This window comes from Dendropsophus ebraccatus, chromosome 3 (assembly GCF_027789765.1).
Source record: "Dendropsophus ebraccatus isolate aDenEbr1 chromosome 3, aDenEbr1.pat, whole genome shotgun sequence".
Taxonomy (NCBI): domain Eukaryota; kingdom Metazoa; phylum Chordata; class Amphibia; order Anura; family Hylidae; genus Dendropsophus; species Dendropsophus ebraccatus.
The window spans coordinates 50,848,210-50,953,263 of record NC_091456.1 but is presented as its reverse complement, the minus strand read 5'-3'; the positions used below and the strand labels follow the sequence as shown (position 1 = coordinate 50,953,263).

General features: G+C 44.1%; 3 protein-coding genes across 13 annotated transcripts; 1 reads left to right on the top strand and 2 right to left on the bottom strand.

The window, feature by feature from the left end:
- Nucleotides 1–16,701: 16,701 nt before the first annotated feature.
- On the bottom strand, nt 16,702–42,788 carry SLC35D2 (solute carrier family 35 member D2). The gene is made up of 12 exons (XM_069961746.1): nt 42,537–42,788; nt 40,265–40,298; nt 39,244–39,330; nt 37,132–37,199; nt 34,504–34,575; nt 31,851–31,919; nt 28,907–29,009; nt 27,935–28,027; nt 26,395–26,462; nt 25,114–25,192; nt 21,684–21,766; nt 16,702–16,890 (listed from the first exon to the last, which is right to left on the bottom strand). The coding sequence occupies exons 1-12, from the start codon at nt 42,653–42,655 to the stop codon at nt 16,719–16,721; spliced, it is 1,047 nt and encodes a 348-aa protein (XP_069817847.1). The 5' UTR covers nt 42,656–42,788; the 3' UTR covers nt 16,702–16,718.
- A 10,762-nt stretch (nt 42,789–53,550) lies between these two features.
- Nucleotides 53,551–62,905, bottom strand: ZNF367 (zinc finger protein 367). Of its 2 annotated transcripts, none has more exons than XM_069961745.1 (5): nt 62,184–62,905; nt 57,866–58,016; nt 56,784–56,903; nt 56,275–56,413; nt 53,551–55,466 (listed from the first exon to the last, which is right to left on the bottom strand). In XM_069961745.1, the coding sequence occupies exons 1-5, from the start codon at nt 62,520–62,522 to the stop codon at nt 55,229–55,231; spliced, it is 987 nt and encodes a 328-aa protein (XP_069817846.1). In that variant the 5' UTR covers nt 62,523–62,905; the 3' UTR covers nt 53,551–55,228. The 2 variants fall into 2 exon arrangements, with proteins under 2 accessions (XP_069817846.1, XP_069817845.1); XM_069961744.1 differs by having other exon boundaries at nt 62,130–62,902.
- Nucleotides 62,826–102,710, top strand: HABP4 (hyaluronan binding protein 4). 10 transcript variants are annotated; one of them, XM_069961734.1, is made up of 9 exons: nt 62,826–62,889; nt 90,636–90,896; nt 91,280–91,433; nt 92,576–92,722; nt 94,111–94,179; nt 96,004–96,084; nt 96,171–96,333; nt 100,743–100,916; nt 102,275–102,710. In XM_069961734.1, exons 1-9 carry the CDS (start codon nt 62,841–62,843, stop codon nt 102,329–102,331), a joined length of 1,155 nt encoding a protein of 384 aa, XP_069817835.1. In that variant the 5' UTR covers nt 62,826–62,840; the 3' UTR covers nt 102,332–102,710. The 10 variants fall into 10 exon arrangements, with proteins under 10 accessions (XP_069817835.1, XP_069817834.1, XP_069817844.1 ...); XM_069961733.1 differs by having other exon boundaries at nt 94,108–94,179; XM_069961737.1 differs by lacking the exon at nt 62,826–62,889 and adding an exon at nt 63,046–63,073 and having other exon boundaries at nt 94,108–94,179.
- The last annotated feature ends 2,344 nt before the right edge of the window (nt 102,711–105,054 follow it).

The window sequence follows — 105,054 nt, the reverse complement described above, 5'->3', positions numbered from 1 at the left end:
AACTTATTCCTAGGAGTGTCTTTAGGGGCAAGGGTTTGATTGGTTTTGATTTCAGATGCCAAATCTGGGGTAATAGCTGATATAACTATTCCCTTTTGCAAGATGGGTTCAGGATTGGATGTTGTAGTCTGGCTGGAACAAAAGCTACGTGATAAGGCATCTGCCTTGATGTTCTTAGACCCAGGTCGGTAAGTAATCACAAAATCAAACCTAGTAAAAAACAATGCCCAGCGAGCCTGACGGGGGTTAAGACGTTTAGCAGATTCCAAAAAGGTTAGATTCTTGTGATCCGTCAAAACAGTAACTTGATGCTGTGCACCTTCGAGGAAGTGGCGCCATTCCTCGAAGGCCCACTTGATCGCAAGCAATTCTCTATTTCCTATGTCATAGTTTCTCTCAGTAGAAGAAAATTTGCGAGAAAAGTAAGCACAAGGTCTGAGATTGGTAAGAGCAGAAGTACCATGAGACAAGACTGCCCCCACCCCAACCTCGGAAGCATCAACTTCCACCACAAAAGGCCTTGTCTGGTCAGGCTGAGTTAACACTGGGGCCTTAGTAAAACAATCCTTTAAGGCCTCAAATGCTGCTGTGGCCTCAGGTTGCCAGTGTAGTAGGTCCGCCCCTTTTTTGGTCATGTCAGTAAGAGGTTTCGCTATTTCAGAAAAGTTTTTAATGAACTTTCTGTAATAATTAGCAAACCCAAGAAAGCGTTGCAGTGCTTTTAATGATGAGGGACGGACCCAATCTACAATGGCCTGGACCTTGGCAGGATCCATTTTAAAAGCATTAGGGGTCAAGATGTACCCCAAGAAAGGCACCTTCTGAACCCCAAACACACACTTCTCTAGTTTTGCAAACAAAGAGTTCTCTCGAAGTTTTTGTAACACCATTCGTACATGCTGAACATGTGAAGACCAGTCAGAGGAGTAAATCAGGATATCATCCAGATAAACAACAAGAAATTTGCCTATAAATTCTCGAAAAATGCCATTCACCAAGTTTTGAAACACTGCTGGGGCATTACTTAATCCGAAGGGCATAACAAGATATTCAAAATGCCCCTCCGGAGTGTTGAAAGCGGTTTTCCACTTATCCCCTACCTTAATTCTGATGAGGTTGTAAGCCCCCCTAAGATCAAGCTTGGTGAACCAAACAGCTCCTATGATCTGATTGAATAAATCGGGAATTAATGGAAGGGGGTATTGGTTCTTAATGGTTATCTTATTTAATTCCCGATAATCAATACAAGGTCTGAGACCACCATCTTTCTTCCCCACAAAGAAAAAACCTGCCCCCATAGGAGAGACAGAGTGACGAATATGGCCTTTTTGGAGACTTTCTTGAATGTATTCTTTCATGGCCATTCTCTCAGGTCCGGATAAGTTATATATCCTACCTCTAGGATACTTAACATTAGGTACCAGATCAATAGCACAATCATACATTCTACGTGGGGGAAGTTTTTCAGACTCTTTCTCAGAAAACACATCCTCATAATCCTGAAAAAAACTTGGAATTTTACTCAATTCCAAACTGGCAAGACTTACAGTCATACAATCTTTTAAACATGAAGAGCTCCATTTTACCAGTTCTCCAGACTCCCAATTAAACACAGGATTATGGGCCTGGAGCCAGGGTAACCCCAGAATGATGTCTGCTGGTAGTTTCTCCATAACAAATAAGGTACAATGCTCAGAATGTATAGAACCAACCACCATCTTAACTGCAGGAGTGACATACTGAATCAACCCCTTTTTTAATGGGGTAGTATCAACTGCTGTAACCCTCACAGGTTCAGGGAGAGACTGCAGAGGGATTTTCAGAGAAGTAGCAAAACCAAAATCAATGAAGTTAGAAGCAGACCCTGAGTCCACAAATGCAAGGCCTGATCTCCCTTGATCTTTATAACAAACAGTAATTGGTAACAATACCTTTTTGGAGACAATTGGAATTACCTGATCGCCTAGGTGGTCTCCCCGGTAACCACCTAGGCGCTGAAGTTTCCCTGCTGTGGTCTTTTAGTGCAGTCCTTTAGCAGATGATCAGCTCCACCACAATAAAGACAGGGTCCTTTAGACATGCGGAATCTTTTTCGCTCTTGAGCCGACATACTTCCGATCTGCATGGGCTCGCCTTTAGACCCTGGACCCTCGACTGCAGACTCGAGCGAAGAGCGTACCCCAGTTGTGCGTGACACTGATGGTGTGGTCCGTTCTTTACGTCGTTCACGAAGCCGTCTGTCAAGTCTTATAGCAAGGGACATAGCCTCGTCCAGTGATGTAGGAGGGGAATAACCAACAAGCATGTCTTTAACAGAGTCAGACAGACCTAAACGAAATTGGTAACGTAAAGCTGGGTCGTCCATCCAGAAGCAATACACCACTGGCGGAATTCAGCACAATAAACTTCCACAGTTCTATTACCCTGCTTAACAGACGCCAACTTACTCTCAGCTACTGCTGTGCGATCAGGATCATCATACAAAAGACCTAAGGCATCAAAAAACTGGTCCACAGATGCTAATTCAGGTGTATTGGGGGTTAGGGAAAATGCCCACTTTTGGGGATCCCCTTTGAGAAGGGAAATGACAATGCCTACCCTTTGAGTCTCAGACCCTGATGAGTGAGGTCTAAGCTTAAAATACAGTTTACAACTATCTTTGAAAGCAGCAAACTCCTTCAAGTCACCAGAAAAACGGTCAGGGAGACTAACCTGTGGTTTCAAAGGAACCACTGGAGCAGCAACTACTGGCTGCGGCTGGGACATTTCCTGATGCTGAACCAGTTCAGCCAAATCTTGAACCAACTGAGTCAAACCCTGCATCTGTTCTACCAAGGCTGTCATAGCCTCCATATTGAGGCACCGAGAGGAGGGAAAAAAAAATAAAAATTATATATATATATATACTCTCTTGGCCCTATTCTGAACCCAGACCCCTATCCCTACCTGCTTGGACGACCTGCCCTAAACAGCAGTCCCCAACTGGGCGGCGTTCCCTACACTGGCTAAGTGCAGGAGGGGAGATGAAACAGTTACAAGTCTGGAGGAAGCAAGGGCAACAACAGGAGAACTACAAGTCCCAGCAGACCTAACCATTAAGGCTAGACAAAGGAGAAAGATAAAACAAATACCAACAAGCCAGGTCAAACCAGGAAGTCACGTCATACACAGAATCACAATCCAGAAGTACCACAAGTCCAAGCCAGAAGTCAAACAGAGAAAGCAGTCCAGGGAAAACAAAGAACAAACCAAACAAGCCGAGTCAGAACCAGGAGGTCACGTCAAATCCAAATCAGAATCCAAAAGGCAAAGTCCACAATATAGATGAAAAGGTCAAACACAGAAAGGAGCACACAATAAACACACGAGACAGCCAAAAGACTTGATCACGGGCGAGGCATGGAAGCCTCCACCTGTTTAAATCAGAGCAGGGAGGGAGTAAGGAGGGAGCATCAGCTCTGATTGGACCGGCGTCTCTGTACTCTGACAGGCTGAACAGCATGCCTGTCAGACAGTCCAGACGCCTCCCCACTTTCCAGCTGGTGTGCTGAGAGAGCAGTGGAGGCATCAGCAGGTATGTTCATAACAATAGAGCTATGATGCGCACGCTGCCGGGGATAGGACTTGACACCCCCGGCAGCCGCGCATCATAGGGGGAACAGACGGAGCGCTGTGGGCCGGTCCCGTCTTCCTCCTGGCCCAGTGACTCCTTTTCCCTACGGTAGGGGAAAGGAGTCGCCGGGTCAGGAGGAGCACGGGATCGGCCCCCGGAGGCCATTGGCCAAAAGTGCCCTATGGCCAGTCCGGCCCTGCCTGTAGCACTGTACAAAGATTCTTATCACTTAGTCCCTGTTCACAATTGAAATCACAGTTGGATTTTCCCTTTAAACACCTCCTTACACTGGGGTCAGTTTTACAGGTTTTACAGTTATCAGAATCAGGATAGGTCCAACTTAAATGTCTGCGGGGAGAACATGCTACAAATGCTACATAGATCTTGCTGGTAGGCAAACAGTCTAATCATTTATGTAGTAAACAAACTAAGGCATTATTCACATCAGCAGACTACAAACACATAATAAGAGTTTATTGATATTTTTGTGAATATTATGTTAATTTTATCCCCATATAGTATTAGGTCCATAAAATATCATGTTGTCAGGTTTTTATCAGTCATTTTTTCTACACTTTGGATATAAATATAATTCATGTATACAATGTAGTAATAATACAATGAAAGAAGCTAAAATAGTGATACTCCACATATATACAGATGTATACATGTGATGTTCCTAGTTGATACTTAGGTCAGAATGTGAGTGCTTATCTGCCATGTCACAATGACCTCGGTCATATGAGTCTGCGCTCTAACACTTTATTTGTATAACCTCTCTCAGGCTTGAGGCCATGTTCACACATAGTATTTTGGTCAGCCCAAATCAAGAGTGAAACTGAGAGAAAAACTATGATGGAAAATTTTGCACTTTTAAAGTGGTTTTAACACGCTCCTAGTTTTGGTTGAAAATACTAGCCAAAGTTCTGTGTAAATATAGCCTTAGGCTATGTTCACACAATGTTCTTTTTCAGTAAAGGACCGCCGCTGATTGCAATGGAATCAGCGTCCGTTCTTTACTGCAGGAGTGGCATTGCCGGTGGTTTCACTTTGCATTGAAGTGAATGGTTAATTGATTTTAATTAATTTTACAATTGACTTGCGGGCACCGTCGGGTGTGCCCGCAAGTCAATTTTAAAAAAAGAACGTTCCTTCAGCCGATACAGAGGTTTTGGCTGCAGGAAAGTGCTGAATGCTGCCAGGAGGTTTAACTATGGTATGCAACGGACGCTGTTAAACAAAGTGTGACCATTGCCTTAGTCTGTAAAGTACCACATTTTTAGAAGGAAAATGAATTGCTCTGCAGAGCCACCTACTGGAGGTAGTTTCCCTTAAAATTAAAGTTCAACCTTTAGAGAGCTTTAAAGGGGTATTACCATATAGGAATATAAATTGTATTTTATTTAAACTATCCCAACACATATAACATACTGATGTATTGTTAGAACTAATAGTACTGGCTTCTGTTTGTTTTGCATGTGTTACCACAGGAAGTTAAAAGTAGAAGAACAACAAAATTCTTATGGTGTACAGCTCCTCTGCTTCTTCCTTTTTCTTTAGACAATATTTCATCCTCTGATGTCATAGGAGGCTTGACTGGATCTCGTCTCTGAGCTCTGTCCCCATCCCTCCACCTCTGACCAGCCCCTCTAGCTTACATCACCATCTCCCTGACATATACAAACACACACACACACACCAGTGGCGGATTATAATGTGGGCGGTTCAGGCAGCCGCCCGGGGCTCCGGGGGGGCCCATGCCGCGCCGCCCACATTATAATGCGCCCACGCCGCTGCGGTGACTCTCTTGTGACCGCAAGCATTGTTTTGCTTGCGGTCACAAGAGTCCGGCTGATGCGCGGCTGCCGGAAGTTTCCCGTCCTATCCCCATGGCAGCGCGCGCATCAGAGAGCTCCCCGTGTGCTTGTGGCTGTGACTTTCGGCGCACGGGGAGCTCTGTGATGCGCGCGCTGCCGGGGGATAGGACGGGAAACCTCCGGCAGCCGCGCATCAGCCGGGGAAGAGACGGAGCCTGCAGGACAGGAGAGGATCGACGGGGGAACGGATGGCGGGTGAGTTGTTTTTTGTTTTTTTATGTTATCTGCTGTGCACAGGGCAGGAGGGGGGGGGGGGAGAGAGGCAACATCTATAAGGTGGGGGGGGGAAGGGGACCATCTATAAGGTGGGGAAGAGTGGGACCATCTATAAGGGGGGGGGAGAGGGGGACCATCTATAAGGGGAGAAGGGGGGGCCATCTCCTATAGGATTAGCACCCTCCTCTCCTGACATCCTCTGTGCTGCTGGGACCTCCCCTATAAGACCAGCGCCCTGCTCTCCTGACATCCTCTGTGCTGCTGGGACCCTGTGACCTCCCCTATAAGATCAGCGCCCTCCTCTTCTGACATCCTCTGTGCTGCTGTGACCCTGTGACCTGCCCTATAAGATCAGCACCCTCCTCTCCTGACATCCTCTGTGCTGCTGTGACCCTGTGACCTCCCCTATAAGATCAGCCCCCTCCTCTCCTGACATCCTCTGTGCTGCTGTGACCCTGTGACCTGCCCTATAAGATCAGCACCCTCCTCTCCTGACATCCTCTGTGCTGCTGTGACCCTGTGACCTCCCCTATAAGATCAGCGCCCTCCTCTCCTGACATCCTCTGTGCTGCTCGGATCTCCCCAATAGATCAGCACCCACCTCCTGACATCCTCTGTGCTGCTGGGACCCTGTGACCTTCCTTACTGGGGGTAGCAGCAAGGAACCAAACATTATGTTTATTGGGTCCAGCAGGGAGGGGAGGCAGGCAGTGTTTATTGGGGACAGCGTGGGGGGACAGTAGCGGATTATAATGTGGGCAGATTGACCGGGGGGGGGCCCAGGTTGGGTGGACAGCCCGGGGCCAAGGGTACATTTAATCCGCCACTGACACACACACATATATATTAGGACATTTATTGAGAATGAGGGAGTTATTGCATCAGGTGTTGCAACTTCATTCATTTTGCAGTAGTCTGCAAAGAAATTAGATGTTCTGCAACAGCTCAACGTGGAGAACTGATGAGAGTGGAGTAGGCAGATGGGGTGACTGTAATGGAAAGCTGAGGGAAAGCAGTAAATGCTGGGAATTGTAATACTGAGAAACTGTTCAACTATTAGAGTCAGATACTAAAAAGTTTTCTATTTTCTGATAGTAATTTTTCTTATTTCACTTTTTGTACATTGTTATGGGGGCTGCCATCTTGCCTGACCTGTTTTAATAGCATTTAGTGACATGCTTTATAGCAAGACTCATGAACATAGACAACAATAGCCAGAAACTGTCCCATTAAGATAAATGTGAAGCATTACTGAGCTAACTCTGTGACCTGTGAAGAGGTCATTCCACAGTCAGCTGCTATTGTCTCCTCTATTTACTGGTGTCATATGTTGCTGCAATCCTGTACAGGTCACTTTACAGCAGCCTCCTGTTATCACCACGGACACAGAATAAAGTCTAAGCTTAGTTTTAGTGGTGATAAAAAAAATGCAAGATTTTAGGATTATTTTATAATGTAGATAGAAAAATGGAAAATTAGTAAAAATCTCACCAAAAATTCTATGTTTAACATAAAAACATTTAAACAATAAGTCATTTTCTGATGGTACATTCCCTTTAAGGCTATGTTCACACACTGTCAAAATGACCTCTGGCTACTAAGAGGCATTCAGTGAAGGACTAGGAGAGTAGTGTGTCTTGTTGAGGAGAGTTTTTTCCCTTCCTTAAATGAGCTACTTTGCATACTTTTTGCATTTCACAGCTTGTAAAACTCCATGCGCCAATTTGGGGGTCTCCTCAAGCCACTACCTCCCTAATCCCAGATTTTGGAACTGTATTCTGCTTTCCTTAAAGACAATTATCTTTTCCTCTATTCACAGGATAGGAAAAAAGTAGGAAATTGTGGGGAGTCCAACCTCTGTACCCTCCTTCCTCCCGCCGATCTCCATATCGGGCCTCCGGCTTCTGTATTATGAATAGAGCCCCGGGTAGACACGTGACCCGCAGCTCTATTCATTCCTTTATAGCTGATGGAAAAAGCGCTCTTCTGGTGTACTAGGGTCTTTCAGAAACCGGAGGCCCTATACGGAGGTCGGTGAGGGTAAAGGGGGGTACCAAGATTGGATCCCCCACAATCTCCGACTTTTTTCCTATCCTGTGAATAGGGCAAAAGGTAATTTTCTTTGAATACATCTTGGCATGGATGGACGACCATTTCCCTCACTCTGTTGGTAATTCTGTCAACAAAACTTTGGGGGTGATTTATCAAAGGGTGTAAAATTTCGATTGGTGCAAACTGGCCACAGCAACCAATCACAGCTCCTCTTTCATTTTACCAGAGCTGAAAGCTGAGCTGTGATTGGTTGCTGTGGGCAGTTTGCACCAGTCTAAATTTTACACCCTTTGATAAATCTGGGCCTAGGTGTTTGATGATTCACAGTTCCCCACCAATATATATTGGTGTAAAGAATGTTTTGGAACATTGAATCCAATAGGGGCTGCACAGATCATTGTGTGTTAGTATCCAAGGTGACACATACCTCCTAATTAACAGAATTCCAGGAGGAATGTCGCTTAAAAAACACCTGTATCTATTATTCACCTTCAACTTTTTCTCTGAATACACATAGCTATCCTCCTGAATTCTGTTGTCGTTAAATAAATAGTGAAAAAACATAGAAAGAACAGAAATTCACATGGTGACAATGCATTATTATAAACTACAAAATGTATGATAAATAATTATCAGAAAGTAAGAAAGTAATAATTCACACACAACATCAAATAGCAGAAGCAAACTTACACAATAGAACAAAGTTCAAGGAAATATTTACTAGACATTCTGCTATTAAAAGGGAGAAAATTTTTCATTAATATCTGCTAACAGTCCTGAGTTTAGTGTCAGACCTTGTTAAGCTTCCAAAGATGCTAGAAAAGGGATGACATTTAATCAAAAAAAAATATAATATTTAACATAGGTTTGATAAAATGGTTTATGCCGCCTTCATTATTTATATAATTTAAATAGGCAGTGGGCAATAATGTTAAATTAGCAGGGGAGGTGATATACTACATCTTTGCGATTAACTCCATTTTTTTTTTTGCCTGTTTCCTATATGAAATACAATGCTATACATTCGGCCACTAGGTGTCTCACTTACTGGAAAATTGCAGTTGAGGGTCCGTCACTAAGGCCATTTGGTCTTTAGTAACAGCAAAAAAAAGAGAGACCAAACACAGGAAGTGATGTCAGTTGCTAATGAAGATGAATGCTTCACTATTTTTGTTTTTATTTATGTTCTTATTTATTCCAATTTAACTGTGTATTATGTGCCTCTGTACTGTATGCATAGAAAAAAAAGTGCTGCGGAATCTGTTGGCGCTATACAAATAAATAAATTTATTTATTTTTTATTTAATGCTGATTGGCTAGCAGCCGTGCAATGCTGCAGATGGGTAAACTAACTGACTGACAGGGCAGAGTGAAGTGCAGAAGCATGAGTAGCACAATGGGGCACTAAGCGCTCGAGGTGCAAAATTAAAATGAACCATACATAAGCATGAACTATATATTCTCTGTTTTTTTTATATGTCATAACAGGTACACTTTAACAGGCACATTGATGTACATACACCAAGTACAACATCTGCAGTATGTATGTTCTCCCAGAGTTTGTGTGGGTTTCAACATCATAGGACACCGGCCATTCTGGGACCCGACCGTGTCACAGAACGGCCGGTACCAGTTAAGATCATCCCAGCCGCTAATGATTTTCATTTCACCGTGTGCGCTCGCAACCCAACTCACCGTTGAACACAATGGAGCCTGCGGCAAGAGCTGCATGCTCCAATGTGTAAACTGACATGTCAGTTTTTTGTGCGGCCAGTTAAAAACCTGACTGGACCGTATACTATGTGTATACGCTACCACCGGGATTCTATTCATTCACATACAACGTATCTTCTGCATAAATCACGGCCGTTGTTGCAAATTGCAACGTGATTTATATAAAAGATACATTGTGTGAACATAGCCTTAAGAGAGTGGTAATAAACGTGGACCCCACTCTAACTTTATCTGCCTGGATTGCTGCATTTCCTAGTTCTTCTCTTCTTTTTAGTAATACCAATCACAGCTCATCGAGGAGGGCAAACATTTAATAAGCTGACATGTTGCAAAGGTAGCCTCCTATTACAGTACCATGCTGAAATTCAGTGGGCTCTTTAGGATGACCCATTGCATTGGTGCTAAAGACATGTGGCAATGGGACTCTGTAAAAACACCTGAACTCACTGAGTAAGAGCTGAGTTCCAATAGATTTGATCCAGAGCAATGACGTGCAGTAAAAGATTCTCCAGAATTGTTGGTTTACGTAGAATACAAGTGGTGACAGATGCAATAGTGATAACAGATACAAAGGTTATCTCAGGTTGTAAAGTATCTTATGGTGATTATATTTAGAAAGACTGAGGCTGGTTTGGCAAGTAGATTTAGGCTTTAAACTAAAAGATGCAAATATCCAACGTATGAAAATGTTATGTTCCAGGAAATGATACTGAAAATAAAAATACGGACATAGTAATGATTACAGCAAGCATTGTTACACTCTAAACTGAATGAAAATAACAACTATACGCATACAATTAAACTACATGTTTACTGCTAATCTCCATAGAATACAAAGTACACCATCAGGATAAGGCTATGTTTACCCAATGTCTTATTCATTCATTCTATAATAAATAGTGTTAAGTGAACTGGCCAAAAATCCAGGTTCGGCATCATTTGACCAAACCCAAACGGTCTGCATTTGACTCCCGGCATTTGGAGAAGTTAGATGCCATCCTTGGGCTGCCAGGAGAACATGGATAGAGCCTATGGCTGTTTCCATATGTTCCAGGACTCCCTAGGGCAGCACCCAACTTCTGCAGACGCTGGGAGTCAAATGCCGAGAGTTCAGGTTTGGTCGAACGTTGCCAAACCGGAATTTTAAACCTTACTGGGGAACTCCGGTCAAATGTAAAAATCCTGAGTGGGAAGGGGGTGGGGAGAACATAAAGAAGTCATACTTACCTGTCTCCATGCCCACGCACCGACACCACTCATGGACCCCTGCTGCCCTCTTACAGCTCCTGTCACGATGACATCACACCCTGGCTTAAAACTGTCCGCTCATCCAGTCAGTGTCCCACCAGGGCATGGTGATGCAGGAAGCCAAGAGAAACTAAGTACCAAAGGCCGACAGAGAACGGTTGATGCTATGCTGTGGGGGCCAGGGTGATGGGTAAGTATAGCTTCTTTATTATGTTCTCCCCACCCCATGCCCACTAGGGATTTTTAGATTTGTCCAGAGTTCTCCTTTAACTTATTTTATCTAACCAATTTTCCATTTTTTTTCCAACATGTTTTTTATTTCATTCTCAAATGGCCCCAATTACTTAATAATGATAGGTGAAGATGAAAATCTCCTTTTAATAAGATATCAAGGCATGATTTGTTTTTCACTTTCTTGATGTATGAACAGATGTGGATGCAAAGCAAAGAGAAAATATAGAAAAAAAATATGAGATGATCATGTCTATCTGGAATATATTTCTGAAGTTTTGGAAAGGGACAATCTCTTTGATCGACACATGAGGCAGCTGCCAGGAATAAATTATAACATTGTTATTACTTATTCTGGAAAATGCCATGTTCTAAAAACATAAAAAACCTGCCAAGTATTCACAATTTATATTTAAATGAAAAACTGGAAAAATGCTTGATATGGGAAATTACTGGAAAATATAAATCTGATGAGCACAGTTTTACAGTTCACATATAGTTATCAAAAACATATACATCAATTGTCTAATGCCTCCCTCATATTCTGCACCAGCTATGCAGTTCTATACTGTACAAAGTGAGCTTCGATGCTCTGTGTTAAATCAATGAAAAGATATCCTTGGACACTGTGAGAAGCTTACTCCTTTCTACTCCTCCACCATTAAAGGGGTTGTTCAGAAAGCTGACATTCCCCTCTGTAGATCCACTCAAGCTCTGTCCAGTTGAATAGGGATTTTTGTGGACAGTAATTTTCAGGTCTCTCAAGTATAGACAGGGGGTGTCTGTAAAAATTATGTCCAATTAACAGAAATAACCACAGGTAGGCTTCAATCATAGTGTAGAAAAACCTCAAAGATGATCAAGAGAAATAGAAGTTAAATAAGTTTAATGTTTAATAGCAAAGTATCTAAATAATTAGATTCCTTTTAGGCTATGTTCACACTGCGTATATGTCCGGCCGCATATTTTCGCGGCCGGACATATACGCAGTAATTTCCGGCCGGAGATTTACGCTACTTGCGGCCGGTTACGTACGGACCACGAACTTACGCCCGTAGTCTACTTACGCTTCCCGAGCGCCCTACGTAGGGATCTGACAGCGGTCTTTTACTTGGAAAGCTTCGCCTAACCCCGGACACCCCACAGAACCTTTTGGATCGGCACAAAAAGCTGCAAAAATGAAGAAATCACCACTACGTACGGGACCGCATGTAACGCTACGGGCGTAAGTTACGGCATTTTCGTCTGCAAACAATGGTCTGGTTCATTTTTTACGGCGCCGCGTACGATCCGGGTGTAAGTTCGGACGTAGTGTGAACTGTGCAGCAGTACATCGTATACTTTCCATTGTACGCAAACTACGTAAGTCTCCGGCCGCTTATTCACGGAACGCGCTACGGCCGGAAACTTACGTAGTGTGAACATAGCCTGAGGCTAGGTTCACACTATGTAACTGTGCGGCTGTATTTTTTATGCGGCTGTAAATGTGCGGATGAAACTACGGCCGTGGGAAAAAATAGACATGCGGCTCAAAACATACGGTCATTTACTTGGAAATCTGGTTCAACTAAAAATAACAAATAAAATCTTAAGAAAGTGATGCAAACACCTTTGGATGCATCTGGGAAAGCAGGGAAACAGTTTACAGGAATTGCTATTACCGGGGTTTGCGATCCTCTGCACTAATGCCGATGTCTCTCATGGTTAATCTATTAAAATAATAAAACACATTTTCGTTGTAATAAAGTCCCTTTCGTTGTTCAATAATTTAATTCTAATGAATCCATCATTTTGCAATTAAATATACTGTTAAAATAAATATACATATAAATAAATGTATATTTATATATATATTTATTTTTTGACAGTATATTTAATTGCACAATGATGGATTCGTTAGAATTAAATTATTGAACAACGAAACTGAATTTATTTAATCGAAAATGTGTTTTATGAATTAAATATTAATTAGTACAGGAAGCTCCATAAGCCGTTAATTCATTTTGCCGGCAAAAGAGCATTCTGTACTAATCATCACTTTACTTTAATGAAAACATCAAATGTTTCTTCTAATTATGTTATCACAATAGCATTATTAGAAGAAACATTTAGAATTATATGTGCGCTCAGCTGATTGGCTGATCGGCTGAACGCACATATAAAGAGCCGGTCCGCAGTACAGTGACTTCATTGTGCTGCGGACCAGCGAAGAGGACACATCGGGGTGAGTATAGAGCTCTCCCCACCCCCTCCCCAGCACTGCACCCCTCCCAGCAAGGAAGGGGGGGGTCAGTTAACCCCTTCCTTGCTGGGATGGGTGCAGTCTGACATCAGTCTGGCCCCCAAGGGGTTAAGGGGGATGCAATACATCCTCCCTTAACCCCTTGGGGGCCAGACTGTAAGCAGTGATCTGTAAAGATGCTGCATACTGTAAGGAGCACAACACCGCTCACAATGATGGGTGTTGTGCTCCTGTTTGTGTGTTTTTTGTGTGTTTCTCCCTTTTTGTTTTTCAGATATCGGTATCCTGTGGATTACGTCGGATTCCGTGGACTACGTCGATGACCAGCGTTTTTTTTTTGTTTTTTTTTTAATAAAATGGTCAATGAGGGGTGTGGGGGTGTTTTTATTTGAATAAAAAAAATTTTTAACTTGTGTCTTGTCTTTATTTCTTTACTTTATAGACTTAGTAGTGGAAGCCGTCTAATAGACGGAATCCATTACTAAGTTGGGGCCTAGTGTTAGCCGGTATAAAATGGCTAACACTAACCCCCTATTATTACCCCAGTACCCAATGCCACCAGGGGTACTGGGAAGAGCCGGGTGCCAGTGGTCCCGGAGCGTCAAAATTGGCGCTCCTGGACCGGGCGGCAGCAGGCTGGTAAGATTTAGGCTGGGGAGGGCCTAAACCAATGGCTCTTCCCACCCTGGTGTTACCAGGCTGCTGTCGTTTGGTTTTTAACCCGGCTGGTTATAAAAATAGGGGGGACCCTATGCATTTTTTTTAAAAAATAAATAAATAATTTAAAAAAAAACGCATAGGGTCCCCCCTATTTTAGTTTGCGTACAATGGAAAGTATACGATGTACCGATATCTGAAAAACAAAAAGGGAGAAACACACAAAAAACACACAAACAGGAGCACAACACCCATCATTGTGAGCGGTGTTGTGCTCCTTACAGTATGCAGCATCTTTACAGATCGCTGCTTACAGTCTGGCCCCCAAGGGGTTAAGGGAGGATGTATTGCTTCCCCCTTAACCCCTTGGGGGCCAGACTGATGTCAGACTGCACCCATCCCAGCAAGGAAGGGGTTAACTGACCCCCCCCCTTCCTTGCTGGGAGGGGTGCAGTGCTGGGGAGGGGGTGGGGAGAGCTCTATACTCACCCCGATGTGTCCTCTTCGCTGGTCCGCAGCACAATGAAGTCACTGTGCTGCGGACCTGCTAATTATATGTGCGCTCAGCCGATCAGCCAATCAGCTGAGCGCACATATAATTCTAAATGTTTCTTCTAATAATGCTATTGTCATAACATAATTAGAAGAAACATTTGATGTTTTAATTAAAGTAAAGTGATGATTAGTACAGAGTGCTCTTTTGCTCTTTTGTTTTATTAATTTAATATATTAACTATTAGAGGCATCGGCATTCGGCATCATTGCCGGCTATTTTTGAAGTACTCTGTACGGACCGCCTGTCAATCAACGGCCCCGTTTCCAGCCGCAAACAATGGTCTTGTTCATTTTTTACAAGTCCGTTTACGATCGGGCCGTAGATTCATACATAGTGTGCACTGTGCAGCCGTATATCGTACACTTTCCAGCGTACGCATGAACCACCAAAAATACCGCCGCACAATTACAGCCACAAATACAGCCGCACAGTTACATAGTCTGAACCTGGCCTGAAACTATACCTGTCATTATAACTTTCAAAATCTAAATCAACAGTAGATGTGATAAAAAGCATCTTTGCAATTTAGATTTTTTTTTTCAGTTATCATTCTTTAAAGCAAAATTTATTACTACTTGTATCTAGGTCCAGTCTCCTGAAAACAGATTTTTAGTCTTTCGCTGGTTGGAAAAAAGAGCAGGAACTCCCTGTCATCTGTACACTCACAGAGAAGGCAGTAACTCTAATGATCAACGAATTGAGCCGGGACACTCTGTACTAGCCGGGACTTTCTGTGTTTAGCCTTTTTTTTTCAACCAGCACAAAACTAAAAATCTACCTTTGGGAGACTGGACCTGGATTTCATGTAAGTATAGCTTTGTTTTAAAGCGAATGTACCATCAGGTACATCGCTTTAAGTTTTACATGAATATCTTTTTCTTTCAAATCAACTGGTTTCAGACAGTTATATAGATTTTTTATTTACTTCTATTTAAAAATATTGTCAGCTGCTGTATGTCCTGCAGGAAATGTTGTTTTTATCTCAGTCTGACACAGTGCTCTCTGCTACTATCTCTGTCCGAGACAGGAACTGTCCAGATCAGGAAAGGTTTTTCTATTGGAATTTGCTACTGCTCTGAACAGTTTCTGTCTTTGACAGAGATAGCAGCAGAGAGCACAGTGTCAGACTTAAAAGAAAACAACATTTCCTGTAGGACATACAGCAGCTGATAAGTATGGGAAGACTTGAGATTATTAAATAGAAGTAAATTAGATACTATATTTCCTGCAGGGAGTGGTTTTTTATTTTCAGTCTTACACAGTGCTCTCTGCTGACATCTCTCCAGAGAAGGAGAGGCTTTCTATTGGAATCCCCATAGAAAACCTCTTCTGCTCTGGACAGTTCCTGTCTCAGCCAGAAATGTCAGCAGAGAGCACTGTGTCAGACTGAAAATAAAACAACATTTTCTGCAGGCCATACAGCAGCTGATAAGTACTAAAAAAATGAGATTTTGTAATAGAAGTAAATTAAATTAAATTAAATTTCTGACACCAGTTGATGTGAAATAAAAATATTTTTGCTGCACAACCCCTTTAAAGGGGTTATCCAGTGTTAGCAAAAGATGGTGACTTTCTTCCAGAGACAACACCATTTTTCTTTCCAGTTCAGGTGTGATTTGCTATTAAGCTGAACTGAGAATCAGGAATGGAACAAGATCCCAATGGGTAGAATGTCACTGGAAAGCAAAGGAAATTGTAGAAAGCCAGAAAGCACAGATGTGGTTGCTGACTGGAACAAAACCAACAACTGAGCACAGAGGTCTGGAGGTGATGGCAATAAATAACCTCAGGTGATCAGCCTAGAATTTACTAGAACTTGTGTGCTGAGCCTTTAAATACAAGTGAACAGGTGTGCGCCTGCCACTAGAGGGAGCCCAGACTCAGCACAGAGAAGCTGCCAGAAGACAAGTACACTGAGAAAGAGCAGAAGAGCAAACAGATGACCAAAGCACAGTGAGAACCACGGCCGGCACACACCAGATAGACGGCAGATGGACACGACTGCGTGCTGTTCTCTGTGAGAACCTTCGTTGGACTGAAAAGTAGTGTGGAGTAAAGCTATTAGAAGTCATTTCAGAAGGTCTCCAGAATTACATACATACCTATTTATCAATTATTTTAGCAGCATCAGTTCTTTACATTTGTTGATTGGAAAACCACTTCCCACAAACCTACAGAAAGCTTCAGTCTGTACAACCATTCAGAAACAGCCTTCTTCACCATGTAGTCTTAATTTTTCCAACATTATTGAATCATAGAAAATTGCAGGCAAGAGTTTTAGTAAAAGTTTTATTAAATATTCGGTAATGTTTTTGAATTCAATGAGTTTTTTTGTATTTGTGTCTCCAAAACTTTAGAGAAATCAGTCCTTTGTTCTTCCCAGCTATATGTGTTTGGATGCTTGTCTGCTGATGGTGGGACTTCCCATAGTGTTACAAAAGAATACGCTGCTCCACCGACCATGCTGAAATGTAAAAGAAACCCACATTAAAGGGGTTGTCCAGCGAAAGTCTTTTTCTTTCAAATCAACTGTTATCAGAAAGCTATATAGATTTGTAATTTACTTCTATTAAAAAACCTCAAGTCTTCCCATACTTATTAGCTACTATATGTCCTGCAGGAAATGTTTTATTTTCAGTCTGACACTGCTCTCTGCTGACATCTCTGGCCGAGACAGGAACTCAGTTTTCTATGAATCTCCATAGAAAACCTCTCCTGCTCTGGAAAGTTCCTATCTCGGCCAGAGATGTCAGCAGAGAGCAGTGTCAGACTGAAAATAAAATATTTCTTGCATGACATACAGCAGCTAATAAGTATTGGAAGACTTGAGATTTTTTAATAGAAGTAAATTACAAATATATATAAAGTTCTAACACCAGTTGATTTGAAAGAAAAAGTTTTTCGCTGGACAACCCCTTTAACTCCTTTGTCATTCTGGAGGTTTCCAGCTTTAGATTTGATGTCACTTTTCTGCATTCTATTAACTTTTTCTAAACAAATTTAATTTCATTGGGAAATGTGGTTTTATTATTAATCTATTTACCCCAAAGCTTTTCTAGGAAAAAGAAAACAGGTTAATCCCATCATAAACAGGAAGGGGAAAAAAAATTAAAAATTATGAACCTTTGTTTTATACAGTATGCAGAGCCATAACATACAAGCAAGTCTTTAATATATTTCTGTTACCTTATAGGTAATTTTCTTACCATCATCCTCGGTGCCTTTTTTTGAACTTTGTAGTGTATTAGATACGTAAATGAGGCAGTTTGGTGCACTGGGGCCGGGACTACTACTGTTTACTGATCCACCCCGGCCAGCTCACCTCTTAATAATACATTAGGGTGGTGCTCTGCACTGACGTCACTCTGATACTTTACTTCAGAGACATGTCAAAAGTGTTCTTTAGTCCGGGTCTGAGCGCTCAGACCCATACCGATCAGGAGGATGAGCTGGGAGAAGACGCACTGCAGTGTGTCCACTACCGCTCTTTGTTTAAAAAAAAAAAAAAAAAAGGGGAGACGCGCTTATAATTTAAGTCTATGATGCACGTCTCCTTTTTTCTTACACAGATCTGCCACGTGGTCCTCTCCCTGCTCGTTCTCCCAATTGGTACGGGTCTGAACACGCAGACCTGGACCGAACAAAACTTTTGAAATGTCTCTGACATGTCAAAAGTTTGGCAAAACGACAGTGACCCTTTAACCCCTTCATGACAAAGGTCATTGGTGCAAGGATGTCCAGGTCAAATTAATGCAGTGTTCCTCCCCGCCTTCTAAGAGCCATAGTGCTTTTATTTTTCCACCTACAGAGCTGGTTGGGTTGTCATTTTGGTCTCTAGTTTTTATTGGTAACATATTGGTGTAAAAGAAAAATTTGGATCACTTTTTATAATTTTTTTCCTGAAATATAATTAAAAGAAAAACAGCAATCCTGGTGTGTGTGTGTTTTTTTATTTTCATTTATGTTGTTCAGCATGCGGGAACAATAATGTTATATTTTAATAGATCGGACAATTCCGCACGCTACAATATGTAATATGTTTTTTTGTGTTTTTCTTTTACATATTATTTTTATAATGGGCAAGGAGGTAGTTTAAACTTTTATTTGGGGGGTTTATAAGGTTTTTTTTAATACTTTTAAAAACTTTTTTTAATTTTACTTTACAGTTAAACATGCAATCATTAAATTGCATATACTGATCTATGCTATGCCATAGCATAGCATAGATCAGTACTATGGGTGATCTGTGCATAGAGCCTGCCTGAGAGCAGACTTTATGCACAGATGGACAATCCGACAAGACGGAGGGGTTCCCGATCAGTTAGTGACAGGTGCTTAACCTGTCACTGACTTCTTTAAATGCTGCAATCACTATAGATCGTGGGGTTTAAGGGGTTAATGACAGGCAGCTGCAAGATCGCAGCTGTCTGTCATTATCCCTGGCCCCATACACTCTGATGTGTGCGGGACCGCTCTGACTGCAGGGGTCCCACACACATCAAAAGCCCCTCACTGTCAGGAACGTGTGTATATGTATATATGTATATGTATATATGTATATATATATATATATATATATATATATATATATAGTTTCTGCTGCACGGAGCATCTGCAGCAGGAATGTATACGTATCGTGGATGTGAAGGGTTAATATGCAATATATGGGTTTTTGAAGGGGAAAATCATAATTTAAATTTCAAAGTGTACCCTGGCCCAAAGGCAGAACTGAAAGCCAAACACAAATGCTAACAGGATAATTACCAGCAGCTTGTCCTGGCAACACTCATGTAGATCAGTGTCTGGCGCAAAGAAAAGATAAAATATAAAACAACATCTGCCTGATTTTTGTTCTGTCTAACCATGGATGTGATGGCTGGCATTTACATTGCTAAATTCTTATTTTATTATAGTGCTTAAAAAGCACTATATTGTATTCCCTTTATTCTTTTTCTTCCAGTTCTTGTGATACAGTCCGAGCCACTTTGTGTACAGACTCCGTTTAAACTGTGTTTCAAAGCCTTCAGATTCACACAAGATTGTCATGGTATTCAAGCAATTTTCTTTACATTATAAGGCCACTGTGGATTAGAGATGAGCGAACCTGCCGAGGTTCGGGTTTGTATGAACCTGAACTCTCGGCTTCTGACTGCCGCTGTCTTCCCACTCCGTGGAGAGGGTGGATACAGCCGGAGGACCGCCTGGAAAACTGGGATACAGCCATAGGCTGTATCCCAGTTTTCCAGGCGGTCCTCCGGCTGTATCCACCCTCTCCACGGAGCGGGCAGACGGCGGGTTTGCTCTTAGTGGGTTGGTACCAAAGTCACTCTTAAAAGGCCGGTACCAAAGTTATTCTGAAAGGGCCATTAACAATGCTGCCCTTAAAGGGCCAGCACCAATGATTCTCTTAAAGGGCCGATACCGAAGAGCCCACCTATTACACCCTTAAAGGACCCATGACAAAGGTAATAGGCTATATCCCAGAATTCCAGGCGGTCCCCGGGATGTATCCTCCTTCCGCATGGATCGGGAAGGCATCAGGAATTAAATGCGGAAGGTCTGGCTAGGTTCGATCGAACCTAACTTTTTTCGCTGTTCGATCAAGCCTAGTGGTGATCCCTCACCCCTCCTCTCTGAACAACACCTAAAGCTATTCAAATCAGATTCACCGCTGAAGTCTGGGTTCGGGTACAAATGCCGACCTGAATGCATCCGCTCTAGAAAGGAAGGGGTTAAGTGGCATTCGCATTGACCAAAGCAAAAAAACAATGGTCATCGATGTAGTCCAATAAATCCAATGCAATCCTCTGGTTACTATCTGGAAAAAAAAGAGAGAGGGACACAAAAAAGGCAGGAGAAGACCACCATCATTTTGACAGGTGTTCTGCTCTTTACAGTAAGCAGCATCTTTACAGATAGCTGCTTACAGTCTGGCACACAAGGGCTTAAGTGAATATGCATTGCACTGAACAATGTGGCCCCAAGGGGGTTAGGTGAGGATGTATTGCATCTCCACTTAACTCTTTGGGGGCCAAACTGATCTCACATTGCACCCATACCAGCAAGAAAGCAGGTTAAGTGCCCCCTTCCTCGCTTGGATGGGTGCAGTGCGCCGGGGAGTCAACATTCCTACTCACCTCTGATGTGTTTTTTCTTAACCAGAGCCCGGGACACTGAGCTTGATGTGTGCTGGACTCTGATTCTTCAAATCTCCGATTAGCCGATCAGCGGCTGATGCAGAACATTGTTGCAGCTAATGAGTTGAGACAGCCGCTGATTGGCTGATTTGGTAAACATTGTGAGAAGACCAGAGGGTAAGTTTTATGCCCACCTCCACCCCCCCTAACAAAGCATAGTCTGACTATGGAAAGGAGAAGACTTCACAGCTCCAAATAAGATATCCAAAGTTTATTTCTTGAACGTAAAATACATAACAAAATTTAAAAAACCTGCCAGCCTTCGTCCTACGTGCTCCTCTCGTACCTTAGGAAACCTGCACTTCATACAATGCTACATTGCACATGGTGAGCTGACCTTGTTTCCTATATGTAGGAAACAAGTACTTACCCCCAGATTGTGACATAGAAGGAAGTTAGGAGAAGATGAGGTACGGCGCCTGTCAGAGAGCTATTGGGGGCACTGGAATTTTAGTTGTTTTCTTTTAAGAGATTTTTACAACTTTTAGTATGAAAATGTTTCACCAGGAAACACCAACAGGTTTAGAAACTAAAGAATGTATTTAGGCTCATTAACACCTTCCTTATGGGATGACAATCTCACCTTATTATATACGAATATGCTCTACAAGGATTAAAAAGGCCAATATTACTGAGCTGGTTTCTGAACACACCAATAGTTAATGGAGATGTTATTACTGACCTGCCAAGACTAGTGAGGAGTTCCATGATGGATTTTTTCTTTAACGAAAGATCCAACCATATTGATAAATGTTAAAACCATACAAGGATAAAAAATGTAGCATGTAGATTCTTTAAATACAATCTAGTTTGTTTCTCAGACTAGGAATGTAGACTCCGAATCAACACTAGAGTTCACATTTAAAACCCTGTGTTAAATTTCCTGGAACACCCTTCACAGGTCAGCATTGTGGTTAAACTTTACTGCTAATCTACTGTGTATATATTGTAGTAAGGCTAGTATTAGTATTTCCCTGATTTTATTAAAACAAGTCATAAAAATACCAGTGAGTACACTTGGTACTATGAGGTAGTAATAACAAATAAGTATGGTACTTACCAAATATTTAAGCCTATAAAGTTTAGCCAAGAAAACATATAATCTCCTCCCAAAAACATCCCAATATAGGCGATAGATACGTTCTATAAAAAAAGATAAAAAAGTGTCACTGTTACTTAAAGGGCTAAATCCATCTCAACGTACATAGCTTTACTTGGTCTCGTCAAGTTTAATATTTTTGCAAGTACAGTTGTGCCTTGGATCACTAGCATAATTTGTTCCGGAACTGGGCTTGTAATCCAAATCCACTCTTAAACCAAAGCAAATTTTCCCATAAGAAATCATAGAAATGCGGACAATTGGTTCCACACCCCAAAAATAATGATATATTATTCTGAATAACATGTAAAACAGATGAAACAAACATTCAGAAACAGCAGAATATGTGATATTATAAGTAACTGTACAGTAATGGAGAGGATGGGAAACACAAGGGCTGACAGAGACTGCAGGGAGCATGAAGGAATGAGCAGGGCAGATGTGGGCACATACATGCAGCACTCTCTGTCTGGGGAGAGAGGGGTTACAGCTATGGCGAGATTACATCCACAGTCCTGTCCTCTGATGCAAGCCCCAGCCTGAATGTGATCTGCCATGGTTTGGAAGGTGAGGGAGACTTCCTGGGTCAGAGTACAGTGGTGTAGACCCCGCTATGCAGACCATGCCCCTCCCCCGCTCCGCCTCTCACCCAATACAGGGAGCTCCTAAACCAAAGCAATGCTCTTAAACCAAGTCACAATTTGAAAAACTGTGAGCTCTTAAACCAAAACGTTCTTAAACCAAGTTACTCTTAAACCAAGGTACAACTTATACATTTATTTAGCAAACTTGCCTCCTTCTCCCGGTATGCCGCCCTCCTATAGACAGCTCAGTGTATAGGTTACCGACCACCACTCTGCAGTGGTCTGGCTGGTGTATATATATAGCTATAATGTAGATGTATAGAGATATAAGTGAATTTATTAAAAATATGACTGGCATAGGCCAGGGAAAAGACGCAGTCTTTTGCGCAAACCACTTGCTTTTTAATTAGCGTATGCCTGCCTTGCCTAACGGGTGGGGATGAGGCATGGCCTCTTCCTCCACCTGATTTGACATAAAAGAAGTCAGAAATCTATGTCCGCTCTGGAGCATGCATAGATTTCTGTGCCTGCAGTGTGGCAGCCACTGGGTTTACTAAGGAGTGTGACTCTTAGTAAATCCAGCATGGGGCATGGGCGCAGAGGTTTATGTAACAAATTCCCCCCTCAGTGTATATACTGTATAATTTATAAATATTTATACTAAAACTATGAATATGCCAGCCAGACTTTTAGAGCAGAGCAGTGGTCAGTAACCAAGACAATGAGCTGCCAAAAATGGGAGGGAAAGAGCAGCATATCAGGAGAAGGAGGCAAGTTTACTAATGAATGTATTTGCAAAAATATTTAACTTCTATTTAAGTCCTACTATTTAAGTCCTATTTAACTTATTTAAAGTGACACTGTCACCCCCTTTTTGCATTCTGATATCTCTACACACCTTATTTTATATCATACGTCATGGTGCTTGTTCAAGTAAAAAGTGATCTTTTATCAACTACAGATTGTGTTAAGTGGGCGGGGCCTCGTGGCATTAGCGCCACAAAGATGGCACTGTGGGCGGGGCTAAATGGTGGTAATGCCGCGAGGCCCCGCCAACTTAACACAATCTGTAGTTGATAAAAGATCACTTTTTACTTGAACAAGCACCATGACGTATGATATAAAATGAGGTATGAAAACCGCTAAATTTACTCATTACACCTGTGTAGAGATGTCAGAATGCAAAAAGGAGGTGACAGTGTCACTTTAAAGGGGTAGTGCGGCGCTCAGAAATTATTCACAGAATAACACACATTACAAAGTTATACAACTTTGTAATGTATGTTATGTCTGTGAATCGCCCCGTTCCCCGTGTCCCCCCACCCCCACCCGTGTACCCGGAAGTGTGGTGCATTATACATTACCTGATCCGTGTCGAGGGCCGTCCGCCATCTTGTGCCAAACGTCATCTTCGGAGTCGCTGCCGCCCGCCCCCCCTCCGCCGTGTCACAACTGTGCTCAGCCGCGATTGGCTGAGCACAGTTATGCTCAGCCAATCGCGGCTGAGCATCGGATGACGCTGCAGAGGGCGGACGGCATTCAGAACAGTTGGAGCTGTTCGCCGTCCGCCCGAAGAAGACGTCGTTGAATGAAGATAGAAGACTTGTGTCGGCACGTGACAGGTATGTATAGCGCACCACACTTCCGGGTACACGGGTGGGGGTGGTGGGACACGGGGAAGGGGGCCATTCACAGACATAACATACATTACAAAGTTGTATAACTTTGTAATGTGTGTTAGTCTGTGAATAATTTCTGAGCGCCGCACTACCCCTTTAAGTCCTACAAGTATAACTATATTAGTTGAGATTGATATATATCCCTTTTAGATGCAATATTGAGCCTATCTCCTGCAACGAGCAGCAAGATGGGGAGAAAAGCTCTCTCCTGGTTTGTTCTAACATAGACCCCAACCAATCAAAACCTCTGACATGTCTCTAAAATTAAGGATATTTTTTTCCTATGCATGTTTATGGCATACCCACCTGAACCCTTTGTTTTAGCAACCACATATAGTAGTCTGAATGGAGAAGTGGCCACCCATTGTTACAGAAACAGCTAAGCTATATACTATACCACAGCCGGATTAAAAAATTCTTTACATTGTTAACATACAACATGTTTGTTTAGTTAGGCTATGTTCACACATAGTATGAGACCGGCCGTTCCGTGACCTGGCCAGGACACAGAACGGCAGATCTCAGAAAAGATCATCCCGGCTGGTACTGCAGTACTGGCCGGATGATCTCTAGTGCCACAGAGATCTGATGCGGGCACATTCATGCGCGCCTGGATCAGAACTCCCCACTGCACACTATGGAGCGTGCGGCAGGAGTCACTTGCTCCATAGTGTGCACTGACAGGGTTTTCTGCGGCCGCTATTGACATGTCAGTTTTCAAAGGGGGTATACCCTGTGTATACAGTCCCGCCTGGATTCCCTCGGCCTGCAGTACAACGTAGGTTCCGTACCAATCACGGCCGTTGCAACAACGCTGTGATTAGTATGGAACTTATGTTGTGTGAACATAGCCGTAAAATTATAAATGAATAAACATTTCGGATGAATATGCCAGTACGGCTAATTTCACACTGTAATTTGCTGTGTAGGCTTAGTGCATGCGGTGGGAAACTCCAAATATATATAGTAAACACATCTATAAAAATGTCTTTTTGGCATATGTTGGGCTTTGGTGGATGAAAAAGTGCAAACACCTGTAAAATGTCATAGAGCATAAGACATTCAAAAAACATACTTAAAAAATTTAACTGTTTTCTCTACATGATGAAATTAAAAGTGCAGATTTACCTTCAGGGCCCCAATGACTGTAGTTGTTAGTGCTGAATTGTGGTAACTGCAAAGTACTATTGAATAAAGTAGAATAAATCTGCCGTAAAGAAAAAAAAAAAAGAGTATGTAAATTTTTGGTGGTAGAAAGAGAAATGGCCACTTCATCACTGCTTAATTAACAAAAAAATTAGTCAAAGGGGTTATTCGGAGCACAAATGTCAATGATCACTGCTTTAGTGTAAGGGTCCTATACATAGAATGTTATGGGGACATACAAGGATGCATGTGAGGGCCAATCAGCTAGATCAACGCTCCTTTGCAGTGTCTTTGAAAGGCATGATTAATTGCGATGCAGGGCACAAGAATGATCATGGTATCATTTGTGTGGCCACTTAAATATACTGCTGTTGGCTGCACATCCCCTGTGTACACAGGGAGATGTGCGGCCAATAGCAATAGATTTCAGCCTGCCACAAAAGATGCAATCAGATGAGGATCGGCTGTTTTCCCACTTGCCCTGCCCGATTATTGGACGAAGGAGTGTTTCTGGCAACAATCCTTGGCGATAATCGGCCTGTGTAAAAGACCTTAAAATGTCACTGTTGTTATGATTAGAGATGAGCAAATTTACATTACAAATGAAGCGAAGCACTTCGTTTGCCCACGCTCGGCATATTCGCCAGAATGGTCAGATTTTATTTTTTTTCATGTGAAAAAAGATTTAATAAGGGCAATCGGACACATCAGTAAATGAGATGGGAAATAATACGACACAAGCTACAGCCTGACAGGAAAAAAAATGACAGCATCTTAGTAAGTAAGGCCCACTGTGCGTGGAGCTTGAGGTTATTTTCACACAAAGTATTTTTGGGCAATATTTTGGTACTCATATTGCAACCAAAACCAGGAGTAGAAAGGCTATGTTCACACACTGTTGAAATTTAGTCGATGGCCGTCATTTTATGACAAATAACGTCTGTTATTTCATAACAACGGCCAATGTTTTAAAATAACGCCAATTATTTGCCATTAAATGACGGCCATCCACTAAATTTCAACAGTGTGTAAACATAGTCTTTCTGTGTTTCCAATCCACTTCTGGTTTTGGTTGCAATATGAGTACCAAAATACTGAGCAAAAATACTGTGTGTGAACCCAGCCTTAAGGGGAAGCAAAGCTGACCAAGAAGGTAATAACCATGATGTTACACAATATAGCATGAGTAGATAACAACAATACATATACCTATGTACATCAGGTAAATTTCTTAATTATTTCAACATATTTCAGCCTACTTACCCCATCATGCAGGCAAGGAGAAATTGAAAAGCAAAGTAAAAATTTGTCCACTTGCTAAAATGTATAGCCTAAAAGGACACAATGCATAAAGAACACTGAGAATATATTAAGAGGAACAATAATAGTTCTTTAATTTAGTAAGTTTTTGTTGCTCAATAAGCCTAACAGACTGATGGTTCCTTTGACTGCTGACAATTTACTGATACCATGTTTTGGGGGGGCTATTAAAAAATGAATTTTTCCTGATTTTTACTTTTTTAAAGTTTTTTCAAATTTTTGTGTAAATTATTATAGGTGTTTTGATTTCTTGAAAATTAGTATAGGCGTCCACTATTTCTTAAAGAAAAATTGGAAAAGTTTCAAATTTGCAAAAGAGATGAAAAACACCATGCATTAATTTGGGCATTTTTGGTGAGAAAAACACCATGAACTGGACAAAAAAGCACTACACGTATTGACATCCAGCTAACATCTGTCCACAGCATTTTTAACTCCTCAATTAACAACCAGAAAAATGCTATGTGTAAAACTCCTCTTAGCATAATATGGGCACATTGATCAATATGATTTCATCAGTTTGGGTCATTAGACCCAAGGTTGGGCTGGGTCTTGAGACCATAAGGCTGTGTTTATACATGGTATTTTTTTGCATTTTTATCACAATCCAGCTATTTTGCAGCGAATAGTGCAATTGTGGCCTTTTTGCCACAATTTTGAGTCACAGTAAAAATCTTCAACCTTCTGCTGGATCATTAGGGGCTTCTTCTATGAGAGGCCTCTGGTTCTTTGATGGGCCACTTCTACTTGTTTCATTGTCCCATGTTTCATTAAAATGAAATAGCTTATTTATGGTGGTTGTCACATACAGTTCAATTTACTAAATCTGATTTGGGCCACAATCACACAACGTTTTGGTTTTTTTTGGCTGTTAGACGGCCCTTTTTTTACGGCCGTCATTTCAAAACAATGGCTGGTATTCTGCAAACAATGCCTGTTGTTTTAAAATAAAGGCCGTTAATTGGCTGCAAAATGACGGCCATCCAAAAAAGGGCCATCAGACAGCAAAAAAAAAGAGGCGTAGTCCAGGCCTAATTTTGCATTAGGGTAGGTTCACACTTGTGGTCAAGCTGGGACTTGCGGCTGTAATACAGACATAAAAATGAGTTGGTATTAAATGTACACCCCGCATAAGGAGGAAAAGGAGAACTCCCTGTCCATACTGTGAAATCGTCTGCTGAAGTTCAGATAGAATTATAGCTGAGTAGGTTCACATGTACATCATTTGCTGCAAATAATATTATACTGAAATGCATGAAATCCATAGTGTTTTAAGTATATATGAAGTAACCCCTCAGTGTTCTGGGCAGGGCTGTTTTAAGATATTAGTAGGCCTGTTTTTAGGCACATACTTTGCTCAAGATTTAACAATTTATAAAACTCATATCAAGAAATACCTATTCAAATGTATGACAAAATAAACTCACATGATTACCTATGTACTATGCAGTAAAATGTGTGAATAAAAAAAGAAAATAGCTACCTTCTCAAATTCCCCAGTCCAGATGGTAAATAGCAGTGTAGGTAAAATCATAAAAGCGGCATTATAAAAAAGCACACCATATTTACCCAGTTCCTGTAAAATAAAACAAATTTTAGGTAACCAGCAGCAGAAATAAAATGGTGCCTGTACTTGCTGGTTATCCTCAACATGAAAATAGAGAACAGTTCCTTGTTCTAGAACCCAAATGCTTCAACCTATGACTATGGCTATGTTGTAACTTTAGACCAAGGGCCAGGGGCGTAACTGGAAATGACTGGGCCCCATAGCAAACTTTTGATTGCCCCCCCCCCTTGCCGCACCTATGGATGTTCTATGCAGCTTTACACAAGTCAGCAGTCTTTCATTTTTGGAACTGACACTTGGAACTTGGAAGAGTCAATGAAGGAAATATTGTGCAGGTATTTAAATATTGATAATAATTGCGGCTTTTTAACCGTGATTTTGCACAAATTAGGGCATTATGACATAGCTTATCCTGTACTATGAACACCACGCTTGTGCTTCCATAGTTACAGTAGGGTTGGGGGCCAAGGCTTGGTGAACAGCCCGGGGCCTATGGTAAAGATAATCCTCCCCTGATGAAGGTAATTTTCTTACGTTCATCCTTGGCACCATTTTTGGGATATTAGCAGGTAGTTTCATACGTTCAGGGGGCGTTCTCATCTGCTTCTAATGAATATTAGGACGGTGCTCTGCGCTGCTCTGCTAACATTAATGTGGGGATCGGGCCAGGCAGAGTGGATCAGTGCACTGAGGATGGTAGTCCTGCCCCCATTGCACCAAATGCCTAATAAGCATATTGAAATAAACTGCCAAGATCCCAAAAACTGCATTGAGGATGAAGGTAAGAAAAGTACCCTCATCCTCAGCGCCCCATGTGCTATAAAGACATATAAGCTGGTTAGATGCTTCTAACCTGCTGATAGTTTCCCTTTAATTACTAATATTCACCTTGGGGTTAAGTTTTTCTTTGGTATAAACTCCATAGGCCGCTGTAAATGCATCATTCAACAACACAATGGTGTAGCCTTCCAAATTAAAAGAAAGATCGAAACTGTAAAACAAATATTCAATATTCAGCTGGTCCATAATGTTCCGATAAGTTTGTGGTTGGTACATCATTAAAATATTAAAGAAGAGAGTTGAGGCCTATGTATTGTGCTACTGACAAATATTGACACCATATGAATTGGTCATAATTGGCGGCGCCTTCTACAGACACACAAAAAATGGCGTTTGTATTAGTAAAGGCAAAGCTGTGAGCATGGCACATGTATGGCAGTGCATGGAGTCCATATGACTTCCTACTACAGAGACTTAAAGCTTCCATTTGCTGGCTTGAAGGAGTTTTCTTGCATATAAAATGTTTTTATATATTGCTGCACTGTTGGTACATAATAAACATGTTATGCTTACCTCTCCACGCTCCCCCGGTGTCCAGATGCAGTGTTGCCGCTGGATGAAATTCCACATGCCGAGAATTATCTGCCCAAACATCATGTAAGGGGGAAAGTCAACACACATTAAAGGGACCAGGACCCCTTTTTTTTAAAATGCCCAAGGAATGCCCAGGGAAAGGGTGGGTGAAAAAAACAACATCCACTTACCTCCCTGGCTCCTGTGCTGCCCGCATTCTGCTGCTCTGGTCCCCAGCGTGCGGCCGCTTTCTGGTATTAAGATGGGACTTGAGACATGACAGGCCGCTCAGCCATTCAGCAGTAGAGGTGGGACACCACTAGAGCAGCTTAACGGCTGAGCCTGCACGTCACGTCTTTATGTTGATTCCACGCCTGGTTTTTGCTAAAAATACTGAACAAAATACTATGAGTATTGTTTGTCTTGTGTTTTAACCCCTTAAGGACCAGGCCAATTTAGTTTTTTGCATTTTTTCTTCCTTGTGCTTAAAAGGCCATAGCACTTGCAATTTTTCACCTAGAAACCCACATGAGCCCTCATTTTTTGTGCCGCTAATTGTACTTTGCAATAACCGGCTGAATTTTTTCATGAAGTAAACTGCGAAATCAGAAAAAAAAGAAATGTGTGCTGAAATTGAAAAAAAAAAAACGCATTTTGTTTATATGGGGGATATTTGTTTTTAAACAACAGCTGCTGTTTTAAATGTTCCTGCATCCGATAATGTCATATCAGCCGCAGGAACATTATTTAAATACATCGAATTGTGCAGGCCATATGGACCACTGCTGCAGTCACTGATTTGCTGAGCGGGCTAAATCCCACCCATCTGTGACATCGAACCCGGGTCGTGACACAACCGGAACCCAGGAGAAGATGACAGCCAGCGGGGTCCAGGAGCTGGGTAATGCGGCGCGGCATAGGCACTGGGAGTGGTAAGCATATTGGGGGACATTTATGAAGTACAGCGTTTTTTACGCCGGGCTTACAAATGTCCCCGCAACTCCTGAGCTCATAAATCCCGTATGCACGGAGCCCATTCGTGCAAATAATCTCAGAGCTCAGAGTTGGAGTAGGTTTCATTATCATTTTTCCCCCGGAAAAATTATAAATGCAGCGCACGCAGAAGCCGCTCCCCTTCTAAGGTGGCGCAGATCGGCCCAATGCAAATAAAATATTTGCAAAAAGACCTTTTGCGAATATTTTTCCGTCGATTGGGCCAATCTGCACCGAAAAAAGGCATTTTCGCCTTTTAATATACGTCCCCCAATGTCTTTTCTATTCCCCCTCTGTAATGATTTTTTACCCCCCCCCCCCTCCGCCAGACTTCTCCTTTAAGTAATTGTGCAAGTTATTTTAAAATGCTGCTAGATTCAAGTCTGTGTTTAATTATTTTACTTTTAGCATAAATTATTAAGGCTATTTAAATGACAGAAGTATTAAAGAAAAAAGTCAGAATTTTTTTTCATTTAGGCTAGATTCATACTTCTGCCGGGAATCCATCAGAGAGTCCTCTTGGCACTGCGAAACTGAGCTATTTATCAATCTATTTAATCTATTTAACAGTCTATTTAACAATGAAGACTATGGGGGAGATTTATCAAAGGGTGTAAAATTTAGACTGGTGCAAACTGGCCACACCAACCAATCACAGCTCATCTTTCTGCTCTGGTGAAAGGAAAGAGTAGCTGTGACTGGTTGCTGTGGCCAGTTTGCACCAGTCTAAATTTTACACCCTTTGATAAATATCCCCCTATGGCTTCATTCACACGTTCCAAAGTAATTGCAGATCCGCAAGTATGACAAATTTAGGGCCCATTGATTTCAATTGACTGTTCACACTGTGGGTATATTTGCAGATCCGTAATCCGCAAAAACTGCATTCGCAAAAATTACTGACAAGCTCTTGTATGGACCGTAATTGCGGCTCAAATTGTCGCATAGAAGTCTATGGGAGCATCCGTAATTTTTGCGGATTCGTCATTTTTATGAACGAATCTTTTGTAATGTCCACAAATCCGTAAAAAAAACCTGAAGACATCATATACAGTCCTAAAAACTACCGAAGGTGTGAATGGAGCCTAAATGATGCGGACGGATATTCAAGAGATCCTATTGGCTTTAATGGGGTCCATTGAGTTTCCGTCTGGTATGTTTATTTTTCAGGATTTATGAGGGCAACAAAAAAAATTATTGTGTGTACCTATGGTGCGTTTACACAGAGAGATTTATCTGACAGATCTCTGAAGCCAAAGCCAGGAACAGACTATAAACAGATAACAATTCTTAAAAGAAAGATTGAGATGTCTCCTCTTTTCAAATCCATTCCTGGCTTTAGCTTCAAAAATCTGTCAGATAAATCTCTCTGTATAAACGCACCACTAGCCAGATAAAGGAATTGCAAGAAAATTGAATGACAGTGCTAGACAGAAACTAGAACAATCACAAGACAGACATCTTTAACAAAATGCCAAAATCTTACCTTGCTGCTATAAAAGCTCCTGTTACAATCATTGATATACTCAGTGCAACAGACAATGAATATCGTTTCCTGTAAAGTAGAAAATATGCAAATAGGCAAGCAGCAATGTACTTAATGTTAAGTGTACTGGAGACAAACAGATTTTTGGATTTGATTTTCCCTGCTATTAATTGATAACTAAAAAAAAGATGTAATTCTACTGGATGAACAGCAGATGTCACCATATCCCTTAGGATATGGGATACAGGGGTTTACTAAGAACAGGTCATCTTTTAACTATACATTTTAAATATATAGTTTAATTTATAGATGACTTATTTACTATACATATAAATCTGAAGTTCTTTGTGCACATTATGATTATTCTGTTGGATTGTGCATTGGAGGAGAAACTGGTACATGCGGCTGGTATACATTACTGTCATCCATTTTGTTTGTGTGTCTACAAGAGACAATTCTGCATAAATTTGGAGCCCTGCATCCTCTTACATACAACCACTAACAAATTTACAGAATCACAACACTTAAAGGGGTTACTTCAGTATTGAAAACCTTTTTATATATTGCTTCTCTTTCATACAACATATTAAACATGCTGGAGGAGATTTATCAAGCATGGTGTAAAGTGAAACTGGCTCAGTTGCCCCTAGCAACCAATCAGATTCCACCTTTCATTCCTCACAGACTCTTTGGAAAATGAAAGGTGGAATCTGATTGGTTGCTAGGGGCAACTGAGCCAGTTTCACTTTACACCATGTTTGATAAATCTCCCCCTGCTATTCCTACCTCATCATGCTCCCCTGGTGTCCTCCTCTGGTGCCTTCAGGTTCCTTTCTGAATAATCCCATCACCACTTTGGAGACGAACTTGTCTCAGCAGTGACAGCCTACTCAGGCAATCATTGAAGTTGTCGCTGTCCCATCTCAGTCAGTGATTGGCTTAGCAGGCTGTTACTGCCAAGGTGAGTCCATCTTGGAAGTAGCGACAGGATTGTTCAGCCAGAGACCTGAGAGTGTGGTGAGGTAAGAATAGCATGTTTATTATGTTGTACGGAAAGACAGCAATATATCTAATGTTTTTCATTGCCAGAGTGCCCACATTAATGGGGTACTCCAGCAGTATAAAGTTAAGTTTGCTTTTTTTTATTCATAGTGCTGCTCTTACATACAACATAAAAACATGCTATTCTTACCACACCACGCTCCCCTAGTGTCTTTTTGTGCCGTCTTTGGGTCTCCCCGCTGAATACTGCAACCGCCATCTCGGCTTGGCAGTTACAGGCAACTCAGCCAATCACTGGCTGTGGCCTTGCCCTCTCTTAGTCAGTGAATGGCTGAGTGGGCCATCACTGGCGAGATAAGCCCATTTTGGAACTGGGAACAGCAGGGTTCAGCAGGAGACCTGAAGATGCCGCGGGAGGAAACCAAGGGAGTGTAGTGAGGTAAGGATAGCATGTTTTTTTATGTTGTTTATAAGGCCAGCATTATAAAACCACAGCATCTAACAGGATGACAGAGGGAGAAATCACCCTTTGTCCTCCACTGGTGACTCGCAATGTGATTTCAAGGTGCCGTAGGTAGCCAGGGCAACCAGAGGCCTCAGAGAAGCCTCCAGTTTCCTGGCAACAAAAGCCGATCAGGCTCTACCCTGAGGCAAAGTCTGATCAGCTACACCTGTGAGTGTAAGAGCCCGATTATGGTGCGTTTACACGAAGAGATTTATTTGACAGATCTTTGAAGCCAAAGCCAGGAACAGACTATAAACTGACAACTGGTCATAAAGCAAAGATTAGGATTTCTCCTCTTTTCAAATCCATTCCTGGCTTTGTCTTTAAAAATCTGTCAGATAAATCTCTCCGTGTAAATGCACCATTACACAGAGTGATAATCTGCCGAATCAGGCCGCGTAATAAAGACAAGGATCAGACGATGACTGATTGGACGATCGTGCCTTTAGCACGTGACCTAAAATCATCAGCCGACAGGCGCATTGCTACGAAAAATCTTTATTAAATCCTTGTTAAAATGTCCATGCAATATGCAGCAGGAGTTCGGGACGCCAGGCTCTGATGACTGTTAACACATGACAGCTGTTTCGCACGTAGGGGAAACAGCTGTCATGTGTTAACAGTCATCAGAGCCTGGCGTCCCGAACCCCTGCTGCATATTGCATGGACATTTTAACAAGGATTTAATAAAGATTTATGAATTTTAAACGGAGAGTCCCTCATTATATTTTTTGTTATATTTTACATCTTTTTGTTTCTTGGGTGAGCACCTCCATAAAAAACCTTTTTCACTCCCCGCTGCTACCATGTTTCCATTGATCATAACTGGATAGTGCCAGGCTGCTGTATCTCACTGGACTTATAGTTTGAGATATTATTATTATTATTATTTACTACATACATACAGCAAGGGCTGCACAGGCATTGCTTACGAAGTCCATGCAGCCTTTGCTGCACGATAATCGAACGGTTTAATAGGCTCAGTAAACGAGCGCCGATCTAGAGGATCGAGGCTCGCTTACTAAAGTGATTGGGTCGTCTAATACAGCCCTAACACTGACCGATATAATACACTGCAGTACAGATCTGCCCTTTTCTTTTCTCTCCCATTACAGCAGAAAAATGTCAAACAAAAACCATACTTACTTTAAAATGACCATCTCAAGGATGAGTGTAAACAAAATTGAAAATTTCCGAAGGACGGTAAACATTGGCAAGCTGCAAAAGACATAATAAATGATTTAGGAACACATTGGATACACTTGCTACTGATACTTGATAACTAAAACAGGTTAACATATCTCATCTTTCCCCGTGTTCAGATATCCTAAATGCAGTTTATGTAAATTTTTCTTGGACAGACGTAGAATGTTTATTTAGCTTTGAAGTAAAGGTTTTGTCACTGCTCCCCTTGTTCACGCCCACTGCAAGTGACATTTGCCATGAACCTGTTTTTTCACTCAAATACCGTAAGGATTATTCATGTAGTTTGAGAACAAAAGTGAATGTGATATTCTGCTGTGAGTGCCTCCAGGGCAGTGCAAAGATATTTCCTCATCACCGTAATTATGGCAATCTGTAAAGGCAACAGTCCTCATTATATGATTATAAGGAAGGTAAAAGGGGTTCTTTTATGTTATCACCAATACAGGTCATAGTTAAATGGCTTTGAGTGATTTTGTTATTGTCTTTTTTCCTCTACGAGTCAGCAAAACATTTGCATTTTATGTAATTTGCCCCGGTAACAGAAACTGTCTTAGTAGTAACAATGGAAAAGAGGCCTGACAAGTGGCGATTGCCGTCAGAGCTGTGCTGCGTCAAGGATTTAATATACTTTAGATATGAAAAGGAGTACTGTTTCTTGCTTTACTGTTTATCGTTGTGGTTGTTGGAGGGGGGGGGTCCTTGTAGGTTGTCAGAAATTTTAATCAGTTAAGGTTTGGCTCTTCAGACACCCACCATATCACTTCATCTTGCTTTTCCATTTGTAAGCCTATAGATCCTGTCTCCTACAGTAAGATAGAGATCGCAGTGGATCAGGGAGAGAAGGGCTCTTCTCCCAGCTCGATCTAACAAGAGTCAGACCAATCAAAACTTTTGATATTTCTGTGTGTCAAAAGTTTTTTTTAAAGTGAAAGGGGCACTTTAACTGAAAAGACACGAAAAATGCATTTTTTGATAGAAACAGAAAACAAAATTGTGAACTGTACTGTTAAAGAACAGCCCTTCCGAATTAAGCCCCATCAACTAATACACATATGGACAATGAGGTTGTACGGAACCCTATAGGTGTTTCACCACTATATAAAAACACCACTCTGTGTGTTCTGGTGCATATGATGGAACATAAAACTAAAATGAATTAAACAGGATAGATAAGATCACTGTATTAATAATAATAGGATATCTTGTATATTTGCAAGATATCATCCTACATATATACATGTAAATATAATATACACTTTTATATTTAAAGTGACACTGTCACCTCCTTTTTGCGAGTGGGCGGGGCCTCGCTGCATTAGCGCCACTTAGCCCTGCCCACCGCACCACCATTGGCCCCGCCCCCTCGTCGGCCATTGGAACAGGCTGGCTTAAAGGCTTAAAGGGGCCGACGGTGGTGCGGTGGGTGAAGTTAAGTGCCGCTATTGCCGCGAGGCCGTGCCCACTTAACACAGTCTGCAGTTGATAAAAGATCACTTTTTACTTGAACAAGCATCACAACGTATGATATAAAATAAGGTATGAAAAACGCTAAATTTACCCTTTACACCTGTGTAGAGATGTCAGATGTCACCACCCCCCTTTCCATATACGGAGCTTATTTTCTGGACATTTCATATCTAACTTTTTGTTAGGATTTGTTAGTGCTCTCTCTAGTCAAAAAATGCATGTTCTCGGTGGTGGTCAGTGGCATCTGGATGGGACTTCGAGGTTGCTGTGCCCCCATCTCTCGGGCTATATCTGTGTCATAGTCCCCTGGCCCTCTGTGACATAGCAATCTGGAGGCCTAGTCACCCCCCCCCCCCCCCTCCGTTATGTCATCGGAATGGGACGCTGTGGAGGCCAGGATTTCATCCTCTATGGTACAGGCACGTTGCTGTGCCTGCACTTCGGTCAGTCAGTCACCTTAAGCCATTTTGTTGCATTCTGGGCCGGATGATACAGCAGGAGTGGAAGGAGGATATGAGTTTACTGCATGTCGGCTAAACATCACACAAATACTTCTGCTCATCATTCTGCTCAATTCGTCCTGCAAGGTGGCCTCCAGATCATCCCATTCTGATGACATCACAAAGGGGGCAGGGACTACGGCATGGATGTAGGTGGGGAGATGGGGCACAATGGCCGCACTGTCCACCAACAATAACATGCATTTTTGAGCAGAGAGAGGTGCTGAGAAAGGGGCGACAATATCTGTTTGTTTTTTTCTTCCTTTTTAATGGCTATATATGATACAACTGGGATCCAGTTACCTGCTATCTATTTGTTCACAAACAGTTTAAAAAAAACAAAAAAAAAACAATGGTCTTGTGATGTCACCATGATTAAGCAGTATGCCATAGTAGCTCAGTGCATTGTAAGTTATGTTTTTTGAGAAGGGTGGGTATCAGACAGCCCTCAAATAACCAGGCATATCACTGAATATAGCTAAGACTTCTATGGTGTTTACATTGCAAGAATACGATTCGGTAATTCCTATTTTACGTGTACATGACTATATATATATATATATAATGTCAGCTACGTCAAAAGATTAAACGTTTTCCTTACCTTAGTTTCTGTGTGCTTGATAATCCTGTTAAATGATTACCAATGTACAATAAGGGTAAAGGAAATACCTGCAAACAGAAAGACAAGTTGCTTCTGTTAAGGTGAATAATAAGTGCTGTCAGTATTGAGTCTAAGGGCATTTATCAACTACATTTTCTTTCACTGATTAGAGTCAGATATTGTTCTTCTTTTATTTCAATCTGGGAGTAATTTTTTTTTTTTTTTGTAGATTGTTATGAGGGCTACCATCTTATCGTAGCTGTCTTTAACAGCATTTAGTGACATGCTTTACGGCAAGACTCATAAGACATGGATGACAGTAGATAGGACATGTCCCCATGAAATGAAAGTGAAACATAACTGAGCTACTGTGAAGAGGTCATTCCCCAGGGAGCTGCTATTGTCTCCTTTATCTACTGGTATCACATGACACTGCAATGCTGTACAGATCACAGGAAATCTCTGGTTAGTTTTAGCCCCGGTGGTGAGAATGAAAACTGCAAGATTTCAGGATTACTTTATAGGGTAGCTTCACACGTACCGTATCACAGCGGATTTTCTGCTGTAGATCCACAGCAGATTTGACTAAATGACACACTGTCAAATCCTCTGCGGTTTTGCAGCAGATTCAATGGTGCAAATTTAATGCTGTGTTTATTAATTTAGTTAAATCTGCGGATCTACAGCAGAAAGTCCGCTGCAATACGGTACGTGTGAAGCTACCCATAATAAAGATAGAAAAACAGAAAATTTTTAAAGATTTCACCAGAATTAAAAATATGTTCAAAATAAAAATATTATTTAAACATTCACATGTCCACAATCCTGTGCAATGTACATATGTGTGAACAGAGCCATTCATATAAATCTGTCCATAGTGCCGTCCGTACTTGCAGGTTTACAATTACGGGCACACTACGGAACCTGTGACTTCAGATTACATCTGTAGCTACAATTTTTTATTAGTCTAATTATGCAGAACTTATTTCCACCTAGACCACATGAGAAAACAATGCAGTGTGAAAACACCCTAGTCTATGAGCTAAACAGTCTGGAATGCCAGAGGAGGGTGTTTTCACACATAAAGGTTTTAAGACTTTTTTCGCATCACTATTGCCTTTTTAAAGTGATTTAGTAAAAACATGACAAAACTAGTGTCCTAATACAGTTAGATACACTGTAGCCAGCTATCAGGACAGCACCTGCCTAGGCCGGATACAATTATAGCTAAAAAAAAAAAAAAAAAAGGAAACATTATAGCTAGTGATGAGTGAACTTACGGAACATTTGGATCCAGCCAAACCTGAACACTCGCCATTTGACCCCCTGTGGCTGGAAAAGTCGCATGCAGACCTAGGAATTCCTGGAATTATACCTGTGAGAAGTAGTAGCTACAGTATATGCAGGTTTTAGGCCTGAACACTTTCATTTACAAACACAGGTTTTATATATTCCTCAGTACATAGGAAATGTGTCCACAGGAATTTAGTGAATGTGAAGGTGATACTAAATGTAGTGTATCACTGTAGTGTAGAAGCCAGCATATGGAGGTATAGCAAAAGAGCCAGTTTCCCAGCATGTGCTTTTATATGTTTTATTATGTCCAATTGAAAAATTTATGGTGGATTCACACACAGTACTTTGTAGAAAAACACCATTGTGATTTTTGATGCTTAGTGAACATAGGTAAATGCACGCCACAGATTTGTTGCGGAGATATCTGCAACAAATCCGCTACATCTGAATATACATCTTCAGGGTGCTTACAGTTGTGGCCAAATGTTTTTAGTTTTCCCAGAATTTGCTGCTTCAGTTTTTATATAGGAAAGTTGCATTAAAGCATTCCTATGGAGCATCGGAAAGAGCAAAGTACAGCGCTCTTCCGGCATACTCGGCTCTTTCCGACACTCCATAGGAATAAATAGAGCCGGGGGTCATGTGCCGACCTGGAGCTTTATTCATAACAGAGCCAGTCGGGGTCTGATATGGAGATCGCAGGGGGGGGTCAGAGGTCGGACCCCCACAATCTCCTACTTTTCCCCTATGCTGTGGATAGGGGAAAAGTCAATTTTCCCCAGAATACCCCTTTATCTCTAGATTGTATATACTTACCCTTTTTGGGATTGTTCTATCAAAATCTGGAAATGTAATTATCCCTTTTATCTTTCCTATGTACAGTACAAGAAGTGTGAATCCCATCTGATAGAGAAGTAGAGAAATACTGTTAGTACTAACAATAAAAAAACAAAAAGTCTTACAAGGTACCTCAGACACACATGTCCTGTTCTACTTTAAAAAGAAGAAGAAAAAGAGAGACACTGATACCATTAGGAGAAGGTAACAAACCCTACTTTAAAAGATGGAGCTAAAATACCATCTGAATGCTGGAGCATGAGCCCCACAGAAGAGATCTAGTGCAGACATAATGGCAGCCACTTGGGATGGTGAGTTTTTGGTCTTAGTTATATTTATTACTAAGGCCTTAGTATTAGCCCAAGAAGCCAGTGTTGGGCCTTCTCTCTGAGGTCACCTTACCATGGTGAGATGGTACTTTCTATTTGATGATTCTATTTGGGTTGCCAAGAATCTCATTTTTTCAAAAAGTTTTAATAGCAGTTTTGCCGTTCTAAATATCCACATTATGTATACGGTAGGTCTTAGCAAATGCAGATGCTGTTGCACCCTTCTGTTTTTGTCTGTATCTCAGCCATGGCAGCGCACACTTGCATAATGTGAATTATGACTCTGTGACATTTTAAAAGTTTCTTTTTAGAATGACCATTGAAGTTGTGTAGTGAAATCTGCAGTGAAAACCCACAAGATGACTATGCTGTGAATTTGTGTAAAAACACTGGGTTATGCACAATATTTGTTTTGCATTACGGTCATTTATTTTTGCTCATTTTTTGACAATAGGGGTGAGGAAGGGGTGGCCTAAAATATAACACCAATGGGGAGATTTATCAAACTAGTGTAAAGTAGAATTGCCTCAGTTGCCCCTAGCAACCAATCAGATTCCTGGAGAGGTTATAACAAATGAAACGGCAGATTATTTATATGATCCTAACAACTCTGCTTGTTGTTTGTCCGTTTTTTTTTATACTGTTAGGTTTATGATTACTTGTAGACCTACCTGGCCAACTCCAAGAAACATAGATGATGGAAACCTTCATATAAAAAGATAAAATTACAATAATGTAGTATAAATGCATGAATGAAATGAAAATCTATACATGTTAAAAATCAAGGGTTAAATACTTCTGTTTGTCAATAACATCAATTGCTCTCAATGTAGTTCTTGCAGGTATTAGTCCTTTATTCCAATAAATTACATTAAACCCCATGTTTAAAGGGAACCAATCAGCACAAATGTGTTGATATGGTTCCCAGCAGCACTTTATAGAACTCTTGCGCAGAAGTTTTATTACGCCGCTCAAAGCCGGGAGAGGGGCAGCAGCTAGTCATCTGGGCAGGGAGCCGCCCGTGACTAGTCACGGCTCTCTGTCTGTTAGTGCGCAGTGTGGGGATGATTGACGGGTAGAGTCCTCCATTAGTGGCCTCTCTGCCTGTCACTTATCCCCGCACTACCTGGTGACAGGCAGAGAGCCGTGACTAGTCACGAATGGCTGCCCGCCCAGATAACTAGCTGCTGCCCCTCTCCTGGCTTTGTGCGGCGTAATAAAACATCTTTTTTCCAAGGTAAAGCTACTGCTGCAGTTGTGGCTGGTATGCTCCATAAGCTGCAGAGTACATCTATACTTGGAGCTGTTTCTGGAAGAAAGCAGCTATGTTTTCTTCTAATTCTGGATAATCCCTTTAACCCCTTAAGGACGGGCCTGAAATGGCCTTAAGTACTGGGCCAATTGTCACTTTTGCATTTTTTTCAGGAGCAGGTATACTTTGTAATGGCATCTTTTAATCTGCTATATAATGTATGACTGAACCCCCAAAATATCATTCATGGGGTGAACAAATTTTGGGCGGCTTCCATGTTTACGTAATGCACTTTACGGTAAACCTGGCATTTTTTTCTTTATTCTATAGGTCAGTCTGAACACAGCGATATGCATGTTTACTAGGTTTTCTGAAGTTTTACTATTTTTAATAGCAGTAAAACTTTTTTTTTGCAAATAGGTATATTTAATATGGCACTTTTATTTTTTCACCTATGGGGTGTCATTTTTTGCCCCATGATCTCTAGTTTTTATTAGTATAATTTTTTTCTAGATCAAACGTATTGATCGCTTTTTATTCATTTTTTTATACATAAAATGTCATTAAAAAAAGCTATTTCTGCGCTTTTTTACCGCTTTTTGTTCACGACGTTCACCGTGCCGGAACAATATTGTTTTATTTTAATAGATCGGACAATTGCGCACGCTACAGTATATTATATATTATTATTAATATTATTATTAATATATTAAGGATAGCAGGGATCAGTGTTATCGGGTATCTTCTGATACAGCCTGACTGTGGCAGACTGAATCAGAAGATTGAAGACCTGACTGCACGGAGGAAGGTAAGGGACCTCCGGTAGTCAGGTCAATCGCAGCATTTAAGGGGTTATTGGCGGGCGGCCGCGCGATCGTGAGCCTGCTCCATAGCAGGGTGTACATTTCTGTCCTTGTTTATGTCCTTTTCTGTCCTTGTTTATTCTGTCATGTTTATGCACTTACTATAAATTATACATCACATGCTGATTGGCTATACTGTACAGTAACTTATAATATGACATATCCACCTTTTAAATGTTTTACCTGTTATTCAGAATAAAAATTATTTTTGGTGTGTGTAACCATTTGTCTGCATTTCTTACGGGAAAATTTGCTTTGGTTTAAGAGTGGATTTGGATTAGAAGCACGGTCCCGGAACGAATTATGCTCTTAATCCAGGGCATCTGTGTATATAGGGAAAAGACCAGGATGTGGTCACTAACTGCCAGGTTCAGGCTACAGAATTATATGGGGTCAACGCCACTATGTGAACAAATATGTCAGCACCCGATTTTGACAGGGTGCTGGCGTATCCGTGCTTTAGAAGGCAGAATCGTAGTGTGAATGCACCCTATTTGAAGCATTTGTATGAGCTGGACAATTACATGCAGATATGTTTTAACAGGATATAATCATTTTAAGAAAAAAAAAATAAAGCTTAGTCTTAATCTAACATGATTCCCTGACCAGATTACATAGTATTCGATACCATTATAGCAATAGGAATCAGATCACTGTCAGATATATTGGCATTAGCTAGTATTTACAGCAAAGAGTGGAGACCTAGGCTGACCTCTGTACAGGAACAGATTTCATAAGAATATCACTTATTACTCATTGATTTGTGGTGATCTCGCAGCCCCCACAATTACACAATGCTACGAACACACTGTAACATTAGCTTCCTACCTGTAGCTGGTGAGCACAGTCTTGTTAACCAGGATAATCAGGAATGAGCTCACTCCATAGAAGACGGCTGAGAGGAGCCGTGCCGTACGGGAGGACACAACCTCTGTTCTGGAAGACATGTTGTTCTGGGTGAAGGTCCAGTTGGCCCTGGACACTTTACACTATAGTTTTGGCAGAGCCATGTCAGCCATGTAATGTGACAGTGTGAGTACACACTGGGATCTCCTGGCCCCACCTTTACAGAACAGGTGGTAGGTGTTCTAAAGGGCGGAGGGAGTGACACACAAGCTGGGAGGAAGAGGACAGATCTATGTTCTCACAGGGCAGGTAGTACTAAGCATATCGATACACTTGTTGTATGGAATGTAGTTACATGCTTTACCCTGAGTTTATGTTCCATTATTATTATTATTATTTATTTATTTATAAAGCGCCCTTAGTTCCAGCTATACAATAGATAGGCAACAGGCAGGAACAATACAAGATCAGAAAACATTACATGAAGGCAAAAGACAGACTGGTACATGGGGGAAGAGGACCCTACCCGCGAGGGCTCACAATCTATGGGGTATAGGGAGAGAAACAGGAGGTAAAGTGCAGCCATTCAAGTGTGATGCAGAGTTATTGTAGGTTGTAGCCTTGTTTGAAGAGATGGGTTTTCAGGTTACTTTTGAAGGACTTGATGGTGGATGAGAGACGGATGTGTCGGGGTAGTGAGTTCCAGAGTATGGGGGAGGCTCGGGCAAAGTCTTGGAGGCGGTTGTGCGAGGTACGAACAAGGGGGGAGCGGAGACGGAGGTCACTGGAGGATCGAAGGTTGCGTGAGGGACGGTAGCGGGATATCAGGTCAGAGATGTACGGAGGGGACAGGTTGTGGATTGCCTTGTATGTCATGGTCAACAATTTAAAGTCAATACGTTGGGCAATGGGGAGCCAGTGGAGGGATTGGCAGAGGGGAGAGGCTGAGGCAAAGCGAGGGGAAAGGTGGATTAGTCGGGCAGCAGAGTTAAGGATAGACTGGAGGGGATCAAGGGAGTTAGCTGGAAGGCCAGAGAGGAGGATGTTACAGTAGTCCAAGCGGGAGATAATGAGAGCATGGACCAGCAGTTTGGTAGAGTCAGGGGTGAGGAAAGAGCGGATTCTGGAAATGTTTTTGAGGTGAAGGCGGCAGGAGGTGGTCAGGGCCTGAATATGTCGTTTAAAGGACAGGGCAGAGTCAAAGGTGACGCCAAGGCAGCGGACTTGGGGGACAGGGGACAGAGTACAGCCATTGATAGTGATTGACAGATTAGAAGGCGGGGTGGAGCGAGATGGGGGAAAGATGATAAGTTCTGTTTTGTCCATGTTGAGTTTTAGAAAGCGGGAGGAGAAGAAGGAGGATATGGCCCCATCTTGCCCAATGCACGTTATGTTAAACTATTAAAGATTAGGGCAAAACAGACCATAGAGGAGCATATAGATTTTAATAAAGTGATTTGTGAAGACAGCCTATTGGGAATTTTCTACCTTAGGTTCTGTAGTAGTATGTGAAGTATAGAGTGTACTTTGGAGCTACATGATGGGAGGATCTCCGGACATATACCACTGATAGAACTGATAGGCTCCCATTGTAAGTATAACATGTAGTATACATTTTATTACTGCATCTGTACTGTCTTCTACAAAAAGACATTCTGAGGTATATAAGTCAGATGAGAACCTATAAGGTATCTTGTTGGGTAAATGGAGCCCTATGGATGTTTCACATATTCGCTGTGAGCTTTTACCTGCATATATGCTCCAACATGATATGCACATGTGGTGAACCGTGGTTACTAGGCGGAACTTGCAAGAGCAGGTGTTGTACCGCTAAGCACTGGGGCGTATGTGGTATATACCCTCCCTGGGTCCCAATCACACACTTCTTTAAAAAGGTTGTAGGTGTAGTGAAGATAAACCACAGAGTCCAGGTTAACTTAACCACTTGAATGCTTTACTGGACAGTTCTTAAAGAGACAGTAAAGAGATCACAAAGTGCCAGGTCCAGGAATACGAGTCCCAGGGTTAAACAACTGGGAGGAGCTAATTCCTTGAGATTACCCAAGGCGATAAAGCAATATCAGTGAGGTACTTCGGCATAGACGCACTAAAGCAACATACTGGGGGACAGTCCTGGACGGCTAAAGGACTTCCTGAGAATACTTGTGGAGAACTGGTCACCTCAGACAACAAGGTTGGTGGAAAAAACCCTTAATGGTAGTTGCCCCTCTTTGGGGTTTCAGCATGCCATAATCATGTGGTCAGGATCTTGTGAGGAAAAGGACTGGTAGCATATACTCTTCTCCCCAACAGCTACACACTACTGGACAGGAACTAGCTGGGATTTTTTTATGAGACTGGGCCTGGCCTCTCATTGGTGGACAGACTGTGTGGTAACTCGACATTCCATTTGGGGCAACATTCTAGAATGGGCCTCTGGTAGGACAGGGCAGAAGGGCAGTGGCTGGCAATCATATTCTGGCACCAATGAACAACACACAATACACAGTACAATATTCCCCAATGGGATTCAATGTGCTAAGTAAAAAGTTTCCTCTGGCTACATCTTGTGGCCATTATCATAAATACCTGACTGACAAAATACAGCTACCTAGAAGTGGCACACCTGTTACTGTACACTGCACACATAGCGATATGGTCTTTTTACATAAGCCCTTTATCAGCCTCGCTAGAAAAGCTTCAGAAGCCAATAGCCAAAGACCGGGCAAACCGGGTTCGATCATTGGCTGATCACATCTTTTAAGCCTGATGTTTATCGGCCACACATCTTTCTGTGTAAGCAGGATCTGGGCGTCCAAGAAAGATAAAGGGAAACTGGCAGCATGCATATGTATATATCTGTGCTGTCAGTTTCCAGATTACAAGCAGCAATCTATACTTACCATGCTGCTTGTGATTCAGCATCTGGTTCTCCCGTCGTTCCCCGCCTCCTCTGGAATGATTGACAAGGTGGGAGAAGGTGGGGCCTGAAGATAAAGCTGGCGGGAGGACTGGAAAGCCAGATACTGGACCACAAGCAGTGTGGCTGGTAAGTATACTACTACTTGTGTTCTGAAAACTGACAGCACATTGGCACCTGTGCAAAGTTTTTACTCAGGTTTACAAAGTGGGAGATGTAGTACAGTGTTTTCCCCACTGGGTGTCACCACTGTTTGGTTTTACCTGTTGCACAGCTGAAGTCACCAAGGATTATTGTTTATGTTATGTGTTGTCTTACTGACCAGCCAGAGGTGCTTATTTTATCCTATCTCCTCTCTCTCTCTCTCACACACACACACACAATCAGCCCCACTACTCACAGGAGGGGTTATTTTTAGCCCCTGTAGGAGGAGTTAGCTTTGGTGGAAGAAGTGAGGGCAGTCTCTAACCAGTATTCAGTGTGAGAGGACGCAAACAAACTAGTTCCTGTGGAAGTTAAGCCAGGGTCTGACTTTGGCCAGGACCCCTGACAGGGACCAAGGATAGCAACCACAGATTTCTCTCAGCAAAGTAACTAAAGCAACTATGAAGTGCTAAGCTCACCTTAGGGGAGAGAAGCCACATAGGAATAACCCTTGCCTATGCCAAAAAACCTCTCTAAAAAGTGCAGGGCAGTATCCTGAAGCAAGAGGAATTGACCACAGTAGGACAAAGCTACCGTGCAAGGTCTACGTGTCCTACTGCGCAGCGCAGGACCCAGATAACCGACAACTGGGATTCGTATTACCCACCTAGAAAGGGTATTTTGCAACTAGGGGGCATAAGGTGGTTCAGAGCCACTACTGGCATCCCTGAGTACAAGTATCGTCTCACCTCTCTACCTATATACCTCTCCCGGCAGAGCACATTCACTACATTGGGCAGGGCTCCTCTGGAAACTTCTCTCCTCTCTGTCTCTCTCTACAAATCACCTTCTACTTCCACAAGGACTGGTTACTTCTGTGTCAGCACCAACGTTTCTGTGTCAAAATTTGCACTGCTGTATCACGTGTACTGTTAAACTCAAGTCTTACTTCAGTAAAGTGTTATATTTTTGACTAAACGCACGGGACTCTGGTCAGTTCTGTCAGCACCTGCACCAACACACACCACCGTATACTTCAGTTATTTCCCCTTTCTGTGAGTGGCGGTACCAACTACCCGGGTATACTTCTGCTACCACTACAGGCTACCATGACAAGTGCCCGAGTGACCCTAAACACTACTGGAGGTTACCTACCATTGGGGATAGCAAACCGGCCCAAGCAAGTTGCCGCATCACAACACCCTGGCAGCGCATCGTCATCACATATACATATCTGTGCTGTCAGTTTCAAGGGCTGTATGAGCGATACAAAGATTGTTCATGCAGTCCATCTGCTCGATTTCTCATGCTGTGTTAAGCCACTGCACACGAGAAGCCGATCTCGCTGATTGGCACTCTTTGTGGCCTCTGTGACCAATAAATCTGAGGGTCTAAAAAGACCCTTAGTTGCACTTGCAAGTGAGGATCCTTTAATATACATTAACTTGAAGTCAACCTGGGTTACTTCTAATACAACTGCACGTATACATTATACAGCACTGATTGATTAGATCAGTGCTGTATTACTCTGGGCTGCTGCAGCCCAGATCTATAGATTACCAAGCCGGGATCAGCGTCATTCCGACGCTGAGGCCTGGCTCGGTGAGAGGGAGGGATCCCCCCTCCATGATTGCACTAGCCACTAGACCACCATGGAGACCGTTTAGAAGGCATCTAAACGCAGCTGTCATGTTTGACATATAAATGTCCTAATTAGCGGGCACGGCAATCGGAAAGTGGCTGCCAACAGTCACGGTCCCCGGCTGCAAATAGCAGCTGGGATCGCAACCATTCAGAGCGGGGTCATGGTGTGGCTCCTATCTGACCCCCCCCCCCCCCCCCCCCCCCCCAGCAGTGCCATAAATATATGTCATGGGTCTTTAACGGGGTTGATGAGAAAACATTAAAAAAAAATCAGTGTTTATGATAATTCTTCAGACAGAATTCCAGCATTGTCATTGATAAATATGAAGGCAAAGGCTGAGACTGGCTGGCCCAGATCACTTACTTGTATGTTGCTAGGTGCTGGAGCCTGTCGATGGTGGGTCCAGGTAAGGTAGCCACAGATATAATAGGCTGGGTGGTAAGAGCAGGTTAATTACTAAATGATGTAGAGTAGCTGATGTCTATCGGCATCTGGTGAGAGTGTGTATACGCAGGGGGTGTGTCGTCGTGAGGAGTTACATCACCTCTATGCACCTACACAGTGCTGCCGCAACGAGGGTGACAGCAGATGAAAAATAGTGAGGTCAATTGGATAAATGAAATAGAAAAATGTTATTTGTACACGCTGTCCTATAGAAGTAGACAAGGTATATGGACCAATATAGTACTCTAGTGGCCTCTAGTGTTGGTAATTAGTATGATGCCTAATATGAGAGTATGGACTATGAGGGATACGCTATATAGCTTGATAATAAGCGCTGTAAGTAGATAAAGGAATGGTGCTGTGGATGTAGGATATGTTAAGAAGAAGGAATGGATTTGTTTCAGAGAGTGGGCTAAGAGGGTCACAATTAGTAAATGAAGCAGGGGAGGAAAAGCTAGTTGTTAAAGGGGAGATCCAGCGCTACAAAAACATGGCCACCTTTCCCCCTACTGTTGTCTCCAGTTCAGGTGTGGTTTGCAATTAAGCTCCATTTACTTCAATGGAACTGAGTTTCAAAAACCCACCCAAACTGGAGACAACACTAGGGGGAAAGTGGCCATGTTTTTGTAGCGCTGGATAACCCCTTTAAGGCCGCTTCATGGGTTTTTAAACGAAGAATCCACTCAGCCTCTTTGCGGAGTAGTAAGTTATCATGTTGCATCCTCTGATGTGGGCTTTAATAACTTCAATTACTTTGTAGGTCCAGTCAAAAGGATATTGAGGGTGCTGGGACCTCATGTGAGAGGCTAGGGGTTTAGGTCTAGAGTGGTTGATGTCCTTCTTCTCCGTAGTTCCCTGGTGGTTTTCCCAACATAGGAGTGCGGCAAGCGGCCAAATAGATACCCCTGAGGATTTACAGTTAGTCAAGTGTTTGTTGGTATATATTTTATCTCATGGTTTTTCGGAGACAAACATGTAATTGCATGCTTTGCATGTGCCGCATTTGTTAGGTACCTCTAATCCAGGTGTTGAGCCAGGTATTCTGTTGAGTTATGGGTGGGATGTAGTGTCTTTTAGTAAGATGGTCCCCCTAGGTTACGTCCCCTTCTATAGAGGCTAAGGGTTTTGGGGTGGGTGGGTGGGGGGGGGTGTTACTAAACTGACTAAGTTCATCTGCTTGAAAGTAAGGCCGGAATTTTTCAACAACACGGACTTGTGAAGCTGCATTATCAAAGGGGCAGATGATTCTATCTTCTATGGTGGTATCAGTTTCTTCAGGAATAGACGTTCTTGTCGGTTCTTACTTTTAGCAAATTTGTAGGTCCCCTTTAGTACCCGGCTGGGGTAACCCTGGTCTTTGAATTTTTGGTGTAGGACATCTGCTTCCTTCTTAAAGAGGACCTGTTACCCCCCGTGCCGGAGTGACAGGCTCCCGACCCCCAGTTAGATCCCCTTATACGTACCTCATCCCACCGAGTCCCGCTGCTGGAGCCGGACCCGGGACGGAGATAACCCGGTCAGAAGGCGGAGCGCACGCTCTGGAGAGAGGTCCGGCGTCGATAGAGAATGAATGGAGCCGTGTGCGTGCTGCAGAGATGAGTCCGGCTCCATTCATTCTCTATGGACGCCGAATCTCTCCAGAGCGCGCGCGCACAGTCTTCTGACCGGGATATCTCCGTCCCGGGACCGGCTCCAGCAGCGGGACTCGGCGGGATGAGGTACGTATAAGGGGATCTAACTGGGGGTCGGGAGCCTGTCACCCCGGCACGGGGGGGTGACAGGTCTCCTTTTAAGGATTCCTCAGTGCTGCAATTCCTTTGGATTCTCAGGTATTGACCTTTTGGAATACCTTTCTTTAGGCTCTCAGGTTGGTGACTTTCCCAGTAGAGCAGGCTGTTACCAGTAGTAGGTTTCTGGTAGGCTTTTGTATTTATCTTCCTGTTCTGTAGTTCAATTATAGTGTCCAGGAAACATTTGTGATTTATTGACTTGTGAGGAAATTTTAGATTGATGCTGTTCTGATTAAGGGTCCATTTACACAGAAAGATTATCTGACAGATTATCTGCCAAAGATTTGAAACCAAAGCCAGAAAGAGACCATAAACAGAGATCAGGTCATATAGGAAAGCCTGTGATTTCTCCTTTTTTCAAATCCATTCCTGGCTTTGGCTTCAAATCTCTGGCAGATAATCTTTCTGTGTAAATGGACCCTAATGGTGCGTTTACACAGGCATTTATTATTTATTATTTATCTGACAGATTTTGGAAGCTAAAGGCAGGAATGGATTTGAAAGAAGGAGAAAGCTCTGTCTTTCCTTTATGACTGGTTTCCTTTTTATGGTCTGTTCCTGGCTTTGGCTTCAAAAATCTGTCAGATAAATCTGCCTGTGTAAATGCACCATTAGTGTTGTGATGAACTCTATGAACATAGAGTGCTAGTCCAGATGATGAAATCATGTATATAGCGTTCCTGGAGGAAGATGTGGTCCTGGAACTTCTCACCGTTTTCTCTGAAGACTTCCCTGTATCCATCCCCTCCTTGGTTGAACTTGATAGACAAGTGTCTTTTTTTCAACCGTATTAACTATGTAACTATTGAGTCTTCCCTCCAGCTCAGGAACAGGTTGGCATATGTGGCACAGGGCTCCCCTAAGCTGGTGGTAGAGTATAAATCTAAGGGCTTCCATGATGAAGCTATTGTGATTATGATAGTAAGCGCTCCTGGTTTTCAAAAAGTTTTACTGTGGCTAGTCCATGCCTGTGTGGGATCAAACTGTATGGAGCTTCTGCGTCTATACGGCAAAGGTAAGCCCCCTGATCTACTGTGGTGACATTAAGTTTAGATAGTAGATCCACTGTGTCCCTGATGTAGGAGGGAAGATTGGTGATAAAGGGTTGTAGAACCTCATTGGAATTCATCACAAGGTTCCTTGTCAAATTGTCAATGCCGTCTACATCTTATGTAGCCCATAGAAAGTGGCTATGCGTAGATAAATAGGAAGCAAAAAAACATTCTTGTCTATCGATTATGTGTTTTTAGTGCCCTTTCTACAGTAGAATCAGTTTAAGGCCTTTCTGGAATCTGTGGGATCTGATTCCAGAGTTTTATAGTCCACCCTGTCTATAGTCCATGATCCCCAGGTTTTCTTCTTTTGTCCGCACTTTTGATGACTAGTTCTTTCTTGTATTTCAGTTCGTGTAGAGCTTGCTGTTCCATCTGATGTGAGGTTATTGGATCTAGTCCATGGTGCGTATTCCAGTTTTTCCAACACCTGTGTGACTATCCTTACAAAGATCTATATTGTCAGAGTCTCCTATTGGGGGCATGTGTTTAGATTTTAGATGCCAAGTAGAGAAGGGTCCCCAGCCTCCATCATTTATTAATGGATAATACTGATAAAGTGTCAACCCCCACGAGATCCTCAGAAGATAGCCCCAGTTATAAACATCTTTGATATTTGAATTTCTTCTATTTCCTGTAAAAATAGGTGTATACTGCACTCCCACAGCTTGGGAATGGACAGTTATCACCTGTAAATTATTATGCACCAATAAATCTGGTATCTGGTTTTGCACTACTAAACTGTTGTCCACCACGTACGTCATTGTTCATGTTATTGAACCACACAGTAAGCGCTGTAAATGGCAAAACAAAATATTATGGCACAAAAAAAGGAGCCTCTAAATGGCTCTGTATACGTTATAAAATTAAATCTCAGGGTCAGAACATATTGAGTTTTTAAACATAAATATATACAGTTTGGGCATCATTGTAATCCATCTGGTGAACACAAAAAAAATCCCCCCCCCCCCCCCCCACAAAGTGGGATAAATTGCAAGTTTTTTTTATTTCTCCTCAAACTTTTTTTTTTTTTTTCCATTTTGCAGTAAAATGTATGGTGTCAAAGTACAATGGAAAGAGCACAAAACAAGCCATAAAAAAACCTCTGTAGATGGAAGAAATAAAGCATAATGGCTCAGTGTTAGAAGAAAATGGCGCAATTATAAAACAAACACACATCTCATGCTCCCCTGCTGGGTTCATTGGGCTCTTGCAGCAGGTTTAAATGTTCTAGGATATTACAGGCCCTCTCAAGCAGTGGTTGGGGTGGGACACCACTTGGTCACTTATTGGCCTCAGGAGGTCTTACGTCACAAAACCCAGAAGCTTTCTGCAATATACTCCAGAGCTGTGGTATTTACTTATTTTTTTCAACTTCTCACCTCCCTGTTGCAGATCAGTGCTGCTAAAACCCCAAAAGAGGAAGAATTGGCAAAATCTGTTAAAACCTTCTTGACATTAGTGACCAAGAAGAAAATCAGCAGCATTACAACTAATGGGGACAAATACATTTATTGATAAGGCAATTGCTGACCATCTGAATAGCAACTTCTGTTCACTGTTTTCAGCAGAATGGGTTAGACGATCTCTATAACCAATCCCTCCTAACAGGAGCTGTTCCTGATTATTGGAGAATGGCCATTGTTATACCCATTCACAGGTAGGGTAGAAAAGGAGAGCACAGTGACTGTTGGCTTCACATCTGTAGTAGTAAGAATTATGGAAACACTTCTAAAAGATAATTGTTCACCTAAAAATTAATACTTTGATGGACACAAACCAGACCATGTCAGACTAATCTCATTGATTTCTTTGACTATGTCACAAATGTTGGATGAAGGTGATTTCGTGGATATTGCCTATCTGGACTACAGCAAAGCCTTTGATACAGTAACCATAAAAAACCGATAGAGATGTTAGCGAGAATTGGATCCCTCAATAGTTCAGTGGATTTGTTGTTGGCTGAAGGATAGATATCAGAGGGTTGTTTAAGGTGTATATTCTGAGCAGAGACTGGTTACAAGTGTTGTGCCACAAGGGTCTGTTCCAGGTACTGTTCTTTTATATGTTTGTAAGAGACATAGAAGGTACTAGACACTCACTTGCAGCAAGTCTTTCCAGCTTGTTGTCGGCACACAAGTGCCACATTTAGCTGTACGAGCTTCTGATTAGAAGTGCATAGTTTAGGGCCAGATGCAGCACCAGGCAGTTCCTGGAACTGTCTGAAATTCCAGCTGCTCCTATAAACTTCTATAAAAGGACACCCATGCCAGAATTCCAACTGAATATAGGACAGGATCTAGAATTTCCTCACCTATTTTCCTGGAAGGACACCCTTCAGTATTTTTTTCCCCTAATAGAAGCCTTTGGGTCTGGAAATGTATCTGGATTTTGACAAGAAAGTCAGATAAGTTTACCTGGAAAGGAAGGGGGCACTGTCACTTACCTATGCCACTATATGGTAGGACATGAAGGGATAAGTACATGGAAATGGGTTGCTGACAACGACCTTTTTACATTGGGTTTAGCATCCTCCCTCCTCTGCGCAAGATGCAGTGTGGGAGAGAGAATGGGTGTGGCTTTACATCCGGACGGCCAGGCCCTACAGCCAAGTGCCATATAATTGATTCAGCACATCCCACAACCAGAGGAGCAACAGGGGGTCCACAATCCATCAGCACTCCAGCTACACAGTCAGAAGTGCCAGCAGCACTTGGGCAGCAAGCCCCAGCTATCCAGTACCAGGAAACAAGCTGTGAATCCACATCAGGCAGAGCGGCCTTGGTGAGGAGGGCGGTTCAGAAGCGCCAACGGCCACACGTTACATCATGTGATCCCTCCTAATGTTGGAGGACAGAGACAACCTTTTTACTTTATCAGATTCTTACAGGAAACTTACAGAATGCAAGTTAAAAAAACTAACTACAATGATCATATAAAGCAAAAAAAACATGACAAAATAAAACATCTCACATAAATCTTTGTATTTTACAGTTTATTCAAAGCATTGAATACACTTATGCTTAAAACTTATGCCAAACTAGCAACTCGGCAAGTGAAATGAGACAAAAATGACATCAATATATTTGATATGATTTTTGGGAAGTGCATAATGTTGTATTATAGCTTCTAGCTGAAAAAAATGTTTTGCCCAATTTAACCAAGTAGCCAAATGGGAAATCATTAATGTAACGAAAAACATTTAAATACTGGTTTCAAGTGCTTCAGATGCTTAAAACATAAGTGACGTACATAACTATTGACGGGCTTACAGGTGCTCTAGAAAAGACATTTTTGTCTGAGGTTATGACAAGTGTGGGCAGAGCACCAGACAGCCGTACTTTAGAACAGGGAATTGGACATTTGAAAATAAATAAGAAAAAAAACCTTTACAAAAATCTCTAGTAATTCCACACAGGAGACTGGAAGAACTTTACCTGCTTCAATTATACTGGGCAAGTTACTGATCAAATATTTTTAAGCGAACATTTTAGTCATCAGCCAATAAATTTGTTATTTGTCAACGCAAATGTATCACACACACACCTTGGCATGTTAAAGCAATAAAGTGGCTTTATGCAAACAGTAACATAGCCTGGCAGTTTGCAAAAATATATATATTTAAAAAAACTAAAAGCTGAATATTAAGATTTAGTGTTTGCAGGTCATCTAAAAATAGTTTACTACAAATCAATACCACCATGTCATTACCCAACCCCTTTAGTAAAACAAGAGCCTTTGTGCATCCATGGCCATTATATGGACAATTTTCTATTTTACAAGCTTATCTTGTATACCATTTTCTTAAGTTATTGATAACTGTAAGTGTATCAATTGAGGCTGCATTCACACGTCCGTAGATTTATGCGGCCCTACGGACGTGTAAATGCAAGCTTACAGGTAAGAAGGCAATTGAAAACATGACTGTTTTCTGGTGAAATGAAAAGTAGTAGAAAAGTCAACATGTTAAAAGGTGTTTTTTTTGTGTATACAATGACTGTCTATCCTTGAAACACTGGAACTGCTACTGATCAGCAGAGCTCTGTTCTCACTGTTAGTCCAGGTTGCAATGTCTAAGGCTCAGCCCTGTCTCCAAGGATAAAATGTATAATCCTAGAGACAAAACAAATAAAATGCACCTCTAAAGCAGCACCTCTCCCCTCTGCTTTAAGGTGGTAACTTACTCACCTGGGCTAGTCACTGCCTTCTGGCTTCTCACAGAGATACATAAGACAGTGACTTTAGGTCTGTTGAAATGCACCAAGCATAGAAGACTGTCAGAGGCAGTCACATGATCAGAAAGCAGGACAAGGGGGAGTGCTTCTTTAAGCTTGTAAAATTCAGCATTTTCACAGATGCAGAAACCATCTTTGCTTTGTACTGTTCTGTATTTACAAAATATTATTTATATAAAAACACTTTACAACTATCTTTACCATAAAAAAGTGCAATTCTCTTACTTCCATATTTAGGAAGCAACAACATTCTTCATAAAAAAAATTCTACAGGATAGCAGCCTATGTTAAGCAAATAAGGTGCTTAGCTTAAAACCCACAGCTGTATTAAATAACCTTTTGTTTCAGCTAAAAGAGGCCCACACTAGAAAGCATTCCCCTCAAAGAAAGAAAAATAAGGCATTTATACTGCTAGGGTAGAACATGTCATACGCCTCAGCAGGGTTACTGGCGCAACTGTGCACTAGCCAAGTTGGCTAGTTCAATCAGAGCCAGAGCACCATGCATACGTTCTCGCTGCTCCTGCAGACGACGACGTGCAGCAGAATGAGGACCATTTTTTTCATCTTCTTCATCCTCGTCAGACTGAAGATATTCTAAAGGGTCCTGTTGCTCTTGGTCTGCTTTTTGAAGTGATTTCATCTTTAATGTGGGTGGTAGCTGTTCTTGCCTCTCCCAGTGTCTGCAGGAGAAAGTTAGAAAGTTATATTCAACGTGGTTTCACTGTACTTATATAGTCAAGTATTGCCTCAGTAATCTACAATACATTCTTGTTTGGGAACACACATTTGAAATTATCTACATATTCTCTATTGTTTAAAGCAGAGGCCGCATTCACATACTCCGTACAGAACACTGATGTGGAATGCCTGTAACGGAGCCCCCCCTGCCCAGGCAGCATCTGATAATCACTATCATCTGTAATAATCATCACAGATGCTGGGAGTGGGGGAACTTTATGGATATTTGCCACGCTGTAATGACAGTGCCGTGCATATTGATACAGTTCCTTCTCTCCCAGCATCATTATATCATCCAGACGCTGATTGTGTCACAGAAGCCCAGAAACAACTAAATTGTACTCATCATTCTGTGACCGTGGATACACTGAAAAAATCCTGCAGGTACCCATTCTCTTCTGATGTAACACACTTACAATGCAGTCAACAGCGCTCCCAGGAATTCAGTCTACCACTCACATCAGAGAAGAGTACCTGCAGGATTTTTATTTAGCGTATCCTGACGCGGTCACAGAATCATGGCCATGTTTTAAACACTTCAATCACATTCTGACCATAGCATCTAAACAAGGATGGAATGTTTCTCTGCTGTTGATCGTTACAGCAGGGGTCGCCTGCCATCATGAGTCTATTTTATGGACTATGGATTAGAGAGAAAACACTTCTACTAAAATACACTAAAACTAATGCAGAACATACAGGCCAACAACATCCTTACAGATTAAAAATGAATGAAATACTGAGGCTCACTTTGCCAACCACTCTGCTGTATCTTTGTTGTTAGCAGCTGGATTCTTGCTTCCTTTATTGCTTGGTTCTTCTCTTCTTAGTCTTGCATATGGATGCTTGGAGCAATGACGATTTGCATGAGTAAATCTACTCATACAGCCTGGTAAAAAATTAATACATAAATAATTAAAGCAACAAAAAGGGGTTTATAAGAAATTCTGGTAAAAGTGGCACAAACTTACAGAAGGGAAAAAAAAAAAAAAAAAAAAAAAATAGTTCACCCCAGTACAATAAAGCTAGTATTTTGCATGTCCTCTGAATTGTCCAAAAACTGCTCTACACCTGCAAGGTGAGGCCTGATTTTTTTCCCCCCAGAATACCTCCAAGATTAGATTAACATCTTGAGAATTTTGCAAAGTGGCAGGACACACCCTGCTAAACATGCCAGGAGCATTAGGAAATGGGATGTACTAGGTCTTCAATCAGACTTTCCATTGTGTTGTATGGATTTACGAAACAGTCTGACTTACCATTCTCTGAACATACAAATGGTTTTTCTCCTGTGTGAAGGCGCTGGTGTGTTTTCAGTTGCCCACTCTGCACAAAGGCTTTCCCACAATCGGGGTAGTCGCAAAGGTAAGGCCGCTCACCTAGAAGCAATTCAAGAGTAATGAATATTGTTTGTGTATTCTTACTACTTTTGAAAGATCTGCAGAAAATACAGTGGTGCCTTGGATTACGAGCATAATTGGTTCCGGGTCTGTGCTTGTAATCCAAATCCACTCTTAAACCAAAGCAAATTTTCTCATAAGAAATCATAGAAATGCAGACAATTGGTTCCACCCCCCAAAAATAATGATTTATTATTCTGAACATGTAAAACAGATGAAACAAACATTCAGAAACAGCTGGATATGTGATATTATAAGTTACTGTACAGTAATAGAGAGGATGGAAAACACAAGAGCGGACAGAGACTGCAGGGAGCATGAAGGGATAAGCAGGACACATGTGGGCCCATACATGCAGCACACTCTGTAAACCAAGTTACTCTTAAACCAAGGTACCACTGTACTATGGTGGGATTAGAAAGAACTTATTGGATACCTATACTATTACATTTTAAAACCGTATTCCAATTTCAGGAAATAACTTCAGAATATGATCCTAAAACTAACAATACACTAGATTTAAAAAACATACAACTTTAGCTAGATAACTGATCAGGTTCTTCTTGTACAAACTACTGCGTGGCTGTCATAAGTATAGTCCTGTGAAGATTAAACCTGTTTGGAGCTCCCCACATCATAATGATACATGATGCCAGGAACTCTGATAATACGTTCCACACCGTCCTTATATACAGACTGTGCATGAAACATGGGAATAAGGCCTAAAGGCCCTATTAAACGGGACGATTATCATGCGAAAAATCGTTCGTATGTCGTTGATTTAGATCTGAACCTAAAATTATCGTTAGCTGTAATTCCACATTCGTTCGCTCAAGTTCTGCGTTTTTCCACTAATCGTTCAGTGTAATTGCACTTTGCCCATTGTTTTGCTGGGATCAGGAGTAAATGATAACGCTCGCAACTAACGATTAAGTTCTCACCTGTATGAGTCCTTTTATGTGCTTGCAAAGACTTCTCACGTGGAAACACTCTGTTGCAAATATTGCACCGAATTCTGCTGGAAGAGTGCTCTCCCTCATTTATTAAGTCTCTAACCGTTTCAGCCCTGGGACGACCACGTCTAATGCCATCCTAGAAGAGTATAAGAAGATGTCTATAAAACTTGAAGACAGGAAGAGCGCAATGTCAAGTTTGTTCATCATTCAAAACAGGATTCTTCTATTTCTTATAATGATGTATTTTAGAGGAATCTGAAGAATACTTTTGAACCAAGTCAGACTGGAAATCCCATGTAAGTGTATGTGCACACTACGGAATTATGGTGGAAACTTCAAGCGGAGTCCGCGTGGCGGTCTCTGCTTAAAGTGCTGCCTGTCCCATAGTGATATTCTGAAGCTCATTCCTCTGTCAGCATAGACTTTGTTTTCTAGATAACAGCGGTGACATATTAAAGGTTGTCTAATGCCGGAAAACCCCTTTAATCATTGTGCTCATTGACCAAGATTTTATTTGTTTGCCCCATAGCAGCCAATCACAGCTCAGCTTTTATATATTTAAGGCTGTGGGGGAACTAATTGTGCAGCAAATTTATTTGCTCTGCTCCTTCACAGCTGGCAGTTCCTGGGCCGCCATCAGCATTTTGGAATTAAACACTAAGACAGTATGCAGTGTACGCTAAGCGGCCATATTCGGTAGGATCATCATGTCAAGATGCAGATGCTGTCAAAACGCTGGCAGTGGGCGGCCCAGAAACAGGCAGCGGTCGCAAAGCGGGAAAGGTAAATATGCTGCATAGTTATCTACCCCTTTAACTTGCAGTAACTTTACATAAACAAGGCCATGTCAAAAAGTTACTGATTGTACTGGTTCTTACTCCTGAGACCCACACAATGTATCAGGATTTTCATCACTTGGCTTGCTACAATGCCAGTTTGATGGTTAACAGCCACTTTTAGGCAGCTCGTTCATTATACAGTTTCATCACAGTATGATTTACTATTGCTTGCATTTTTACAGCAGATACAGGAGATATATAGGCAAATAGCGCTGTTCCCATAAGTTAGCTGCACCATGTGTGGGCACCCCAAACCACAGTGCTAAACAACCAGCAGAGTGATCTAGAGACTGTGCTTACTAACCACCTGTGGGATGATCAAGACCACCACATTTATGGTATCGATGAAATATCAATAATATAGGCAGAAACCATGCAATGTCCAGCACATAAGGACTACAAATATATCCCACCCCAACATAGTATTTCCATGTCTGATTGGAGAAATGCCGACACCTGTTGTTCAGCCATTAATGGTAAATGCCTAGAAAAGCCCTTTAATTTTCGGAATTTGGAAAAGCTCACAGGACTCAAACCCCTACACAGTATCTGCTGCAGTCCACTGATCTTGCTTTACTTATCTATTCTAGTGCTGACGTGTGTAACAGAAAGCCATTCAGCTGCATGTACTCACATACTAAGACCTTAGGCTAGGTTTCAGGAAGAAAAATATTATGCAAAAACCCAATGGAACACCTCCAGTGTTTTTGCTGTGTGACTTTCTGTGGTTTTGGATGCTTAGTAATTCCTCCAACCTGCCTTCCTGTCACCCTTTCCTTGTGAACAGGTTACATGACACTTTTCCGCACATGAAATTTGCCTGTGATGACCATAAATCAACCAGGGAAGCATAGGACCACGAAGATCTCCTCTCCAGAGAAGCAGGCACCAATCTGCTCTGTCCCAATGTTGTGCCGAGTCTTAGCTAACCTGTCTTCTGCCGGGATGTATTCAAAGCCGAAGCTCCCTTTTAAAGAGAACCAATCATGGCCGAAATTTTAATTTTTTTTTTTTGCTAATTAGCTGTAAATTAATATTTTATTAATATTTGTAATTGGAATTATTTACTTTTATGCCCGTGATTTTACAATATACACATTCTTTTCCTGTCTCGCGCCGGCTCTTTTCAAAAGAGCCGGCGCGAGACAGGAAGCTCCCGGCATGCCGAGCGGCGGGAAGGGCTCCCATGAGCCTTTGCTGCCGCTCTGTAAATACACAGTGATCCCGCGCTATACAGCGCGAGATCACTGTGTATGTCTATTCTAACTGGGCCTATTAGTATGTCCCTGAAGGTACAGACTGCCTGTGCAGTCTGCATCTTATGCGTTTACCTAATCCTGTATAGCGGAGCAGTAAGGGCGGGGGCGGCCATCTTGATGACGTCACTGGTGCATTCCAGCGCTGGAACGCAAGGGACGTAATCAAGATGGCGTCCGGCTTAGCTGCACCGCTACAGAGGACTGGGTAAAGTATAAGATACAGACTGCACAGGCAGTCTATCTTCAGAAATAAACTACATGAAGATACAGACTGCCTTTGCAGTCTGTATCTTATACTTTACCCAGTCCTCTGTAGCGGTGCAGTAAAGCCGGGCGCCATCTTGATTACGTCCCTTGCGTTCCAGCGCTGGAACGCACCACTGTGACGTCATCAAGATGGCCGCCCCCGTCCTTACTGCTCCGCTTTACAGGATTAGGTAAAAGCATAAGATACAGACTGCACAGGCAGTCTGTATCTTCAGGAATAGATTTAGGGAGAGATAATCTTTTATTATAGGGACAGTTAATTTTCGGTGATTGGTTCTCTTTAATAGACAAATAGTGTACGAGATCAGCACCAACCCCAAAGATCTGCTGCCTGACTGCAAATATCCACTGTACACAGAACCCCAGCTGTTCTCCCATCAGGTGGAGCATTAAACACCGGCGCCATATCAGGTGCAGCATTATACACCAGTACTATATTACATAAGGTGGTGCGCTCTCCCCCCCAGTCCCACATACGGTGCGCTCTCTCCCCCAGTCCCACATACGGTGCGCTCTCCCCCCCAGTCCCACATACGGTGCGCTCTCTCCCCCAGTCCCACATACGGTGCGCTCTCTCCCCCAGTCCCACATACGGTGCGCTCTCCCCCCCAGTCCCACATACGGTGCGCTCTCCCCCCCAGTCCCACATACGGTGCGCTCTCCCCCCCAGTCCCACATACGGTGCGCTCTCCCCCCCAGTCCCACATACGGTGCGCTCTCCCCCCCAGTCCCACATACGGTGCGCTCTCCCCCCCAGTCCCACATACGGTGCGCTCTCCCCCCCAGTCCCACATACGGTGCGCTCTCCCCCCCAGTCCCACATACGGTGCGCTCTCCCCCCCAGTCCCACATACGGTGCGCTCTCCCCCCCAGTCCCACATACGGTGCGCTCTCCCCCCCCGTCCCACATTCGGTGCGCTCTCCCCCCCAGTCCCACATACGGTGCGCTCTCCCCCCCAGTCCCACACACGGTGCGCTCTCTCCCCCAGTCCCACATACGGTGCGCTCTCCCCCCCAGTCCCACATACGGTGCGCTCTCCCCCCCAGTCCCACATACGGTGCGCTCTCCCCCCCAGTCCCACATACGGTGCGCTCTCCCCCCCAGTCCCACATACGGTGCGCTCTCCCCCCCAGTCCCACATACGGTGCGCTCTCCCCCCCAGTCCCACATACGGTGCGCTCTCCCCCCCAGTCCCACATACGGTGCGCTCTCCCCCCCAGTCCCACATACGGTGCGCTCTCCCCCCCAGTCCCACATACGGTGCGCTCTCCCCCCCAGTCCCACATACGGTGCGCTCTCCCCCCCAGTCCCACATACGGTGCGCTCTCCCCCCCAGTCCCACATACGGTGCGCTCTCCCCCCCAGTCCCACATACGGTGCGCTCTCCCCCCCAGTCCCACATACGGTGCGCTCTCCCCCCCAGTCCCACATACGGTGCGCTCTCCCCCCCAGTCCCACATACGGTGCGCTCTCCCCCCCAGTCCCACATACGGTGCGCTCTCCCCCCCAGTCCCACATACGGTGCGCTCTCCCCCCCAGTCCCACATACGGTGCGCTCTCCCCCCCAGTCCCACATACGGTGCGCTCTCCCCCCCAGTCCCACATACGGTGCGCTCTCCCCCCCAGTCCCACATACGGTGCGCTCTCTCCCCCAGTCCCACATACGGTGCGCTCTCTCCCCCAGTCCCACATACGGTGCGCTCTCTCTCCCCCAGTCCCACATACGGTGCGCTCTCTCCCCCAGTCCCACATACGGTGCGCTCTCTCCCCCAGTCCCACATACGGTGCGCTCTCCCCCCCAGTCCCACATACGGTGCGCTCTCTCCCCCAGTCCCTTATAAGCCTCCATGTTATTCTCTATCAGAGGCACCGCTGTCACTTACCCTCATAGAGCCGTCCTCCCCGGCGCCGCCGCCCCCCGCAGCCCCGGTCCTCACCATATCATGGACGGTATCCCGGGCGCCATGGCCGGGCTCGGCAGGAGGCGGTTGGTGTCTGGCGGGCGGCCCGGGACTCAGGGTGACGTTGTGCGCGTTCTCTCCCCAACGCCACGGGTACACCATGAAGTCGCTGAAGCCGGGGCTGGTCGGGACGGGGCTGAGCGGAGTCGCTCCCGGGGTCCCGGCGGAGAAGGGCGGGCGGCGTGGCTTGAGCGGAGTGTGGGCGGAGGACGGGGATACCGCCTTGATTACGGACACCAGGACCCGGCGGGGAGGAGACGCGTCTTGAGATGAGGGACACTGCGGGACAGGAGCCGGGCACACATCAGACATCATGCTGCAAACACTCGGCGGATTCCTCTTTGCCCTCGGAGGCCCTGACCTCACTACCCATCCGAAGACCTCTCGGTTGGATGAAAACCACCGGCCGCTGTCACGGAGCGCAGACCGGCGGGTGATGGATGAGAGGAGGCGGCTGCCCGGTCCTTCTCTTTTTCCCGCGTTAGATTTCGCGCCTGACGACAGCCAATCATTTTCCTCTCTCCGGGCGCGATCCCGAGTGCTTCAGGACGGGCGGATCTCACGCCCAATAGCAGCTCACGTTACAAAGACTGTGACGAGTATCGAGGAATTCTATTGGCTGAGAGTAACGTCATGCACTTTGCCGTGTGCCGAATCCAAACTGGCCCTATGATTGGTGGTGGTGGGTGACATTTTTTTTCCCTCTATTTTGACACATTCTCATCCTTCAATGAAAGGGATACGTCACTGCCTCTTTCAGTGCCTACGTAACATGTCAGCCAATGGGAGTGAAGGAGGTGACAGTGGGCGGGAATACGGCTATGACTGACACATATGAACACCAATGGGGATGATGGTCCGAGTAGGTGGGTTTTGAAATTAACAACTGGCGCCAGATTTTTCGTGAGGTACTCCCGCGTTTATGGCTCAAGATGTTTCTAGTTACAAGAGGCGTACAATAGAAGTATTGTGTGCTGGGACATGTGTCACTCCCTCCCTGTCATATATACACAGACATACACATATATATATAATATCTCCATATCAAGCCTACCACCGTAACATATATGCAGAGATTTCTCACAGGACAGGAACATGAAGTTCGGTTTTGCTTTTTCTGACAGGAAAATAAATCGCCACATTTACTCCAGGCAAACATAAAACGTGTGAATGAAGACTGACAGCACGTGTCTCACAAATGCAGATTTATTGCAGATCAGCCCAAATCGGTATGGAAGACAACAATCCACAACTAGATTTGCATTTCCAGGAAAATACATAGGGGGAGATTTATCAAACATGGTGTAAAGTGAAACTGGCTCAGTTGCCCCTAGCAACCAATCAGATTCCACCTTTCATTCCTTCCAGATTCTTTGGAAAATGAAAAGTGGGATCTGATTGGTTGCTAGGGACAACTGAGCCAGTTTCACTTTACACCATGTCTGATAAATCTCCCCCATAGTGCTTGAAAAAAGCGCCCCTTTACCAGTGACTTCCCTTCAAGAGAAACTTTAAAGTGACTGTACCACCAGGCCCAGGCTGAAGCACTGGAGGTGGGTCGACCCACCCTTAGTGGGAGGAAACCCCAGCCCCTCTATGATAGGGTTCCATTGATTCTAATGGAGTCACGTCATGTAGGGGCTGGGGTTTCTTCACACTAAAGGTCTGTTCACACGTACCGTATTTATCGCTGTGAATTTCTCGCACATAAATCCACAGTGATACTGATTGCTATCAAGTCAATTTATGTGTATTCTTGCTGCGTGTTTGGTGCGATCTTTACATGCGAGTTTTGATTTGCACATGATTTTCACAGGCAAGTTCGTTTTTGTGTTTTCTTTTTTTCCTCCTTGTGTTTAAAAGGCCATAGCACTTACATTTTCCCACCTAGAAACCCACATGAGCCCTTATTTTTTGCGTCACTAATTGTACTTTGCAATAACAGGCTGAATTTTTGCATTAAGTACACTGCAAATCCAGTTGTCCAAGTGTGGTGAAATAAAAAAAAAAAACACTCATTTCTTTTATTTGGGGGGTATGTGTTTTTACGCCATTCGCCCTGGGGTAAAACTGACTTGTTATTCATATTCCTCAAGTCGTTACGATTACAACGATATATAACATGTATAACTTATATTGTATCTGATGGCCTGTAAAAAATTCAAACCATTGTTAACAAATATATGTTCCTTAAAATCGCTCCATTCCCAGGCTTACAGCACTTTTATCCTTTGATCTATGGGGCCATGTCAGGTGTCATTTTTTGCGCCATGATGTTTACTTTCGATCGGTACCTTGATTGCGACTTTTTGATCACTTTTTATTACATTTTTTCTGAATTTAATGCGACCAAAAATGTGCAATTTGGGATTTTTTTGCGTTCACGCCTTTTACCGTGCAAGATCAGGAATGTGATAAATTAATAGTTTGGGCAATTATGCACGCGGCGATAGCAAACATGTTTATTTATTTACTATTATTTAAAACCTGGGAAAAGGGGGGTGATTCAGACTTTTATTAGGGGAGTGGGCTATTTACTTATAACAATCCTTTTTTTTTTTTTTTTTTTTTTACACATATACTAGAAGCCCCCCTGGGGGACTTCTAGTATATACACTTTGATCTCTCATTGAGATCTTTACTGTATACTTATACAGCAAAGATCAATGAGATTGGCACTCGTTTGCTTTCTGCTGCTGCTGCTGCTGCAGCCGAAAACAAACGAGTTGACAGCTGCCTCCGATTACCGGCTGCAGCACTTCCCTGGTGTCTAGTGGGGGAGATCGCTCCTCCAGGACGTTGTCTTGGAGGAGCGATCTGTGTACCTGCTGCCGGCCGGCAGGGCCGGCTCCAGGTTTTTGTGGGCCCTTGGGCGAGAGAGCCTCAGCGGGCCCCTTTGTATAGCACACCTCGGGGCACACCTAGCACACCTCGGGGCACACCTACCAAATAAAGTTTGACAAAATATCGAAAAAAAACGTAATCCAGTAACTCACAGGTGACGTCTTCTTTGATCTGAGGCGATCGCTCTCCGTTTCCTCTCCATCTGGCCCAGACCTCCATGATGATTTCTTTCAGCTACAATTCATCTCTTGGGGACCTGTCAGACAAACATGTTAGGCTCCACATTTTTCCAGCAACTTCCTTCCCTTTTTCCCACCCATAGGCTCCTATACAGTAGTAACTCCGCTGTTTGGTGTCATGTGCAGTAAAGTAAGGAGGTTTGTGGGTCCCATGCTGTGCCCCCCATATAGTAATAATGCCCTCTGTCCCCATAGTAATGCTCCCTGCTCTGCCCCATAGAAATGCCCCCTGATCTCCCTCAGCACAAAAAAAAACATACTCACTAATCCGGGGGACGGGTCCTCTTCTCCCTTGTGTGCGCCTTGTGGATCCACCAGCAGGCGTGATGACGTCATCGCTCTGCGCCTGTTGGTGAGAGCGCATTCATGCTAGAATGGACTAGAATGGAGGTGCTAGAAGGAGGTTGTCCCCCTGGAGTCTGTATTCTAGCTTCTTCACCATAGAGCAGGCTAGAATGGAGTTACAATAAGAGACATTACATGAGGTATACCAGGGGGAACTACAACTCCCAGCATGTCCAGCCTGTTATTATGGGATATCAAAGGACATTACAGGAGGAGATTTAAGAGGAGTACTACAACTCCCAGCATGGACAGCCTGTTATTATGGGAGATCAGAGGCCATTACAGGAGGAGATATAAGAGGACTACAACTCCCAGCATGGACAGCCTCTTATTATGGGAGATCAGAGGCCATTACAAGAGGAGATATGAGGAGAACTACAACTCCCAGCATGGCCAGCCTGTTATTATGGGAGATTAGAGGCCATTACAGAAGGAGATATAAGAGAAGGACTAAAACTCACAGCATACAGAGGGAAGGTATTAGTGAGCCCCGCCTCCTCATGTCACATGACAATGATCACAGGTCCTTCATCCATATACAGCCTCTCCCGTTCTCAGCCCCGCCCCTTATGACGTCACCACAGGTCCTTCATCCATATGCAGCCTCTCCCGTTCTCAGTCCCGCCCCCTTATGACGTCACCACAGGTCCTTCCCCAGTGCAGAAAACACGGCAGGTCCTTCCCCAGTCCCTCCAGCCCTCCCCCGGACTTGGGGTCGGCAGCACCCGCTCCCCTGGGGGTCGGTGATGCGGCGGGCATCTGTTTCACTGCTTGGGCAAGTGTCGGGGGCCCCTTGAGCGGCCGTGGGCCCCGGCACTTGCCCGAGTATGCCAGGTGCTGACGCCGGCCCTGCCGGCCGGGGTCCGCTCCAAGATGGCGCCGACCCCAGCTCGGCACTCGTTTGTTTTTGGCTGCAGCAAAGATCTCAATGAGAGATCAAAGTGTATATACTAGAAGTCCCCCAGGGGGGCTTCTAGTATATGTGTAAAAAAAAAAAAAAAAAGTGTTGTTATTAGTAAAAATCCCCTCCCCTAATAAAAGTCTGAATCACCCCCCTTTTCCCATGTTTTATATAAAAGTAAATAAATAAACAAACATGTTTGCTATCGCCGCGTGCGTAATCGACCGAACTATTAATTAATCACATTCCTGATCTCGCACGGTAAACGGAGTAAGCGCAAAAAAATCCCAAAGTGCAAAATTGCGCATTTGTGGTCGCATCAAATCCAGAAAAAATTTAATAAAAAGCGATCAAAAAGTCGTATATGCACAATCAAGGTACCGATAGAAAGAATACATCATGGCGCAAAAAATGACACCTGACACAGCCCCATAGACCAAAGGATAAAAGCGCTATAAGCCTGGGAATAGAGCGATTTTAAGGAACGTATATTTGTTAACAATGGTTTGAATTTTTTACAGGCCATCAGATACAATAAAAGTTATACATGTTATATATCGTTGTAATTGTAACGACTTGCGGAACATATATAACAAGTCAGTTTTACCCCAGGGCGAATAGCGTAAAAACACATTCCCCCCAAATAAAAGAAATGCGTTTTTGTTTTGTTTTTTCAATTTCACCACACTTTGAATTTTTTTTCTGGTTTCGTAGTGTACTTTATGCAAAAATTCAGCCTGTCATTGCAAAGTAGAATTAGTGACGCAAAAAATAAGGGCTCATGTGGGTTTCTAGGTGGAAAAATGCAAGTGCTATGGCCTTTTAAACACAAGGAGGAAAAAAACGAAAACACAAAAACGAAAATTGGCCCATCCTTAAAGGGTTAAGAGCGACTTGGGTCCCGTCCCTTTAAGTGCGACTTGGGTCCCGTCCCTTTAAGAGCGACTTTGGTCCCGTCCCTTTAAAAGCGAATTGGGTCCCTTTAAGAGCGACATAGCTTCCGTCCCTTTAAGAGCGACATGGGTCCCGTCCCTTTAAGAGTGACTTGGGTCCCGTCTCTTTAAGAGCGACTTGGGTCCCGTCCCTTTAAGAGCGACTTTTGTCTCGTCCCTTTAAGAGCGACTTTGGTCCCGTCCCTTTAAAAGCGACTTGGGTCCCTTTAAGAGCGGCTCTGCTACTTATAAAGATCATTGCTCGGTTACCATGAAAATCTTACTCATGTCAGTGAGACAAAATCGTTAAGGACCTTCCATATATTACATCTTCTATTGGCCAATAGTGGACATGTGACTGTGGATGTTGTGATACATTGCCTGACAAGACCTTAGAGTTCCTATTGGCTGCTATATTTTAGCTATTTGCATATGTGCTGTGATTTGCTGTTAGCGGTTAGAGTGTGGCCATTATTTCCAATGGGTCATTATTTTCTATGGGAAATTACGGGTCTTTAAACGTAAATTTCTCAAAAACGAAAAATCCGATCGAAACGAAAGATAGATAGCACACCTCACACCGCCGAGGGCTTCGAAACGCAGTTTGAACAGAGTCTGTGCGCAAGGCTATTTGGGCTGTATTACACGGAGAAAAATGGCTGGAAGAAGAAGAAGACTACGGATTACAATATAGTGCTTTTCAAGCACTATAATGAAATGTTGATCCGATCTCAGGGCATGTTCACACAATGAATTTTCATGCAGCTTTTATGGCCTATTGTGTGACAGCACACATGTTCTGCGTCCCCACACAGTATTTTTGCTCAGTAGTTTTCAACCAAAAAAAACATAAGTGGCTTGAAAACACAGAAAGGCTATGTTCACACACTATTAACCCCTTAAGGACAGAGCCTGAAATGGCCTTAATGACAGAGACAAATTTTATGAATATGACCAGTGTCACTTTAGTCATTAATAACTTCGGGATGCTTTTACCTATCCGGCTGATTCTGAGATTGTTTTCTCGTGACATATTGTACTTTACATTTCTGGTAAATTGGAGTCGATACTCATAACAAATCTTTATGAAAAAAACCCAAATAAGGTGAAAAAATGTGAAAAAATGCATTTTTCCAACTTTGAAACTTCTTTGCGTATACAGAAAGTGGTTATACCACATAAATTATATATTAAATAGCATTAGCAACATGTCTACTTTATGTTGGCGGCATTTATTAAACTATCTTTCATTTTTTTTAGACGATAGGAAGCTTAAAACATTAGCAGCAAATTTCCAAATTTTCAGTAAAATTTCAAAATCAGATATTTTTAGGGACCTGTTCAGGTTTAAAGTGTATTTGAGGGGCCTGTATGTTAGAAAGCCCCACAAAGCACCCCATTTCAGAAACTGCACCCCCCAAACTCTGCAAAAGCACATCCAGAAAGTGTTTAAACCCTTTAGGGGAGTCACAGAAATAAAAGCCAAGTGTGTAAGGAATTTGAAAATTTTAATTTTCTGTGCAGAGATTTTATTGTAATCCAATATTTTTCATAATTATAAACCTATTACCAGAGAAATGCACCCCAATATTGATTGCCCCGTTTCTGCAGTTTATAGAAATACCCCATATGTGGCCCTATTGCGCTATTTGACGCAACCACAAGCCTCAGATATAAGGGAGCGCCTAGTGAATTTCAACGCCTCCATTATATTTGGTCATTTTTGACTGTACCACTTCAGGTTGGCAGAGGCTCTGGGGTGTCAAAACCTAAAAAACACCCCTAAAGGGACACCATTTAGAAAACTACACCCCTCAAGGAATGTAACAAGGGGTGCGGTGAGCATCTGGACCCCACAGGTGCTTCACAGATTTTCCGAACAATATGGCGTGAAAAAAGAAAAATTTATTTTTTACACTAAAACGTTGTTCTAGCCTTCAATTTTTCATTTTCTTAAAGGGATAAGAGGCAAAAAAAGACAAAAAATGTGTAGCGCAGTTTTTCCCGAGTACAGAAATACCCAACATGTGGCGATAGAGTGCCAAGGGGGCGCAGGACGAGCCTCCAAAGGGAAGGAGCGCCAATTGGCTTTTGGAAGCTGAATTTCACTGAAAAGGATTTCAAGGGCCATGTCGCATTTACAGAGCCCTCGTGCTGCCAAAACACTGGAAACCCCCCACAAGTGATTCCATTCTGGAAACTACACCCCTCAAGGAATCTAACAAGGGGTGCAGTGAGCATATGGACCCCACTGGTGACGGGCACAAATGTGGAACAATGTGACGTGAAAGGGAAAAATTTCATTTTTTCACTTTCATGGCACAAATGTGCCCGTCATCAAGGGGTCCATATCCTCACTGCACCCCTTGTTAGATTCCTTGAGGGGTGCAGTTTCCAGAATGGGGTCACTTGTGGGGGGTTTCCAGTGTTTTGGCAGCAGGAGGGCTCTGTAAATGTGACATGGCGTTCATCATCCATTCTAGCCAAATCCAATCTCCAAAATCCAAATGGCGCTCCTTCCCTTCGGAGGCTTGCCCTGCGCCCACATGGCGCTTTATGTCCACATGTGGGGTATTTACGGACTCGGGGGAAATTGCTCTACACATATTGTGTGTTTTTTTCTCTTTTAACCCCTTGTGAAAATGATAAATTCAAGGCTAAACCAACATTATAGTGTAAAAAATGTAATATTTCATTTTCACGCCACATTGTTCCACATTTGTGCCCGTCACCAGTGGGGTCAATATGCTCACTACACCCCTTGTTACATTCCCTGAGGGGTGTAGTTTCCATAATGGGGTCACTTGTGGGGGGTTTCAACTGTCTTGGCAACACAGAGGCCTTTTGAATGCAACATGGCCCCTCAAAATCCATTCCATCCAAATCCAGCCTTCAAAAACGAAATGATGCTCCTTCCCTTCGGAGGCTTACCCTGCACCCGCATGGCGCTTTATGTCCACATGTGGGGTATTTACGGACTCGGGGGAAATTGCGCTACACATTTTGTTTTTTTTCTCCTCTTTTAACCCCTTGTGAAAATGATATATTCAAGGCTAAACCAACATTATAGTGTAAAAAATGTAATACTTCATTTTCACGCCACATTGTTCCACATTTGTGTCCGTCACCCGTGGGGTCCATATGCTCACTACACCCCTTGTTACATTCCTTGAGGGGTGCAGTTTCCATAATGGGGTCACTTGTGGGGGGTTTCAACTGTCTTGGCAACACAGGGGCCTTTTGAATGCAACATGGCCCCTCGAAATCCATTCCATCCAAATCCAGCCTTCAAAAACCAAATGGCGCTTCTTCCCTTCGGAGGCTTACCCTGCACCCGCATGGCGCTTTATGTCCACATGTGGGGTATTTCCAAACTCAGGGGAAATTGCTCTACACATTAAATGTTTTTTTTATCTTTTAACCCCTTGTGAAAATGAAAAAACATGACAAGATTAATGATTTAGAGTAAAAATTTTACAAAAATTACACTAAATGTTGGTCTAGCCTTGATTTTTTTCCATTTCCACAAGGGGTTAAAAAAGAAAATGAACACAAAACGTGTAGGGTAATTTCCCCTGAGTACGAAAATACCCCACATGTGGACATAATGTGCCATATGGGCACAGGGCAAGTCACCAAAGGGACAGAGCGCCATTTAGAGGCTGGAATGGAGGATGGAGGCCATGTCGCAATTACAAAGCTCCTGTGCTGCCAGGACAGTAGAAACCCCCGACAAGTGACCCCATTCTGGAAACTACACCCCATAAGGAATCCAACAAGGGGTGCAGTGAGCATATGGACCCCACTGGTGACGGGCACTTACGTAGAACATGTGCCGAGAAAATAAAAAATAAAATTTTTTCATTTTCACGTCCCAAATGTGGCCGTCACCAGGGGGCCATATCCCCGCTGCCCCCCTTCTTAGATTCCTTATGGGGTGTAGTTTCCAGAATGGGGTCACTTGTGGGGGGTTTCTACTGTCCTGGCCGCACAGAGGCTTTGTAATTGCATCATGGCATCCTCTAATGGGAATGGCGGCCATACCTATTTAGCTGGGGAAAAGGGACAATTCTAATTTATTTGGGGGTATTAGGCCAATTATTAGTTTATAAGGTTGAAAATGACAGGTGTCCATCAAATTCAACCTGTGTTGATCCAGAGGAAGGCAAAAAAAAAACCCTCGTAAGGCAGACGACAGTAGCCTCATCACAGGGGAAAAATTCCTTCCTGACTCCATAATGGCGATCAGAATAATCCCTGGATCAACGTGACCCCTGAAATAGGAATAAGGGACAGAATTTAGATAATGTAGAACCCCAGTGACGTGTGGTGCGCCTTGGAGCGATCCAGTATGCAGAGGCCGGGGTGATCAGGACAGGCGTCACACTGGTAAATGGTGTCCTTCCTGATCCCCCTGTTACGCCACACTCTGCACTTCTTCTGGGGTCTCCCTTTCTCCAGTGTGGGGGACGTCACCTGGAAAATGTTGTCCTGGTGCGATACGGGGTCCCTCATATCCAGAAGCGCTGGGTCCGCTCCATGGCTGCTAAATATTAGGGCGCTATTACTGCTTCTGATATGTTCGGATCGTGCCGCAAGCTACAGGGCAGCGAGAGACCAGAGGAGGGGGTGCTGGTATAAAAGTTATCCCCGTACAGGTGGTAACCTTTATCCAGCAGTGGGAAGATCAGTTCCCGGACGATCTTCCCACTAACTCCGAGGATGGGGGGGCATCTAGGGGCTGGATTCGGGTGTCCCTTCCTACATACACTCTAAGGGTACGTGCACACTGCGGAATCGCGACAGATAACCCTTCGTGCATTCCACAGCTGGCACCCACCGGCGGACTGATGCAGGCGCGCGTCTCCACACGTGTCATAGACTCCATTCTATGCACGGGCGGATTCCGCTCTCCGTCCAACGTGTTCATTCTTTGGATGGACGATGGAATCCGCCCGTGCATAGAATGGATTCTATGACACGGGTGGAGACACATGCCTGCATCAGTCCGCCGGCGGGTGCCAGCTGTGGAATGCACGAAGGGTTATCCTTCGCCATTCCGCAGTGTGCACGTACCCGAAATCTGTAAGTGTACCCTAAGGTACGCTCACAGAGTTTGTAGAATTTCACTCCATACCGTCATCTCTTATTGGGACGGTACTGGCGGAAAAGATGTGTCTGGGGGGCAGCGTACGCTACACTACCCCCAGACACGTCACTGGAGGATGAGGATGATGAGGATGAATGGAGGAACGAAGGACCCCCCATTCATCCTCACTGGCTGTTTCGGTGTCGGAGGTAATAATAACGTATCCCTCTGACGCCGAAAACACCCAGGGGGCCATCTTTATACGGGGATTAGTATATGGGGTATGTAGTGGTGTAGTGTCAAACTTTATTCAATGTAGTGTGGTGTAATGTAGTGTTTTTTACGTGTTTTTTTACAGTAAGTATAAAAAAAAACCTACGCCAACAAAGGAGTTGCTGATAAATGCCGCACTTATGTGCGGCACTTATAAGCAGACCGTGGCAGTAGAATATAGAAAAAAAACACCCTACGCCAAAAAGGAGGAGTTGCTGATTAGCAGCGCACTTTCGTGCGATGCTGATCAACACTCAGCGGCGATAGGGTGCGGAAAATAGAAAAAAAAAAATTTGAAAAAAAAAAAAAAAAAATTCTGAACATCCCTGTAGCTGCTGATAAGTGTATTACACATATCAGCCGCTAGAGGGCAGCAGAGCGCAAAATACGGAAAGAGCCGACGCTGGAGCCGAAAATAGCCGAGAGAAGCCGAACGTGACGTCACGGAAGAAGCCGAAGACCCGAACGAAGACGAGGATGCCGCGAACCCGGAAGACGCCGATCAGGAGCCCGGGACAGGTGAGTAATGTACAAATACCTGCTCTGGACCCCTCGGCTGCCTAGCTGAGGGGTCCAGGGCAGGTATTTACTATATTGTGGGACTCTGATCGCCGTGCCACCGGCCCGATCGCCGTGAATGGCCGGCCGGTACCGGCCGGCCGTTCACGGCGATCGGGCCGGTGGCACGGCGATCACCATTACTTTTTACAGTAATGGCGGTCGGTGCCGTCCTCGCCAAGGTTCCGATCGCCGCTATTGGCTGATCTGAATTGATCAGCCTATAGCGGCGATCGTAAGCACGGGGGGTGTTAACCACCCCCCGTGCCGTGAAGCTAAGATGGCCTGCTATGATTTATAGCAGGCCATCTTCCCCGACCGCTGTGTGTGAACACGCAGCGATCGGGGAAACATCGGGCGTAAATTTACGCCCTGATGCGCCAAGTACCAGGGCGCGAGGGCGTAAGTTTACGCCCGATGTCGTTAAGGGGTTAAAATTTAGCGGATGGATGTCATTTACCAGCAAATAATGACCATTTTTTAATTTCAACAGTGTGTGAACATAGTTTTTCTCTGTGAGCGCCCAGATGACTGGGAATACAAGACCAAAAAGCTGCCTTCAGGAGACTGGACCCGGATACAAGTATAGCTTTGTTTTAGGGTGCCTTTACACATACCGACTCACAACAGAAATCTCACTGCGAGTTTTGCAGCAAGATCTGCTACAAGCTGAGGTCCTGGCAGGCCCCAGTGACTACATACTCATATGTAAGTCAGCCGCCCCCTTAACCCCTTCATCGGCTCCCGCGCTGTCTGTATACATTACCTGTCTCCTTGCTGCATGGGTTCCCAGCTTCCTGCTCTCCCGCCAAGCCAATCAGTGGCTGCGGCTGGGAAACACACTGATTGGCTGGGCAGCAGAGCAGGAAGCCGGGACCCAGTGCAGCAAGGAGACAGGTAATGTATACAGAGAGCGGGAGCCTGGCGGGTGCGGATGAAGGGGTTAAGGGGGGCGGCTGCATTACATACTCGCAGCAGTCTAAAAAACCGCTGCGAGTATGTAGTCACAGGGGCCTGCCAGGACCTCAGCTTGTAGCGCTTTCGTTTTTTCCACCTCATATTTAAAAGGCCACTGCGCTTGCATATTTTCCCCTACAGACCCACATGAGCCCTAATTTTTGCGACACCAATTATACTTTGCAAATACAGACTTAATTTTTCTATAAAATATCCTGAAAAAAACTGAAAAAAATGATATGTGCAGTGAAATTTGAAAAAAGGTGCAATTCCTTTTATTTTGAGGGGTTTCGTATTTACGCCGTTTGCCCTATAGTAAAACTGACATGTTATCTATGTTCCTCAAGTCAGTACGATTACAACGATATATAACTTATATAACTTTTATATTATTTGATGGCTTTTAAAAAATGTAAACCTTTTAAAGAAAACTAAATGTGCTCTATTCCCATCCTTATAGCGCTTTTATTGTTTGGACTATGGGGCTGTATGAGGTGTCATTTTTTGCGTTGCGATCTGTTCTTTCTTTTGGTACCTTGTTTGCATATATGCAACTTTTTGATCACTTTTTATGAAATTTTTTCTGGATTTAATGTAAACAAAAATGCACAATTTTGCACTTTTGCGGGTTTTTGCGCTGACGCCGTTTACCGTGCAAGATCAGCAATGTAATCATTTAATAGTTTGGGCGATTACGCACGCGGCGATACCAAATATGTTTGTTTATTTATTTATTTTTATTTATAAAATGGGAAAAGGGGGGTGATTCAAACTTTTATTAGGGGAGGGGGGTTTCGATTAATAAAAACACTTTATTTTATTTTCACTAACAGTAATTAGACGCCCCCTGGGGGACTCCTATATACACCGCACTGATCCCCCTGGGGGACTCCTATGTACACAGCACTGATCCCCCTGGGGGACTTCTATATACACAGCACTGATCTCCCATTGAGGTCAATGCTGTGTATATAACTGCACCGATCCATCAGATTGGTGCTCTATTATAATGGTCTGCTGCAGACCATCTAAATGGATTGCTGAGCTGGAATCAGCGTCATTCCGACGCTAAGCTCATTACAACGGATCTCCCCTCCAGGATTGCATCGCGGGGGGGAGATCCCCCACTTATACCAGGGACAGGGGACACATGTACTATCCAAATGCCGCTCTCAGCTTTGACAGCTGCATTTGCATAGTTGATTAGCTGGTCGCGGCTGTTGATACCCGCGGTCCCTGGCTGCACATAGCAACCGGGGACTGCGGGCTGCACAGAGGGCTGCACAGAGGGCTCACGCCGGGAGCCCTCTCTGATCCCCCTTAATGGCCGCATGATGGGTATACCCATCATGCGTCGTTAAGGGGTTAAAGCGAATGTACCATCAGGTTGTTACATCACTTTTTTTAACATTAGGTCCTTTTTTTTTTTTTAAACGCCACCACGGCCCCGGTCTTTTTCCGTGATTGGCCTGACTCGGGGCACTGGGGGCAGGCCCACGACACCCCTGTGTGGCCATATTCCCTCCCCCCTGTGACGCTCCATTAGGATTAATAAATCTGCGGAAGACATATGTTCACACTGGGAGACAGCGGGCCTTCCTGCTCGTAGGAGTGACATGTCACTTCTTTAAGCGGAGAGTAGCGGCTGCAGAGGAGCGTGTGCTCTTCCATAGTTGGGCTATGGCACACTGACACAGGTGGGATTCCGTGGAGGAATTCCGCCTGTTTTACTCAGTGTGAACATGTTGTAAGAAAAAAGTGACTTGTAAAATCCACTGCATACAACGTGGAACTGTACAGCTGAAATACGGGGACGGGGGTCTCAGTTTGTAGTGAAGAAGCTTACATCACTGCACCATTTTTCTTTCCTATGCATCTAATTACTTCCTGTTTTCTTCTCTGAACTTTGTGCAGACACTTTCCAACAATCCTACTTGCTGCATGTGAACTGGGATTGTACTGAGCATGAGCATCCCAAGAAAATAAACATATACATCCTGAAAATGGCCCAAATCTGTCATTAGTACAGCCTATTAAACCGAAAGGCCCGCTTTCAAGACCCTGCAATATACGTTGGCATTTGTTTGTGACAGGTTGATGACACATGCACCAAATGGACAGGGCAAAGTGGTATGAACTCAGACAACCACTAAACCCATCCCCTTGCTGACCAAACCCCTCCAACCATGCGACTGCTAGCACCTTCCCAGCCACATCTGAAGCCACAATACTCCTTCCCCCAGACCTTCTCCATATAGTAGCCAAACCTGCCCAAGGGTGCGTTCACACTACGGAATCTGCGCGTATGACCCGTGGCGGATTCCGTCACCCATACCCGCACGCGGCGGCGCGCATCTCCACCCGTGCCATAGACACTATTCTATGCACGGGCGGATTCCGCCAATTGACATGTCAGTTCTTTCGGCGGAATGTGGAATCCGCCCATGCATAGAATAGTGTCTATGGCATGGGCGGAGATGCGTGCCACCGCGTGCAGGTAAGAGCGTTGGAATCCGCCGCAGGTTCCGTTGTGTGCACGCACCCTAATAGTATCCCCTATAGTAGCCAATCCCCCCATAGTTCCCCATATAGTATCCAATCCCCAATAGAGAGCTCTATATAGCTAATCTAACCCGTTACACCCGTTACAATGTAGTGGCCCCTCCTTGCTGTGCCCCCATCAGAAAACAAAAAAAAAACAAACAAAAATGAACTCACCTGTCACCTGCTCCCCAGCCACTCCTTTGTGGTGCGCATTCTCCTCATCTTCTGGCGCAGGCAGCGTGTTACAGACACACCACCCATAGCTCCCAACTGTCCCGGATCCGGCGGAACAGTCCCGTTTTCGGGGTGGTGTCCCGCCGTCCCGGAACAGCACCCAGTGTCCGGCATTATATTGGGTGTAAAATAAAAACAACAAAGCAGTAACTCACCTGTCCGCCGGTCCCAGCAGCTCCTCTCCGGGCAGAGCGCGCACTCCCATCATCTTTCGGCGCGGGCAGCGGGGTACAGAGACACTGACTGTGCCGGGGTTCATGACAGAGGCTGCAGGACACTTCCGGCACAGTCAGTGTCTCTGTACCCCGCTGCCCGCGCTGGAGGATGACAGGAGTGCGTGCTCTGCAGGGAGAAAATCTGCTGGGACTGGCAGACAGGTGAAATACTGCTTTGTTGTTTTTCTGGTGGGGCCACAGTGGCGGGCTGGGCTGGGGGGTCTGTCTGATGGTCCCAGCAGCTTTTCTCCTGTCAGAGTGCGCACTCCTGTCATCCTCCATGACAGGAGTGCGCGATCTGATAGGATAGGAGCTGCTGGGATCGGCGGACAGGTGAGTTACTGCTTTTTTATTTTCTTTTTCTGCTGGGGGCAGTGCGGGGATGGGGAGATGGACAGGTGTCACTTGTGGGGGGATTTAATGCTATATTGGGCACTATTGGGGGATTGCATACAATATTGGGCACTATTCTGGGGATTGGATACTATGTGGGGGATTGGATACTATGTGGGGCATATATGGGGGCATTGAATACTATGTGGGCACTATATGGGGGCATTGGATACTATGTGGGCACTATATGGGGGCATTGGCTACTATGTGGGGCACTATATGGGGGCATTGGATACTATGTGGGGCATATATGGGGGCATTGGATACTATGTGGGCACTATATGGGGGCATTGGCTACTATGTGGGGCACTATATGGGGGCATTGGAGACTATGTGGGGCACTATATGGGGGCATTGGATACTATGTGGACACTATATGGGGGCATTGGATACTATGTGGGTCATATATGGGGCATTGGATACTATGTTGGCACTATTTGGGCCCACATAGTATGTGGGCACTATATTCTGCGGCCGCTATTCAGCTTCATAGTGTGCAGTGGGGAGTTCTGATGCGGGCACGCAAGGATGCGCCAGCATCAGAACTCTAAGGGCTGAAAGATCATCTGGCCGGTACTGCAGTACCGGCTGGGATGATCTTTTCAGAGACCAGCCGTTTCGTGACTCAACCGGGTCATGGAACGGCCGGTCTCTTACGCCATGTGAACATAGCCTGACAGTGGAAATTATTGGCAATTAGCAAGACACACTCAAGGAGTGGTTCTGCAGGTGGGGACCACAGACCACTTCTCAATACCTATGCTTTTTGGCTGATGTTTTGGTCACTTTTGAATGTTGGTGGTGCTTTCACACCTCCTACAACCCACACAAGTGGCTCAGGTACTGTAGCTCGTCCAGGATGGCACATCAATGTGAGCTGTGGCATAGTGAGCGTAGTGTCCAGAACCTGGAGGCGCTACCAGGAGACGTGGAGGTGGCTGTAGGAGGGCAGCAATCCAGCAGCAGGACCGCTACCTCCACCTTTGTGCAAGGAGGAACAGGAGGAGCGCTGCCAGAGCCCAGCAAAATGACCTCCAGCAGGCCACATATGTGCATGTGTCTGCACAAACGGTTAGAAGCCGACTCCATGAGGATGATATGAGGGCCCAATGTCGTGAAAGGTTGGAGAAAATAAGTATGCAATGAGGGCAATGGCACACCAATATCATAAACAATGGAAAATACTTTATTCAAGGAATATCACATCAAAAAACAAGAAAGACACCAAAGGATTAAAAACACAAAGCAAAAGAGTCATGAATGTGATCATGTACTAAAGGCCAGTATAGGGGTAAATGAGCCGCCAAATAATTGTCTCAACCCCAATAACAGCATACAAAAACATGCACCAATCCTATACATGCAGTATAGTCACATAGAACTCCCTGAGGAAGTCCTGGGCACAGGACGGAACACGTGGGGTCTCTGTGGGCCGTAGCTATATGTTGTTTGCCTCTCCCCTCCTGTCCATGCTAGATTTACATTACATTTTCCACTGTTTGTCTTTACCTATTCAGACTGTTCACATAGTCGTGTGCACCTTACGCCCATTGCAATTATTTTTGCATTTATTTTTATTGCACATACTTTACTTTTGCCAAAAGGATTTATCCATTAACCCCTTAACGACATCGGGCGTAAATTTACCCCAAACCCCCCCCCCCCCCCCCCGTGCCGACGATCGCTGCTATCGCCTGATCAATACAGATCAGCCGATAGCAGCTGAATACAGCTTTCCGGGTCATCGGTGACCCGGAAAGCAATGGCGATTGGTACAGTCCAGGACAGTACCATTCGCCATTACTGTCCCCAACAAAGATGGCGCCGGTGCCACCCCCACGATCGCCGTGATAGGCCGGCCAGTACCGGCCGGCCCATCACGGCGATCTAACAGCTAAAAAAGTGTCCGGCAGGGTTCTGCACCCCTCAGCTAGGTAGCTGAGGGGTGCAGAACAGGTGTGTGTGGTGCAGGTGTACCATACTCACCTGATCCTGGCCTCCGGAACGAAGATTCGGGGTCCCGCGCGTCCTCTTCTCCTCGTCGCCGCCACTTCCGGGTTCGTTCGGTCTTCGTCGGAAATCTTCGGATCTTCGGGCTTTTCAGTCGCCCCCATCTTTGGCCATCTTTTTATTCGCCCTAACGCCGCTGAGTGCTGATCAGCATCGCACGTAAGTGCGCCGCTGATCAGCAACTCCTCCTTTTTGGCGTAGGGGCGCCCTTATTCCTATTTCAGGGGTCGCATTGATCCAGGGATTATTCTGATCGCCATTATGGAGGCGGGAAGGAATTTTTTCCCAGTGATGAGGCTACTGTTGTCTACCTCACAAGGGTTTTTTGCCTTCCTCTGGATCAACACAGGTTGAATTTGATGGACACCTGTCATTTTCAACCTTATAAACTAATAATTGGCCTAATACCCCCAAATAAATTAGAATTGTCGCTTTTCCCCAGCTAAATAGGTATGGCCGCCATTCCCATTAGAGGATGCCATGATGCAATTACAAAGCCTCTGTGCGGCCAGGACAGTAGAAACCCCCCACAAGTGACCCCATTATGGAAACTACACCCCTTGTTACATTCCCTAAGTGAGCATATGGACCCCACTGGTGACGGCCACAAATGTGGAACAATGTGGCGTGAAAATGAAATATTACATTTTTTACACTATAATGTTGGTTTAGCCTTAAATTTTTCATTTTCACAAGGGGTTAAAAGAGAAAAAAACCACAAAATGTGTAGAGCAATTTCCCCCGAGTCCGTAAATACCCCACATGTGGACATAAAGCGCCATGTGGGCGCAGGGCAAGCCTCTGAAGGGAAGGAGCGCCATTTGGATTTTGGAGGCTGGATTCGGCCAGAATGGATGATGAACGCCATGTCGCATTTACAGAGCCCTCGTGCTGCCAAAACACTGGAAACCCCCCACAAGTGACCTCATTCTGGAAACTACACCCCTCAAGGAATCTAACAAGGGGTGCAGTGAGAATATGGACCCCTTGATGACGGGCACATTTGTGCCGTGAAAGTGAAAAAATGAAAAATTTCCCTTTCACGTAATATTGTTCCACATTTGTGCCCGTCACCAGTGGGGTCCATATGCTCACTGCACCCCTTGTTAGATTCCTTAAGGGGTGTAGTTTCCAGAATGGAGTCACTTGTGGGGGGTTTCAAGTGTCTTGGCAGCACAATGGCTCTGTAAATGCGACATGGCCCTTGAAATCCATTCCAGTAAAATCCAGCTTGCAAAGGCCAATTGGCGCTCCTTCCCTTTGGAGGCTCGTCCTGCGCCCGCTTGGCACTTTATGTCCACATGTGGGGTATTTCCGTACTCGGGAGAAACTGCGCTACACGCTTTGTGTTTTTTTTTTTCCTTTTATTCCATTGTGAAAATGAAAAATTGAAGGCTAGAACAACGTTATAGTGTAAAAAATACATTTTTCTTTTTTCACGCCACATTGTTCTAAAAATCTGTGAAGCACCTGTGCGGTCCAGATCCTCACCGCACTCCTTGTTACATTCCTTGAGGGGTCTAGTTTTTTAAATGGTGTCCCTTTAGGGGTATTTTTTAGGTTTATTTTTTTGGCACCCCAGAGCCTCTGCCAACCTGAAGTGGTACAGACAGAAATGACCAAATATAACGGAGCGATTGAAATGCACTAGGCGCTCCTTTATATCTGAGGCTTGTGGTTGCGTCAAACAATGCATTAGGGCCACATATGGGGTATTTCTATAAACTGCAGAAACGGGGCAATCAATATTGGGGGGAATTTCTCTGGTAATAAGTTTATAAATATGAAAAATATTGGATTACAATAAAATCTCTGCACAGAAAATTAAAATTTTCAAATTTCTTACACACTTAGCTTTTATTTCTGTGACTCTCCTAAAGGGTTAAAACACTTTCTGGATGTGCTTTTGCAGAGTTTGGGGGGTGCAGTTTCTGAAATGGGATGCTTTGTGGGGCTTTCTAACATACAGGCCCCTCAAATACACTTTAACTGGGTTCACACTATGTATATTTGAGGCTGTATTTGTGAGGCTGTATAGCAACCAAAACCAGGAGTGGATTGAAAACACAGAAAGGCTCTGTTCACATAATGTTGTAATTGAGTGGATGGCCATCATTTAATGGCAAATATTTGCTGTTATTTTAAAACAACGGCTGTGGTATTGAAATAATGGCCGTTATTTACTGTTATATGGCGGCCATCCACTCAATTTCAACATTGTGTGAACAGATCCTTTCTGTGTTTTCAATCCACTCCTGGTTTTGGTTGCTATGAGGACCTGACATGAGGACCAAATACTGCCTGAAATATACATAGTGTGAACCCAGCCCCGGGTGCCTTCACACCTACCGGATCCACAGCGGATCTCACTTCTGCGAATTCGGAGCGAGATCCACTGCGGATCCGGTACCATTCACCCTAATGATAGCACATACCCGCAGCGGGATTGACATCCCGCTGTGAGTATGAGCTTTAAAGGGAACCAATCACTTAAAAAACGCATGTAAAGCTATGGGAATGTGCTGTAGCAGCACCCAGCACACTTCCCAAACATGCTTTTATACCCCCCGTCCCTGCAATGTACAAGCCAAAAACGTACTTTATAAACTCGGCGCCCTGTATGTAAATTACCCCCAAGTAGTCCTCTGGGCGGGGAGCTGCGGGCAAGTAGTCACGGTCCCTGGGCGTTCTGCAGTGCTAATCACGCCCCTCTGGGCGTGATTAGCCTGCATAATTGTGGCGGCGTCATCGGAGGCGCGCTGTCTCTAACGTTAGCACGCATACGTTCTTGCTGTGACGCTCATGCGCAGTACAGCGGGTCCGGTCTGCGCCATACTGCACAGGTGCAATATAGCCTCGAACTCATTGCCGGATCTCCAGCAATGAGTTTGAGGCTTTCTGCACGTGCGCAGTACGGCGCAGACCGGACCCGCTGTACTGCGCATGAGCGGCACAGCAAGAACGTAGGCGTGCTAACGTTAGAGACAGCGCGCCTCCGATGATGCCGCCACAATTATGCAGGCTAATCACGCCCAGAGGGGCGTGATTAGCACTGCAGAACGCCCAGGGACCGTGACTACTTGCCCGCAGCTCCCCGCCCAGAGGACTACTTGGGGGTAATTTACATACAGGGTGCCGAGTTTATAAAGTACGTTTTTGGCTTGTACATTGCAGGGACGGGGGGTATAAAAGCATGTTTGGGAAGTGTGCTGGGTGCTGCTACAGCACATTCCCATAGCTTTACATGCGTTTTTTAAGTGATTGGTTCCCTTTAACCCCCTGGCGCCCGCAGACCTGCCGCTTCCCCGCCTCCTGCAGCTCCGCCGCTGCCCCCATCAGCCCCGGCGCCCGCATCCCCAACCGCCGCCCGCCTGCATGCCCGACCATCCCCGCAGCCAACATCCCTAATCACTGACTGCCAGCATCTTCCATCATCCCTGCAGCCCTCACGCATCCCTGATCATCCCCGCAGCCCGCCCGCATCATCCCAGCAGCTGCGCCGAGGAGCAGGTAATGTATGCTCTCGGCGGCGGCCGGCGGGTTGCGGGGATGATGCGGGGGGCTGCGGGCGGCGATCGGGGATGCGTGCGGGCTGCAGGGATGATCGAGGATGCGTGCGGGCGGCGATTGAGGATGCGGGCGCCGGGGCTGATGGGGGCGGCGGTGGAGCTGCAAGAGGCGGGGATGCGGCGGGGCTGCGGGCATCAGGGGGTTAAAGCTCATACTCACAGTGGGATGTCAATCCCGCTGCGGGTATGTGCTATCATTAGGGTGAATGGTACCGTATCCGCAGTGGATCTCGCTCCAAATTCGCAGAAGTGAGATCCGCTGTGGATCCGGTAGGTGTGAAGGCACCCTAAAACCTGAACAGGTCCCTAAAAATATCTGATTTTGAAATTTTACTGAAAATTTGGAAATTTGCTGCTGATGTTTTAAGCTTTCTATTGTCTAAAAAAATGAAAGATCGTTTAATAAATGGCGCCAACATAAAGTAGACATGTTGCTAATGCTATTTAATATATAATTTATGTTGTATAACCACTTTCTGTATAAGCAAAAAGTTTCAAAGTTGGAAAAATGCTTTTTTTCACAATTTTTCACGTTATTTGTTTTTTTTTCATAAATATTCGTTATAAATATCGACTCCAATTTACCAGAAATGTAAAGTACAATATGTCACGAGAAAACACTCTCAGAATCAGCCGGATAGGTAAAAGCATCCCCAAGTTATTAATGACTAAAGTGACACTGGTCATATTCATAAAATTTGTCTCTGTCATTAAGGCCATTTCAGGCTCTGTCCTTAAGGGGTTAAGGTGATAATCTATTTGTGCTTTTTATGCTTTTTTTTTTTTTTACATCTTTTATAAGGAAATTGCATGGGCACTTTTCTGGACAGTTTACATTTTGCTTTAGGTTTAGATCATATTGTGACTATACTGCATGTATGGGATTAGTGCATCTTTTTGTATGCTGTTGTTGGGGTTGAGACAATTATTTGGTGGCTCATTTACCCCTATACTGGCCTTGAGTACATATTCACATGCATGACTCTTTTGCTTTGTGTTTTTAATCCTTTGGATGGTATGAGGGCCTAACGTCCACAGATGGGTGTTGTGCTCACAGCCCAACACTGTGCAAGACGCATGGCATTTGTCTGAGAACACCAGGATTGGCAAATTCGCCACTGGTGCCCTGTGACCAGTTTGGCAGTGGGTCAGTAATGTGTGGGGTGACAATTCTTTGGAGGGGCACACAGCCCCCCCATGTGCTCGCCAGAGGTAGACTGACTGCCATTAGGTACCGAGATGAGTTCCTCAGACCCCTTGTGAGACCATATGCTGGTGCGGTTGGCCCCGGGTTCCTCCTATAGGACAATGCTAGACCTCATGTGTCAGCAGTTCCTACAAGATGAAGACATTGAAGCTGTGGACTGGCCGCCTGTTCCCCAGACCTGAATCCCATTGAGCACATCTGGGACATCATGTCTCGCTCCATCCACCAATGTCACGTTGCACCACAGACTGTCCAGGAGTTGGCAGATGCTTTAGTCCAGGTCTGGGAGGAGATTCCTCGGGAGACCGTCCACCACCTCATCAGGAGCATGCCCAGGCGTTGTAGGGAGGTCATACAGGCACGTGGAGGCCACGCACAATACTCAGCCTCATTTTGACTTGTTTTAAGAACATTACATCAAAGTTGGATCAGCCTGGAGTGTGTTTTTCCACTTTGGCTTTGTGTGTGACTCCAAACCCAGGCCTCTATTGGTTAATAAATGTGATTTCCATTGCTGATTTTTGTGTGATTTTGTTGTCAGCATATTCAACTTTTTACAGAACAAAGGATTCAATGAGGATATTTCATTCATTCAGATCTAGGATGTGTTATCTGAGTGTTCTCTTTATTTTTTGGAGCAGTGTATTTATTCACCGGAATACCCCTTTATTTATTGGCTGATCACTTGGCTGTGCCTTGACGCTGTTTTTTTAAATGGCGATTTTCTGGCCTCCAAAAAAAAAAACACCCAATGCAATGCATTTCTTTTTTTCAGGGGTTTGTGGTTTTCCTGGCGTTTTTTCCTTTATGTGTGAATAATCTTTTTTTGTAGTTAAAGGGGTTGTCCAGCACTACAAAAACATGGCCACTTTTCCCCCCTCTCTTGTCTCCAGTTCAGGTGTGGTTTGCAATTAAAGCGACTCTGTACCCACAATCTGTCCCCCCCAAACCACTTGTACCTTCAGATAGCTGCTCTTAATCCAAGACCTGTCCTGGGGTCCGTTCGGCAGGGGATGCAGTTATTGTCCTAAAAACAACTTTTAATCCTGCAGCGCTGTGTCTAACGGCCGGGGCTTACATTTGTATATGCATTAGGCTGGCCCCTCCGTCCTTCCTCCCCACCCTCCTCATCATTAGGAATGATCCACGAACATTTAGGTTACAAACACACTTGGCGGGTCTGCAGCGAGTCTCCATGCTGCGTTTTTGCAGCGAGACTCGCTGCAGATCCCGGCCCTATACTTTTAATGGCAGACAAACACGCAGCAGGGATGTACATCCCTGCTGCGAGTTTGTCTGCAGCCCACCCCATTAACCCCCCGGCCGCCGGAGCTGATACTTCACCTGATCCCGGCTCCGGCGGTTCCCGATGTCTTCAGCAAGCCGGAGCGGGGACCAGGTGAAGTATATGCTCCAGCCAGCCGCCCGCAGCCCCGGCCGCCCGATCGCACGCCCCCCCCCCCCCCCCCCCCCGCAGCACCGATCGCTCGCACGCCCCCCTGCAGCCCCAGCCGCCCGATCGCCCCCCCCCCCCCCGGTTTCGCAGTGTACTTTATGCAAAAATTCAGCATGTCATTGCAAAGTACAATTAGTGGCGTAAAAAATAAGGGCTCATGTGGGTTTCTAGGTGGAGAAATGCAAGTGCTATGGCCTTTTAAACACAAGGAGGAAAAAACGAAAACGCAAAAACGAAAATTGGCTCCGTCCTTAAGGGGTTAAGGCACCAAAATTGCTGAATTTCCTTTTCCTCTGTCACATGACATAGTTGCTGGAGCAAAAGGGTACAAAAACACACAGTATACACACAGCAGTGGCGTTTTTGAGACTACCAGAACATTCCCATTAGTCTATGGGAGAAAAAATGTCACACCCTCAAAATGCTGCCTTTTGGGAAAACTGACTTCTGATCAGCCTGCTTAGACAATCTCATGCTTCAGTCAGTAAAAGAAAAAAATGTCTGGAGTACCCCTTTAGGGCCTATTCACACTACGGAATTGGCGCCAAAATTACATGCGGAACACATGGACGCAGACTCAGCGCTAAATTCTGTCTGCTGTCAGTTTAAATGGGAGGGCTCGCATGGAGGTTCCACATGGAATTTCGTGCAGAATCTGTAGTGTGAATGGGCACTTAAAAGGTAAGAGCCCTATTACACCAACAGAAATCTCACAGATTTTTTTAAGCCAAAGCCAGGAATGGATTTAAAAAGAGGAGAAATCTTAGTGTTTTCTTTATGACCTGTTCTCTGTCTATAGTCCGTTCCTAGCTTTGGCTTCACAAATCTGTCAGATAAATCTGTTGGTGTAATAGAGCCCTAACTCAACAAATGCAGCAGCCACTGAAATGACAGAATATTTTCCTAAGGGTATAAACACACACACCGAATACGCAGCGTATTTACTGCTATGATACGCAGCAAATACGCAACAAATATGCAGCAGATTAGATCTAAATAACTGAACACAGCATCAAATCTGCACCATCAAATCTGCTGCAGATCTGCTGCGTATCTGCTACGTATACGGTGTGTGTGTTTGTACCCTGAGGGTATAAACCCACACACCGTATACGCAGTGTATTTACTGCTGTGATACGCAGCAAATATGCAACAAATACGCAGCAGATTAGATCTAAATAACTGAACACAGCATCAAATCTGCACCATGAAATCTGCTGCGTATTTGTTGCGTATCTGCTGCGTATACGGTGTGTGGGTTTGTACCCTTAGGGTGCGTTCACACCTACAGGATCTGCAGCTGATTTTCTGCAGCAGATTTCATTTAAATAACTGAACACAGCATCAAATCTGCTGCAGATCTGCTGCAGATCCTGTAGGTGTGAACGCACCCTCAGGGTACAAACACACACACCGTATACGTAGCAGATACGCAGCAGATTTGAGGCTGTGTTCAGTTATTTAGATCTAATCTGCTGCGTATTTGTTGCGTATTTGCTGCGTATCGCAGCAGTAAATACGCTGCGTATACGGTGTGTGTGTTTATACCCTGAGTATGCATTAATGGCCGATGTTCCATAGACTTTATTACAACTAGAGAGGAGTGAATTTAGGGCCAGTTAACACTGAGCAAGATCGTAGGAATTTCAAGCGTAATATGCGTCAATTTTCTGCCCATTCCGCTCGAAATTCCGCCTAAGGGCCAGTTCACACTGAGCAAGATCATCAAAATTGAAGAGGAAAGTTTACTGGCCGAAAATCTGGCTTACTAGTTCCACGCGGAACTAGTATGGCAGATTTTCGGCCAGTAAACTTTCCTCTTCAATTTTGATGATCTTGCTCAGTGTGAACTGGTCCTTACAGTACAAAACGCTTTGTCAGCTGGCTGCCTTTGAAGTCCATGCTGCTCTGCCCAGAGTACCTGGAAAAGCTGGATCCAATCCAGGAGAAGTTTCCCAGGACTGTATGCAGCTTTTCCAGGCACCCAGTGTGGAGCGGCATGGACTTCAAAGGCAGCCAGCTGATAGGCAGATTGCTGAGCTAACACAGCGCTTTGTACTGTAGTTCACTCATCTCTAATTACAAAGCATTGCTGTTTTTTAACTGTAGCAAATTGGTTGTTTTATGGTTCAAAAATCAGCAGATTTTACTGAATGTGAACACAGCCTTACAAGAAAACGCATTCAAATAGATATTTTCTTAGGCTAAATTCACACACCCGTAGTGCAGTCAGCGACCGCGGCCCGCACTACAAATGTGCATCTGTAGTGCTCCATGCTTCACAGAGCACTATGTTCACACTTTATTACCCATGCGATCCGTGCCACAAAAAAACGGTCCGCATTACATATATTACTTACCTTTTTTTTTTGCGGCACGGATTGCAGCCCCGTATACAAGTACGGACGTGTGAATGGGGCCACTGAATAATATCGGTTTGATGTTCTGTCCGCAATTCAACGGACGTATGAATGCAGCGCGTAGGATTCCGTCACATGCCCCTGCTCGCGGCAGCACGCATTTCCACCCGTGCCATAAACACCATTTTATGGCCGGGCTGATTCCGCCCTCAGAATTGACATGCCAATTCTTTCAAATGTGTTTGTGGCTAGAATGGAGTCTATGGCACAGCCAGAGATGCGCGCTCGCTAGCAGGGGCATGCGACTGAATCAGCAGTGGTCTTTACGCGCGTATTCCATAGTGTGCATGCACCCTCACTGCATGTATACACAGCCCCCCCACTCCCCTGCTACCTGCGCCGCCTCCACAGCTCGGACCCAGCTGTCCAACACATCTGCAACAATCCCAACTCCCAACCACGTGCGCGAGCGAGACTGAATGCCGGATCTGATTGGACAGCCGGTTACTGGGAGGGCGGGGCTGGACCGATAGAGGGCGGTCCCGAGCGCTCTGCCACCTGGGCTAGAAGCCATACGATTGGCTGTTTTAGAGCGCTAATTTCCCGGATGGAATCTAATTGGTTGATTCAGAGCAGGTCTCGCCTTTTCAGCGGCGTCAGGGCGGGCCTATTATCAGTGCGCCTGAGGAGTCCACGGGAGGGGCGGGGGAACGCTTGATTGACAGCGGTGAGGCAGCGTGCCGTGTAGTGTATTTAGGTTGGGGATGAGTGCGGGCTGTTCGCTGCTCTCGGCGGAGTCGCGGCTGCCTGTAACGGTTGGTGGGGCTGCACGGGATGGAGAGCCTGCCGGGGTCACATGGTGGGTGGTGCGGGGGGGATGCTAGCGCCGTGTCCGCACTGACTGCTGCTCTAGTGTGCTGTGTGGGGATGCGGGGAGATGCGGTACCGCTACTGCGCACAAGTACCGGAGCGGCTCACCTAGTGCTGCTATAAGCCGGTGTTCTAATGGAGCGGTTGAAGTGCGGTTTGTGACTGTTTAATACGTCAGCCACTGTTCTGGGAAAACACTCACAGTAGAGAACACATGAGTTGTGCGTTTTGAATGTAATGATGGAAATGCAGGTTATTATACGTGTATAGTCCATGCAGCCTGGTTATAGTAGGGAATCTGCAGTGTGTGGCTGTAGCCTGACAGTGGGGGTCCTGCTTATAGTGCTGGGGGTCCTGCTTATAGTACGGGTCCTGCTTATATTGCTGGGGGGTCCTGCTTATAGTACTGGTCCTGCTTATATTGCTGGGGGCTGTGCTTATAGTACTGGTCCTGCTTATAGCGCTGGGGGGCTGTGCTTATAGCGCTGGGGGGTCCTGCTTATAGCGCTCGGGGGCTGTGCTGATAGCGCTGGGGGTTAGTTGCATGTATTTAGGTCCACATCTGTTGTATGTATTCATGTAGATCAATGGATCCTAGCACAGCAGAGGAAGAACTGATGCACATGGCGGCTCCCTTCTGTTTAGTGGTCACCTTAGGCTTCAGGAGAAGAATATGATTACACAGGCTCCTCCTAAAATTATTTTAATGGAAAAACTTCCCATCCTCCAGTGGAGTAGGCTGTAAGAATAGGTTCCCTCATAGTGGAGAAACCCCCTGGATATTGGGTGTGCTGATGGATTTCACTAGTAATATGCATTTATACATAAAGATATATACATATATATATGTATATGTGTATATATATATGTATATGTGTGTGTATATATATATATATATATATATATATATATATATATATATATATATATATATATATTTTTATTTGCAAGAATGCCGTAGGATTTTGTTCATTTCAGTATAAGTGATGTGTGTAATCCACACGGTCCTTGTGGATATCATATGTAGCGTTGCATTAGGCCGTGGCTTTGGCTTTATTTACAGGCATTCAGACTGTAGACCCTATTAGGGCGATTCCTCAAATGTAAAATATGCAGCAGAAATTGCTGCATGATAAAGCTCACTGGTCCCCCTGCCTACACATGGATGAATCACTAAGCTCCTGTATCATGATAGATGAGGTGCTGGAGGAGGCCATGCCTCCTCCCTGCCCACCCATTAGATTAATGGGGGATACAGCAGCCTTATGCCAGGGAGAAGAGAGAAATCTGTGCCTTTTCTCTGGCCTACCCCCCTGCCCATATTTTTTTCACCCCCACCGGACTTCTCCTTTAAGCAGTCTCAGATGGCAGTATGGGCCTGCTGCAGTCTATGTACTGTAAGGCCTTGCGTTATGTCCTTATCTCTTTGCAGGAGGCATGAAGCCAGTACAAGGGAGCCCTGTTTCCACCACCATGCAGGAAGCATTTGGCTGTGCTGTGGAAAACCGCTTTTTCCAACTTCTGGATGATGAGTCTGACCCCTTAGATTATTTGTACCAGGCATCAAATGAACTTGGTCGTAAGAAGAAGAAAGAAGAGCCTACAGGCAAAAAAGCTGCCAACCAAAAGAGCAACAAAAAAGAATCCCAGAAGGATAGGAAGACCATAATCATTGTCAGCACTGAAGCCCCAGGTCGGTATGAGGCTGGGTCATGTGATTGGTTAAGGCTGGTAGCTTCTCGTTACTGTGAAATGGGTATATACTTATGTCTGTGTACCAGTTTTCAAACACCATAGATGGAGGAATATGTTATGGTACGGAGGAAGAAAATCTACTTGTTGGTATTCCATGTGATGCCTAGAAATGTTTTGGCAGAGTAAGATATTTTTACCTTTTTATATGCTTTACCTAGAGATTTAAAGGGGTTATCCAGGAAAAACTTGGGTACAAGTAAAAGATCGCGCGGGGTCCTGCCTCCATACTGCCCGCCAATCTCCGTTATGTATACAGCCACAAGTATGGCAAGTGACCTGCGGCTCTAACGCTATTTTTTTTTTTACTTTTTTCTAAAACAGGCCCAAAGCGAGCCCCTAAACAACCTGCACAGGTAGCGCCCCAGAATGAAAATAGCGGTGCAGAAGTGAAAGTGGAAAGATCAGAACGCCGGACTGCCTTCAGAGAGTTCCGTCCAAATGTCATAGAAAAGCCTATGGAGTACAGCATTGACGAGTGTGTACTATGTTTTTTTTTTTTGCCATCATGGACAGAGCAGAATAGATCTGTTAGACTGCTATGGCACCCTTCTGCCCATCTGTAAAATTGATATAGACCACTGTATCTAGAGGCCTTCAGTTGGGATCAGAGTGGACTCTTCATGCCAACTGATGCAGTAGCATGTCTGCTATAGGTTACAGCTGACCTCCTCTGTGGATGTCCACCATTCGGAGGAGGAGTCGGACACAGCTCACCCTTCACTTCCCTGCACACTGACCTCTGCACAGGTCAAAGCTTGCTCCCAACACTGCCCATTAGAAGTCAGTCAGCTGCAGGCTGTTTCCTATGGTCCATGTGGCTCCTGTACAATGTATTTGTTACTTAGGCACTTACTGGGGTGGCATTTAGGTGAGGAAAGAAATAGATGCTGCTGCCTGGAGAGGGGAAAAAGAATGAATTTCCCCCCTTTGGTTGAATTCATATCAGAGTCAGAACAGCTGCAAATATTACCTGCAGAATGCAAATCTGTGACTTCACTTTCTTTGCATTGGGGTGAATCTGCAACAATCCATATGTAACGCATTGACTGTAACTGAAATTGCCCTAATGAGGTGTGTTCAGTCTAAGTGCATAGGGCAGAACAAGCTGTACATATGGCCCTGCTAAATGCTGTTACGGCAACATAGGCAAGACTAATGCACCTTAAGGCTGGGTTCACACGATGTATATTTGAGGCTGTATTTGTGAGGCTGTATAGCAACCAAAACCAGGAGTGGATTGAAAACACAGAAAGGCTATGTTCACATAATGTTGTAATTGAGTGGATGGCCGTCATTTAATGGCAAATTTTTGCTGTTATTTTAAAACGGCTGTTATATTGAAATAATGGCAGTTATTTACTGTTATATGACGGCCATCCACTCAATTTCAACATTGTGTGAACAGATCCTTTCTGTGTTTTTAATCCACTCCTGGTTTTGGTTGCTATGAGGACCAAATACTGCCTGAAATATACGTAGTGTGAACCCAGCCTAAATGTGCAAAAAAGATGGGTTAAAGTGAAGGGAAATGATATAAAATAGGTAATGCAATCTGTAAATAGTCAACAACTCTTTGCGTTATGAACTATATAGTCTAACTTCTATCTTTGTTTAAAGCTTTGAGAAGGAAAAACAGGTGAGAAATTGGGTTGCTAACCAGCGTGGACCAATACGAGGGAGAGGAAGAGGCTTTCCACGAAATATGGAGAATGAAAACCAAAGAGGGAAGCGAGAGTTTGAAAGACACAGTGGCAGTGACAGAGCGTAAGCATGCCCTCTGTATATGTTAAATGTTTAGCTTTATATGCTGAATAAGGTAACAATGCCTGTTCAGGGTGTATGGGATGGAGTCTGGTATTGAGGCTCCTTACTTGCATATGCTCTCATGTTACAACTTCTGCACCTAAAATGTGTTAGCGCTTTTCATCTAGCGAGACCTTATCTCCATGTTCTGTGCTACTTATTGGAGTTTGGAGCACCTGGCATCATTCGGAATATTGCCAGGAGCTCTGACACTTTAAAAAGGTACTCTGGCCAAGGGACATTTTTAACATATGCCTGTGGATGGGTTGTGTAACAATAAAGCGCACTTGCCTCCCTGGCTCCAGCGCTGCCACTGCTATCCTACCACTCTGTCCTGCTGTTCAGCTGGTAATATGTTAAAAAATGCCTTTTGCTTGGAATAGCTCTTTAAAGCGTAATTTTGTCATTCAAAGTGTAACCATGCTTTGTAAAAACTTGCGACATGTCAGAAGTGCGTATCAGTGGGGGTCCTGTGCTGAGACCCCTGTCAATCGCTAGAATGAAAGGGCAAAAGCCCTATGGAACTTCTGGCTGGATGTTTATAGGCTCCTATTATCATTCCATAGTCTGCTTGTATTAGCGGTCTATGGAATTCAACTCTTCAGAGATGAATTCTAGTGATTGGTGGGGCTCTCAGAACCCGGACCCCCACTGATACACACTTCTGACATAATTACACTTCAAATGCCATTTTTATAGAAATATCAATAAAGTAATATCAAGCAGCTTTAAAAAAAAAAAAAAAAAAAAACCTCTGTAATGGGTTTTATTAGGCAAGAGTTTCCCTCTGTACTCAAAGCTGTCTTCCTACCCCCCCCCCCACACACACACTTCAGAAGAAGGATTTGTGTCCATTATGCTCTATAGTGGAGGGGTCAAAGGGAGTGAGTGAGCACGGAGAGATGAAACTGTAATCTTCAATGTGAAGACTGGGGACCTGTCAACAAGATGGGGGGGGGGGGGGGGGGGGTCATCTTAACATTAAAAATATTGCATATGTAATCTCTGGGCATGCCAACTTGCTACTAGAATATCTTAGTTCTCAGGCTTCTGCATGGGTGGTTATGTGCTTGGCTGAGCACTATTTGAATGACTGGATGTAATGCTTCAGTGGGGATGTATACGTAACCAGTTCTTCTCTGGTCAGAACAGCTGACTGTCAGGATTAGTGAAGCCAGCTGCCCTTTTGTAAAGGCAACATTCCCATCTTAAAATGTAACAGCTGGGAAGCTGTATGTGGATTTTATTTTTTCCTGTACTATGGTCTGTTGCTTGCTTTGCTTTGGCAGTACATGGCTTCCCCTTTATTATTACTTCATATAAAAAGTAATGTTCTCTTTCTATAGCAGAATAAGAGCAGAAGACAAGAGGGGTGGTGGTGGACCTCGCAACTGGGGTTCATTTAAAGATGCCTACAGGTACAGCTTTATACACTGGACTCACTACAAAGGGTGGGGGGGAGTGGGGTTTGCTGGCATATCTGTACACCAGTCTTGGCTAAATCTCCAGTTGTGCGTTTACAGAGCATGTGGACAGTTTCTACAGATCTGTCACTTTTCTGCTTTTATAATGCACTAAAGATTTTTCACTTAATTCTGTGGAGCTGTGGAGTCGGTAAGTCACAACTCCCACTCAATCTCCTTCAAAAATGGCCAGTCTGACACCAGGGGAGTTATTTATCACACTGGTGTAAAGTAGTACTGGCTCAGCAGCTTCCTCCTAATATCCTACATGTTCCTTGGGCAACTGAGTGAATAAGGCAAAGATATATAAAGCAGATCCTCCTGTGTGTGCGCAGTGGATTTTTCACTGTTGCTCAGAATACCCCTTTAATTTCTGCCTCTGACACCCCGCTGCAACCATTGTGCATGTCGCAGCCATAGCACCCTGAAGAAAAGCACCAGAGAGCACTCCACATTGGGGATAGGTTACTGCTACACTAATGTCTTCTCCTTCTCTATATTACACAGGATATCTTCATGTTACACTGCTGCTCATATATAATTATCCAGGAGGAGACCAGCACACATCTCCCCCCACCATAATACTCTTCCAGCTCAGAAACAACTGCCAAATGGTGACCACCAACTTCTCCCCGACCACCCTCATCTAATAGGGCTAGTGCTTTATTACTGATATATTGAGGAAACTAAATGTATGTGAGGAATGGTCTTCTGATTTTAATAAGGGGCTTAGATTGAGAGAACATTGAGGAACATCTTATAATTTATAAAACTTTGAATAAATTTTTTTTTTTTTTCTGCCAAAACTAGTTACGGTTCAGACTCCACAGCCCTGTGAAAATCCACAACGTAATCGGCTGTGTGTGAAGATTCCCCTCTAAAGGGGCATTCCCATGTCAACTGACAGTTAAAGCTGTAGGACACATTGAATTATTTTAAATACATTCATTTAGAAAACTTGTACATTAGTCATACACCCCAGCCAGATCATCAGGTTTTTGGAGGGGAGTGGTGGTCTGTAACCTAGACAATGAGCTGTCAACAATTGGAGGGAATGTGCAGCATATCTGGAAAAGGAGGAAAGTTTACCAAATTGATGTATTTGCAAAAATACAACTTTAAGTCCAACTGTATTGAGATGGGAATACTGCTAGGTGTTGCTAGGTTTTCATATCTTTCAATTGTTTTTCAGCGGTCTTGTGAAGGGGTTAATACCTTTTCTGTTTTTCATTCTTGAGTCTGTCTAGCCTATGGAATGACTGATCTGCTGCTCACAGATTGCAGTGTACAGCTCAGCCCCCCCCCCCCCACACACACACACAAAAAAAGCCATCCCCAAACGTGTCAAAGGAGTATTCCCATCTGAGCATGTTGCCTCTTATCCATAGGGCAGGTGCTGGCCATGTACACTTAATACGATCCCATTCCTAAGTAGAATTTCTACAAATTTTTACCACTTCCTTTATTGGACTGCAATGTTTTCCTCAGCCATTTGGGGTGTAGTTTCCCCTGAGTTTCCTGTTCTTGGTTGATATAGAAGTCAAACCTAGTAAGGTTCTCTAAAGCCGATCCAGAATGGCTATACCCACTTTCTCAAAGCATCTGCTGTGTATAGGGTCCTTTATTATTCACATTCATCCTTAGTTCAATTGAATAACCTGCATAGACATGAATAAATGTATTTTGTCAACACCTTTCCTCAATCTAAAACCATACTGGTGATTTTACAGTTATGTTAGGTTTTCTTTTACAAAATGGGTTTTCCTAAATTTCTTCTAGTGATGTAGAGACAACACCTATAGAAGAAAATCTAGAATCCATGGAACCCGTTGAGACAATGGAGGAAGAGCAAGACATCAAGTAAGTTCATGTTAGTTTCTTACATATTTTGCATTGTTATATTCCAATTGGGCCTGCAGCACTCACTGGAAGTTCTCTTCCTCTAGAGCACCAGAGGAGATTGCTGAAGACCAATTCAAAGAGATGTCACTGGATGAATGGAAGTCTATGCAGGACCAGAGCAGACCTAAGATCGAATTAAATATACGTAAACCAGATTCTTCAGTGCCTTCCAAAGCTTTTGTTATCCATAAGTCAAAATTTAGGAACGTAAGTTGCCTGTGGTGTCTTGGATTACAATTTGATGTGTATTTGGCTAAACAGGTTATTTAGTAGCAATGAAATAAACCAGCATTTTAATTTAATACACATACACCCTTATAATAACTACAGGTCCACTTTAGGCTGTCCATTCTGCTTAACCCATCGGTTTGTGGCTTTCTGCATGACCACAGGAATAGCGCTTTCCCTAAAGTACTGTCCATTTATGGATTTCAGGCTGCTTGATAAATTTGGTCCATACTTGGACATTTTGGGATACTTCAGAAAGTCTGTTAGTGATTTGGACCCTCACTATCCCTTAAAACTCGGAATACCCCTTTAACCCCTAGACAACTTAGGACGTACCGGGAAGTCTGTGCCCAGACTGCAAAGGACGTACCTGTATGTCCTGAGCTGTGGAGCGCGCTTCATAGCAGGTGGGGGCTGATTGATTGCAGTCGGCACCTCACCGTTAATGACGGGCTGCACCGGTCGCGCTGCAGCGTGCCATTAACTCAAATGCTGTGGCAGTGTGACTGCGGGGGTCCCGATCATTAAAACGGACCGCCGGAGGTCTCTCACCTGCCTCCAAGCGGTCCGATCGGCGCTCTGGTCATGGCGCTCTGGTCACTGAGCCTGCACAGGCAGGCTCAATCAGCAGAGCGCCGATAACACTAATCGATGCTATGCCTATGGCATAGCAATGATCAGTGTAAAAATCAAAGTATTGTATGTACAAGTTCCCCAAAGGAACTTCAAATGTGTAAAAAAAAAGTTAAAAACACCAATACACTACGCCAAAGCCCCTCCCCCAATAAAGTTGAAATCACCCCCTTTCCGATTATATAAATAAAATATATTATACCGTAGCGTTCGTAATTGTATGATCTATTAAAATATAACAAGCGTCATGGCGAACGGCGTACACGAAAAGAGGGAAAAATGTGCGCGGATTACTGATTTTTGTTAATATATAAAATCAATAAGTGATCAAAAATGTCTGATCTTCACAAAAATAGTATTAATAAAAACTAGATATCATGGCAGAAAAAATGACCCCCATAGGTGTAAAAATAAAAGCGCTAGAAGCGTCACAATAGGCCCATTTTATTTGCCAAAAAAATGTCATTAAAAATATATGTAGAATCAGTGTAAACCTGCATATGGCTGTGTTAGGACTGACCTATAGAATAATGGTATCATGTCGCTTTTACCATACAGTGCATTACGTAGACACAGGAACCCCCCAAAAGTTACCATATTGCATTCTTTTACGATTTCACCAATTTATATCTTCATAAACAATATATTTGGGATTCAATCATACATGTTATGGTAGAATGAAAGATGCCATTACACAGTACACCTATTCCTGTAAAAGACCAACCCTTACATGGCCCTGTAGATAGAAAACTGAAAGTGCTAGAGCTCTTAGAAGGGAAGGAGGAAAAAACAAAGCCCAAAGAACAAAATTTAAATGGTCCACTGGGTCATTTAGGGCCTGGTCCTCAAAGGGTTAATGTCAAATGCATTCTTTTGAAATCGCCTAAAAATCATACCACTATGCCATCCAAGCTGAGACAACCGATTGTATAGACATGAGCAAATTTACAGTTTTAAAGTGAAGCGCTTCGTTATCTCTGCAGTCTGCTTATCAGCCAGCTGCTGCCATCTACCGGGTGCCTGGAAAAGCTGGATCCAGTCCTAAGATCGCCCAGTCTTCCGGGACTGGATAAAGCTTTTCCAGGCACCCAGAGCAGAGCGACACACACTTGTAAAAGCCATGCTTAGTGGTCAGGTTGGCTTGCTGCGATTGCATTGCAGCAAGCTGAGCTGTGGCGTTTAAGGGGTTAATGGCGGGCGGCAGCATGATCTCCATGGCCTTCATTAATGGCGAGGACCTGGCTGCTGATAGCAGCCAGTCCTTACACTTTAAGAAGCAAGCTCAGCTCCTAAGCTCTCTTCAAAGAGCCCCTGCACATTATGATGTGCCCAGGCATAATGATGTGGGATGAGATTAGCCCGGTTTAAATTTTCTTGACTGCGCTGTTCACTCAGTTTATAGTTGACTTTTTCTGTGACTCCTATTGGCTCATTCGGACTGCAGTTGTGTGGTGGGGCCTAATTTTAATGTCTATGTACCAGTTCATGTAGTGAAATATATTTTCTTTCTTTCAATTACCTAGTTGGTGCTGGTGCAGAGATAATGCTGGCACAGTCCCCTTCCCCAAAACACTGACTAGTTCCCACAAACTGCATCAGTTTCTTCATGTGTACAGTTCCACTCTAGGCACTGGAGGCAGGCTCTGTGACACCAGTATAATGGTATTCCCTCCACTTGGTGACTCACCTCCATTAGAATAAAGTCTGGTCATGTCAGAGGGGAGACATGGGAGGGTCTGCCTCCAGTGCATAAGAGTGGGAACTTTTGCATAGAGTGGGCAGTTTTTAAAAAGTCACTGGGATCTCTTGCCAACTGGGCAAATAAGTTTACTACTTGGAAGTGGTCCACTCTTTTTATGTTCACCTTCACAGAAAGGCATACACCAAATAAAAGCGAAGTAAAGTGTAGAAAGAAGCAGGTAAATGAGTTAAGCAGACAGGACAGAATAAAAAAGGACCTTTCTCGTGCGTCTTATTGGGGGACACAGATACCATGGGTATAGGCTGCTGCCACTAGGAGGCGCTGACACTAAGAAAGAAACAAAGGAAGTGACTCCTCCTGAGCAGGATATACCCGCCCACAGGCACTGAGCTAAACCAGTTTAGCTTAGTGTCAGTAGGAGGCAGACACAGGTCTGGGTTCTCCAGACCAGTTTCTTCCTTTATGTTTAGTTAGTTAGATTTTCTTTTTCCTTCTCCATTGTCCTGTGACAACTCCCGTGCCCATCAGCCTTACCTCGACCTCCCTGAACGGTTTTCTTCTTTGACTCCATGCTCTCGAGTACCTCTAGGCTTCCTTGGAGCGGAGTGTTTTATATAATCTACCTCCTTTCTAAGGCTTTAACAGCCCATGGAGTTGTTTTTTTCCCGGCTTCCTCTGCTCATCTTTTCTGTCGGACACTGCGGGGTACCTGGTACTACTGTACTCTTTTCAGGACAACTTGCTCAAGATTCAGATCATGGTTTTCTTTTCTCCCTCTCCTTCTTTCCCTGGACTGCATTACGCTTGCAAAGCTTTATTCTTATTAACATGTATGTGTTTCTCAGATGGGGTAACTCATGTCATAGGCCATGGCTTTCTCTTCTCAGTGAAGACTGTACTCCTAGGCCTATGGAGCTTCCAGCCTGGCCATTCTTCCCTGCTCCATAGTCAGGGACGCAGCTTCTCCTGCATCTCATGTGGCACCTTCTATGAGAGACTCTCAGTCCTTTCTCCTTTATTTGACGCCTTAGACCTCTATGTGCCATGAAACATTTTCCAGTCTCTCCCGTCATGGTTGTATTTGCCTTTTTTCTGTTCTACCTCAGAGAAAGTCCCTGCTGCCTGTGGTCGCCTACTTGGCTGGGCGTCTGCTTTTTTCCCCACATCTAGCCTACTAGTTCTGTTGGACTCAATGTTACATCATGTTGCTGGCTTCCAGGAAGGCCACAACCCACTCTGCAGTGCAGCACGTTGCTCCAGGGACTAGACCTGCTTTCCTTTGCCGCGGACCTGTCGGGGTTTTCTCTGACGCATTCAGCATCATCCCTTGCTCTATTCCTAGTTGATGGTTGTGTTGGTGCTATTCTGTGCCTTCTCGCCAAGCGCTCTTGTCTAGCGGTTATCTCCACCCCATGGACTGCTTTTGGACGTCCCATGGTATCTGTGTCCCCCAATAAGACGCACGAGAAAAGAGGATTTTTTACTCACCGTAAAATCTTTCTCGTAGTCTTCATTGGGGGACACAGCACCCACCCATTTTTCTTTTGGGTTTTTCCTCGGTATGGTAGTTTTCTCCGTTTTGGTGTTATTCCTACTTTACCTGTTCTTGACTTCTCCTACTGCTCTTGTACAAACTGGTTTAGCTCAGTGCCTGTGGGCGGGTATATCCTGCTCAGGAGGAGTCACTTCCTTTGTTTCTTTCTTAGTGTCAGCGCCTCCTAGTGGCAGCAGCCTATACCCATGGTATCTGTGTCCCCCAATGAAGACTACGAGAAAGAGATTTTACGGTGAGTAAAAAATCCTCTTTTGGTTGTGTGTAGTGATTCAACACTAGTATTTTTTTGCTACTACACTGCTTCCACCCCATTCCTGAGACTTTTCCCAAACTGTTGAACGGGTATGAATCGTAGGCTCGGATGAACGAGAGTGCATAAATCTCGGTGGGAGTAAATAAGGCTTAAGAGATGTAACTTAGGCTGATATGTCCCTTAAGTCTAGAACTTGCTTCTGCTTCTATACGTCACTAATTTTTTTTTTTCCTTACACTTAATAGGATTCAAAGGAGGATGATGATGATGGTCATTTTGGCTTCCGCAGACCAGTCAATGATATAACATCTCAGCTGGATATTAACTTTGGGAACCTCCCTCGTCCAGGACGTGGAGGAAGAGGAGGAGGACGTGGACGTGGTAGAAGAGACGAGGTGTTTACTTATGAAGGCCATAATGTATGTATAAAAAGTGACAAAGCAATTGAGCTTTTCAGCAGATTTTCTCTATTGCATAGTAATCTTGGGATAACCTCTTTTTCAATGAGAAGACTAATGGGGTGTTTACACATTTATCTGGCAGATTTTTGAAGCCAAAGCTAGGAATTGATTTGAAAAGAGAAATCTTAGTTTATAGTCTGTTCCTGACTTTGGCTTCAAAAATCTCAGGTTACTTGGGATGCGATTACAGATTTATCCCTTAGCATTCCTGTTTAAAAAAAAAAAAAAAAAAAGCCCAGATCTTGTAATATACTTTAAAGCGACTCTGTACCCACATTCTGCCCAGCCAAAACAGCTTGTACCTTTTGGATAGCTGCTTTTAATTCAAGATCTGTCCTGGGGTCCGTTCAGCAGGTGATGCAGTTATTGTTCAATAAACAACTTTTAGACTTGCAGCCCTGTGCCAAACTGGCGTGGCCTGTGCACCACCTCTCCTCCTCCCCCTCCTGCAGAAATGCCCCAGGCAGGATCTCTCCTACTCATCACTTCACTGCACATGGGCCTTAACGATCCAGCACATGTGCAGTGTTCGTACAAGTGCTGAATAGGCGGAATCTGGGCTAGGGTGTTCCTAATGAAGAGGGCGTAGAGCAGGGATGGAGAGGTGGTGCAGGCCTCGGTCATTGATAAACGCTTAAACTTGCAGCCCTTTGTCAAACTGGCTTGGCCTAGTGTCTATGCCCTAGGCCTGTACCACCTCTCCATAACTCTTCCACACACTCTTCATTAGAAACACCCCAGCAAGATTTCTCCTATTCATCACTTGTATGAACACTGCACATGTGCTGGATCGTTAAGGCCCATGTGCAGTGATGAATAGAAATCCTGCCTGAGGCATACCTAACTATGAAGGGGGAAGGGACAGAGGCGGTGCACAGACACTCTAGGCCACACCAGTCTGAAACAGGACTGCAAGTTTAAATTATTTTTTTTTTGGACAATAACTGCACCCCCTGCTCAAATGACCTCAGGACAGATCTTGGATTAAAAGCTGCTATCTGAAAGTTCAAGTGGTTTGGGGGGGGGGGGGGGGGGGGAGTAGATTGTGGGTACAAAGTCGCTTTAAAGGAGAAGTAAAAAATCATTACACCCCATACAACTTGTATGGACTGAATCCAACATAATCTAAAATGTAGGGGCACCTTTCCCCAGGATAGGGTATTACACTCTGATGGGGGAGGGTGGGGGGTGTCTTACTAGTGCTTGCTTACATAGAATGTGTGTGTAATCCTTCCAGTTGTATGTTCAGAATGGCATAATATTTGTATGACATCTAAAAAGTGTAACATTGCTTTTTTTTTTTTCTTTTTGTTTAGGTGCATGAGCTTGTCTTCAACCCAGATGACCCTGACCATTTCCCAGCTCTGACATAATCTGACAAGTTCCTGGCGTCTCTAGAATGGCACTATACCAAAGGCAGATTAAACGAGACTTATTTTTTTTCCTTTTCTTTGTGCCAGTGATTGATGTACAGAACTTTCATGTTTGGAAGATGGAGAAGGGATGTATACAGTGTTTCTTGACTGTAGTTCCAAACTTTTCAGGGTATTTAAGCATGTATTCTCTGGTGCAGTTTTCTACTTCGAATGTTTCCAGTTTGAAAAAAATTTCTACTGATGAATCTAGCTAATGGTAGACCTTGTATACGATAACATCCTGTATCTTAGGACGGCTGCTTTCTTTCCTTCAGTGTAAAAAACATTGCAATTTTGAAGTGATGGAGACATTAAAGTTTCTAATTGTGCAAAGTAACGGGTTTGTTGTGGTTTGTGGGAGTTTAGGCATGATGGAAGACTGAGGTGTATGGCCTTTGAAACAGAAATCCATTTATTAAAGAAAGTTCCCTCCTTTTAATAGTCACTGATTCCTTTCCTGTCCATGCCACTGAGTCTGTCCTCCCTCACCAGATGAGCTGTTCTTTTGGGGCCCTCCTGGTGTGCATGCTTGCAGGTGGGGTGGCATTGCTGGGCAGGCTTCCAGGGGATGGAATTGTTGCAGGCACTGGCTTTGCCTGGCAGGAGAAAATCCTTCTAGGAGGTGACCCTGGAATGAGATAAGCCCGGTGTCCGCTTGGAGGGGGAAGGAGCCGGCCAGTCCATGGTGCCAAATTTAAAGCACCAATCAGTTCCTTCAGGTTGGTATCTTCAGCAAGCTTCTGACTGCTCACTCTGCTTTCAGTATGTCTGTTTGCAAGCTGCATCAGGAGCTTCTGTCTGCAGGCTCTGGATCCATACATCCTCATTGGGATGGAGGAGCGGTGTGCCGATAACCTTGAACTACCTTTGGACACCACATCTGGTCGGAAGAGCAAGGCTTACCCCTAGTCGTATTTCTTTTAGCCTACACATATGTTTATTTTTTTGGGGGAAGGCTTTTTTTTCTAGGCTTAAGGGGCCATGCAGGAGCTCCCGGCCTAGGAACCGGGAATGCCCAATATGCAAGAAGCGCCGGAGTTGTCATAGGACCCTTTTAATTTAGTACCTGCAGAAATAATTTTCGAGAAGATGAATGGAATGTGATGACACATTCCCTTTAATCTTGGTATTAAAGGGAACCAATCACCTCAAACGCATATCCAGCTTTTGAAATGTGCTGTTAGACCACACAGCACACTTGCCACACATGTTTTCATAGCCTCCTTGCTGCCCCCGTGTAAGCCGCAAAGTAACTATATAAAACTGGCGCCCTGTATGCAGATTACCTAAGGTAGTAATCTGAGCGGTGTGCGGCTAGCAGGTAGTCACGGTTCCCTGGGCTTTCTTTTGCTGTAATCACGCTCCCTTGGGCGTGATTCAAATGGCCGAGTAGCTGTGACGTCACTCGGAAGCGCCCCGTGCCCGCCGCGCATGCGCAGTACAGCTGATTACAATCCAGCTGTACTGCACCTGTGCAGAATAGCCTCAAACTCAGAATGAAAGTGGCTGTACTGCGCATGCACGGCGTCAGAATGTAGGCGGGCACGGCGCGTTCCCGAGTGATGTCTCAACTACTCGGCCATTTAAACCACACCCAGAGGGGCATGATTAGAGCAGAGGAACGTCCTGGGGACCATGACTACCTGCTAGCCACACACCGCCTGGATGACTACCTGAGGTAATCTGCAAACAGGACGCCAGTTTTATAAAGTTACTTTGCGGCTTACACAAGGGAGGTAAGGAGAATATGAAAACATCTGGCAAGTGTGCTGTGTGGTTTAACAGCACATTTCAAAAGCTGGATATGTGTTTGAGGTGGTTGGTTTCCTTTAATCACTCCAACAGTATGGTTTAAACACAGGAAGTAACTGGTGGATGCATTAAGCCATGATACTCTACTAGCTAGGATTTCTCTTCATACAAGAACCTATGTCCATACAAGAACCTATGTCTAATCAAGAAGATAGGCTAGCTCAGGAGATTACACTTTCTCCCCAAAGTTTCTTCCAAGGATTCCAAGAAGTAAGTCTCCTGTGCAGGGGCGTAGCTAGGGGTTCAGCCTAGGGGGGGGCGAGTGAGTCTGAGTGGGCCCCCAACCAACCTTACCCATAGGGAACCTCAGCAGGTGACAAGGCTTTCTGAATAAAGGGTATATTCTTTTACATTACTTATAGTGAATAAGGATAAAGAGCAGTGTAAAAGGCTTCTCAAATTTCACATATAGAACCACAAAACAATTAAAGGGCTTATCAAAGATTAGGAAAATATAGCTGCCTTCTTTCAGAAACAGTACTTTTGTCCTCAGTTTGGGTGTGGTATTGCCACTCAGTTCCACTGAAGTGAATGAAGCCAAGTTGTAATACCACACACAACCTAAGGGCAGGGGTAGCAATGATTTTGGAAGAAAGCAACTGTGCTTTTTTTATTTTTATTTATTCTGGAGAACCCTTTTAACCAGATTATCTTTGCCTATAAATAATAGCGGTAGAAGTAATGAGCTTTTAGACATTAAAAGGGGTCAACTGGTTGTAATCATCCATGTATGTACAATTCAAGATATGTGATGAGCTATCTATCTATCTAGCATTGACTGATCTAGAACTAAGCGAACTACAGTGATGATTTAACGTACAGTAAGTTGTGGTTCACACATATTTAAACCCTGATGGTTGGATGAAATG

Excerpts from the sequence above, each read along its gene's own strand:
- HABP4 (XM_069961733.1), top strand. The coding sequence starts at position 62,841 with ATGCACTTTGCCGTGTGCCGAATCCAAACTGGCCCTATGATTGGTGGT. Across the intron at positions 94,180-96,003 it reads TCATTTAAAGATGCCTACAG|TGATGTAGAGACAACACCTA; the intron begins GTACAGCTTTAT and ends AATTTCTTCTAG. Across the intron at positions 96,334-100,742 it reads ATAAGTCAAAATTTAGGAAC|GATTCAAAGGAGGATGATGA; the intron begins GTAAGTTGCCTG and ends TACACTTAATAG.
- SLC35D2 (XM_069961746.1), bottom strand. The coding sequence starts at position 42,655 with ATGTCTTCCAGAACAGAGGTTGTGTCCTCCCGTACGGCACGGCTCCTC. Across the intron at positions 40,299-42,536 it reads ACTGTGCTCACCAGCTACAG|GTTTCCATCATCTATGTTTC; the intron begins GTAGGAAGCTAA and ends TTTTATATGAAG. Across the intron at positions 21,767-25,113 it reads CAGTCATTGGGGCCCTGAAG|AACGTATCTATCGCCTATAT; the intron begins GTAAATCTGCAC and ends CTTTTTTTATAG.
- ZNF367 (XM_069961744.1), bottom strand. The coding sequence starts at position 62,522 with ATGATGTCTGATGTGTGCCCGGCTCCTGTCCCGCAGTGTCCCTCATCT. Across the intron at positions 58,017-62,129 it reads GGGAGGACGGCTCTATGAGG|GATGGCATTAGACGTGGTCG; the intron begins GTAAGTGACAGC and ends ATACTCTTCTAG. Across the intron at positions 56,904-57,865 it reads ACATAAAAGGACTCATACAG|GTGAGCGGCCTTACCTTTGC; the intron begins GTGAGAACTTAA and ends AATTGCTTCTAG.